We start from the raw sequence: 142572 nt of genomic DNA on the forward strand, positions 1-142572 counted from the left end.
TATTTCTTTTCGTTATGTGTTTGAATTGTTGTTGGAATTCGTGTCTGCTGGTCTTAAGTTATATGGCTCTTTACTTTTCTTTGAAACACTTCTTTTTCAAATTTTCTTTTAATTAATTCCTTTTTCTTTTTTGATTGCCAAAACTTTTTCATTCGTTAATATAATGAATATTTTTCCAGTATTTCACGTCTCCGGTTTAAAATTAGAACATTCGATTAAATTTTATTAGTTTTAATTAATGTCTTTTTCCCTCGACATTCCCTAAAAGTTCCAACTAAACGTCATTATCTGTTCCTGAGATGTTGCAGATACACTTTATTCATCATATGATATATTCAATGCAAGACCTGCATATCCATGGTCAAACAGTTCGTGGTAACGAACTGTAATTAAGGAGCGACCCGGCTCAATGGTAACCGAAACTCTTAAAAACGGAACTTTGGTACCAATAGATACATCAAAAGAATCAGATTTTAATTCTGATTTCAAATATATAAGTTTCATCAAATTTAATCTTACCCATCAAAAGTTACGCGTCTCAGTTTGACTCTGTCTCACAACTTTATTTTTTAAAACAATAAAAAACTTTAGCGCAAAGAGCGAGGCGTTGAGGAGGGGACAGCCCCTTTCATATACGGAATAATTTCTATTCGTTTTAAGTTTCAATGTCGCTCCTTACTTTCAGTTTAAAAAACTTGTTTTTTTTATTTAATTACAAAAAAGCACAACAAACCAACAACAACAAAAACGATGTATTCACGATAAAACAGCAAAACTTTAATTTCAATTATTTATATATATATATGTATATATATATATATATATATATATATATATATATATATATATATATATACTATTATAATATTTACATGTTGTTCTAGCACCTAAATAAAAAGAAGTATTTTTTCAACTGAAAGTAACGAGCAATATTAAAATATAAAAAAAACAGAAATTATTCCGAGTTTGAGGGGGTGCCCTTCCTCATCCCTCGCTTTTTATGCTCAAGTCATAAAGTCAAACAGTTCGTGGTAACGAACAGTAAGTAAGGAGCGACCAGGCTCAATGGTAACCGAAACTCTAAAAAATGGAATATTGGTACCAATAGATACATCAAAAGAATCAAATTTTAATTTTGATTTCAAATATATAAGTTTCATCAAGTTTAATTCTACCCATCAAAGGTTACGAGCCTGAGAAAATTTGACTGATTTTCGAAAAAAGGAGGAAAGACCCCCTAAAAATTATAGAACCCTAATGAAACTCACACCATCATATTCCGCGTATCAGAGAACCCTACTATAGTGGTTTAAGCTCCTATCTACAAAAATGTGGAATTTTCCAGTTTTTCCCAGAAGAAAGATCACGGATGCGTGTTTATTTTTTATTTTTTTATTTTATTAATTTTTTTTCCCAGGGGTGATCGTATCGATCCAGTGGTCCTAGAATATCGTGGGAGGACTCATTGGAACGAAAATTAGAAGTTCTAGTGCCCTTTTTAAGTGACCCCCAAAAAAATGGAGGGCAACTAGGCCCCCTCCCACGCTTATTTTTTCCCAAAGTCACCTGATCAAAATTTTGAGATATCCATTTAGTTCAGCTGGGTTGAAAATATGATTACTATGTCCTTTAGGATGACTTAATCCCCCGAAGTCCCCGGGGGAAGGGCTGAAAGTTATGAACTTCACCAAATGTTAACATATAGTATTGGTTATTAGGAAGTATATAGACGTTTTCAGGGGGATTTTTTGTGGTAGTAGGGGGGTGGGTGGGTCGGGGGTTATATGGGGAGATCGTTCCATGAAGGAAATTTTCATGGGGAAGGGATATTGCTATGAAGGGGGTGCCAGATTTCCTAGCATTATTTAAAAAAAAAGATCAGAAATTAAACATAAAAAAAACAAGTTTTCCGACTGAAAATAAGGAGTAACATCAAAACTTAAAACGAACCGAAAATATTACGTGGATGATTGGGTTCACCCCCTAGTCAATACTTCACTCTTTAAGCCAAAGATTTTTTATTACTTTAATAAGAGCTATTTATTCTAAATAACGGCCTTTGTGATTAAGGGTCATTTTTAAGATTTGTGTACAAAATTCGAACTTTAGCAGGTATTGACTAAAGTTCATTGAAAGACCGAGGCTCTTCGAATGAATTCGAAATAGCGAGGTATTGACTAGGGGCGAGCCCCCTAGTATACGTATTAAAAATATAAGAATATAGAAGTTCGTTACGTACATTAACTCGTAAGTTACGCATATTTATTACTAATAAAAACTCTCGTAAATACAATTTAACAACTTTTGAGAAAGCCATTTAACCAAATAAAAGCAAAATAAATATACAAATTTTGTTTTAATTATTCATGTACGGTGAGCCAAAATCAAAACCTGCATTAATTCAAAGACGTTCAAAAATTAAATAAAAAAAACAGATTTTTTCACTGAAAGTAAGGAACGACGTTAAAACTTAAAACAAACAGAAATTATTCCGAATATGAAAGGAGCTGTCCCTCCTCAACGCCTCGCTTTTTACGCTAAAGTTTGACTTTCTCACAACTCTCATTTTTTTAAACAATTAAAAACTTTAGCTTAAAGCGCGCGGCGTTGAGGAGGGTACAGCCCCTTTCATATACGGAATAATTTCTGTACTATTTAAGTTTTAACGCCGTTCCTTACTTTCAGTTAAAAAAAACTTGTTTTTTTTTATTTAATTCTCTAAAAATACTTCTCATTCAGATTCAACAGGCCTTGTGTTTGAGCATTCTTTCTTCAAGAACTGTGAAAAATTCAAAATTTAGCGTAAAGATCGAGGGTTGAAGAAGGGCAGAATCCTCCTCACGGCAGATTCTCCCAGGGGAAAATCTCCACCGTGGAAAATAACCCCCAATATTTTTCCTATATTTCCCAATAGCAAATAGGCCTACTATAGACAAACAATTGGCAAATTGCGTAACTTACAAGGTCAAGGTTTATGGTCAAGGACCCAAGGTCTAAAGGGGGTCATGTCATCCCCAAAGGCATAGTTATTCCACCTTTCAACTATCCTGAATGAAATGGCTATCTCAAAATTTTTATTGGATGTCTTTGGGAAAAAAGGGGGTCGATAGGGGGCCAATTGCCTATAGATCTTTTCGGTTACTTAAAATAGGGCACTTGAACTTTTGATTTCCTATTCAATGAACCGTCTAACTATCTTCTAGGATCACTGGTTCGAAACGATCACCCTTTGAAAAAAAAAAAAAAAAAAAAAAAACGAATATAAACGCATTCGCGATCTTTATTCGGGCAACAAATGTAAAATTCCACAGAGAAAATTTAAAACTCCACAGTAGGGCTATCTAATGTATTAAAAATCATAGTGCACCGGCGGATCTAGAGGAAAATCTTGGGGGGGGGGGGGGCCGCGCCGGCCACAGGGCGCCAAAAACTGATTATACAGGAATAATTTGATAGCTCTTTATTTATATGAAAACACTGCCAAATATGCTCATAAAGGTAAAACATAGCAAAACAAAATAAAAACAGTACCACACTACACAACTAAACTCAATCGGCGAGGTTTTCTGAGAGCGAACATATCGATAGCATCGTCTGTTTTCGGCAGTTCGTCTCTGTAAGTCTGCATGAGTAGTAGAGCCTCCAACCTCTCTTCAGTCATCGTGCTTCGTATTGATGAAAATGTCCTGTCAACCTTTGAAAACATTCGTTCTGCTTCACAGGTTGACACAGGAAGCGTCGCGAGAATTGTCAACAATGCGAAGATGTTGGGAAATACATTTTCCTGACAACTGTTCAGCGCTGAAATAGCTGTTTTCGGTTTTTGCACGGTTTCCTTAGACCAATACTTGTTCCAAATCTCGAACTCGGTTTTAACGTCTATCTCCGTACCCACGAGCAGCTCCTTGTACTTTTCGTACCCTGGCTGAACGTCCTCCCAGCGTTTGCCATTAACCACAGCCGGGATCAAAGCTGAAAGTTTTGCAGCATTCGTAAAATGGCAGCTGAACCGCTCCGTAAAATCAAGCAGCATGGCGTCCAGGGCTGGAATAAATGCCACCATCCTATAATGACTTTCTGGATCCATCTTGGGTACCCCTGCCCGGTATGTAGAACGTAAAGCTATGCGTGGCTGCGTTACCTTGATGGTAGCATCAATCTTTTCGGCCATTTTCAGAAGATCTTCGTAAAGCAGTCTGAATTTGGTTTCGGCATGTGATCGCATATCTTCCAGCATTGCCTTCACGCTGCTAATGAGGGACAAGGCTCTCACGAGGTCACCATCCTTCTGTTGTAGTGACTCGGCCAAAGGTTTCATGATCGACGAAAACGAATTCAGGCAAACCAGTCCTACGAGTGTATCTGATTTTTCAATGCAGGATCGTAATGCATAAGCTCTGCTACTTGCCTCTCGATCGTGCCATCCTTCCATCTCCTGCAGAGCAGAAACGATCGACGGAAGGGAGTCCCAAAACCTGCTGATTGCTTCGTGTCTCTCTACAAATCTCGTGGTACAAAGACTGACGAGTGTCTCTGTTTTAGCTTTGTCCGCGATAAGATGCTTTTTAGAAGTCTTGTTCTCTTGGCACTTGAGCTGAAGTGAGAAATTGTGTCTCGAACAACGTCTTGGGCATTGCGCAGAATGGGAACTGAAACTATCTTTGAACATGAGAGATTTGTGGCATGGCTCACACAGTGGAAGTAATCTGCCAGTTCACACTGGCGTTTAACTTCAGCAGCAGCACCATTTGTCAAGCTTGCCATGCTAGCAGCTTTGTCGTATCCTTGACCAACGCACTTTGACAAATCCAGATTTGACTTCTTGACCTCACTCAACAGCAGCTTCCCGAGGCTCTTGCCGTCTAGCTTCTCTTCGATGCTTCTACCGTCGTCACTTTCCTCATCTCCAGCGAGTCTTGACAGGGTTTGAAAGGCATCGACAACTGCAAAAGGATCTTCTCGAATCACGTATCCCTGCTCGGTTTTACACACATAACGACAAACAATGACCATCAGCTCCCTGGTCTGCCTGTCTGTTGACTCGTCTGCAAGAAGACACCAAACCGTTGCTTTGTTTGCTTTTCTCACTACTTTGGTTTTTATCATTTCCCCAATTGTTCCAATCAGTTCATTCTGGATCTGTTTACTTGTATATTTGGCATTGCTTGGTGCATTTTCAAGTAAATTTTTAAGTTGCGAGTCTCCACTCTGAATCCAATACCAAAGTAGGTGGCGGAAATTCCCGTCGTTTACTGCTGTAATGACATCAGAGTCTTGGATATCAAGTTTGCCATCATCACAGTGGCCACGAAGGGGGATATTCTGTGCCCCGCAAAGCTTGACAGTTTCAACAACGCTTCTCAAGAGTGCACGGTTCTGCTGTATTTGCTTGACCCTTTCACAGTCCAGAGCATTCCTGATATCTTGATCTTGACTACCGCGCGGAAACGTTGTTAGCAGCGCGGCAGCTTTTTCCTGGCAGTGTTTGTGAAACTGTGCTTCAGCATGGTTTGTCAGCGCACCATCTTTCCCGGTAAGTTTCGAATAGTCTTTTAGCGGCTTCAAGACCAACTTTCCCATTTTTAGCCCTCCGCCGCCTCCAGATAAAGCCGACCATCCTCCTCCGCTTTCGTTGGTCCTCATCAAAACACAAACACTGCACCAAAGGCCTTCGTGGTCTGGATGACGACTCACTGCGAGCCAAGGATACCGGGCAAGATGTTCGGTATTCAAGCGACGCTTGACTTTGCCACCTTTTCTCTTTTGTGTCGAGACTGGAAGATCAGATTGGTTCTTCGGCTTCCACCTTTCGTTCATAAAAAACATAATTTCGCCAGAAGACAACTGATTTCGCTCTTTCAGCGCTACTGCAATACCAAAGTCATTCGACGGCGTGAAGTCAGTTTCAGGCGAAAAAATAGCGCTTTGATTCTGCTGCGGGTGCGGGGACTGTGAAATCAATGTTGGGCTATGTACCACCAAGGTTTGAGTACTGCTTCTTGATCCTTCAGTCAGCTGATCAGTGTGTGTCGTTTCGCCAAAGTTTGTTATGAAGGCCGTCTGTGAAGTGGACGGAGTTGTTGGTGACAGTTCGTTCTCCTGGCTGAATGCGTTTTTGTGCAATCCGACCGTCGACTCAGAGTGGGCATCAGAAGTTGCCGTCGTCTCAACATCTAACAAAAAAAGTTTCTCTTTTAAAGTTTGCACAAGACATTTATTGTAAACGTATATACACTTTGTATAATGGCTTGCTTTAGTAGATTTAACTCTCAACATGGTGAAGGCAGAATTGGAACTAAATTTGAAAATAAACTGAATCAGCAACATTAACTTTAAACTCCCCCAACAATCTTGAACTTTCATACCCCAAAACTATTTCTAGGAAACCCGGACTTTAAAATAAAATACCACCCTAAACATCACTAATTTAATTTGCAACCCCAAGAACCGATCCCCGACATATGCTAACAAATATTTTTCAAGAGCTGAAACCCGAAACAATTATCACCGAAGTTTACAAGGCTAAAGAGAGAGCTTTAACTGCAAGAAATTGAAAGATAATTTCAGAGCTGACACAGTGTGTCGGTAAAAATACTGCTTTAAGCCAATATCATAACCGTCAGGCGAGACGAGTGGGCTGGTAAAAATCAGGTCAAACGCTTCGGACAAATTGCATACGAAGAACACTGTACAAGTGGGACATTATGAAATATATAACACAAAACGCTGATGGTACGATATTAAGCTTTACTATTTAGCATTATAAGTAAAGATTGCCTAAAAGGTGATAATTATTTAATTTTTAATTTTTTATACCAAATTTAAACGACACTCCTTCCTTATTGTTCTATCTTTAAAAGCTTACCTTTAATCTGAACTTTCTTGGCAAAATAATCAGAGATGTCCCTCGATCCTTTACGGCTTTCCGCCATCATTCTTTGTTTCTTCTCTGTTCTATATTCATGCCCTGATTTTTTTTTTTTTCCGATCCATTTTAAATGCGTTTCCGTCTAACTGGTCTAAGTCCGTCTAACACACGGAGCAAAAATACTCCGAAGGCAGTGGCAGGGTCGCTCGCGCCTAGCCTCCCGCCGGTTGGATCTAACCACCCACGCAACTCCCCAAAGACATGCGTTTCTCGTAAGCATTCACAAAATGTTTTGCTCGTTTAGCACGTCCCAAAAATAAACCCAATAATCATGATTCGTGCAGTGTCGGATTTGAACTTTAGATAATGTGATAAAAAGAAAGTAAAAAATGACGGCGTATCCGATTTTTTTTTTTTAGCGTCGGCCTTAGTTGAATCATTCACAAAAAAGGGTCGTTTGCACGATGGATGAGAGGGCGCCAGAAAATCTTGGGGGGGGGCCCAGGGCCCCCCCAGGATCCGCCGCTGTCATAGTGTCATTTTCATTAAGATCAACTCACGTTTTGGGGGTGTTTTGCTCCTTTTTAGAAAATAGGACAAATTTTATCTGGCTCATAACTTTTGAGGGGTAACATTAAACTTAATGAACTTAATGTATTTGGCATCAGTATAAAAATTCGATTTTTTTAGTGCATCTCTGTAATCAAGATTCTGCTTTTTAGAGTTTCGGTTACTATTGAGCAAAGTCGCTCCTTACTTACGTTACCATGAACTGTTTGATTTATAGGTTGTTTATGTTTGATGCTTTCTTTTATGTTTCCTTGTCCAAACTTGCTATAGAGCAGTGTAGAAAGCAACTGCCCTTTCCTGGATGAATAAAGAATTACTATTTTCTCAGTAGAAAGCAAAATGCTAGGAGTTTGTAGGTAGCTATGTCATTAAAGTTTGAGAAGCATTTATATAATTAATGGAATTGACCACTCTCAGAGAAGCATCTCTTTACGTGAAAGATTTAAAGTCAAGTTTTTGCTTGTCAAATTGCATTACTTAAGACAAATTTAAAAAAGAGATTTTTCCGTTACCAATTAAGAGGTTTTAGATTGTCAAATTCAGAGGTTAGGAATTTAAAAGGTTTAGAAGTTTAAAGGTTAAGAGATTTAGAGGTTTATATTTAGAGGTTAGATTAAGAGGTTAGAGGTTTAGGTTAAGAGGGTTAGACTGTCGAATTAAGAGGTTAGATTGTCAAATTGAGTTTTTGATTTTCACTTGAGACAAAGAGATGACACAAATTTAGAAAAGAGGTTTTCCCGTTACCAATTTGTCTCCTAATTTTAAAAAGCTTAGTCTTTGACAAATTCTCAATGCAGAGTGGAGGAGTTTGAACTGCCATTTCATAATGGTGCTAAGTAAGAACATTTTTGCATGATTTCAGCTTTCTAGCCCCAAAAAATTAATTAGAATAAAATTGCCAGATGAGGTATAAATGAGGTATAAATGAGGTATAAATTTTAGGAGGAACATCACAAATGGAACACTATCTTAGGGGAACGGTAAAACTTTTGAGGATTATAAACCAAAAAACCACAATATCAACACGCATCTCAATGAGTATATTTTTAACTAAAGGAAAAAAAATCTAAAAAATCTAGGAATTTTAGTTGCAGAGGCCCAGGGGATGAAGGCCATTGCCCCCTCATCATCTGACTTATGTTCCTAATGAACACATTGTATGATGAATTTAAAGTAACTTAAAGCTATGCCCCTGACGGGATCAGTGAAATCACAAATAAAATCTGGTACAGGTGTAATCAAAGTTGTGACTTGAAAAGGGCATGCGCATTTACAACGTTTCAAATTCCATTCTCCAGAAAACTCACCTTTCCAGCCGACGTTGGGCTTGAAAATAAATTTCAGACATATTATTCACATGAGGTATCTTCTGCTGGTCAATTTACTATTTGTTTGGAATCTTCTAAAGCAGTAGAATGAATATTAATGTATAATTTTATTGCCCGTCATGAAGTCTAACTGATGCAACAGGAGAAGAATGAGAACCGAGGGAAAACTGAAGACAAACACCAGTAAGTACAAATAAACCCTTAGACGACCTGACTAGCCTACCAAAAGACATAAGCCTAAGATAAAGCACTTTGGAAATGGATCCGCTTTTAGTGCACCTCATTTCTTCTTTAGACAGCAACGAGGGGTCTTGTAACTCTACATGTGTAGAGGCGTTAAAATATAGAGGCACATCTCCAAACTCTTGGACGGCAGTTCTAATCTCTTTGTCAAATGACTCTCCCTCGAGAATTGGGGATATTTGAGGGACTATTAATACCAGAGCCCGAGCGGACTTTAACACGAATAGCGGGCCCGAGCAGAGTCATCAAGGCAATCAGCTTCCTATTCCCTCACCCTTGTCTCAAGGAACGCAGCCAATTGCAGTCAAAACCCGAAACGACCCACCCCAATTGACGAAAATCTCTTTCCATACTTCGGGCGAACCGTGCAGCTACTGCCACTCACAGGTTAGAGAGGAAGCTACGGCTATTAGATGTTTTTTTTTTATGGAGAGCTGGAGCATGCCGCTTGTAGAGGAATCCAAGCTGATCTCTTCTTTGTAATCAAGATGCACGATCAGAATTCGGCCCTTTTCAAGAACGAGTGCCGAAGCTGCTGTAAAAAAAGTGTCTTTTACTTGCAGCTGAAGCTAAGAGAAAGCCTTCAAACAGGTGGAACTCTATTTTCGCAACGAGTAGCACTGGCCCCTCGTTAAACCGCGAACCAAGCCCCCATTGCAACATCAGCCAGCCAACAAACGCTTATCGACTCTAGCTCTACTGTCGATGCCCTGCTCAAAGCAGAAAACGAGAAAAGACTGAGGGAAGAGAAACAAACAAACTTCACTGTGTTTGAACTTCCAGAATTACAGTCCGTGCCTGACAAAGAGACGGTGATCATACTAATTGCAGAAAACGACCTGGGCGCAGAACTGCAAATCGACGACATATAGACGACTGTAAAATAGACGACCGTAACCCTGAGAATAGGAGCCCAAAGAGAAGACAGAAAGCCTCGTCTACTGGTAATCAAGCCAAAGAAAAATTCGTCCGATTGCCTTGAAAAGCGAAACAAGATAGTAAAGTGTGCCCGAAACCTTAGAAATTCTCCTGACAACTTCACGAAATCAAACATTTTCATAAACCCTGATCTTACACCAAGGCAAAGAGCTAATCAAGCTGCAAAGCGCCAAGATAGAAGGTTGGAAAAATCCCCAAAATCACTTGAGAAACCCACAAGGACAGTCCAGAGTCCCAGGAGACCCTACTGAAGAGATAAAACTAAACTGACGTCAGAAAAACTGAATAAAAACGAGAAAACAACTATCAAATGTATTTACTTCATTGCTGACTCGTTTTCAATAAACTCTCAGAAACAAAGGAATTAATCAGGAAGCAAAACCCGGATCTTGTTGCTATAGTCGAAGTGAAGCCGAAAAATTGCAGATACCGACACTTGACGAATTTAAACTGGATGGCTACACTACCACTGTCTTAAACCTGGAAGGTGAAAGCGGCAGAGGAGTAATAAGGTGTTGTTCCGAAGGACCATCAGCTCAGCGCGTTTCCTTCGGAAATTCTAACCCTCACGAAAGTCTTTGGATCAAGCTAACTATCCCTAGGGGCAACAGCATTCCTGTAGGGGTAACCTACCGAAGTCCCAACAGGTCTTTGGAAAATGACCAGGCGATATGCTCCACAATCTCCTCTGCAGCTCTGTAGCAAGTGAACAATATCTGAGCTTTTTTATTGTCGGTGACTTCAACTTACCTAAGGTTGACTGGCAACAACGCTACACTGGCACTTTGACGTATGGGCCTATACGGCTTTACACGGAAACGTTCAACGAAAACCATCTCGAACAGCTGATAGATGAGCCCACGTGGGTGCGTGGCACCGACACACCAAGCTTCTTAGATCTCCTCCTCATGAGTGATATTAGTATGGTAGAGAATATCGAAATTCTAGCACCAGTTGGAAAATCTGATCATACAGTGATAGCGTTTGACATCCAAGCCAAACCACAAGCGAAATCACCAGCTCAGCAGAAGCGCAACTATTACATGGAAAATTATCAAGCGATGAGACAAAACCTACAAAAATTGACTGGGAAGAAATGTTCAAGGGCCAAGACTCGCCTGACAAACTCTATGACATTTTCCTGTGGGTAATAAAGAATCTGAATGGTGACACATTTCGCTGATCAAACGTCAGTCGCGGGTAGCATTGTCGAGCGAAACAACTAACCTCATAAAAGAAAAACAAGAAGCTTGGGAAAAATTGAAACTAAAAAAATCAGGTTCCTGCTGACTCGGAAAGGGCTGGCTATCGAAGGGCTTCGTACAGAGTTCGAACAACAACCTGCTTTGAAGCAAATAAAAGGGAAAGGAAACCCAATAGATTTTTCTTCAGGCCAATAGCCTGAAGAAAAATCCAAAATACTTCAGGAGATACGTCAACTCAAAGCGTAAGAACGGAGGTGGAGTTCGACCTTCCTTTGAGAAGTAGCTGGACACCCTCATAGAAGACCCAAAGGGCAAAGCAGACCTTCTTGGTTAGCAATTTGCAAGAGTCTTTACTCAAGAACCTGACCTTATAGAAACAATTCCCTCGACCAGCAGCACAAACGAGCACGGGCCAATCTCCAGTATCAGCATAACTGAATCCTTAGTACTTAAGAAACTGAAGCTATAAACACAACAAAATACCTAAGGCCGGATAAACTGCATCCAAGGGTTCTAAGAGAGACAGCTGACTTAACCACTCGTCCGTTAACAATCATATTCCAGAAATCGTTGGATAAAGGCAAACTGCCAAGGGTCTGGAAGAGCGCAATCGTGTCACCTATCTTCAAATCTGGCAAAAGAGAAATCCCGTCAAATTAGTGTCCGATCAGTCTTACTAGTATTCCCTGCAAGATTCTTGAGTCTATAATATCAGACTATATTCTCGTCTATCTAAAAAGCAAACAAATTCTTACTGATAAACAGTGTGGTTTTCTATAAAAAAAACGATCTGCGGAAATTCAGATGCTCTTCGCAGTAAACGACTGGAAGACCTCTCTTGATAAGAGACTTGAAATAGACGTTATCTACCTGGATCTCCAGAAAGCTTTCGACAAATTGCCCCATAAGCGTCTACTTATCAAGCTTGCAAAATAGGGCATGGATGGGGTGGCAAACACTTGCCTGGATAACGAACTTTCTAGGGGGGCTCAAGCAATTTATTGCTGTAGAAGGCAGATAAGCCAAAAGGAATTTGACGTTATCAGTGGTGTCCCACAGGGATCTATCCTAGGTCTCCTTCTGTTCAACCTTTATATAAATGACCTAGTTTATGATATTGACTCAATAATTCTGCTCTACACGGATGACACGAAGCTATATCGTATCATCATGTCACCTGAAGACTCTGAAAAACTCCAAGAAGATTTCGACCGTATTAGCACCTGAATGAAGACTTGGCTGATGGAAATAATATCCCGAAAAGCCACCACTTGACCCTCGGAGCTGAATGTTCATCTGCATCATACAGCATTGGGCCCACACCAATTGCTCAAAGCACGGTCGAAAGAGATTTGGGTATTATGGTTGACCACAATTTTACCTTTTCGAACCGCTACGAATTGGCGATAAAACAGGCTACGCGAGTACCAGTTCTGATCAGGAAAACGTTCAAGTGTCTCGATGTAGAAATGCTCGTGACCCTCATCAAGTCGCTGGTACACCCAATTCTTGAATATGGTCATTGCACAGTTTGTCCATCCCTGATCAAGGATATAGATGCACTAGAAGCAGTTCAAAGGCGGATGACGAAGTTCTCCCCAAGTCTGAAAGACCTCCCATACGAACAACGTCTTAGTCTGCTTCACCTACCAGCCCTCTCATACAGATTTCTAAGGGGTGATATGATCGAGCTGTAAAAGCTATGCCATGGCTGCTATGACACCGTCCCCAGAGAAGCACTGCTGGTCTTTAAGGAAAAATTATCTATGTAGCCATCCCTTAAAGCTTAAAACTGAGAGGTTGTACAAAGATGTAGGCAAATGGGCCTTTCGAAACCGATTCGTCGACACCTGGAACTCCCTACCCGAAGAAACCGTTCTGGCACCCTCCATCAGCTCTTTCAAGAACTCGTTTGACAAGATATACGAGAGTCGTATGTACAACTTCAGTAACTAAATTATCTAAATTTATAAATTTATCTAAATAAGATAGATCTAGATAAATCTAAATTTAGAAATTTAGATTTATCTAAATTTCTGTATTTGTCTTTTTCCTGTTTTGTATGAGGCTCTGGCCTACGTTTTTGGATTATATTATTATTATTTTATTATTATTATAAATATTGCAGAGAAACAGATATGGCTTTGTCTCGCTCTGGCTTTAGGGTAGCATTGTGCTAAACAAATTGATGATAGGAGTATGGTCTTAAGTCTTTCACAGACTTTCTAAAATCTGATAAAGGGACACTTACAAGCCGGATTAAATCCTATAAATTTTGTGAGTGAACAAAAGTGTGACAAAACCAGTATTTGCAATAGAATCTCATTTTTAGATTAAAAAAACTATATTATAGTTGGCGGTGACAAATTAAATTGATGTGATTCTTTTTTTTATTGCTAATTTCTGAGTTTGTCTTGGCCGCAATGTTTTACATCCGCTAGTAAATGAGACGGTTAGACCGTAAAACGATAATAGAACGTCGTATCTATTTTATTAGAAAAAAAATAAATGGCCAGGAAGCAGGTAAAGATTATTTAAACTTCCCCAGAAGCAGTTCTAGTCCTCATAAGAGGGGGGGGGGCTATACTGCAGGAGTTTAAAAACGTAAATTAAAAAATTTAAAGTCAGATGTCGGAAAAACTGGGGGAGCTGCCCCCTCCCCAGGCCTAGAACAGCCACTGTCAGTCTCCCCAAAATATTTGCTGATGCATACGGATCCCTAAAAATATTAGAATACTGAAATACTGCAACAATATATTTAAATATATGTATGTATTTAAATATATATTTAGATATTAAAATATATGTATATAATTTGTGGTATATATTGAAATATTTGAATATTAAAACTACTGCAGTCTATGGAATAAATGTGTCACATATTCCACAGTATAGTCTAGCGTTAGATTTTCTATATATATACCACAAGATACTAAGTCATAGACCATAATCTTATAGTCAGTTAACATAGGCATTTAAGGTTTAGAGCACGTGTAACCTTGATTCAATATACAGTAAATCATTTGTAACTTAAAGTCTAGGATCCAATTTTCTGATTTGGGGTGACCACTCACCTAAATCTATGACTATGAAGCCTATCTAGGGGAGACTGGGGTACCTCCGCACACGGGGCACCTCCAGACATCGAACCTGTTGGCTTTGCTATCTAGCGGAAAAATTGGAAAAAAATCACAAAGATGTGCCATTTTACTGTTCATCTTGGAGGCAAGATGGCACTTCCATCAAATAGCATAGCAGTGAGTCAGTCGGTAATAAGACTTTAAAGATACAGCTGCCAATTGTTTCGCGTGATGATAAAAGTGAAATAGAGAGGTAAGTTTTATAGATACATTTAATGTAATGTTCTAGGAACAAGCAAAACGAACCCAAATATGCTTCCTCTACATAAGATTGACGTAACTCTAGGTGTTCTTTGGTTATGACTCTTTTCTTCTGAAAGGCTCCTTAGGGGCACCTCCGGACAATTTTTTTGGGGCAGGTTTGGACACTGTCCGGAGGTGCCCCGATGATTTGAGCAGCCATTGGTGTTTTTTTCTTTCATTTTTAAAAGGAAAGGAAGGATTGATGATATAATTAGATGTATGAAAGAAGCTGAAAAAATTGCGGTTCCCGAAGAGCGTATTCGTATTAAAACGCGAAAATCTATATGGGCTGCCGATCCTGAATTAAAGAATTATAAAAATATTATATAAAATTATATAATATTATAAAAATAAAATATTATAAATATTATATATTATATAATATTATATTATAATATTATAAAAATAAAAATTTATAATATATTATAAAAAATTATATAAGCTTTTGACAGTGTAGTCCATAGTCAAGCTTTTTTCTCCTTTTTTAATAATGGTGTAAATCTTTCAGTTATTTTTCTTCTTCGTTTTTGGTATGAGAATTCTTTCCTCCGAATTAATAAATCTGGACCTCCGTTTGTCCGTGTACGTCGGGGTGTCAAACAGGGAGGGGTTTTATCACCTAGTATATTCAAAATGTGTATTTCTGGTATATTAGATGAAATTAGATCAAAATATTTCATTGGACTTTCAGATGTTTCTTATCTTGCTTATGCGGATGATCTTCTACTTTTATGTAAAACTAAGCAAGGTCTCTCTTTTATGGTCTCAAAAGTTTCACGTTTATTTTCTAAAATTGGTCTTTCTCTTAATGTTGAGAAATGTGAGTTTCTAGTTTTTAATGGTCCGACTTCCTCTAATGTTCCCTTAGTTTGTCGCGGTTTTTCTATACCCTCTGTTTCCACCTTTCGGTGGTTGGGTATTACTGTTACTAATTCAATTTCTAGCTTACGGCAGTGCACTGTTCGTGATGTTCAAAAGAAAATTCAAATGGGATATTCTAAGATTGTTGCCAATCGAGGGAAGTATAATAGACGTGCATTGGGTAGGCTATATTCTACATTCTGTGATCATTCTGTCCTTTATCTTTCTGGTCTTTATCCCCTTCTTAAGAAAAAAGATGTTAAGCAGATCCGGTCTTTTTACTTCAGATATTGTAAATTTTTACTTTATCTCCCCCCCTGGCATAGTAATGGTAAGATAACTCGTAAGTTTGAAGTCCCTGATATAACAGCAAAGTTGGCCGTGCTGCATGGAAGGCTGTCGGATTCAGCTTTTTGTCGTTTTTCGCCTCATCATCCTTTGGTCCGTCTGTTCGGTTAATTTCATTGTAGTGTACTTTATTTCATTTTCTCTTTTGTCTTTTTTTTTTTTTCCTTGTGTTACTCCACAATTGTCATAACTTTTTATGACGCGGGTTAAAAATAAATTATTATTATTATATCACCTAGTAAGTGCTTAATAACTGAGTTTTACTGAAGGCAGCATTTTTCTTTCCAGAAATGGTGCGAAATTATATCCCTACTAAGTCCGAGCCAAACGAAGAAGCTATCAAACAAGGGCTAAAAGCCATACAAGATGGAGATTCGGTCAGAAAAGCGGCCAAGACCCATGGAATAGCTGCTTCAACATTATTTGATCGCTTGAAGAAGTCAAAATCAGCCAACGAGACTAGTGTGGATGAAGGAATAGCCAGATCAGCCAATTTGAAACGAGGAAAGTATTCCACCCGTCAGGTTTTCACTGACGATCAAGAGGAAAAACTTAAGACTTACCTTCTTCGTTCCTGCGAACTTCACTATGGTTTGACTTTAGCACAAACTCAGAAGCTGGCATATCAATATGCAGTGAAGCTGAGGGTCTCTTATCCCAAGAACTGGGATGAAAAGTGTGCCGCCACATATGACTGGTCATATGGATTTATGAAGCGTCATCCAGAGCTGAGTCTTCGGAAACCTGAGAACACCAGCCTGGCCAGGGCTTCAGGATTCAATCCCTTCAATGTAAACTCGTTCATGAATAATCTTGAAGCTTTATACAATCGGCACCGCTTCACACCTGAACGAGTGTACAACCTAGACGAAACCGGAGTAACAACTGTCATGGATAGCCCTAAAGTCATAGCGAAATCTGGTATAAAGCAAGTGGGCAAGGCCGTTGCTGCTGAGCGGGGGGAGTTAGTTACAGTGTGTTGCATCGTTAATGCCATCGGGAACACCGTCCCCCCAGCGTTTGTGTTCCCACGCGTGCACTTCAGAGAACACATGCTCCATGGAGCACCACCTGGTAGCCTTGGGTTAGCTTTCCAGTCTGGTTGGATGACTGGACCGAACTTCTTAGAAGTTATGAAGCACTTCGTCAAGCACACTCGATGCGACAAGGAGAATCCGGTGTTGCTCATCCTCGATAACCATGAAAGCCATATTTATTTGGAGGCAGTTCTATATGCAAAAGAGAATGGAGTAGTGCTTCTCACATTTCCGCCACACTGCAGCCACAAAATGCAGCCCTTAGATATATCTGTCTATGGCCCGTTCAAGGCGTATCTGAGGGCTAAGTTCGGCGAGTGGCAAACAAACCATCCACACGAAAGATTTCAAATAACTCACACCGCAAACCTAGTTGGTCAAGCTTATCCCCTAGCGTTTACTCCGAACAACATCACATCGGGCTTTTCAAAACCAGGAATATGGCCATTCTCAAGATCAGCGTTCACTGATGCAGACTTCATCGCCGCTAAGGTCTCAGACAGACCAAACACCGCTGGAGAAGTAACTGATAGGGTAGAGTCTAGGAATACTTTGGAAGCAGTTGCTGACCCTGTCCTGAATTCCTCGGCCTTAGAGCAACCACCAGGGCCCAAACATGATGTCAATCCAGAAGACATTTTTCCATTCCCGAAGGCTAAACCAAGAAAGCTAACTGTGAATAGGGCTCGAGTTGGCAAAACGAGAATTTTAACGGATACGCCAGAGAAAGAAGATCTGGAGAAAAGAGCACAAGCAAAGTCAGCAAAGAAGACTGGTAGGAAAAGAGTAAAACTGGCAAAGAGCAAGGAGCAAGAGTTGTCAACGATAAGAGAACCTTCCTCCCCTTCGGAAATCTCTTTCCATGACTCTTCAGATGAAAGCCTCCATGCAGGGTCAGACTGTGAAATACTTGAAACTGAAAGTGAAGTTTCATTCATTCCAGAAGAGATCAAGGTTGACGAATTTGTGCTAGTGAGGTTTCAGCTTAAGAAAGATTTTGTTCTTTATGCAGCAAAGATCTTGGAGACTGATATTATGAACAGGGAGTTTCAGGTTTCTTTTCTACGGAGAAAGAAAGACTCTGATCGATTTCACTTTCCTGATATTGAAGACAAGGCATCGGTGTCGTTTGAAGATGTCGTGAAGAAGCTGGAGGTGACTCGACACGGTGGAACTGCTCGGGTCCAAGCTACTTATGTTTTTGAAGGTCTTTGGTTGGATCATATCCGCTGAGTGATTTAAGTTTGATAACTATGAACCTTTTTTCTTTTCTATTTACTTTTGTATCCTATATCTGAAGAATACAGTATCTGAAAGCATGTCCGGAGCTACCCCCACACCTGTGCAAAGCTGCCCCTCTATAGGGGCAGTTTCGGACATTTTGTGGACCCAGGGAAAACGTCAACTACTTAGCAGCGCTTGCATATTTTCGCTTTAACTCTGTCCAGGCTCTGTCCAAGTGGCTAAGCTATGCTGGTGCCAAATAAGAAGTCCCGATAGCGCGCACAAGCCGAAGCAGGTAACTTTGATTAAAAAGTGCACGGAGGTGCCCCAGTCTCCCCTAATCAAGCATCATCTGAACAGGGGCGTCAATTTCAGGAGAAGGGCAGTTTGACATCCCCTTAGCTTTTGAAAATACATTTTTTGGGTTTTTTTTATTCGAAAGTGCCTTTTCTTGGTATTTTTATTGAAAACTCAAAACAAACAAAAAAAATTGCCCCCCCTCCCCGAATTTCAAAAATACACTCCCCCCTCCCTTATATTTTCGTGAATTGGTGATGCTGCATCTAAATATATTTTAAAATCGTTGTGGGTTACCTTGTTGATTAATGTTGCTGATGAATTGATCAGGACTCATTGTGACCTGTCGAGGTCAAATTTCTGGCCTCCCCCCGGCCACTCGACGTATCCCCAGGTGGCGATAGGGGAACGCCCTACAGATATGTAGGGTACCTCCATAGGAGGCACGGACCAAGGGGGGACCTTGTCCCTGGGGGTCCATAATAAAAACAGGGGCATCCTCACCTGGGGTCATAAATACAGGCGGAGGAGGAAGAAGACTCTTCAAATGTACACTCAAAAGGACCCACTGGTTTGTCCACAAGTCCCATGAGTTATAAACCTTCTCCCAGTGATGGGTTAAATTGCATGGTGATGCAGAACACCATCGTGGGAGGATCCTCTATAGGAGGACAACAGCGGCAGAGTGTAAGATCCAGATTTATGGACAACGGCCTCTGCAAAGGGCTGCATCGACTCTTTCAGGGTACCTGCAAGACTGGGGATCTTGCGGTCAACTCTATTGTCACTTGAGGAGTGGCGCCTCTATAGGAAATTATAGCCTAGTAAACGACACAGCATTCGCACGGGATTCTGACTAATGGACAATTCTCCTGGGCTTGGTATGTTTTGTACAGTGATGACAGTGATCAAATATGGCTCTGAAGCATGGGCGCTCACAAAAGCGGATGAAGATTTACTAGATATTTTCCAGAGAAATTGTTTAAGGATTGTTCTGGGTACCTGGCTGACTGACCGTATTTCAAACAATAGGCTATACAAAAAATGTGGTTCAATACCGCTCTCTAGGGCTATAATGAAAGAAAGGTTTATGTGGCTAGGGCACGTTGTGCGGATGAAGGATGACAGATTGCCAAAGATTGTTCTTTTTGGCCAACCGTTTAGGGCTAAATCGAAAGCATGCTGTCCTCGTCTGGGGTGGGAGGACGTCATAAAGAAAGATTTAAAGGAAACGGAACTTCATGGGTGGGTGTAAAAAGGGAGGATTTTAATAGATCGGGATGGAGGAGGAGCGTGCGTAGCAGTTTTGGCCTCAGGCGGCTTGGTTCTGCGGTAAGTTGTTAGCAGTAGTAGTGGTATTTCTGAATATAGCGAAGATTAAATTTTATAAAAAACTTTTAAAAAACTTCCCTCAAGGATAGATTAGAAAGATTTTATCCTAAACCCGAACCACACAATCTTTCAACTCCCCTCCCCCTCCCAAATTTTTAAAACTTGACTTTCCTGAAAAATAAACATTCAATAGCCCTCCTTCCCCAAAACCAGCGGATGTATGTGCCTCTACATCTATTATATGCTGCTTCATTCAGAAGTAGAACATACAGATCGCAAAATACTATATAACAAGTATCAATTAGGGCCAATTTTTGATGCTTTGAAGATTCAACATGTTCTGTTTTTTTTTTTTTTAAGCCTGTGTCTCATCTCTACATTAACTTATACGATTAGAAAAGGGTGCAATTTTATATCCATTTTATTTTATATTATTTTTTCGCTCAATAGTATTTCTTGCATAAAAGAAAAGCATATTTTACCTTGTGGAGAATACTGTTTTCCCTCCAAAAAGAAAACGCCTCGACGAAGTAGTATCTCGTGAACAATAATCGCAAATGAATAAACATCACCCTTCTGAGTCCCTTCCGGCGGGGGTTTGGTCAATCGTAACAATTCTGGTGCTGTCCAAAGCTTTTCTGTAACATAAGAGAATACATCAAGTAAGAAACTGTTTCAAGCATGAATACTTCCGAATGATTCAATGGAAATAATCTTTTCCCCTTGCCTAGTTGCAAGAAAATGCTCTGAAAAAACCTTTACTATAAAAATATTCCCTTGAAACCCAACAGTATCTTATCATAAACGTCACCAATCCATAATAGTGCTAATAATTAATACTCTTCTATATATTTATTTCGTTACGGTACAAAAAAAAATCTTGTGTTTTCCGGTGAAATCTAAACAAAAAATTTACAAAAAAATTCGTCAGGTATGTATTTGGTCCAGGAGTAGAAGCCTTGGCTAGTCACCAAGGAATATTGAGTTCAACTCTCATGTCAACAACAATTTTTTCAAGCAATTTTCCTTATTCAGTAATTTGAAAATAATAAGCTTTGTTTGTATTTGTATATATACTTTGGGCTCCATTGCTGGATATGCAGCGCTGATGGCAAGTTTGCACATTATTTATATGCATTTCTATGCAGTATAGAAAACATCTATGCAGTAAGTAGGGTAAGAGGTACCATTTCTACGAGACATATAGCAATCTCCATGTTATTTGCGTACGCCCCCGTACCAAACAGGTTTTTCTGGTAGGTATTCAATTCTACAGGTCATTACACCTTTGCCAAGAGATTTACGCAATTTAAGGACAAGTTTTTCTGACGTAGATTTCTAGTTCATGATATACAAGTTTTTTTTTTAGGTTAAATCCGTGGTCATTCATCTGTAAGTTGATTAGTAGGTTTTTTTTTTAACTTGGCTAATAGGTTTTTAAACCTATTACTACGAACGCTACATGCATTCCATTTTTGGAACTAGGAGCGAGATTGTGTGACGCTATCAGACCGGTTTCGTTTCATGGGTTCATTAATAGAAGGACTAATGTTTTTGAAAAGGGTAAGTACTTCTTTAGTTTACGAGATTTGCGAATTTTTTGCGAAAAGGTATTTGCGTAAAGGTATTGCGATGGTTAGGAATGCCTCACGGGTAATTAAAGAATGGGATGCATGCATCAACAATACAAAGAATATGCTCAGATACTTAATAGATTTGACAACTACAAGAGACATTGGTAGAAGGTATTCAATAGCTTAATTGAAAAGTAACGATAGAATGACATTGTGACTTGACCTAGCTTTACCTCGCCAATGTGGTCTGTATATACACAAGTGATGATTTGCACAGTGTTGTCAATTTTAAATAGTTTAGAAATAAAAAAAATTGACAAGAAATGGCTGAAGTGTTTTGAGGGAGTTGAGTTACACGAGGGTTCAGTTACATGCGGATTCAGTTACCCGGGGATTAGTTAACTGGGGTCGAGTAGCACGGAGGTTCAGTTGTACAGGGTTTCGGTTATACAGGGGTTCAGGTACCTGGGGGGTTCAGTTGTACGGGGTTTCGGTTATACAGGGGTTCAGTTACATGGGGTGTTCAGTTATTTTTTCTGATTTTGTGTGTTTTCGCAAGAAAATAACTGATCTTTTAGCAAACTTAGCCATAGCTACCTGAAACTCTGCATAAATATCTTCATTTTTAATCTAATTGCATAGCTACTAAGGGAACATTGAACATTTTTTCTGATTTTGTGTGACCACCCGGCACCCCAAAGACTCCTGAGCCTCCATAATAATACTTTTTAAGGCTTTATTATATCTTTTCAGAACAAATTATTATTTTGGGGAATTATTTCGGTGAAACAGTTAGAGACATTTGAACGGTGTTGTGAGGTCCCTTACCACAACCCCAAAGGGCTCCGATCCCCCCACCCTAACCCCGAAGGAAGCCCCCGGACAGCAAAGGTTCTCTGGACCCTCAAAGGACCCCCGGCGCCCCGATGCCTCCTGAGTCCCCCATTATAATACTTTTTAAGGCTTTATTATATCTTTTCAGAACAAATTATTATTTTAGGGAATTATTTCGGTGAAACAGTTAGAGACATTTTAAGAAATGATTTTAGAAAAGGACTTGAGGGTGGAACTCTGTGGTCGTTATAATACACAAGTTCCATTTGAACGGTGTTGTGAGGTCCCTTACCACAACCCTAAAGGGCTCCGATCCCCCCCCCCCCACCCCGAAGGAAGCCCCCGGATAGCAAAGGTTCTCTGGACCCCCAAAGGACCCCCGGCGCCCCCGATGCCTCCTGAGTCCCCCATTATAATACTTTTTAAGGCTTTATTATATATTTTCAGAACAAATTATTATTTTAGGGAATTATTTTGGTGAAACAGTTAGAGTCATTTTAAGAGGGTTGTGAGGTCCCTTACCACAACCCCAAAGGGCTCCGATCCCCCCCCCCCCACCCCGAAGGAAGCCCCCGGACAGCAAAGGTTCTCTGGACCCCCAAAGGACCCCCGGTGCCCCGATGCCTCCTGAGTCCCCCATTATAATACTTCTTAAGGCTTTATTATATCTTTTCATAACAAATTATTATTTTAGTCAATTATTTCGGTGAAACAGTTAGAGACATTTTAAGAGATGATTTTAGAAAAGGACTTGAGGGTGAAACTCTGTGGTCGTTATAATACACAAGTTCCATTTGAACGGTGTTGTGAGGTCCCTTACCACAACCCCAAAGGGCTCCGATCCCCCCACCCCAACCCCGAAGGAAGCTCCCGGTCAGCCAAGGTTCTCTGGACCCCCCAACGACCCCCGGCGCCCCGATACCTCCTGAGTCCCCCATTATAATACTTTTTAAGGCTTTATTATATCTATTCAGAACAAATTATTATTTTAGGCAATTATTTTGGTGAAACAGTTAGAGACATTTTAAGAGATGATTTTAGAAAAGGACTTGAGGGTGAAACTCTGTGGTCGTTATAATACACAAGTTCCATTTGAACGGTGTTGTGAGGTCCCTTACCAGAACCCCAAAGGGCTCCGATCCCCCCACCCCAACCCCGAAGGAAGCCCCCGGACAGCAAAGGTTCTCTGGACCCCCAAAGGACCCCCGGCGCCCCAAAGACTCCTGAGCCTCCATTATAATATTTTTTAAGGCTTTATTATATCTTTTCAGAACAAATTATTATTTTAGGGAATTATTTCGGTGAAACAGTTAGAGACATTTTAAGAGGGTCGTGAGGTCCCTTACCACAACCCCAAAGGGCTCCGATCCCCCCACCCCAACCCCGAAGGAAGCCCCCGGATAGCAAAGGTTCTCTGGACCCCCAAAGGACCCCCGGCGCCCCGATGCCTCCTGAGTCCCCAATTATAATACTTTTTAAGGCTTTATTATATCTTTTCAGAACAAATTATTATTTTAGGGAATTATTTCGGTGAAACTCTGTGGTCTTTATAATACACAAGTTGCATTTGAACGGTGTTGTGAGGTCCCTTAACACAACCCCAAAGGGATCTGATCCCCCCACCCCCCACCCCCAGCAACTCCCCGGACACCACAGGGTCGCTGGGGCCCCCAAGGCCCCCCGGCCCCCCGATGCCTCCTGAGTCCCCCATTATAATACTTTTTAAGGCTTTATTATATCTTTTCAGAACAAATTATTATTTTAGGGAATTATTTTGGTGAAACAGTTAGAGACATTTTAAGAGATGATTTTAGAAGAGGACTTGAGGGTGAAACTCTGTGCTCGTTATAATACACAAGTTCCATTTGAACAGTGTTGTGAGGTCCCCTTACCGCAACCCCAAAGGGCTCTGATCCCCCACCCCAACCCCGAAGAAACCCCCCCGTTCTCAAAGGTTCTCTAGGCTCCCAAAGGGGCCCCCGACGCCCCAAAGACTCCCGAGCCTCCATTATAATACTTTTTAAGGCTTTATTATATCTTTTCAGAACAAATTATTATTTTAGGGAATTATTTCGGTGAAACAGGCTCTCATAGGTGTTTGTTGTCTGAAACCTATAGTTTGGGATGAATAGTTTGCTATTTCAAGCTTTTCTGAGCTAAGGTTTCTTAGTATATCATAGGTGTGTGTTGTCTGAAACTTATGATTTGAGGTATGTAATTTCCTATTTCAGACTTTTCATAACCAGATTTCTTAGTCTTTCGTAGGTATGTGGTGTCTGAAACCAATGATTTGGGATGTGTGGGTCTCTATTTTTTTACTTTTCTGAGCTGGATTTCTTAGCCTTTCGTAGGTGTGTGTTGACTGAAACCTATGATTTGGGAATGAGTGGTTTGCTATTTTTGACTTTTCTGAGTTAGATATCTTAGCATTTCATAGGTGTTTGCTTTCAGAAAATTATGGTTTGGGAGGTGTAGTTTGCTTTTTGGACTTTTCAGAGCTAGGATTCTTAGTCCCTCATAGGTGTTTGTTGTCTGAAACTTCTAGTTTGAGGTGAGTAGTTGGATATTTCAGACTTTTCTGAGCTAAGGTTTCTTAGTATTTCGTAGGTGAAGCTTCCACGTCAGTTTTAAGTTCACCAAGACATAAAAAATTTAAAGTTCAGTTCTAATTTTTCAATAGAAGATAGGAAAAGTTATACTATTATTGTGATTATTTTCTATGCAGATAGAAAGTTTCACTTTAATTCTAAATTTTCTTAAATTCAGTTCCGACTTTTCTCAAAGAGATGAGAAAATTTAAAGTTCAATTCAAAATTTTCTCAACGAAGTCAAGGAAAGTTCAAGTTCCCTACTGAATTTTACCAAAGAACACAATTCAATTCTAATTTATCCAGAGAAAATAAAAATCTTCCACTTCAGTTCTTTATTTCACAAAGACATAAATAAATTTAAAGTTCAATTCTAAATTTTTCAGTGGAAGATAGAAAAAGTAATACCATACTTGTGAATATTTTCACGGAAGATAAAAATTTCTAGTTCAATTTTAAATTTTCTCAACGAAGTGAGGAAAAGTTCAAGTTCCCTACTGAATTTTACCAAAGAACACAATTCAATTCTAATTTATCCAGAGAAAATAAAAATCTTCCACTTAAGTTCTTTTTTCACAAAGACATAAAGAAATTTAAAGTTCATTTCTAAATTTTTCAGTGGAAGATAGAAAAAGTAATACCATACTTGTGAATATTTTCCCGGAAGATAAAAAGATCTGGTTCAATTTAAAATTTTCTCAACGAAGTAAAGAAGAATTCAAGTTCTATTCTGAATTCTACCAAAGAACACAATTCAATTCTAATTTCACCAGAGAAAATAAAAATCTTCCACTTCAGTTCTTTATTTCACAAAGACATAAAGAAATTCAAAGTTCAATTCTAAATTTTTCAGTGGAAGATAGAAAAAGTAATACCATACTTGTGAATATTTTCACGGAAGATAAAAAAGTTCTAGTTCAATTTAAAATTTTCTCAATGAAGTGAAGAAAAGTTCAAGTTCTCTACTGAATTTTACCAAAGAACACAATTCAATTCTAATTTCTCCAGAGAAAACAAAAATCTTCCACTTAAGTTCTTTATATTACAAAGACATAAAGAAATTTAGAGTTCAATTCTAAATTTTTCGATGGAAGATAGGAAAAGTAATACCATACTTGTGAATATTTTCCCAGAAGATGAAAAGTTCTAGTTCAATTCAAAATTTTCTCAACGAAGTGAAGAAGAATTCAAGTTCTCTCTTGAATTTTACTAAAGAACACAATTCAATTCCAATTTCACCAGAGAAAATAAAAATCTTCCACTTAAGTTCTTTATTTCACAAAGACATAAAGAAATTTAAAGTTCAATTCTCAATTTTTCGATGGAAGATAGAAAAAGTACTACCATACATGTGAATATTATCTCGAAGAGATGACAAATTTTAAATTATGTTCCAAATTTTTCACAAATGATAAATAACTTCATTTTCTCTTTAGAATTTTACCAAAGAACACAATTCAATTCTATTTTCACCAGAGAAAATAAAAATCTTCCACTTAAGTTCTTTATTTCACAAGGAAATAAAGAAATTTAAAGTTCAATTCTAAATTTTTTGGTGGAAGATAGAAAAAGTAATACCATACTTGTGAATATTTTCCCGGAAGATAAAAAGTTCTGGTTCAATTTACAATTTTCTTAACGAAGTGAAGAAAAGTTCAATTTCTCTTCTGAATTTTACTAAAGCAAATTCTTTCTTGAATTCGCCTCCTGGATAAATAAAAAAGACATTTCATTCAAGAAATTATGACAAATTCTAAGTAAGTAACAAACTGTTTCTTGAATCCTCCTCCTGAATGCACAATACAGTTATTTCATTTAAGAAATTACGAAAAAATTGTAAGCAAGTAACAAACTCTTTCTTGAATACACCTCGTTGATACACACTGCAGAAATTTCATTTAATAAATTATCAAAAATTGTAAGTAAGTAGCAAATTCTTTCTTGAATTCGCCTCCTGGATCAATAAAAAAGACATTTCATTCAAGAAATTATGAAAAAATTCTAAGTAAGTAACAAACTCTTTCTTGAATTTACCTCATGGATACATAATGCAGAAATTTCATTTAATAAATTATGAAAAAATTGGAAGCAAGTAACAAACTCTTTCCTGAAGTCACCTCTTGGATACACAATTCAGAAATTTCATTAAAGAAATTATGAAAAAATTGTAAGTAAGTAGCAAATTCTTTCTTGAATTCACCTGCTGGATAAACAAAAAGACATTTCATTCAAGAAATTATGATAAAATTCCAAGTAAGTAACAAACTCATTATTGTTTTCCCGACTTAGATACACGATGTAGAAATTTGATTCAAGAAATTATGAAAAAATTCTCAGTAAGTAACAATTTCTTTCTTGAAGTCAACTCTTGGATACACAATACGGAAATTTCATTCAATAAATTATGAAAAAATATCATAAATTGTAAGTAAGTAGCAAATTCTTTCTTGAATTCGCCTCTTGGATAAACAAAAAAGTCATTTCATTCAAGAAATTATGAAAAAATTCTAAATAAGTAACAAATCATTTCTTGAAGTTACCTCATGGATACACAACGCTTTATTGTTTTCACGACTTAGATACACTATGTATAAATTTAATTCAAGAAATTATAAAAAAAGGAAAGTAAATAACAAACTCTTTATTGATTTTCATCTCTTGGATACAAAAAAAAAGACATGTCATTCAAGAAATTATGATAAAATTCTAAGTAAGTAAAAAACTCATTCTTGAATTCGCCGTTTACATGCACAATACAGAAATTTCATTCTATGGGACCTCTAAACGAGATTAAACACGTTTTGAAACTACATGCTATTTGCTTGCCTTTCCTTGGTACCTTTCCAAACGAGCGGGGATTCCCCACTGGTTCCTACACATTGCAAAAAAAAGTGACGTCTTTGTGTCGTCTCTGTATCGTCTCTGTGATGACACACAAACATAGAGACGAGACACGCACAGACACGACACACAAACAGAGTCATAGTGAGAGAGATATCCAAAAGATGGGTTGATCTAGGTTCACTTAGAGTGGCGCGCCACTCTAAGTGAACCTAGACCAACCCAACTTTTTGGATATCTCTCTCACTATGACTCTGTTTGTGTGTCATGTCTGTGCGTGTCTCGTCTCTATGTGTGTGTGTCATCACAGAGACGATACAGAGACGACACAGAGACGTCACTTTTTTGTAATGTGTAGGAACCAGTGGGGAATCCCCGCTCGTTTGGAAAGGTGCCATGGAAAGGCAAGCAAATAGCATGTAGTTTAAAAACGTGTTTAATCACGTGTAGAGGTCCCATAGAATGAAATTTCTGTACTGTGCATGTAAACGGCGAATTCAAGAATGAGTTTTTTACTTACTTTGAATTTTGTCATAATTTCTTGAATGAAATGTCTTTTTTTTGTATCCAAGAGGTGTCAAGAAAGAGTTTGTTACTTACTTTCCTTTTTTTTAACTTCTTGAATTAAATTTCTACATCGTGTATCTAAGTCTTGAAAACAATAAAGCGTTGTGTATCCATGAGGTAACTTCAAGAAAGGATTTGTTACTTATTTAGAATTTTGTCATAATTTCTTGAATGAAATGACTTTTTGTTTATCCAAGAGGCGAATTCAAGAAAGAATTTGCTACTTACTACAATTTATGATAATTTTTTCATAATTTATTGAATGAAATTTCCGTATTGTGTATCCAAGAGTTGACTTCAAGAAAGAAATTGTTACTTACTGATAATTTTTTCATAATTTCTTGAATTAAATTTCTACATCGTGTATCTAAGTCGTGAAAACAATAATGAGTTTGTTACTTACTTGGAATTTTGTTATAATTTCTTGAATGAAATGTCTTTTTGTTTATCCAGCAGGTGAATTCAAGAAAGAATTTGCTACTTACTTACAATTTTTTCATAATTTCTTTAATGAAATTTCTGCATTGTGTATCCATGAGGTGACTTCAGGAAGGAGTTTGTTACTTGCTCAAAATTTTTTCATAATTTCTTAAATGAAATTTCTGCATTATGTATCCATGAGGTAACTTCAAGAAAGAGTTTGTTACTAACTTAGAATTTTGTCATAATTTCTTGAATGAAATGTCTTATTTATTGATAGAGGAGGCGAATTCGAGAAGAATTTGCTACTTACTTACAATTTTTGATAATTTCTTAAATGAAATTTCTGCATTGTGTATCCACGAGGTGTATTCAAGAATGAGTTTGTTACTTGCTTACAATTTTTTCGTAATTTCTTAAATGAAATAACTGTATTGTGCATTCAGGAGGAGGATTCAAGAAACAGTTTGTTACTTACTTAGAATTTGTCATAATTTCTTGAATGAAATGTCTTTTTATTTATCCAGGAGGCGAATTCAAGAAAGAATTTGCTTTAGTAAAATTCAGAAGAGAAATTGAACTTTTCTTCACTTCGTTGAGTAAATTGTAAATTGAACTATAACTTTTTATCTTCCGGGAAAATATTCACAAGTATGGTTTTTCTTTTTCTATATTCCACAGAAAAATTTAGAATTTAACTTTAAATTTATTTTTGTATTTGTGAAATAAAGAACTGAAGTGTAAAATTTTTATATTATATGGAGACATTAGAATTTAATTGTGTTATTTTGTAAAATTAAGAAGAGAACTTGAAATTTTTTATATTCAGTGAAATATTTTTAACAGTATTTTAAATTTTTCATCTCTTCGAGAAAATATTCACAAGTATGGTATTACTTTTTTTATCTTCCACCGAAAAATTTAGAATTGAACTCAAAATTTCTTTATGTCTTTGTAAAATAAAGAACTTAAGTGGAAGATTTTTGTTTTCTGTGGAGAAATTATAATTGAATTGTGTTCTTTGGTAAATTTCAAAAGAGAACTTGACGTATTATTCACTTCGTTGAGAAAATTTTGAATTGAACTAGAACTTTTTATCTTCCGGGAAAATATTCACAAGTATGGTATTACTTTTTCTATCTTCCATCGAAAAATTTAGAATTGAATTCTAAATTTCTTTATGTATTTGTAAAATAAAGAACTTAAGTGGAAGATTTTTGTTTTCTCCGGGTAAATTAGAATTGAATTGTGTTCTTTGGTAAAATTTAGTAAAGAACTTGAACTTTTCTTCACTTCGATGAGAAAATTTTAAATTGAAATAGAACTTTTTTATCTTCAGTAAAAATATTCACAAGTATGGTATTAATTTTTTTATCTTCCACCGAAAAATTTGGAATTGAACTTTTAATTTCTTTATGTCATTGTGAAATAAAGAACTGAAGTGGAAGCTTCTTATTTTCTTTGATGAAATTGGAATTGAATTGCGTTCTTTGGTAAAATTCAGAAGAGAACTTGAATTCTTCTTCATTTCGTTGATAAAATTTTGAATTTAACTAGAACTTTTTATCTTCCGGGAAAATATTCACAAGTATGGTATTACTTTTCCTATCTTCCATCGAAAAATTTAGAATTGAACTCTAAATTTCTTTATGTCTTTGTAAAATAAAGAGCTTAAGTGGAAGATTTTGTTTTCTCTGGAGAAATTAGAATTGAATCGTGTTCTTTGGTAAAATTCAGTAGAGAACTTGAACTTTTCTTCACTTCATTGAGAAAATTTTAAATTGCACTAGAACTTTTTTATCTTCCGTGAAAATATTCACAAGTATGGTATTGCTTTTTCTATCTTCCACCGAAAAATTTAGAATTGAACTTTGAATTTCTTTATGTCTTTGTGAAATAAAGAACTGAAGTGGAAGATTTTCATTTTCTCTGGTGAAATTAGAATTGAATTGTGTTCTTTGGTAAAATTCAGAAGAGAACTTGAATTCTTCTTCACTTCGTTGAGAAAATTTTAAATTGAACTAGAACTTTTTATCTTCCGGGAAAATATTCACAAGTATGGTATTACTTTTTCTATCTTCCTCTGAAAAATTTAGAATTGAACTATAAATTTCTTTATGTCTTTGTATTAAATAAAGAACTTAAGTGAAAGATTTTTATTTTCTCTGGATAAATTAGAATTGAATTGTGTTCTTTGGTAAAATTCAGTAGGGAACTTGAACTTTTCTTCACTTCATTGAGAAAATTTAAAATTGAACTAGAACTTTTTATCTTCCGTGAAAATATTCACAAGTATGGTATTACTTTTTCTATCTTCCACTGAATAATTTAGAATTGAACTTTAAATTTCTTTATGTCTTTGTGAAATAAAGAACTTAAGTGGAAGATTTTTATTTTCTCTGGATAAATTAGAATTGAATTGTGTTCTTTGGTAAAATTCAGTAGGGAACTTGAACTTTCCTTGACTTCGTTGAGAAAATTTTGAATTGAACTTAAAATTTTCTCATCTCTTTGAGAAAAGTCGGAACTGAATTTAAGAAAATTTAGAATTAAAGTGAAACTTTATATCTTCATAGAAAATAATCACAATAATAGTATAACTTTTCCTATCTTCTATGGAAAAATTAGAACTGAACTTTAAATTTTTTATGTCTTGGTGAACTTAAAACTGACGTGGAAACTTCACCTACGAAATACTAAGAAACCTTAGCTCAGAAAAGTCTGAAATATCCAACTACTCATCCCAAACTAGAAGTTTCAGACAACAAACACCTATGAGGGACTAAGAATCCTAGCTCTGAAAAGTCCAAAAAGCAAACTACACCTCCCAAACCATAATTTTCTGAAAGCACACACCTATGTAAGGCTAAGAAATCTAACTCAGAAAAGTCAAAAAGAGTTTCACCGAAATAATTCCCTAAAATAATAATTTGTTCTGAAAAGATATAATAAAGCCTTAAAAAGTATTATAATGGGGGACTCAGGAGGCATCGGGGCACCGGGGGTCCTTTGGGGGTCCAGAGAACCTTTGCTGTCCGGGGGCTTCCTGCGGGGTTGGGGTGGGGGGATCGGAGCCCTTTGGGGTTGTGGTAAGGGACCTCACAACCCTTTTAAAATGTCTCTATCTGTTTCACCGAAATAATTCCCTAAAATAATAATTTGTTCTGAAAAGATATAATAAAGCCTTAAAAAATATTATAATGGAGGCTCAGGAGTCTTTGGGGTGCCGGGGGTCCTTTAGGGGTCCAGAGAACCTTTGCTGTCCGGAGGCTTCCTTTGGGGTTGGGGTGGGGGGATCGGAGCCCTTTGGGGTTCTGGTAAGGGACCTCACAACACCGTTAGATGGAACTTGTGTATTATAACGACCACAGAGTTTCACCCTCAAGTCCTTTTCTAAAATCATCTCTTAAAATGTCTCTAACTGTTTCACCGAAATAATTGCCTAAAATAATAATTTGTTCTGAAAAGATATAATAAAGCCTTAAAAAGTATTATAATGGGGGACTCAGGAGGCATCGGGGCGCCGAGGGTCCTTTGGGGGTCCAGAGAACCTTTGCTTACCGGGGGCTTCCTTCGGGGTTGGGGTGGGGGGTTCGGAGCCATTTGGGGTTGCGGTAAGGGGACCTCACAACACTGTTCAAATGGAACTTGTGTATTATAACGACCACAGAGTTTCACCCTCAAGTCCTCTTCTAAAATCATCTCTTAAAATGTCTCTAACTGTTTCACCGAAATAATTTCCTAAAATAATAATTTGTTCTGAAAAGATATAATAAAGCCTTAAAAAGTATTATAATGGGGGACTCAGGAGGCATCGGGGCGCCGGGGGTCCTTTGGGGGTCCAGAGAACCTTGGGTGTCGGGGGGCTTCGTTCGGGGTGGGGGTGGGGGGATCGGAACCCCTTGGGGTTGTGGTAAGGGACCTCACAACACCGTTCAAATGGAACTTGTGTATTATAACGACCAGAGAGTTTCACCGAAATAATTCCCTAAAATAATAATTTGTTCTGAAAAGATATAATAAAGCCTTAAAAAGTATTATAATGGGGGACTCAGGAGGTATCGGGGCGCCGGGGGTCCTTTGGGGGTCCAGAGAACCTTTGCTGTCCGGGGGCTTCCTTCGGGTTGGGGTGGGGGGATCGGAGCCCTTTGGGGTTGTGGTAAGGGACCTCACAACCCTCTTAAAATGTCTCTAACTGTTTCACCGAAATAATTCCCTAAAATAATAATTTGTTCTGAAAAGATATAATAAAGCCTTAAAAAATATTATAATGGAGGCTCAGGAGTCTTTGGGGCGCCGGGGGTCCTTTGGGGGTCCAGAGAACCTTTGCTGACCGGGGGCTTCCTTCGGGGTTGGGGTGGGGGGATCGGAGCCCTTTGGGGTTCTGGTAAGGGACCTCAGAAACACCGTTCAAATGGAACTTGTGTATTATAACGACCACAGAGTTTCACCCTCAAGTCCTATTCTAAAATCATCTCTTAAAATTTCTCTAACTTTTTCACCGAAATAATTGCCTAAAATAATAATTTATTCTGAAAAGATATAATAAAGCCTTAAAAAGTATTATAATGGGGGACTCAGGAGGCATTGGGGCGCCGGGGGTCCTTTGGGGGTCAAGAGAACCTTTGCTGACCGGGGGCTTCCTTCGGGGTTGGGGTGGGGGGATCGGAGCCCTTTGGGGTTGTGGTAAGGGGCCTCACAACACCGTTCAAATGGAACTTGTGTATTATAACGACCACAGAGTTTCACCCTCAAGTCCTTTTCTAAAATCATCTCTTAAAATGTCTCTAACTGTTTCACCGAAATAATTGCCTAAAATAATAATTTGTTCTGAAAAGATATAATAAAGCCTTAAAAAGTATTATAATGGGGGACTCAGGAGGCATCGGGGCACCGGGGTCCTTTGGGGGTCCAGAGAACCTTTGCTGTCCGGGGGCTTCCTTCGGGGTTGGGGTGGGGGGATCGGAGCCTTTTGGGGTTGTGGTAAGGGACCTCACAACCCTCTTAAAATGACTCTAACTGTTTCACCGAAATAATTCCCTAAAATAATAATTTGTTCTGAAAAGATATAATAAAGCCTTAAAAAGTATTATAATGGGGGACTCAGGAGGCATCGGGGGCGCCGGGGTCCTTTGGGGGTCCAGAGAACCTTTGCTGTCCGGGGGCTTCCTTCGGGGTGGGGATGGGGGGATCGGAGCCCTTTAGGGTTGTGGTAAGGGACCTCACAACACCGTTCAAATGGAACTTGTGTATTATAACGACCAAAGAGTTCCACCCTCAAGTTCTTTTCTAAAATCATCTCTTAAAATGTCTCTAACTGTTTCACCGAAATAATTCCCTAAAATAATAATTTGTTCTGAAAAGATATAATAAAGCCTTAAAAAGTATTATAATGGGGGACTCAGGAGGCATCGGGGCGCCGGGGGTCCTTTGAGGGTCCAGAGAACCTTTGCTGTCCGGGGGCTTCCTTTGGGGTTGGGGTGGGGGGATCGGAGCCCTTTGGGGTTGTGGTATGGGACCTCACAACACCGTTCAAATGTCTCTAACTGTTTCACCGAAATAATTCCCTAAAATAATAATTTGTTCTGAAGATATAATAAAGCCTTAAAAAGTATTATAATGGAGGCTCAGGAGTCTTTGGGGTGCCGGGTGGTCACACAAAATCAGAAAAAAATGTTCAATGTTCCTTTAGTAGCTATGCAATTAGATTAAAAATGAAGATATTTATGCAGAGTTTCAGGTAGCTATGGCTAAGTTTGCTAAAAGACCAGTTATTTTCTTGCGAAAACACACAAAATCAGAAAAAATAACTGAACCCCCCATGTAACTGACCCCCGGGATAACCGAAACCCCGTCCAACTGAACCCCCCATGTAACGGAACCCCTGTATAACCGAAACCCTGTACAACTGAACCTCCGTGCTACTCGACCCCATTTAACTAATCCCCGTGTAACTGAATCCGCATGTAACTGAACCCTCGTGCAACTCAACTCCCTCAAAACACTTTTCAGCCATTTCTTGTTAATTTTTTGTATTTCTAAACTATTTAAAATTGACAACACTGTGCAAATCATCACTTGTGTATTATACATACCACATCGGTGAGGTAAAGCTAGGTCAAGTCACAATGTCATTCTATCGTTACTTTTCAATTAAGCTATTGAATACCTTCTACCAATGTCTCTTGTAGGCGTCAAATCTATTAAGTATCTGAGCATATTCTTTGTATTGTTGATGCAAACATCCCATTCTTTAATTACCCGTGAGGCATTCTTAACCATCGCAATACCTTTACGCAAATACCTTTTTGCAAAAAATTCGCAAATCTCGTAAACTAAAGAAGTAATTACCCTTTTCAAAACATTAGTCCTTCTATTAATGAACCCATGAAACGAAACCAGTCTGATAGCATCACACAATCTCGCTCCTAGTTCCAAAAATGGAATGCATGTAGCGTTCGTAGTAATAGGTTTAAAAACCTATTAGGCTTAAAAACCTATTAGCCAAGTTTAAAAAAAAAACCTACTAATCAACTTACAGATGAATAACCACGGATTTAACCTAAAAAAAAACTTGTTTATCTTGAACTAGAAATCTACGTCAGAAAAACTTGTCCTTAAATTGCGTAAATCTCTTGGCAAAGATGTAATGACCTGTAGAATAGAATACCTACCAGAAAAACCTGTTTGGTACGGGGGCGTACGCAAATAACATGGAGATTGCTATACGTCTCGTAGAAATGGTACCTCTTACCCTACTGCAGTAGGATATTTTCTATGCAGTATAGAAAAAAGCCTGTGTTAATATTTCAAGTTATTCGACTAATTTTGTTGATATAGCCTAATATTTCCTGAAGGTGAAGGAATCACCGTTGCCATCAGTGTAAGCCCCATCCCCCCTGACCTCTAAATTAAAAATGAAATGAGATGTAAAGAAACAAACATGAGATTTCACTTTCAATCGCACACTTAGCACCCTTAGACTTACTTAAATGAATGTGATAAAAATTGTATGATGTAACTACTTCTTGTTAACTTCCTTTTCTAAATTTAAACTTTAAAATTTAAACTGGGAAAGAGCCCACTATAAAAGAGGCTTTAAGAAATCGTAAAGTCAAGCGCAAGTGTAATAGATCAGTCTTGCTATTTTCCAGAGGAAAAACTATGAATGCCATCTAATAGCTCTCATTTCAGCTATCACAGTGTCTACGTTTTTATGAATTTAATTTTTAAAAAAAATTTCCGAAAAATAAGTTTTCAAAGAAAAGTAAAGGCCATTTTAAACTTAAGCTCAGCAGATACAAATACCTGTTCAAACGGTTCGTGGTAACGAACTGTAAGTAAGGAGTGACCCGGCTCAATAGTAACCGAAACTCTAAAAACCGGAATTTTTATACCCATAGATACATCAATAGAGTCAGATTTTTATGCTGATTTCAAATATACAAGTTTCATTAAGTATTGTTCTACCCATCAAAGGTTACGCGCCTGAGAAAATTTGCCTTTATTTTCGAAAAAAGGGGGAAACACCCCCAAAAATTCATAGAACTTTAATGAAAATCACACCATCAAATTCAGCATATCAGAAAATACTACTGCGGAAGTTTCAAGCTCCTATGTGCAAAAATATGGAATTTTGTATTTTTCGCCAGGAGAAAGATCACGGATGTGTGTTTATCTGTTTGTTTTTTTTTGTTTTTTTTATTTACCCAGGGGTGATCGTATTGATCCAGTAGTCCTAGAATATCGTGAGAGAGCTCATTTAAACAGAAGTTAAAAGTTTTAGTTCCCTTTTTAAGTGACCAAAAAAAGTTGGAGGGCAGCTTAGCCCCCTCCCACGCTCATTTTTTTTCCAAAAGTCACCCAATCAAAATTTTGAGGAAGCCATTTTGTTCAGCATAGTCGAAAATCTAATAAATATGTCTTTAAGGATGACTTAATCCCCCACAGTTCCCAGGGGAAGGGCTGGAAGTTATGAACTTTGCCCATTGTTTACATATAGTATTGGTTAATGCCAAGTATAAAGACGTTTCAGGAGGGATTTTTTTCTGATGGGAGGGGGGGTGTTGGAGGAGGGTGTTACGGGGGAAGATCCTTCCACAGAGGATGTTTCCTTGGAGGAAGGGACATTTGTATGAAGGGGGCGCCGGATTTCCCAGCATTATCTAAAAACGATCAGAAATTAAATACAAAAAACTAGTTTTTTCAACTGAAAGTAAGGAGCAACATTAAAATTTAAAACAAACAGAAATTCTTACGTATATGAGGGGGTTCGCCCTTTAATCAATACCTCGCCCCTTTCACTAAGTTTTTTTCACAAGTTTTTTAGTAGTTTCAAAAGAGCTATCTATTCTAATTAACCGGCCTTTGTGATTCAGGGGTTTGTGATTCGAACAAAATTCGAACTTTAGTGTAAAGAGCAAGGTATCAACTTAGGGGCAAACTCCCTAATATATATAATAAAACTTACTAATATAGAAGTTTGTTACGTAAGTTAATTCGTAAGTTACATCAGAACAAAATTTCGAGAAAGCCATTTAGTCAAAAAAGTAAAATTAGTTTGTAAATTTCTTTTTAATTATTCATATACGGTGAGCCAAAATCAAAGCTGTATTAATTCAAAAACGCTTAGAAATTAAATAAAAAAAACTAGTTTTTTTTAACTGAAAGTAAGGAGCGACATTAAAACTTAAAACGAACAGAAATCATTCCGTATATGAAAGGGGCTGTCCCCTCCTCAACACCTCGCTCTTTACGCTAAAGTTTGACTCTGTCTTACAACTTTATGATTTAAAGCAATAAAAAACTTTAGCGTAAAGAGCGGGGCGGTGAGAAGGAGGCAGCCCCTTTCATATACGGAATAATTTATGTTCGTTTAAAGTTTTAATGTCGCTCCTTACTTTCAGTTAAAAAAAAGTTGTGTTTTTTATTTAATAGAATTCAAACTCAAAACGACCAGAAATTACTATTAAAGAATAAATGAAACCCAAAACGAAGAGAAATTAAATAAACAATCATAGCAAAAAACATACAACAAGGAATAATATAAATGAATAAATAGATCCTAAAGTGAGAAATGCTTCGATTGAATATGAAACTCAAGCTAAAAATGTAAAAAAAATTTCCCTATTGAAGTATAAATGAAAATTGAAACGGACAGAAATTAAATAAACAATCAATGCAAACAAACATACAATACATATTAATGTAAATGAATAAATAAATCTTAAAACGAGTGAAACTTAAATTGAACATGCAAATCAAGCTTTAAACGAAGAAAAATCACTACAAACAAGAGCTTGGGTATCACCTCCTTCTCTCACTGTAAAAGTCTAAAACCTACTGCGTCATTGCCGTTTGTTTGGGGAAATGTGTTTCGGTGTTTGAACTGTGTTTGGGGAAATGAGTTGCCCTCCAATCACTTTCTACTATTGAAAAGGGCACTAGCCCTTTGAATTTCCAATCGAATGAGTCCCTTTGAAGTTTCTACAAAAAAGCTTTCTTTAAAAACCTTATATACCCCCAGGGCATAACTTACAATCCGTGTACTGAGAGCTGTGGGGGGGGGGTGTCCTCCTCAAAAAATAATTTCTATCTGGAAATAAACTACGTAGAACAAAATGGCTATCTCAAAATTTTGATTGGATGTGTTTGGAGAACTGCTGGGCGTGGAAGAGGTGTTATTTGCCTTCCAATCACTTTTGACCCTTAAAAAGGGCACTAGAACTCTCGATTTCCAATCGAATGGGCCCCCTTTGAAGTTCTGCGACAACCCCTTTCATATGAAGTGCCTCTGGGGGAAAAAATAATAATAATAAAACATTAGAGCCGTAAGACCTTTACTATAGGCAACGCTGTAGCGTTGCCTCTGATCGCACTGCGCTATGCTACTTTTTGCACTTGTGTAATAAAAGCTTTTTCCACTTCATTATGTTCAGCTACTATGAAAACTGCTGTGCTGCCGAATGATATCAATAGTGATTTTTTATTACTTCGATGAAAGACATGTTAAAGTGCAGGAGAATCAACTTCCCTCAGAATTAAAAGCGTTATTTACAAAACAAAATAAATAGATAAATAAAACGCCAGCAAAAAAAAAAATAAAAGCGAATGCAGTCATACAAGGTAAAAGTCCCTACCGGCGGTGCTGATCTCTGTTTCATGGCGCTTCAGCCAGGAAGTGCAAAAGGGGCTGGAGGCCAACCCTCCTTTGCTTTCGTATACCCTTCCTATTTACCTTCTCCAGATTTCTCCAGGTACCCATTTAGAGCTGGGTCAACTCTGTATGAGCTTACAGATTCAAGCCACTGAGCCCCGGTAGAAACCGAAGAGCCAGTGACACCGGGACTCCAACCTCCATCAACCTCGCTCATAAAAGATTTCAAGTCTACCACGCTAACCACTCGCCTAGGATGGTTAGCATAAACAAAATTTTGGTTTCGAACATTTTTGAGATTAAGTTTTTTTTTTTTATTATTATTTTACGGGAATGCGACGAACCTACAAGCCAACATTATATATACGCCCATACCTCTTATTGATAAAATTGTCCTTAATTTTCCTGCTTAGCAGATTTCTAACAAATGATTAACAATGATTTGTCAAGGCTTTTATATTTTATACAATATAAATTTTATACATATTTTATATCATCAATATATTTTATACAATATAAATATATATTTTATACAATATTTTATACAATATATTTTATATTTTCAAGGCTTTTATATTTTATGTCACTGGTTATTTGGTTTGGGACGGTGGTCAATGATGTGACTCGGTAGGGTCAGCCGGAGTCGACCCAGCTCTAAATGGATTAAATAAAAAAAAACAAGTTTTTTTTAATGAAAGCAAGGAGCGAAATTAAAACTTCAAAAACGAACAGAAATTATTCCGTATGTGAAAGGGGCTGCCCCCTGTTCAACCCCTCGCTCTTTACGCTAAAATATTTTATTGTTTTAAAAAACAAAGTTGTGAGACAGAGTCAAACTTTAGCGCAAAGAGCGAGGGGTTTAGGAGGGGGCATCCCCTTTCATATACGGCATAATTTTGTTCGTTTTAAGTTTTAATGTCGCTCCTTACTTTCAGTTAAAAAATATTTTTTTGTAAATATAATTTCTAAACACTTTTGAGTTAACACAGTTTTTACTTTGGCTCACCGTACGTGAATAACTAAAACAAAGTTTGTATATTAATTTTACTTTTTTTTGCTAAATGCCCTTCCTCGAATTTTTGTTCAGATGTTACTTACGAATTAACTTACATAGCGAGGTTATATAGTCATATATTTTTATTACGTATATTAGGGGGTTCGCCCCCTAGTCAATACCTCGCTCTTTACGCTAAGTTCATATTTTGTTCCAATTCTTTAAGAATGACCCCTTAATCATAAAAGGCCGTTAATTAGAATAAATAGCTCTGATGAAAGTACAAAAAAAGCTTTAGCGTATAGAGCGAGGTAATGAGTAGGGGGTGAACTCAATCATATACGTATTAATTTCTGTTCGCTTTAAATTTTGCAGTTTCTCCTTACTTTCAGTTGAAAGAATTGTTTTTTTTTTTATTTAATTTATGATCATTTTTTAAATAATGCTGGGAAATCCGTCACCCCCTTCATAGCAATGTCTTTCCCCCATGAAAAATTCCACGTAACACCCAACCCACCCCACCCATCAACTACAAAAAAAAAATCCCCCCCTGAAAACTTCTGAATACTTCCCAATAACCAATACTATATTTGGGCAAAGTTCATAACTTGCAGACCTTCCCCCGGGGATTGTGGAGGATTAAGTGATCCTCAAAGGCATATTTATTGTATTTTTCGACCATGCTGAACAAAATGGCTATCTCAAAATTTTGCTTGGATGACTTTGGGAAAAAGATGAGCGTGGGAGGGGGCCTAGCTGCCCTCCATTTTTTTGGTCACTTAGAAAGAGCGCTAGAACTTTTTATTTCCGTTCTAATGCGCCCTCCCGCAATATTCTAGGACCAATGGGTCGATACCAAGGCCGTATCCCGGGGGGGGGGTTACCCGGTTTGACCCCCCCCCCCCGAAATTTTTGACCGAGCCGAAAATAAGTCGAAAATTAGTAAAGCCTAGGTAAAAATCAGTAAAATTAGTCGAAAACTGAGTAAAAAATTAGTAACCCCCCCCCCCCCGAAAAAAAATCCCGGATCTGCCCTTGGTCGATACAATCACCCCTGGAAAAAAAAAAAAAAAAAAAAAAAAAAAAAAAAAAATAAACGCATCCGTGATCTTTCTTCTGGCAAAAAAAAATGCAAAATTCCACATTTTTGCAGAAAGGAGCTTGAAACTTCTATAGTAGGGTTCTCTGATACGCTGAATCTAACGGTGTGATTTTCATGACTTAAGTTCATCTTATTAAGTTCTACGACTTTTAGGGGGTGTTTCCCCCTTTTTCCAAAATAAGCCAAATTTTCTCAGGTGAACAACTTTTGATCAGTAAGACTAGACTTGATGAAATTTATATATTTGAAATCAGCATAAGAATATGATTCTTTTGACGTATCTATTGATATCAAAATTCCGTTTCTTAGAGTTTCGGTTACTATTGAGCCGGGTCGCTCCTTACTTACAGATCGTTACCAGGAACTGTTTGATACCTGGAGAAAACTTGGGGAAAACACGGGAAGCTTCAGATGATTTGCCCCTAATCACGCATTGCATTTCCGGCTGAAGACATTGAATCAGGAGATCGGTACCTGCACAACGCAGACCATTGGTCAGCATCCGAAAAAGTTTTTCTTTTTAACAGCAGAAATGTAAGCATCTTAAAACAATTTAAATAATTTTTAGTACATTTTGTAATATACTATATTCAATAATTTAATTTAGTAAGTATTTTAATGTAGTAAGTAAGAATTAAATTTAGCAGTTTAATGATATTTAGTAAGCATATTTAGTAATTTAAATCCCTTAGTGCTAGTCTAGCACTAACTGATAGCAAGGGCGGATCCAGGATTTTTTTCGGGGGGGGGGGGTTTACTAATTTTTTACTCAGTTTTCGACTAATTTTACTGATTTTTACCTAGGTTTTACTAATTTTCGACTAATTTTAGACTCGGTAAAAAATTTCGGGAGGGGGGGGGTTCAAACCGGGTAACCCCCCCCCCCTGGATACGGCCTTGACTGATAGTGCTAGTGGACTTTGTGACCGTATTTGATCTCTAATTATTAACAGTTAAAGTTACGCTGATGACCTTTGTGCGTTAGCTACATGTTAGCGACACTTAGTAGACCAGTCAATATTCTTGAGAGTTATCTAGCTGATCATGATATTCTGTATATGTTTTTATAGTCAGCAAGGGTATATGTTTTGACATGGGACCCTTGAGAAACTCTTTGCCCCGCCCGTTGCAATCGGTGGTAAGGCCGTACTCAGGATTGTTTTTCGGAGGGGGGTTTACTAAAAAAAAAAATTCGGTGGGGGCTTACGCAAAAAAAAACCTAAAAACGCGTACAAAATGTGTTTATATCCATTTTTGTTACATTTTTACGAGTCGGATAAACATTTCGGGAGGGGGGGCTCAGACACGGCCCCCCTCCTCTGGGTACGGCAGATTTATCATGATTTAAGATAAGCCACTTATCTAAGAGATAAGCCGCTGATTCATCGGTTTAGTCAGGACTACAAGAATATCAAATAGTTTAATCTTTGTTCTCATTCTACCAATATTTATGATTTGCTTTTGCTTGTAATCATGCATCTCATAGTCACCTTAAAGTGGTGCATAATGATTTCTTGTCGTTTTTACATAAAGTTATCTCACTATTCTAGTGCAACTGAGTTGTAATTAATTTGTAATTAACCTGACTCATGTCACCTACATTATGTTTTTTCGTACAGAACCAACTTCTTCTGGGAATGAATTGTCTACTGCCTTATGCACTTCAGTTTCAAGGCTTTTGAACCAATTTGGAAGAACCTGTACGAGCATTTTTAAAATGGCTAAGCCGTTTGTGTTTTATCTCTTTCTTTATTTCAGAATATATAGCTTTTTTAACTGTAATAACGCACCATATTATTTTGTTAGACTTTCATTTTTTTTAATTCTTTTTATACATTTATTTTTCTTATGTTTGGCGTCTGACTTTATCATTTTCAAACACCATTTCCATGATGTTGGTGTTTCTATGGTGTTCCATAGTCATAAATGTCTTTCACTAATACTCCCTCCACAATGCATTTTCTATGCTACCCTAGAATTTAAGATTCAAGACCTAATAAAATCTTATTTCAAATCGGTGGCTAATTTAAAGGGTTTAAAGGAAAGCCGTTTGCTAAACTGACTGGTAAGCAAACAGCGAAATGCTAATGTATTATAAGTGTAAGCACTTACATGTATAAATGTAACAGGCGTTTAGTCTCATTAGGGGAGAATATCACTGTTACATCCTTCATCACTTTGATATCAAACAAAACTTCGCCACCCCAATCAGAGACATATACGAAGCTTATAATTCCTATTATGTCTGTCCCTTACCAAAATCTTTTAAAAATTGATTTGTGTATAGCAGGGTTGCTTAGTATCATCAAAGCTCTTCGATCTCTCTATAATTGCAGTCCTTTGACATATTAGGCCCCTTCTTTTGCACTAAGATCTTACATCTAAGATCTCACATCTTTCTGCAAAGATTTCCGTTCTTTTAACTCATCTTTGTTCTAAGATCTTACAGCTCACTAATGTTAGCAAAAAGTGTAAAAGACGCCATCTTTGTGCTATATAGAACAATGATGAGAGAACTTTGATGATATACTCATCATTGTTCTCAGACCGCTGATCAGAGCAGAATGATAAAAGGCGTTTGCAAAAAAACCCTAGAAGATGTGAGATCTTAGTGCTAAGACTCAACTTTTGAGTGTTCTTTGTCAAAAGATGTAAGATCTTAGCACAAAGATGAGTAAAAGAAGGGCCCTATAGATAACCTGTCAGGTGCCCTTACAGGTTGAGCAGTGATAGACAAACTAGCTTACGCCGATAATATAGGCCTCTTTGCTGTGTCCCTCTGTCATCAGGCCAACTTTGTTCATTTGAGCATAAACCTTTTTGGGATGAACATCATGGGTATCGACAACAAAACCCTTGCACTTTTTAGGAAAACCCAATTCTCTGGGATATTCCAGCCTCCGGCTTGGTTGTGATAATATAGAGTTGGTCAAGGACTTTACCTATCTTGATACCTGACACATATTTAACAAGAACCAATTCAAAGGCATCAAGAGACACTTGATACACGTGAACTCCGGTTTAGAGCATTCATTCCCATAGAGGAACAGAGAGTTTCCAACAACGCTTAAAATGAAACTATTCAACTCATTCATTATCCCAATAGTCATTTATGGCTGTGAATATTAGACTCTTAATGCATGTAGCCGGTATCACCTCACTGCTTTAGAAGCAAAATCTCTGGGATATTTTGCTGGTACTGCTTACCATGACAAAATCTCTAACACCAAGATTCTCAAAAGTCTCGAGGTCAGACAAACCATTCTTGTCAAAATGAAATGACAACAAATTAGATGGAAAGGACATGGCAAGCTTATAGAAATCACTCGTTTACCGTTAGATAGCCTTTGAAGGCCACTTAGCTCTAACCCTAAAGAGCGTATCTTCCCAAAGGGATGGAAAGACAGTATCTGTCGCTCAACATACCGTACCTTCTCCACGTGACGGAAGATAAAAGTTCATATAGAAATTACATCAACACACTGGTAAAAGAAAAGACCCCAAGATGACCTTCGAGGACGGTTGGGGCTTGAGTGATAAAAAACGAAACCGAAAGCCTTGGTAAATTGAATACATATCTGGGACCTGGGCTTTAGATTGAGATAAAAATAAAGATGCTTTAACTTTTAAACCATTTGACTAATTATTGTTGCCGGAGCAAAAATCAGAAAACTAGGCAAAACCTGCTAGACTTGCAAACTCTCTAAGTATAAGAATCCAAAGGTGAGCCCAATTTAAAGGAACTGATCATTATTTGAAGCAAAAATATGCCTTCTTTAGAGATATGCTACTGCATGTTTTGCAAATAACTGTACACTTTAAAAGCCTGCATATCTCTTTGTGCAGTCTCTTTCTGAAGTCTTATGCTTTCTTACAAGTTTTTTTTTTAAGTTAACCTTTCCATTTACGTGGGTGATCTGCTTTTCCGTGTCAATTTTGATTATCATTGCTACTAGAAATAAATAAAAAAAGTAAAATAAATAAAAAAAAAGAAATAAAAAATAAATAAATAAATAAAAAATAATGAAAATAAATTAAAATAAATTTAAAAAAATATATATAATAAATAAAAGAAATATTATATTAATCAAAATAAAATAAATAAACAAAATAAAAAAATATATATAAAAATATTTGATAAATCAAATAAAAATAAATAAATAAATAAAGAAAAGAATTTTAAAAAAGAAATAAATAAAAAAAGAAAATCTAAATGGATAAATTACTTTTACAAGATATGTAGGATCGCAAGCTATCGACGTCATCTTGATGGCTTCTCAATTTGTGTAGTCCAAAATCAGTGACCTTCAGAACAAAACGGCTGTCCACAACACAATTTGAGGATTTTAAATTTCCATGGCTTTTAATTTCTGTTGAATGCAAGAATGACATCCCCTAGAAGAAAGGAAAATTAACAACAAATCAAAATAACTAGTAGCTATAGCAACGGTTATTTTTCACACTAAAAAGGGCTGTTTACCAGATATAATTGGTAATGAAGACAAAGGAATTGACAAGCATAAAAAAAGGAAACAAGCTAGATTTCATTGGCGGAAAGGAAAGGGATTGAATATGGGGTTTAGCCCTCCCCTCCCCCCCCCCAAAAAAAAAAGTTTAAGTAACTACTTTTAAAGCATGTAGTTGTTCTTTTCAAATCATGCTGAGACCCGACAGTTTGGTTGATACCTTTAAGATATGGAGTTAACTTTCAAAATATTTTCAGCTTTTGGAAATGGGCGTGGCCTCATTTTTTCTTCCTATATCGTACAGTGTCGATTTAGAACATTATTAAATATAAAAAAAAGTTTTTTAAACTGAAAGTAAGGAGCGACATTAAAACTTAAAACAAACAGAAATTATTCCGTATATGAAAGGGGCTGTCCCCTCCTCAACGCCTCGCTCTTTATGCTAAAGTTTTTTATTGTTTTAAAAAATAAAGTTGTGAGACAGAGTCAAACATTAGCGTAAAGAGCGAGGCGTTTAGGAGGGGACAGCCCCTTTCATATATAGAATAATTTCTGTTCATTTTAAGTTTTAATGTCGCTCCTTACTTTCAGTTTAAAAAACTTGTTTTTTTTTATTTAATTTCTGATCGTTTTTTAGTTAATGCTGCTTTTATATGCATAAAAATTTTACTTTTCTTTTGCTAAATGGATATCTTTACAAATTAACTTACGTAACTAACTTCTATATTCGTATATTTTTCTTCTGGCAAAAAATACAAAGTTGCAGATTTTTGCATATATGAGCTTGAAACCTATGTAATAAGGGTTTTCTGATACGCTGAATCTGACGGTGTGATTTTCATTAAAATTATTTCACTTGTAGGGGATATTTCCCCCCTCTTTAAAAAATCGAGTAAATTTTCTTAGGTTCGTAGTCTTTGATGAGTCATACTAAACTTAATAAAATTTATATATTTAGAATCAGCATTATAAACACATTTTTTTGATACATTTATTGACATCAAAATTCCGTTTTTAAAAGTTTCGATTACTATTGAGCCGTATCGCTTGTTTATTTATTGTTTTTTTTTTGTTACGTATATGTTATTACGTATCTGAGGGGGTTCTCCCCTTAGTCAAAACCACGGTCTTTACGTTAAAAGTTAAAAAAAAAAGTTTTGATTCACAAACCCCTGAATCACAAAGGCCGTTTAATTAGAATAGATAGCTCTTTTGAAAGCACTAAAAAAAAAAACTGTAGCGTAAAGAGCGAGGTATTGACGTGGGGGAGAACCCCCTCACTTACGTTATAATTTCTGTTCGTTTTAAGTTCTAATATTCCTTCTTACATTTCAGTTGAAAAAACTTGAATTTTTTTATTTAATTTCTGATCGTTTTTTAAATAATACTTGGAAATCCGGCGCCCCCTTCATAGAAATGGCCCTTACCCAAAATAAACATCCTCTACGGAAATATTCTTCAGAGTAACCCCCTCCTCTAGCCCCCCCCCCCTCCTCAAGAAAAAATCCTTCCTGAAAATGGTTGTATACTTCCCAATAACCAATAAATAATGCTGGCAAGTCTGGCGCCCCCTTCATGGCAATTTCCCTTCCCCCATGAAAACTTCCTTCATGAACAGATCCTCCAAAATAACCACCGAACCACCCATCCCACCCACTAACACAAAAAAAAACTCCTGAAAACTTCTGTATACTTCCCAATAACCAATACTATATGTTAACATTGGGTAAAGTTCATAACTTTTAGCCCTCCCTCTGGGAACTTCGGGTGATTAAGTCATCCTAAAAGACATATTTATCATATTTTCGACCATGCTGAACAAAATGGCTATCTCCAAATTTTGATCGGGTGACTTTGGGAAAAAAATAAGCGTGGGAGGGGGCCTAGTTGCCCTCCATTTTTTTTGGTCACTTAAAAATGGCACTAGAACTTTTGATTTTCGATCAAAAGAGCCCTCCCTTGATATTCTGGGATCACTAGTTCAATACGATCACCCCTGGGGAAAAAAAAACAATGAAAACAAACAAACAAATAAACACGCATCCGTGATCTTTCTTCTGGCAAAAAATGCAAAATTCCACATTTTTGTAGATAGGAGCTTGAAACCTCTACAGTAGTGTTCTCTGATACGCTGAATATGATGGTGTGATTTTCATTAAGGTTCTATAACTTTTAGGGGGTCTTTCCCCCTTTTTTTGAAAATCACCCAAATTTTCTCAGGCGCGTAACTTTTGATGGGTAGCACTAAACTTGACGAAAGTTATATATTTGAAATCAGCATTGAAATTTGATTCTTTTGATATATCTATTGGTATCAAAAACCCGTTTTCTAGAGTTTCGGTTACCATTGAGCCGGGTCGCTCCTTACTTACAGTTCGTTACCACGAACTGTTTGATCAGAAAGTGGCCACTTTGAAAAGATAATCCAGAAGGGATATTCTAGATGATTGCCTTTCTCATTCTTAGCTTTTGTGATAATAAAAACGCAGCAATAATAGATATCTGTACAGATAAAAAACATTTCATAAAAAGTTATTTCTATGGAAAAAATTTGGTTTTTCATCACATTTCTTATAGAAAAATAAAATCTGAAAATATTGACCCTTTGAACAATATAAGGGAAACCTCAAAAAGCCAGAAAAAACTCAAAGGGGTGCACTACTATGTGGACAGAGTCCTTATGATGGTCAAAGGTGTTATTATATCTTATAATAGTGTGAAATTATATTATAATCATGTTGTAACATGATGAGAATTAAATAGTCATCAACAATATACAGAAGGGCAAGCAAGATCAACAAAGGCAGTTATTCGTTTTGTAGTTTTCTTTGCATATGCTTATAAATTGGGAATAAAATGTTTTTTTAAATATAAAAATACAAATTTTTTTTTATACCTTTAACGAAGAGTATGTAAACTTTCGCTACTGTTTATATATTTGGACTTTGATCATTAGCAATATGCCAATTCCCAAAGATAACAACACCTTCAAAGGGAAGCTACACCTTCTTAATCTGTTCGATGCCATCTGTTTTTAGCTTTTTTTTTTTTTTTTTTTGCTGAATCCACGTTCCCTTTTTATTTCAAACCCACTGCTACCCTAAACTTCCTAACTATATATGAAGGTTTTTTCTTTAAAAATGGGATCCCAAATTTCCTTATCTGTTAAAATATAAATAGCTGTGCAAGCATCCATTTAACTTATTCAAGCAATCAGACGAAAAATATTGAGACGCCTCTAAGTTCTTTCACTATTTCTTGAACCACCAAGTATATCAAAGTAAAAACAAAATTTACCCCCTTGTCCAATATTGGGTCTATCCTATTTGAAAACCATGAATTTCTTTGATTTTTCTTTGACTATTTCAAGATTGTAAAGTTTTCAGGGAAGTGTTACGTTTTTGTCAGCGTTGCCACAATGAACCATGAAAATGAATAAACAAAACTAATCAGTCAAATTTCTTAACCCTTTGCGTCCGTAAAAATTCAATCATTCACCACATCATAAATATTAAACAATAGCAAAATTTTGGTTCCGAAATGGGACACAGTAAAGCACGCGGAAAGGGAAGTTTCCCTTTGTGTCAAGGCAATAGCTTCAGTTGTTACCGCAGTACGAATATTAAAGAAGGTGGAGTCATGAAGAAAGGAGTGCGCCTGATGTGTCCCAAAAATCTTTAACGAAGAATATGTAAATTTTCGCTACTGTTTATATATTTGTACTGTGATCATTAGCAACATGCCAGTTCCCAAAGATAGCAACACTTTCAAAGGGAAGCTACGCCTTCTTAATCTGTTCGGTGCCATGTGTTTTTACCTCATTTTTTTGCTGAATCTACGTTCCTATTTTTATTTCAAACCCACTGCTACCCTAAACTCCCTAACTACATATGAAGGCTTTTTTCATTAAAAATGGGATCCCAAATTTCCTTATCAGTTAAATTATAGATAGTTGTGCAAGCATCCATTTAACTAATTCAAGCAATCAGATTTAATTTTTACTCTCCTTTAAAGTTGAAGAGGTAATTTCTTGACCACTGGTGAGTACCTTTGACTTTTCCTTTTCTGGAAAGGTAATTACTTTCCTGTTTGAGGAAATGATGAAATCCCACTCACATTTGGCATCCATGTAATTGAACTACTTAGAAACTTACTTTGCAGCAAATCCAGGGGATTGATAAACAGTTTCCCAACCAAAGCTATTTGTAGCAATTTAATCAACCATCAGTAGGAATTGATCTAATTTGGCTGACGTGATCCTTGGAGAGCAGGAGAAATGTTTTCTATTATTGCTGATTAAGACGAAACGAATACTGAAGTAAGTTTTTAGTTCCTGCTTCCAAATATTTTCAGGCTTGCAAAATTTACATGTTTCAGCAGCATTTGGTTTGTGTTGCATTTCCATTTCCTCTTGTGTTTTTATAGGGAAAACTACCCGCTTTATATTTTGAGAAATATTTGTTTTCGTAATTTCATTTAGAAAATTGAGATAAGCCCTTACCTTTTTACATTTTTGTGAATTGGTGCCACCAGAGGCGCAATTTTTAAAGAAAATAATTATTTAGATATTTCGTCTTCAATGTGCTAATAGAGTTCAAATATACTTTTTTCTTATAAAATAAATTTCCACTGCAAGAACGAACCCCTTCATTCTGTTCAACAGTGTAATTTATTTTATACTTCTAGGTATTTTCGTCACTGTTGAGTTGCCACTCAAAAAGAGTGGCATCACGATACGGCAGAATTACTGTTAAACTCAATTAATTGTATGTCGAGCGTGTCTGTGGGAACAAAGGGTAAGAGATACTTTTTTTTCTCTCTTACTGCTAATAAATCAAAAGCAGTATTAAAATAAGCTTTTAAGTTCTCACTTAAAGGTTTTTGCGAGACCTGGAAAGTTCATATTCCTCAGGGGCATATGATTTGCGCCGTATTTCTCTTTCCACTGGTGTTTTTGAACCGTAAGTATCAAAGAAAAACTGATTTAAAAATTTGGCCTGAGTGTGTGAAGAATTAAAATTTAATAAAAAAAAAAAAAAATTTGGACAAGAAAAAGAAATTCTTTAATTCCATTTTTTCTGTCGCTCATTTATACTTATATGTACCTCCAATGCAACTGACAGATCTGCTCATCTCATCAAAAATCCGGGAAACTCCTGAAAATATTTAACTTGAAATAGTTGCATTGGAAAAGGGCTGCATCAAAATACAAAGAGAATTACTATGATATTTGACTACTCACATGTGAGATATTTTAAGGTGTTAGTTTTCTACTCACTCACTGCAGTAAGTAAGTAAGTACTGCAGCAGTACTTAACTAAGTAAGTTAGTACTGCAGCAGTGCAGTAAGTAATTCTACTCACTCCAGAATTTTAAGGTATTAGATATTTTTCTCTCACAGCAGGTAAAGACAAGCTTAGGTAAAAAAAAAAAAAAAAAAAAAGGAATAGTGTCTCAATGTTTAAAACATGCCCAAGAAACGATGGCTTGCAGCTGGCTCATAGGCCTGACGAACATGGGGAATATGAAATTTATTGGTATCACTAATATTGTTAATACAGCAATCGATTTAAATATTATAGTGGGCTAAACTTTAGAATGGACCGTTCTTCTGGGGTCAAACTTCCATATGGGTTCATCCCCAAATGGGACTGGATGAGGATGTAAGGAAGGATTTAAAAGAAACTGGGACTTCTTCGAAAAGAGTAACGAGTGAGGCTTTGAATAATTTGGGGTAAACACGTACACATGTGTGTTTTCCTCAAATCACTTTGAGTACTATTTTAGTACTTTTAAAAAAAGCTCTTTATTGTTCTAACTAAACGACCCGTGTTTCAGCAATCGTTCTTGGAGAATTGGGACAAATTTCAAACTTTAGTGTAAAGATTGAGGTGGTGAGGAGGGGGCAACCCCCTTCATATAGGTAAAAATTTCTGTTCGTTTTAAGTTTTAGTGTTGTTCCTTACTTTCAGTTGAAAAAACTTGTTTTTTTATTTAATTTTTAATCGTTTTAAATAAAGTCAGGAATCTGGCCCCACCTCCACGGAAAAAAAGAATTTTGTATAGGAATACTGGCAAAATCCTCCAATATAAAACTTCCTCTGACAAGTTCACCCCCCGGAAATTTCCCTCCCCGTGGAAAATTACCCCGTGGAAAAACTCCCAGATAACAAATTCATACTTCCCGATAACAAATACAATGCGTAAACAATGGTAAAATTTTTTAACTTAAAGACCTTTCCCCAGGGTCCGCGGGGGTTTCCCCAGGGAGCATGTATATACTAAAGCATAGTTATTGGGACTTTCAACTATGATGAACAAAATGACTATCTCAAAATTTTGATCGGATGATTTTGGGGGAAAATGGGCAGGGGAGAGGGCCTAGTTGTCCTCCATTCCTTTTGGTCACTTAAAAAGGTCACTAGAACTTTTATTTTCAGTTTGAATGAGCCCTCTTCCAATATTCTAGGACCACTGGGTTGATACGGACACCCCTGAAAAAAAAACAAATCAACAAGCATCCATGATCTTTCTTCCGGCAAAAAATAGAATATCTCACATTTTTGCAGATAGGAGGTTGAAACCATTGAAATAAGGTTATCTGATACGCTAAACCTGATAGTTTGATTTTCATTAAGATTTTCGACTTTTAGTGGGAGTTTCCCCCTTTTTGAAAATCAGGTAAACAGTCTCAGGCTCGTAGCCTTTGATGTGTAACACTAGACTTAATGAAACTTATATATTTGGAATTCACGTAGTAAGTCAATTGTTTTTATATATCTATCGGTATCAAAATTGCGCTTTTTAGTTTCGGTTACTATTGAGCTGCGTCGCTCCTTACTTACAGTTCGTTACCACGAACTGTTTGATAACAATTAATTGCAATAACTTATTGAATAAGCAGATAGTCGTGTTCTATCGAACACAGTAGTAGAAAGCTATCTTATAGTCCCATGCCTCACCCCTGCTGCCATCTACAATTTAGTTTAATGCTGACGGGACTCCTAATATGGGCATAGAGTCCCTAGGGAGAACACGTGGTTAATGGGGTCAATGACCTCTTTTTCCAAGGTCGATTTGCTGAGGTTGTTGTTTTGGCCAAGTGCAAGCTCGAGGCGAATGTCAAGGTGTCAAGAAATAGGAAACAGTATTTGTTGTTGTTGTTGTTTTGGCAAAGTGCATGCTCGAGGCAAATGTCAAGGTGTCCAGAAATAGGAAAAAGTATTTGATGTTGTTGTTGTTCTGTGCATGTGCACGCTCGAGGTGAATGTTAAGAGTTTCCAGAAATAGAAAACAGTTAGATCACGTGTTTCCTTCTCAGCCAATCAGCGAGTCGGTTAGATACCCCTTCTCAACCAATCAGAGGGCTGGTTAAATATTAGCGACGGAGGGAATATGAGCAAAGGATTTTGCTACAGTTTTATTAGTCTGTGAATAGAATTCAAAGGAGTGAGAAGAAGAACAGTTTGACTTTACTCATTTGGATGTATATTTGTGTGTTGATGACGAGTGGAATGTTTACCCTCTTAGAAGTTGATAGTGGAGTTGATGGCAATAATACAAGAGCACCAAACATTGCGGTGGAAATCACGAGAGGATAACGGCTTTGTCTGGAATGGGATGAAGTATATGCAAGATATGTGATATCCTTGAGAAAATTTAAAATGGAGGATCAATTATGTTTCGCTGCAAAAGTTGATATAGCACACGTGAATAGACTTCAATATGCTTTAAGTGCGTTAGTGAAACATATCGAAGACAAAAAACTGTATCGCTAAATGTACATGCATAGTATTATTGTTGTTGTTGTAATTATTCAACAAAATTGTTTTTAAATCGAAAATGTCCCATTTCTTTTATGGTTAGGGCTAGTGAATCATGGTCAATCTAGAGTCAGCAGTCAGAGTGAAAAGATTGAAAAACGAATAAATTTGAGAAACAGAGAATTAGATCAAATCTAGTGTTTATGGTAAAACATTTGATTTAGGATGACTATTTTCTCGAGTTATCTCTTCAACGCCGGATATTCTCTCGTCAGGGAACACTTGACAATATAATCAGGACTGTACTATTGTACTATTGAATGAAACTTTTAAAATGTGATTCAAATGCTTATAGTCAATTTATTGATATATTAATTGGAACAAAGCAGAATCATATCGTGGATATACTTTTGAAAACATTGCCAATGGATTCAGTGTAGATGGCTCCCCCGCCATTCGAAAGAGGTAACGTCACAGCTACTCCTCCCCCTATTCCCCACACTGAATTTATCCATCGGCAGGAACGATCAGTTTCGTTTTAGCTGTGAGAGAGTTGACATTGGAAACCAAAAAAAATGTTCTATACTTGTCCATTGTGCATGTACACTCTTGGCAGTTGGATTCAATGTGAGAATTGTAAAATTATTGATGACTATAGTGAAAAGTGCAAATTATGTAATCCTTATAAATTACATAGAGGCTATGCAGTACAAATTGAAGGATGTAATTCATGTCTTGAGGAGGTGTGTGACTCTCACCCTAGAGGACACCTGTGCTCCAATTGTCACTATGATAAATGTGATCAGTGGGAGAATACTTACCCTGCTATGATTTGAAAGAATCATAAACGTGATTTTAGTTTTTTTCTACGAGATTGGTATCGTCGTGGATTTAAATTATTCTGAAAGGAGGAGATTGGTCTACGACTCTACTATTTGAGCAACAATACAATCTGATGTCTTTTTCTCCGTCGTGACGACATAAGATATTATGACAAGAAGTTTATGGATTTTTATTCAACTGTTATTGAATGTGATTTACCCGTTGAAAACGTTGTTTGTGATATTGCTTTAAATAGACTGATTGAAACACGTGAATTTCATAATATGAACGCAAATAGTATCATTGACTATACAAAGAGATATGACAAGAGTGAAGTTACATTGTACTGTAGAACAAGTGACCCTGAATTTGCAGTCAATCAAGATCAATATAAAGTGAATCCAAATGATTTACAGACATTAGTGGTACAAGATCGTTGCCTCTACAACGAAGGAGAAGAAATCTAAAATGAAGACTTAAAGACATTGTTGTATATATATGCATTTATTAATAAAAAAATTCACAAACATTTGTAAAGTAATTTACTCTTAGGGCACTGATATCAATACTGTATAGGTCTGAGAGCATATTTTCCACTAGAAAGTCGTTCAGACGTGGATTGTCACCATAAATGTGGAGAAACTGCTTGTAAGTATAGCCCCGACATCGGAACACAAAATATAGTAGTGCTTGGAAGCCACAGCTTTTAGTTGTTAGATCCTGCACCCTCTTTCGATTTTGAATAATAGTTTTCCCACTGCTCTCAATATAGTTGCTGATGTGGGGTGTGTAGAATGTATAGGGTAGACCAAGAGGGTCAAAAAATTCAATCGTCTTCATTGTTTGAAAGATGCACAGCCAATGACCCGTCAGCACATTCGACGGACTGCTATTAACAATAATCAAGGTATCGTTGACACTTTGAATTTTTCCAAGAAAGTCCGAGGGTAGACAATAGGATTTGTACTGGGACATGTAGGGGTCCATATTAAATACAAAGATTATTTGACTGGTGTTCATGGTGCCAAGTCTAGTAGAACACTGCCTTCGGGAGTGATTCTCCAATAGGTTTCATATTGATTTAGTGAGATTAGTGCAATACTCTCAGCCAATGGGTCGGCAAATGTACACTCTAAACGCACACTCTCCGTACGTACTATACTCATATCCTGTGTGCCAGACAAATCCAGTACAATGATACCATGTGTTTTAGCAAACATATCTTCGGTTATATCATTTTCAAATAGTTGCGAGTCATGATCTAGGGTTTGCATGGTCAACTCGTACAATGTTCTCTAGGATTTATCAAAGGATAGATTTTAGAGTGGGATACTGTTTACTTTGCACACAAGAGATGAAAGTCCAAACATCTCAAATATATGTGGACATTCAGTCCACGATCCTATTGCACTGGCGCTTTTTACAAATGCCAAAGCGAGTTTTGACGGAATTTCACCATTGATAAAGGATGAATCGGTGTAGGTGCGTGAGCCCATGGCAATATAACGTTGATTGGTGATTGTATGAGGAACAAGTAGTTTAATATTATTTCCATTGGCTCTCAGTTTTTCCACTGCCAAAGCAAAAGAACTCATGACCTGTTGTTTGCGTACATGAAGTATTGCCGAGGTGAGGGAGAGACTTACATCAGGATTGGCAGCAAGTTCTTTTCTCAATATGAAATTAGATGGTGCAAGCGTTAATTTTATATCCACTTTAAAATTGGGCGGCAGCCATTGGGGTATATTAAATATTTCATTATATAGTTTTCCAACTACATGTAATTCACTAGTTGTAGCATTTTTAAGTGCATTTCTACTATCAGCATTAGTAATATATTCATATCCATTGGAGGTGCCTCTCAATTCCTTGTTTGACTTGGGTGTCATCAGCATGAATTGCATATAGCTTGTATAATTTGAGAGATTGTTGCTTGTGCTCACCAGCGTGCCATTGATGTAGACACTAATTTGACGAAATAGATTATGTAATATACAATTTTCATATGATATTCAATCGGTATGAATTGGCATTGTATTATCGGATTTCCGGACTTTCATTTGTAAATCTATAAATGTTGAAGACATGTCCATAAAGTAGACTTCATTGGAATAAATTTGAAAGTGGATATTATCGGAGAGGGGTTGTTGTGGATAAAATTGTTCATAGTATCCACGCTTGACACTCACATCAACATTTTCTGCATTGAATAGATCCAATGAGGCGGTGATTGAAGGTTGAGATTCCTTATGCGGCAGGTAGGACATCTTAGGAGAAGAAATCTAGTTTCGATCTAACAATTTTCTTCCTGGAGCTTCTTCTTCTGTTTACACTACGCGTCGGCTTTTTCCTTCTTTTCTTTGACAAGAGGGATGATGATGTCTTTCGTTTCCGACCTGAGTGGAGACTGATGAGTGATGCATTGTTTTTTGACCTTTTTAAGCCTTTACGATTTTGTTTTAATCTTTCGCCAAGGGTTCACGCACTGGACCTAAGATTTTCCATAGCACTTTTTTTTAAATCCTTGCCAGAGCCCCAATCGTATAGTGTAGAGGATGCAAAATCTGTTGCAGCCGGTACAAGATATTTTCTAGCCAGTGGTAGTGAAGAGCGAAACAGCTTAGCAAACCAACTGCCAAGACCGTAGCCAGACAGTGACGAGCGACCTTTGTAATAGTCCATTCCATTGCCCTGTTGTCTTGGTCCAAGAGTATTAACATAGCAGTCAATATCAGGACAAGTGAATACCACTTTTTTTATTACACATCTTGCTGTTGAACGATGGGACGAAAATGGCATGTAATCACAGCCAAACCTTTTGAAATTGCTATGGGATCACCCAATTCGGTTCTTAGTGTTAACTGACAGAGTTCCAAATAGGAAGTGTTTACGGGAATATACTGAAGATGCTTTATATTGTAGTGATGAATATGTTCTTGATTGGTTTTTCGTTCCAGAACTCATATGAAGGAGACAATAGAATGCCAGTCTAAATATGTTTCCGCAAACTAAGCGTAGATAAATATGCAGGTGTCCGAGGAAACGGCAATAGGATCGTCCGAAACTTTAAAAGGATAGTGTCCGGCAGATCTACCGTTGAGTATATTGAGCATAAAATGGAGAATATTCTTTAGATTATCGTTGATAATTACCTTGTAGCCGGAAATTGATGACCAAATATAGATATGACCCCTTTCCTTTGAATAGTTGACGTAGAAAGCTCCTTTTTTACGAACAAAGATTATCTTCTGGAGGGTTCGTCATATAACGTTTCTTCAGGTGAGTACCTTGTAGGGCCATTTAGCGCACGGATTATTCAATCCTTTGGTTTTTTGAATTTTTTATGGATCACTTGAGGGGTATTGAGATCGCTAATCATAGGGTCTAATTTTTATTTCATATTTATGATCCTTTCTCAGGATGTCGTAGGTATTTTTGAGAATACAGTCGACAAGAGCCACTTCATACTTTCCGTCGAATTTGATGGTGGGGGAGAGTTTCGTCTAAAATTAACTTGTTATATTCAACTCATTGTATAGAGGATCAGAAAAAATGTACATGAAAGTCACATAGAAATCATTGGGCATTGTTAATGTCTTCAGCACTGACCCAAGAATCAAAATCCGAGTTGTATCCTAGCCAGTGAACAAGCAAATGTTTCTTGCCCCTATGAGTGCGACTATTTTATATCTTTTCAATTTGATAAATTTCACTAGTGTTTCAAACTTTTTGCAGTTCATATTCATAAAATACACTAACAGTATTGTCATATTTGGTGCTTCGTTTTTGATATTGAGTGGGTTCGGTGTCCATGATTTTGGACACATTAAAAAATTCAGTGCTCCATAAATAATTCCCCTTTTCAAAGATATTGGTGGTTCTGTTAATTCGAACAGTATCACCAACATTGAATTTCTTCTTCACATTTTTTCTTTCTTTTTCACCATTGGAATATTGATTTAGAAAAGCATCAAATGTATTTTCACTGCAGTGAACATCCCAAGGGATTGAGTTGAACAGAGATCAATGAGATCGATGGTTGTATATCCGCATGATTTTATCTAAATCATGAATAAAAGCAGGTGTATTTTCAGGGTACAATATCTTGAAATTAATAGACGAATCGTTCTTATTAATGGTTCAGCCAATGCAGCCTTTATCGGGTTGTAACTATGATAAAGTGTTGTATTATATTTCAATGGAACCTTTTGCACATGGGGATTAACAAATTCACTGCCACGATCCGATTGAATTTTTCTATACAAATCCTGTTCAAGAATAGTTTCAATGGCCCGAGCAACTTCAACACCTCTCTTTGATCACAATGGAATGGCATAGGCATAGCGACTAAAGACACTGATTGCCACCAGAATATATTTAAAGGGTGCATTGTGATGCTGTTGAAGTGCGTCTAAAGTTAAAAGATCCGTTTCCATTATATGCAGAGGGAAAAAGGCTTTAGTTTGTCGATATTGTTTGCTGCGAAGCCTGTGATTCCGGTGCAGTGTATAAATTGGTTCATTCTCTAGATACTATTTTGCTTTTTTCAATGTGGGGCCGGAGACAACTTTAGAAAGCGTTTTGGGAGAACTTAAACTTCCCGCTTCACCAATATTTTCATAAATACCTTTCAGAACTTCATCCATTTTGAACGCAAACACGTGGTGTAATGTCCACTCCCCTTTTGTACACTGGAGGGTGAATCAATTCGTTTTCTCTTTTGACTAGCAGCTACAGGTGTTGTAAAATCATTGCTGCTGTTGCTAGTATTTTCAAATATTGAATCTTCTTCTTCTTTTTTAAATGGTGGTGTTGGTGCTGTTGGAGGACTATATTCTCTTAGTTTCTTTAGAATTTGCTTATTGCCAATAAGACTTTTGGGAAAGTTTGATACACTTAGAAAGGTGTATATTTTATTGTCAAAGGATAAAATTCCTTTACGATTCGTAACCACATCGCAAATTAAATCAAATATATTATAACTTTTTCCCTGAATTATAATTTGCTTCTCTGTGCTTTCGACTTGAACTTGATCACCACCAGTTTCCAACATGAGATATGATAATACTCTTTTACTCTGTTCACGATAGGTGAGTGGCAATAGGTTTCCAATTTTCGATACAATTGAATTCAAATCCTTCTCCTTTGATGCTGCTGCAGAATCTTGAATAGATGTTTCCTGTTTAGAGGGATCAGCGGCGGTGGCGGCGTCGGTGGGTCTCTCACGATAAGGTCTATGTTTGTCCACCCGTCGCAATGCATCTTGAAGTAAAATCAGTTTTTTGTCATCAGCAATATTCTCATCGTTAATGAATTCGCTTAGATTGTCTTCAAAATGTTCGAAGCGCGAGAGGACAAGTTCAAATGGTGTCAATTTATAGGGTTTAGCCATTCTCTAGAGAAAACTGTTTACCCGTCCTGCAATTATTGGCAGTAAAAGTGTGAAAAAGCTACCACCTGCTTGAAGGAGCCGTTTTCTTTTAAAAATTTTTCCCTTGTTTTTACAATCCAAGGCGCGTACAGTGGAACGATGTTTCTTTGTCTGTTGTCTAAAACCATATGGCAGTTGAACATTGCCCTCAGTTAAATTTAAACAAAGTTTAGATATTAGATTAATGAAATCATGGTCAAAACCATGTTTGAGTATGGCCTTCCTAAGGAAGGGTTTTGAAGTACTTAAAACGGAAAATAAATGCCGTTGTTAGTGTAGTTTCTTTAGCGTCATAACGCCAACTAATAGTCTTTTCTACTGTTCACCGGAAGATATACTGTAATTTAATTGTTGAAAATGTCGATGACTACACGTAGATCCTCGGGTGTGCTCTGATTAAGATCCAGAAATATGTAACTGCAGGGTTTATTAGTCGCCTTAGTGTACGCTGACAACAGAAATCTAGGGGTGCCGGGGTATATGTGTTTATTGAGAGTTATGAGCGAGCTAGAATCACGAACATCTCGATAGATAATATAGATAGTGCAATTCAAAGCAAGGGTTCCCATACATTTGCTCTGATGAAACAGATTGTGTAGAACTAGGGTTATGGAAATGTGGTCATGGTGGAAGTGTACGGTGAACTGTTGCAACATTTCCTGTGAGATCTGTTCAATGGATTCAGCCAAATCATCAATAATCAACCAAGAGTTCGATTCAATACTATTGAAAACATCAAGTCCCCGTATGAATTGTATTGGTATGGCTGTGGCAATTTCTTTTATTTGATCATAGGACTCCTGCCAAATACTATAGCTTTTACCGCAAAGGAGAGCCAGTTCATTTTGATAATTTTAAACACAACAAGGTGAAAAGACAATTTTGAGCAATAACTTCAATTGAAAAAATTAAACGGTGATGAATGGTGAGAGGAGGGAGGCTGAGGTTTACGTATTAGAAAAAAGTGTATATTTTCAAGCAATGTATAAAGAATTTTTTTTGGGGGGGGGAGCAGAGAAATTTAAAACAATGGTTGGGGGCGCGGGGTTAATATTTTAATATCTCTCAGATACACTTTTACATAGTGTTGAAAAATAGTGAAAAGAAAAGACTAAAAGACATTGGAAGAAATAGATATCTATTTCTATAAGATAGGTAGGAAAAATAATCACATTTGCAAATCCTGGCTGCACTTGGGTGCCGGATGGTCCAGGTAGCATGTGTTCGAGGGCAACCTCATGATTTTGTATAGTTCCTGAGACCCTCGATAATGTAGGATACGAGGATGACGGGTAAGCTACCACACAATTTTCCGCAACTGTGGCATTGAAAGCATCCATCCACTTTCTTTTGGGTTTTCGGCCTGGCTGTATTGTTGCCTGTGCAGATGAAGCTTGGGCAGGCAGTGTAGATCTAGAAGGCATCGGACAGCGGCCATATTGTATAACTGACTCCCTCACATGGGTTTTATCTTCAACCCTAGCCCTCCTACTGGGAGGCGACGTGCATTCTTCACAATTTGCCTTACCCCTTGCTCTCTTACTGGGTGGCGAGGGGGATTCTTCACAATTTGCCTTAAAGAAGAGAAAAAAGTTAGTATCGAAAATAATTTCCCCCTTTTTTACAGAAAGAAAATTAGTACCCTCATCCATATAATTTTGTCTAGAAAAGCATTAATCACTAAGAAAGCCCCCTACACCAGCATTTTCAGTAAAGCTAAATGTAAAAATATACTAAACTCAGAAATCAAATGTTTTTATTACACAACTTGTGAAAAAAAAATAATGACAATAAGTAGTCTATAGCCTTAGGATATAAATCAATGTTTCTATTTTTACCATTTAGAAAAAAATTAAATGCTCCAGTCTATATGCTTTAAATTAGATAAAAAAAAGATCGTTAACCCAGCATCCTATAGGTCTAAATTTTGCAAACATAGGTTAAATGCAATTCAATTTACGCATAATATAAGCATCATGCAACTCCTAAAGACTTTTCTTTCTAGCCTTGCATATCAAAGTTAAAAACCATAGTTTTCACGCCCCCCTCCTGGGAATATAAAAGAAACTTTATCGAAAGAAAGCTTGAAAAAAATCCGTTTCACTTCTCCAAATAGAAATTGTATAGGCATGAGCTAAATTATTTCAATTGTCTGAAAAAGTGTTTTAATTTTGACAGAGAAACAATTCCTTTGACTTGGCCACCCCCATTGTCAACACACAGGAAAAGGATGACGGCTAATTTTAACCTCGCGCAGAGCATTATTTCAGAACAGAACGGCCTAATGCTTTAAGAATTGACGGAAGTCAGTGGTCGCTTTTAGCTAGGATATAGAATAGCCAAAATTGTATAAATTTAACGAAAAAATAATTATCATTGTAAAACAATGGGGAGGGGTTAGGTTTTTGAGGGTAAAAATAACAAATTTTATGTTTTCTATCGAGTATAAAGATAGCATCGGGGGGGGGGACTTAGATATACTGGAGGGCGATCAGTGAAAATAATTTTATTTTGAAAATAAAAATTAAAATTTACTCACATTGCTAATTGTGGCTGCCAATGCTTCAAGCTCATCATTTATGTCAGTTGTTTTATCCATTGTGTCACAATACTTTCAGATAACTTAATCATAATACATGTTCTATATATACGAAATCTCAAGGGCGAATTTGTATGCAAGCAAGCCCTCTGATTGGCTGAGAAGGAAACACGTGAACTAACTGTTTCATATTTCTGGAAACTCATAAAAATCGCTTCGATCATGAACTTGCTCAAAACAACAACAACATCAAATACTGTTTCCTATTCCTGGACACCTTGACATTCGCCTCGAGCGTGCACTTGGCCAAAACAACAACAACATCAAATACTGTTTCCTATTTATGGACACCTTGACATTCACCTCGAGCGTGCACTTGGCCAAAACAACAACAAGCAAATCGACCTTGGAAAAAGAGGTCATTGACCCCATTAGCCACGTGTTCTCCCTAGGGACTCTATGCCCATATTAGGAGTCCCGTCAGCATTAAACTAAATTGTAGATGGCAGCAGGGGTGAGGGATGGGACTATAAGATAGCTTTCTACTCACAGTTGGAAAATCAAAACGAATTTTTCACCGAAAAAAAAAAATCAAAAACATTGTAAACCGATAGAACCTTTGAAAATAACCGAAAATGTTAGTTTCATATACTAACAGATAAATATTTCACAAATTGTCTATCGGTAAAAGGGTGAATTGCAGCCTCATGAGCTCAAAGGATAATAAGCAAATAATAAATTATAATGTGTTTAAAAAAAGTGCTTTTGAATGCAATTCGACAATTCCAATTGGCTATTAAACGCTGAAAATTAGAAAAACTAGCAGCACAGGTTTCATTTGCTCCTCTCATCTCTCTCTTTGCTTTCTCATAGGAACACTTGATCCAAAACTTGGGCAAAAGATTATATTACGAAACTTTTCTGTTTTTTGCAAATATCCTTTTTTGACCCAATTCGGTCGTCTACTGCAATGGTATCTGCATGTTGGATTATTTTATGTTTTTTTTTACCTGTTCGTTTTTTTTTTTTTAAGTGCATAAGAAGTGATGGGTTTTTTTTTTATCAACGAATTTCCAGAACTGAATTGAATTCTACTGGCCAACCGAAGTTCTTAGAATATGGATTTTATTAGAATATGTTGATTTTAGAATATTGTTAACTAAAAAAAACAAGTTCTTTTAACTGAAAGTAAGAAGTGACATTAAAACTTGAAACGAACAGTAATTATTCCGTATATGAAAGGGGCTGTTCCCTCCTCAACGCCTTGCTCTTTACACTAAAGTGTTTTATTGTTTTAAAAAATAAAGTTGTAAGACCGAATCAAAATTTAGCGTAAAGAGTGAGGCGTTGAGGAGGGGACAACCCCTTTCATATATGGCATAATTTCTGTTCGTTTTAAGTCTTAATGTCGCTCCTTACTTTCAGTTAAAAAAATTTGTTTTTTTAGTTAATTTCTGAACGTTTTTGAATTAATGCAGCTTTGATTTTGGCTCACCGTTATGAATAATTAAACCGAAATTCGCATATTAATTTTCCTTTTTTTGGGGGTAATTGGCTTTCTCAAAATTTTATTCTGACGTAACTTACGAATTAACTTACGTAACGAATTTCTATATTCGTATGTTTTTATTACGTATATTAGAGAGTTCGCTCCCTTGTCAATACCTCGCTCTTTACGCTAAAGTTCGAATTTTGTTCGAATCAGAAACCCCTGAATCACAAAAGCCGGTTAATTAGAATAGATAGCTCTTTTGAAAGTACTAAAAAGCTTTAGCGTAAAGAGCGAGGTATTGACTAGGGGGCAAACCCCCTCATATACGTCATAATTTCTGTTCGTTTTAAGTTTTAATGTTGCTCGTTATTTTCAGTTGAAAAATTTTTTATTTAATTTTTATTTAGTTTTTTTATTTAATTTCTGATCGTTTTTTGAATAATAATGGGAAATCTGGAAATTCATGGAAATGTTCCTATCCCCAAGGAAACATCCTCCATGGAAAGTTCCTCCCGTAGCCTCTACTCCAACCCCGACCCCCCACTAGAAAAAAATTCCTCCTGAAAACACCTGTATACTTCCCAATAACCAATAACTATATATAAACAATGGGCAAAGTTTATAACTTGCAGCCCTTTCCCCGGGAGCTGTGGGAGATTAAGTCATCCTCAAAGACATATTAATTATATTTTCGACTATGTTGAACAAAATGGCTATCTCAAAATTTTGATTGGGTGACTTCGGAAAAAAAATGAGCGTTGGAGAGTGCCTAGTTACCCTCCAATTTTTTTTGGTCACTTAAATCGGGCACTAGAACTTTTAATTTCCGTTCGAATGAGCCCTCTCATGATATTCTAGGACTACTGGATCGATATGATTACCCCTGGAAAAAAATAAAAAATAAAAAAATAAATAAACACGCGATAATAATCCGTGATATTTCTTCTGGCAAAAAATACAAGATTCCATATTTTTGCAGATAGGAGCTTGAAACCTCTATAGTAGGGTTCTCTGAAACGCTGAATCTGATGGTATGACTTTAATTGGAGTTTTATGACTTTTAAGGGGTTGTTTCCCCCTTTTTTCGGAAATAAGACACATTTTCTCAGGCACGTTACTTTTGATGGGTATGACTAAACTTGATGAAACTTATATATTTGAAATCAGCATACAATTTTGATTCTTCTGATATATCTCTTGGTATCAAAATTCCGTTTTTTAGAATTTCGGTTACTATTGAGCCGGGTCGCTCCTTACTTACAGTTCGTTACCACGAACTGTTTGATATATGTTACCTTGTATGTCAGAAATAGAAGATTGTCGACTTTCACCGATGAATTTCCGAGATACCGTTTTATCTTCTTGGATTTAGTCAGTGTTGCCAGTCAAGTTTTTCAGTTTTATTCAAGGTTTGATGGTGTCAGGTTCGGTTAGGTTAGGTAAGGTAAGGTTAAGCTAGATAAGGTTTTACCCCATTTTTGAGATTTATAACCTAATTTAACCTAACCTAACTTTTGACATATCAAAAGAATAAATACCTTAACAATGTCATGGAGTAGGCTGTATCGGAACATCCAATCAAGTTTAATTTCTTCATTTTCAAGAATATCTTGAAGTGAGCCCCTCGGACAGTATTCAGACAAGATACAAGGCTCGGGAGGGTCAATACAAGCACCCACAAATCGAACCAAATGATCGTGATTCAAATCCTTCATCTGCAATGAAACATAAATGCAAATCAGTAAGTCAGACTTATCTTCATGTTCTTCCATACTTTTTTTAACTGTGAAAAAACAACCTGAGCCTTGGTTATTCTACTTTTAACATCTTCACTGCTTTTTTACTAATAATACTACCAAGGTAAGTGAAGCTGTCCACCTGATCAATCGTTTAGTTACCCAACGTCACCTTTTCATCTTCACTTGTTCCTAGCTATGGTGACTTAGTCTTCTTAACATTAATTTTCAAACCTATTCTAGCACCCTGAACTAGCAAAACCTCTAAAAATTCATTCGTTTTGCTCACACTTTCCTCTAGGATGCTTAAATCATCAGCATAATCTAAGTCCAAGATACTTTTTCCTCCCCATTTGATTCTGTGGTCTCCCATTGCCTTTCCTATGCTCCTCAAGACAAAATCCATCAAAATAATCCATATACAGGGGGATAGAACACAACCCTGCTTAAGTCCTGATTTAATACAAAACCAGCTGCTAACCTTATTTCCAACCTTTACTGCAGCAGTATTATTCTCATACATAGCACTAATCACTTTAATGTATTTGTCTGGTATACCATACAAGGATAAAACCTTTGCTAAAGGTCTTCTATCAACAGAGTCGAACGCTAGCTCATAATCTATAAAACTGAGGACCAAGGGTGTTTGATAACCCAGGCACTTCTCAATTATTAACCTAAGAGTGAAAATTTGGTCGGCACCACACTCACTCTTATCACCTTTCTTACACAGTGGTTTCATTAAGGTTTTCCTAAAATCGCTAGGTACTTCTCTTTTTCAAAAATCATATCCAAAATTTTTATTGCAATTCAACGTCTTAATTCTTAAGAAGAAAAACTGAAAAAAGCGGGGTCTACCAATCAACTTACAATCATTTATATACAGTTAGACAGAGGGGTTGCAAAATACGGGGGTTTAAAGGTCAGTACACACATGGGTTGCAATACACGGGGGTTTAAAGGCCCTACATCATATCATGGTTAGGTCTGGGCATTAGAACAATCCGACCATTTTTATCAAGAATAAAATCAATAAAATAAAGAGGCCATCTGTACGAGCAAAATATTCATTCTGTAAAGTTCTACTTATTTTACTCAACTTATTTCTCTTTATTTATTACCACTCTCCAGCTTTTTAGACATCTAAAAGTTAACTGAACCATTGCCTGGCATCTATTTTGTATTATATAAACTAAACCTACGCAGCGCTCTAATTAATTTAGAAGAAACGGATAAATCTTATAAACAAGGGAAAATCTATTTTCAAGTATTACTAAGAAAGAATAAGAAAAATGGGATTTTCTCGTTATAAGAACAGTACAGAGTACATTGAAATGAAATATTTTCAAAGACAGTGAATTGTAGTATACATTCATTGAGTTTTTCGGCTATATATCTAACAAATAAAATCAACAATATAAATGTGGAGAGTAAAGATAAAATTCGACTTGCGATAGAAACAAGAAAACTCAAGCCATTTTAGCTATTTAATGAAGGCATTCATGACACCCAGGGGCGTCGTTCGGGGGGGGGGGAAGTTGCTTCCCCCCAATAATGTGGAGGAAAAATTATTATATATTCCATTCCCCTTGACTATCTGGATATGAACCCCTCTTGCCCCCCCCCCCCAAAAAAAAGGCTGAAGATTCACCCCCCCTCCAATAATGTGGAGGAAAAATTATAATATATCCCATGTCCCTTTATTATGCGGATATGGACCCTCTTGCTCCCCAATAAAAATGCTGGATATTCATCTCTAATGACACACTAGATTTCAAAATGAAATAGAGTTTTGATTCAGAAGAAAATATCTTCTGCTTAGAAGGGAATTAGCCTTTCTGGCCTGAGCCTCAATTATGTTAATAATCATTTCTATAACTTTCTTATCCAAGAGTTAATGGTATCAAACTCTTTCCTTCCTCAGCCCCTTGCTCTTTAGGCTAAAGTTTGAATTTTTGTCACAATTCTTTAAGAACAACTTTTAAAATACATTGAAATGGAATAAGAGGTTCTTTTAAAGAGCTAAGAAACTTTGTGTAACCAGTGAGGGGTTAGGAAGGGGGCATCCTCCCTCACATACAAAAAGAGAGAAGATAATGAGGAATTTGTGAAGACAGTGAATAACAAAGTTGTATAATCTAACTGAATATCTCGGCTATGTATTCAAAAGCCGTTATCAGCGAAATACAGTGAAAGCAAATAAAAGAAAACAAAGTTACTTAAAAAATCAGAGCGATAAGACAAATTTTTAACTAAAAAAATAAAGTGATTTCTTTTTCTTAAGTCGAGGCTTCCTCACCTTACATAAGTTTAACCAAGACTTGCAAAAAAAAAAAGAGTTATTAATTCAAGCAACCTGGATTCATTAAAAATTCGAACAATTCTTTATTGCAATATTTGCTCTTGCACTGCTAATCTTGCATTTCTTTTGGGAGTGGGTTTATTTTGATTGGCTTCTAATTTTGTTTTATTGTACATTAAACTATTTCCAATATTTAAATTTGTGTTCAAAGTGTTGAGTCTGTACTCACCCAGTTCTTTATTTAGGGATGTATTATTATTTAATTGGAAAATGTCTTTGATCCCTCCTAATTCCTCCTTCGTTTTCCCCTAATATACGGAATGATTTATGTTCGTTTCAAGTTTTGATACTGCTCCTTAGTTTCAGTTGAAGTTTTTTATTTTATTTATTTATTTACTAAAGCCTTGCTTATGTATCTTGTTGATTAATATCTATTAATACTTAACAATGAAAAATCGGCATCTTCAGACATTTTTCAGCAGAAAGGGGGAATTTAGGGAAAAAACAGATGATTAATGGGAAAATATTGGAAATTATAGGAACTACCAGAAAGTTTTAAGGCATGATGGGGTAAGGTAACGGCTTTACCTCATCATGAATTATGGAGTTCTATCTTTAAATTCATACATAATAGCATGAATTAAGTTGTTTAGAGTGATAACAAATGGTAATTCACACTACCATCTACGTTATGGAGCTTAGATGTTTAAGTTACTTAATGCTTTACCCGGAATTTCTATATTTTTCAGATTGCACTACATATAATTATTAAAAATACTTAGAAAACAGCATTTGATAATATATTAGTTTATAACATTTTTTAATTTCAGAACCAAAAGAATAAATATACAGAAAATAAAAGAAGGAAACAAAACCAAACTAAAAAATTGAGCCAAATTTTCCTATTTGATTATGGAAAGGTCGTTCAGTTTTCAGTTTTTACTCTAAGATCCTTCCGTATTTTGTTTTTCTGCAGTTTTCCTCTGATTATAAATAATTTTTATCATGGATACTCATTCTTTCAATTAATATTTTTTTCTTGAATTTGTTTTTTAATATAAAATATAATTTATTTTATCAATCAGTTCATGGTAACGAAAGAAATAGCTCAATACTGGTTCAATAGTAACCGAAACTCTAAAAAACAGAATTTTGATATCAATAGATAAATCAAAAGAATTCGCTTTTTATGCTTTTCCAAATCTATAAGATTCTTTAAGTTTAATGTTAAGCATCCAAAACTACGAGCCTGAGAAACTTTGCCTGATTTTTAAAAAAGGGAAACACCACCAAAAATCCAAATGGAAATCACCCTATCAGATTCAATATATCAGAGAAACCAACTGCAGAGGTTTTAAGCTCCCATCTGCAAAAATGTGGGATATTGAATTTTGTGCCAGAAGAAAGGTCGTGGGTGCGTGTTTTTTGATGTTTTTCCCCCTGGGTTATTCGTATCGAACCAATGGTCCTATAATACCGGGAGAGAACTCATACGAGCGAAAATAAAAAGCTCTAGTGTCCTTTTTAAGCGAACAAAAAGATTGGAGGGCAACTAGCCTCCCTTCCACACTCCTTTTTCTAAAAAGAGGATAACTTACCCCCGCCACAGCCCCTGGGGAAAGGGCGGTAAGTTATGAAATTTGCCCATTGTTTACTTATAGCATCTATTATTGGGAAGTATACAGACATTTTATGGGTTTGGGGATACTTTTATGCTGGGGGGAGGGAGGGGGATTTTCCGCAAAGAGATTCTTCTGTGGGAGTTAATTATTCATGGAGGGCAAGCTGGATTTCCTGATATTAATTTAAAAACGATTAGAAATATAATAAAAAAAACAAGGTTTTTCAATTGAAAGTAAGAAGCAACATTAAAAGTTAAAACGAACAGAAATTATCCCTTATATGAGAGGTGTTGTCCCCTTCACAATACCTTGATCTTTACGCTAAAGTTTGATTTTGTGTCCCAATCTTTAGAGAATGACTCATGAAACACTAAGGCCGTTTAATTAAAATAAGAGGTTTTTTTCAAAAGTGCTAAAGAGAAATTAGTGCGAAAGGTAAAATAATGGGAAGGAGGCAAACCCTCATATGTGGAATAATTTCTGTTCGTTTTAAGTTTTAGCATTGCTCCTGAATTTCAGTTGAAAATTTTTTTTTTTTTAATTTCATACATAAATATAACATTTTCGGTATTGAAAATAGCAACCGATTGTTCAGGCCTCTGTTTAATAATAGTAACATTGTGCCACAAAAGAAAGTTCTAATCACACTTATTTTTAAAGATAATAAAGTTTAGCTAGTTATCTATTCGGACGACATCCTCGATATCAATACAATAGCATTCGGAATTGATGAAGATTTTTAAATTCTCGATATCGATTATAAAACATATTGGTCTTCAGTTTAACGGAAGCAAAACTGAATTCTTGGTATTTATTCACCAGTCACATTGCCCAACAAATGACCAGCTGGGTGAACATGCTATTGAGGCATATGTGAAGCATATAATGAACATATTATTAAAGATACGCTGACATACCTTGGTATACCGATTGGGTCAAATATTCGAGCCACGCGTCAACTTATGGAAGAATATTTTTGCCAGGAATTTTAGAAAAGCATAAGGTTTACTAGTTGCAATAAAGTTGAAGTTTAACCATCGTATCCCAGCTAGTTTATATAATACATTTGTTGTACTGCATTCACTCGCCCTTGTGGGAATTCGGTCTCTTCTTAGTACTACGGATATTAATGATATACGAATGTGCTTTTATAAGTATGCATATTTGCTACGGCTGTCTCTCCGGACTTATAATAGCTTCCTATCCTTGCGGCACGGAGTCCAGCGTCCGCGGTGCAGAAAAGAAACGAGAGATGCCAGAAGCAGATTATTGGTGAAAATACCCTTGAAATTGTCTTCCGATGGTCATGTGTAAGATTCCCAGAGTAACATTGCCCTTATTTATAATTTTCTTGTCAGTTCTTCATTGTTTTTTTGTTTTTTTTGTATTTGATAGGAGTTGTTCGCTTCTTTTTCTTTTTACTTCTTCCTATTCCGTCAGTGTTGTATTTTTAAATTTATGATGGGGAATAAAGTTATACATACATACAGCTTGTCATGAAATGATCATGAAATACAGTATTCAAACCCATTTGAAAATGTTACTCATTTGGTACATATAAAATTTTAAAAGAAATTCGGTTTCTATATTTATTTTTTCTAGGATCTTTTGGAGCGTGTTTAGTTGCTTAATCAATGGTTTTTATCCTGGACCAGGTTTACCCCAATTCTTTGAAGTTTAGTGTTAAATTTGAAGCAATACGACACCCCTACCCACCCTTTCTTACAAGCTACCGATACGGATCCTTAATGGGACTATTTTTTGTGTATTTAATTATATGTCTACTATTATATCCAGATGGAGTTACACACATTTATCAAAGGCTTATGTAAATTTACAGTAATGATTCTAAGAGTGGTTAATAATTTGAATGGTCGTCTTTAACGTGTATGCAAGGATATAAATCCGTTTTTTAATGGGGTCATTAATTTAAGAGGATTCACATGATAATACAACATTAAGACTTTTACCAGCTAAACAAGGCAAAAAACTGCTTGAAGAAGACATAGCGCTACCTATGAAAAGCCGTTTAAAGCTCAAAATAGATAACAGCTAAATAATTTTTTAATACTGCGTTGAATATTCTTCTAATTAAAAATGAAATGATGCTGAATTTACAGGTGCTAAATTTATCATTTTATTCTTTTAATCTACGCAGTATTAAAAAATTCAAGAACAGTTGGTGAACTTTTTAAGTCAATGAACCTGTAACTTGCTTTGACCCAGAAGTGATTATTTTGCTTAGTATAAAAGCAGTTTGTTTTAATTTTGATAAGTCAGTAACTCTACTGATGATGATGACCGACTGTGTCATCAAAATATTTAGAGTCTGTGTTTTATATTTTCGTTTCACTGTCTAATAAACGGACCTATCCCTATTTGGAATTCTTATTGTTTTCGGAATAGAAAAGGCAGTGTCGTCACGGAGAATAAAGTAAAGTAGAGTATTCTTGGTTAAGCTAGTTCAATAGAGGTAAAGGGGCAGACCCTTTTAAAAGATGTCGAGGTAATGGGACAAACCTGAATGTTGTTTGCTGAATACACGCGAAATGAAAGTTTGTTCATGAAAATGGGATTTTGCTAGTTTAAGGTATTTAATTTAGACGAATTTCTACTGTTAACTGGTTAGGATCTAACTAATTTTAAAATTAGCACTAGCTGTTTTTCAGTATCCAGTTCTATTGTGAATACAATACAATTGTGACACAATACATACCTGTTTCAGTTGAAGAAGTAGCTCCCTATTCAGTGTACAATTCTATTGTGAATACAGTACAGTTCTGACTACATACATATTTCAGTTGAAGAAGTAGCCTCCTATTCGGTGTACAGTTCTATTGTGAATACAGTACAGTTCTGACTACATACCTGTTTCAGTTGAAGAAGTAGCTCCCTATTCAGTGCACAGTTCTATTGTGAATACAGTGTAGTTCTAACATACAATATACCTGTTTCAGTTGAAGGAGTAGCTCCCTATTCAGTGTACAGTTCTATTATGAATACAGTGCAGTTATGACATACTACATACATGTTTCAGTTGAAGAAGTAGCTTCCCATTCAGTGTACAGTTCTATTGTGAATACAGTACAGTTGTGACTACATACCTGTTTCAGTTGAAGAAGTAGCTCCCTATTCAGTGTACAGTTCTATTGTGAATACAGTGTAGTTCTAACATACAACATACCTGTTTCAGTTGAAGGAGTAGCTCCCTATTGGTGAGATCCACCTTCGTACATCTAATTAACTTTACAGCGACTGCATTTCCCTGGAATAAAGAGAAAATAAAGCTTCCTTTAACAAATGATTTTCATTCTATTAAAGTGATAGAATCCTACTACCAATAGCAAAGTTACGATTGGTCAAATTAGCGGATTTACCAGGGGAATGTGTGATGATATTTGTAAGAATCCGGCACGGCTACGCGGCAGGCTTGTATGAATTGATTCAGATTGTCGCTTGTCTTTTAACTGCAGACAACGGAAACTTCTTCTTTATGTCATGGCGTCACCATAGGTTTGATACAACCACATTGGGAAAAAAGCGAATTCTTCCTCAAGCCTGTGACCTATTTGGATCGTTTTTTTGGCCAAATTTGTCAATATGCCAGTAATAATAGAAAAAAACTATGTAGCCGATTTCGAGGTCGGGCCCAGCCACTCGGCACGCGACAGCTTTGTATATGTTGATTTTAGTTGTCGCTTGTCTTCTAACTGCAAATAATGTGAATTTCTTCCTGATGTCTTGGCGTCAGGTTAGGCTTGATGCAACCACCCTGGGAAAAACAATACTAAAAAGGCATATAAATTGAACAAAAAGATGTTTTGAATAAATACACAGTTGCTCGTTTGATGGAAGTATATATATATTCGTTATTCTTTTGTTTTAAGTCATGAGGTGTCAAATAAGCAATAACAACTTAGTTAAGAAGGTCTGGCGTGAATTCAATTCCTCCTTCCTGTTAATATATCAAAGAATCATCCATTTTATAGGATTTGTTTTCTTCTGGAACTCGTAGTGATTTTCACCGTTGCTTCTCTTCTAACCGCAGATTTTATTAACGATTCGATGTATTTATTGTGATACTGGTTGTCAAATCTCTTCTAGCCTCAGATTTTGCTTAAGCTTCATTTTTGTGCATCATTACCTCTGACTTTTTTTCCGTGCCTTTTACTGATTCGGTTCGGATTCATTAAAAATCTTGTATTGCAAAGCCTATGCCCCCTGAAATATCTAAAATACGCATTGGCATTAATCATCGTTTTATTCTTAGTGTCAAGCAATAGGGTGGCAAATCAGAAATTTCAATTGAGTTAAGAAATTCTGTCGTGAATTCGATTCCTCCTTCCTGCTTATCCTTTACGGACACTAATATAATACATCCCTTATTTAACTATAACTTTCTGCAAAGCAGTTTGTCTTCTGTAATTTTGCGAGCGTCATAGATACTAAAACCGATACGACCAATACTAGGGGGAAAATGATGTAATTTATGCTCTTGAAATGTGCTCCTAAATATGACGTCTCTCATATGATTTTGCTTCAAAAATCAAGACTCTAATCGAATTTTCTCAAAATTGTGACCTGTTCAAGTGTTTTTTTTCAGGCCAGAAAAGCAGGGGTACCAATTTCCCCCCAAACCATATGGAGCCTTTTTCGAGACTAAATACATAAATGTATACATAAATAAACAAGGATTGCTCGTTTTGAGAGGGTAGAGTAGATACAAGAGTCTGAAAAAGTATTGTATCTTAGTCCTTTGATAAATAGTTAACAAGTGTAGCTGAGTAAATAATGAATTTTTTTATATTTTAAGTAGAGGAAACGATAATTTTGTGACAAGGAAAATGTTGTGAAAGTTCCTTTTTCTAAACTGTTTAAAAAAACAAACATTTTTGACTTTGTTCTTGTCAGAGAAACTCCACTAAATAACCTCTTATCCCCCCCCCGAAAATCTAAGTGTAGCTCCAAGTTAAACACCGAGTTCCTTTATCTTATTTTTTTTTTTTAATTGGGATTATGAATGACCAGCTGATGAAAAATAGGTAGAAAAAAAGAATTTGAAGTTTTTATAATTAGCTTTCTCGTTTGTTTTATTATCTATCCAGTTGTGATCACAAGTACAAAGGGAGTGACTGCCCCTTCAACTGCCACAAAAGTATAACTTAGGGCTTTCCTCGTCCAAATAAATTAGTATTCTTATAAATAAACTGTAGTTTTCACAATAAGAGGGGATATTTCATTTCTTTGGCACCCGTAATGCGCGCTATATTCTATATTCATTTATTTACAAGTAAAAATATATATATTTGTCCTGCATTTTTTCTAATGAAGGTAAGAATAGATTAAATCCGTTTTCATCTGAATGTTCATTTAATACATCTGAAGCATCTTTTTCGGAAGATTTGAAAACAATGGCCTAGAAAACATTTTTTTGGGCCTTAGGTACTCCCTTTCCCCATCAAAGAATATGCTGTCCTCCATCTAAAAGCTGATACGCAACCATACGATACTCTATAATCATCAGTAGAAACCATCTCGTTAAACGGTCCATAACAGCCTATTCTCTTATGGATGCATTTATGTTTAGGGACGAGAATGGCATGCCACTATGGCATCTGAGACCGCAAGGTTATATAAATAACAAAATTTATTCTTAAGAGCAGACAAAATGCAAGAAACCGTGATTTTGTTGTGATGTACTATTGAAATATTAAAAAAAAACTTTCCAATATTTCTCTTTTTTTTTTAATTTGTTTATAAGAAATGTCAGCAAATCCCTTCCGTTTAGGAAGAGAAATGGAGCCCAAGTTATGCGTAATCCAGTCTAAACTAGCCTAAATTAAAAAAAAAATCCACTTTTATGCTGATTTCAAATATTTAGAATTGATTAATATCATACAAAAATAACTTCTTAGGTCACACTGCCTTTCCCTTTTCAAATTTCAACGAATGAAACTATAAAAAAGAGTATACATTTTAAACAGAGATAGTTGACAAAACTGTCATGTTTTAAACAAAGTTATATGTCTTTGTTTAAAATAGATAGATCGATAGATTTCAAAAGCCCAAGGGCCATAAACACAAAAAAAAAGATAAAACAAGATCATTAATAAAACAAACTAGAAAACGATATAAACCTAATCTGCAAACCACCTAACTCAATCATTGAATTTTTTGTCTTCTTTCTAAACATTTATCTATAAACACACCAACTGGAGTCATTGTGGTTGGATTACTACTTTGTGGAATACCAGGAAGTAGCAAGTCAATCCCATGTAAATATTTTCCCCTTAAATCAAAGAGCACATTATTTTTCCCTTAAATCAAAAGGCACTTTCGGAGAAAATGGTCCAAATCTTCGTCCTCATCTTACCAAAGGGGGAAAGCATGCCGCCCTTCAGGAACCATTCTCTTTTTATCAAGCACCTTTTACCTGCTCTGGATTTGGCCGTTATACCCGTTTTCAGGTACAATATTATACCCGTTTTTTCTCATTTTCATTTGTTGACATTAATTTTGCACTTATCCATAAACAGATGTTTATATATTTAGAGTTATTCCGTTTATTCATTTTGTTTTCTTCCGGGAGCTGATCAAATGATGGATCTTATCGTAATACTGTAACATATACAATATTGAAAATATGAAACTCTTTTCCTATCTCTCCCTTTTTTAAAATTTATCTAGAAAACCTATCGGCATTCTTCTACGATAGCAGATGATGTATGTGGAGCTAATTTATTTCCAATAGACGTGCCTGATCAATCTGACAGAAGATTCAAAATAATGGGGCTGACACATTTGGGAAAAAGGGGGATATAAGAACTCTAGTTTGATGTCTGATAAGGCACGGGACTATCCATGACTGAACAAAACTTTTCTTAAAATTACAAGTTTCTGCAGCGGTCAAAGCGAAAATAGAAAAATTTAGGATGTTAAATACATCCTTCAATTTATCTGAAGAATGTATTGAAGGGCAGACAAAACAATTATAAAGGTTAGAGTACCAAGGACAGTGAAAATAAAATCTGATTGCTTGAATTGTTTAAGTGTAAATTTACGCATAAATATGTCTTAAAAACTTGGGAATAAATTTTTTTTATGAAACCATCTTATATATGCAGCTAAGTAGCTTTTGGTAATAGTGGATACCAAATTTAGAAAAGAAATGCGAGTAAAACATAATTATGAGAGAGAGAGAGATATACATTTATTAAAAAAAGAAAACAAACACTATTCGCCTTTCGCCTGCCAAGAAAGGCAATAAGCTTGAAAGGGCAAGCGAGGTTATCACTCTCAGCTAATTAAAATAACATTCATACCTTGCTACTCAACACACAAGAAACTTATCTGATGAAGGACTAAAGGAAAAAATAGAGACAGAGGAAAAGACAAGAAGTAGATAGAAAGAAAGAAAAAAAAAAGCAAAGTAAATCGGGGAAATACCTTAAATAGAATGAAAACCTGGAGCGGAAGTAACACCAAATTCACTCACGAGATAAAAGAAACTTCTTTGCCCGTGACTTGAAAGCCGGAAGACTAGTCGCATTTTTCACACACTCGGGCACTATATTCCAAATATGGGGACCATAATGGCGAATCACAAAAGATGCCCGAGTGGTGCTCCTAAACTCATGAGTTAAGTCATCAGCTTTTCTTGCATTATGATCATGAAGGTCTCTATTAAAAGTAAAAATATTTTCAAAAGCAGGGGTGAGCAGCTGATTCAAATATTTATACGAGAAAATCGCGACATGGTAATCTCGAATTTGGGATACATCCATTAACTTATTCTTTTTAAAATGCTCATAAGCAGGAACCTCATCAGAATCATCAAATTCAGATAATAATTTTACAGCTCTATTCTGAAGTTACGGAAGGTTTAGTTGTGCTTTTACTTATGAAAAGCACCGTCATATTAGCCATTTAATTTGCTTACTTATTTACACGGTTCAGCGTGGCAACACGCTGAACCGTGGTAAATGTGGAACTGTCCAAAAAAATTTCAAAGAAGCATCTTAGAAGGTCGCAGATTTCTGGGAACTTCCTGGGAGGGTGTAAAGAGAGAGGCTTTGAATTGATTGGGATGGAGGAGGAGCGTACACAGTTGTGTCAGCTTCAGGCAGCTTGATATTGCGGTGAGCTGTTAGTAGTAGTAGTAGAAAACTGGTCTAGGGGCAAAAAATGCTTGTATCTTGATGTCCTTGGTACTATAGCGCTTAGTTTCGGGATTTGTCTGTCATTTGTTTGGATTACACCAATTGTTCTGATGAATCCTAGTGTTTGACCTCAAGTTGTCCTATTGGAAAATGTATTAGGGAACTCCAGACTGTTCCCCAATTCTACTCGTAGAAAACGTGGACAGACTGTTTGATATCTTCCTTTTGTGACAAAATCAAACCTGAATATTTATGAAATCAAAGTTTAAAACTATCATCTCTCAGCTGTGTATTTTCTTTTAACAAAAAATTCAAACAATCAAAGGTAACAGACTGTAAGTAAGGAGCACTGTATATAATTATTATAACAGTAAGATCACCGTTCAGTGAATTTTAATTACTACATTCTCGGTGCGCACTAACAGCTCCTCCCATTTAATCTGCCATCAGCGGTCTAGTGTATATTACCCTGGAACACGTATTTTCAAAGAAACTTTCTCAAAATGCCTTTGAAACCAACTCGAGACTTCGAAACCTACTTGTAATTCCTGAAAACATCTAATAATAATTCCACTATTAATTATCAATTGTTATGTATGTATCGAAATTAATTAATTTAAAATCTAAATTCTTTAAAATTTAGTGTTACGAAGGTAAAGCTAAGTTTCGCGTTCAAGAGATATCGGACTTGTTGTTGTTGTTGTTTGGGGTTTGACGCGTTCGACCAATCGGTCATATGCGTTTATCGGACTTGTCTACCTGTGAAAAAATCGAATGTCCCTTATGTTTATGCTTGTTCAAATGTTCTCCGGAGCACGTGCGTCTCGGTCAGACTCTGTATAATGGTTGAGATGCGCAATGATCATACTGTATTATATTTATATACAGTGGTAAGGAGCGACTCGGCCCAACAGTAACCAAAATTTGTAAAAATGGATTTTTATAATAATTAGTACATAAAAAGAATTGACTTTTAGACTTCCGGAAATCGTTTGCGGAATTATTTTTATATAATAATAATATATTGAAAACCCGTCGTATACAGTAAATGTACAATGACAGAGTATACAAAAATGCGAAAAGAGGAAAAGAAAACATAATAAAAAAACCCAAAAAAACAAAAAAACAAAAAAAAACAACAACAAAAGCAACAAGTTCTTAATAGTATACAAAACAGTATGAAAAGAGGAAACAGAAAGATAACGTACTCAAAAATTATAACAGAAACAGCAACTTCTTCAAAAATAGCAACAAGGACAACAACTTCTGAAATGAGGACAGGAAAAAAAAGGGGAAACAAGAGGGAAAATTAAACAAACAAACTTGCCCACTCGTTCTTTAGAATTGCTGGTTTTATTTTTTATCGGCTAATAAGTGTCTCAACAGCTAGATTTGGGTCCGCTAGGTTGTAGCGCCGAAAAAGAAAACAATTTTTTGTCCAAGCTGGCAATTTTAGTAAGTACTTGGCAAAACGGAAAAACAAAGAGAGGATTTTAGACTTTTCACGGTTTGCCAATAATTACCAGAAAGGGGTCACACGTAATATATGTGGCAGAGCGGTAGCGTTGTAAATACTTGTCAATAGTGGACGGTTAAATCTCAGAATTGAATTAACGATCAAAGCATAGGAGCTGGAAATTCGCCGTTCAAGATGTGAGATCAGGAGGAAGCGGGTATGCTGTAATGTGGTACCTATTGGCAGCCCCAGATATACTATTTTATCAACAGGTTTTACTGAGCAATCACCTAGTGTGACATTAGTAGGAGGGTCATTCTTCCAATTGTAAAGCAAGACTTCCGACTTTTGAGAGTTAAATCTCAGACCGATTTTCTCGTTATTGGACTGTAGACATGAGAATATTTCTGAAAGGCGGTTAAGCGTCCGGCTGAGATTCAGCGTGTCATCAGCATAGCATACTAGGGAGATGTCAATGGAACTGAGAATGCATGATAAAGGACAGCTGTTATGAGGCTCAATAATGTAGTTGTTGAAGAAAATGGGGGACAAAACTGCCCTCTGATGGGTACCTTTACGGACTGGTATCAAAGTTGACTGAGGGGCTGGCGAAAGGCCTTTATCGGGAGGGAGCTTGAGTCGCACGCGAAGGCGAGAGTAAAGATCACGGATAGCCTGGATGATATTTGAGTTCGCTCCTCTTTTAGCTGATTTCAGCAACATAAGCGCATGAATCCATGAATCAACCACTCTCTGCAGGTCTATGCCTCCGATCGCTAGGCTTTCTCCTGGTTTGTGTGAATCCAGCATGTCGTGCATATGCAACGACATGGAGCGCTTCAGCACAACCAATACCGCGGTGAAAACCGAATTGTCTTGGGGGACTGCAACACAGTTTCTCAAACTCATCTGCGAATAAAAGTTCAAATAACTTGCAAAGAGAGGTAGCAATCGTGATTGAACGGAAAGAGGAGCATTGCATGGTAATTTTTCCTTTTTTAGGAACTGGCGTAAGACCTCCAATTGAGAAAGTGGTTGGGACAATACCCTGAATGAGGATAATCTGCATCAGGAGAGTTACGTGACTAATGAGAACGGGCCCACCACTTTTTAGATGGAGTGCGCTGATCTCATCAATCCCGAAAGATTGTTTAGGTTTTAGTCGAGAGATGGCCTTGCATATAGCTCCCTCTGTTACGATATAATCACCTTGAGGACAACTATCTAAGAAGTCGTCCAACTCAGTTCGTATCTTTCGTTGAGGGCTGGGTCAGGAGGCAAAAATTCTGACCCACAGTACGCGTAGCATTCAGAATCAGAGATAGCAGATCCGGACAAAGACTCGTCACTTTTAGAGGACAGTAAACGCAAAAGGAGAGAAGGATTAATTTTGGCCCTTGCAGATCCGATATCAATCATCTTTTTTCTGTGAGCTTTTAGCTCCTTCGCGAATTTTCTTTTTGTGAGCGGGCGGATTGAATTGACTACCCCCAAACGGGGTCGTCCACAAGAAATCCAAAGCTGAAGCCAAAATTTAGACTTAGAATGGGTATCTACTAAATCTGGATTTTCAGACCAGCCAGGAAGGGTAGGATGACGGGGTCTACTTAGAGGGACGGCAGCTTTTTCAGCATAGCGAAGGGCCTGGCCAATTTCTGCACAATAAATATCGACTGATAGTTGTGTTTCCTCCTTTGAGAGAGCAGTTAATCTAGAGAGAAGATGGAAAGGGACACGGATCTTACTAAGGACTCTGGTGGCTTCTTCTTGAAATAAAACGGGGTTAATTTTACGCCAATCACGGTGAGACCTAGGAGGAGTTTTCGAAGTTGTTTACGTTTGTGTATCTGAGCTGTGGCAAGGAATCTCGGCTGAGAACTGTATTGGTAAGTGATCCTATAGCTGAAAATCATGCACAACCTTGACAGGCGAAATCCTGAGATTTGCGGACGCGACGACGTGATCGAGATCTGATGTAAACATTGAGGTGTGTACGTCTTTAAAATTTAAATCTTTACACTTAAGATCAAACTGGTCTCCAAAAATACTAAGCAACAACGTAGAACGTAAAGACCTAGATAAGAGCGGTTCATTCAAATCGCAATTAAAGTCACCAACTAATATGTATTGAAGGCTTAAGGATCTAATACGGTTAACACACTGGCCAAGTTTATCACTAGAATAAGTAAAAGCACGCTCCGAACGCTCATCATGGTAATTTATAGGCAAATATACATTTATAAAAACACAGCCCTGAACACGAATCGCTAGAAAATTATGATTGACTTTAAATACACTAGATCTTAGAGTCGAACGAACGAGAGTTCGTATGTCTTACTATCTCTTTGGCAGCACATTTTTTAAGGGGGTTTTGTTTCAACTGAAAGTAAAGAGTAACATTAAAACTTATAACAAAGGGATGCTAATGCGTATATGGAAAGCTGAGCCCTCCTCAATTTTCCGCTCGTTATAGTAAAGTTTTTTTTAGTGCTTTAATAAAAGCTACTTATTCCAATTCAACGGCCGTTGTTTATCAGCAGTTGTTCTCAAAGAATGGGGACAAAACGTCAAATTGTTCATTTGAAGTTTTAATTTTGGTTGTTTTGGTTTAATTTTGGTTGGAAGTTTAAATTTGGCTCCTTTCTTTTGGTTGAAAAACTTGTTGGTTTTTTTTAAATGAGCTGTAAAAGTAGCAAGTTACGATGTATATAAATAAAAGAGTCGGTAGTATTAGGGATTGACGAGGAGGTTAGTCAATGTGTGCAGGAGAAAAGTATATTGCTCAACTTTGTTTGATGAAGGACAGGGGTATATTTCAAATGAGGGGTTAATAAGGCCTAGAAACCTGAAAATTTACAAATTAATGACGGAATAAATATTAAAAAAAAACTAAGAAGACGTTTCTGAATTCGTTTAGATAGAAACTTTATTGCCTGTTTGGAGTTTCTTACAAATCTCTTACAAGCAGTGGCGGATCCAAGGGGGTATGGGAGAGACCCCGGGCCCCACAATTTTTTCTGGCGCCCTTTCCTTCTTTTCTTTTTTATCTGTTTCGCTCTTTTTTAAAATAAACTAGTCAATTTTGTCTATTACGCACCCTTGTCACATTAGGTCCCAATGTGAAGGCCCAGAAATATATTCCTGCCTAAGTACCCGGATAAAATAATCAAAGTTGAAGTATGAGACCTAAGACAATTTACGAGTGGTTTTTACCAGAGGTTGTGAAGAAAAATAAAATTTTTACTATATTTTTTTTGCCCCTTTCTTCCTTTCATTATTTTTTGTGGATTCGATGGTTTTTCGTTTTACCAATTTAACCTTTCATTGTTTTGACTTGAATTGAAGTTTCCCTTGACTCTCCCGATTAATTTTTCTTGTAAGATATTAGACACGCAATTCATTAAATAGTTGGCAACAATGTTCTCCTTAAACATAGTACTTCTGGGTAATGCTTGGATACCATGTTTTCTGTTCATCAGATTTATAGACACAGGGGGTGTGTCTGGGATCAGTTTTTAACATTCCCTGCTATTCTTAGCTCCTTTTTACTCAGTCCCAAATTCACTTCTGTTGTTTGTGTTTTTGACCAGGGTTGTGATCAGGTCAAAATAAATACCTATCAGCTTGAAAGAAAAATTGCTAAGATATTCAAGGGGCAGCTTCATTAAATAGTTAAACCTAATATTTTTGGGCAATGCTTGGAAACTAGGCTTTTTGGTCATTGGATGTATGGGCACAGGGCTATGGGCTATATCCATGAGTCCAGTTTGTAAAACTCACTGCCATTCTTAGTTCCTTACTATTCAGCCCTACTTTTACTTCTGCTGTTTGTGTTTTAACTAGGGTTTTGATCATGTCAAAAATAATATTACTATCATCTTGAGAGAAAAATCACTATATCAGCGAGAAATTTGCTAAAAATATAGTTTGTTCTCTTTATTCTTGAAAGCAGCAGCACATTTTGGACTCCTTAAGCTTTAAGAAAAATTCTAAAGCGCTTTTCAAAATTGTGATAAAAGGGGCTCAACATAGACACCAAAAGAAACCGAACAAAGACCAAATTAACATAAAGACCAAATTAGAATTTTCATCTGGCCGGGGACTAACCACAGATACGGATATTATCAAGTCTTGTATGCTATATGCAGGTGGAATGCTAGTTCTATAGTGCAGATCAAATTGCTTTGATGCGATCGTACAAGTGAATGTAATTCGATCAGAAATGTGATATTATAGGGTACCCTACATCACGTCTTTCAACCTGGCGGAAAGATCTCGTCGCGTGAAAAAACTAAAAAGAACTAATTACGTGCTTGTATGCAGTGTCCACTCAAGACTAGAATACCACTATTAACTTTATTCTGAATTAAAAGTTTCTGTGATTTTTCCATTTTTGCGTTATTCGCTGTCCTTGCAAACTTTGAAAAAGTCACTAAAAATAGTAATAAATCCCTAGAGGCGGCAGGTCCGTTCTAATGGCAAAAAACTATGTTTAATTTTTAACGAAGAATGTTTCAAAGAGTACTTGTACGAAATTCATTCTCAAATAACTCCAAAATGACCCCTCAGGGCAATAGATAGAACATAGCGAGTCCACAAAGTCTCTTCACTTTTCAAAGACTCGTCCCAAAGCTGTACCGCAGCGACAACATTCCAGTACTAACGAAGTCTTAACCGTCCTTCGATCTACGTAACTGAAATTTTGGAATCGATATTGTGCTTATTCTGCCGTCCGGGGTAGTAAGGAAATAATGATAGAATTTAGAAACGTACCTTAAAAACTGCAGTTTGTATGTAAACATGCCGGTCAAACTTCCCGGTTGATAGCTGATAATCAGCTATGTCATAACTCTGAAAAGTAAGAAAATAAGCTGAATGATAATATACAAAACTTTTACAAATAAAATTAAAAGCAGTCAAATAATTTTAGAAAGTAAAAAAATTAACAAATAATTTTCCAGACTATTTTTTCTGACAACCATGTCTCACATTTTGTTCATTTCTATTTTTGAAAATCTATTTTTGCATCCATAATAATTTCTGTTCAGTTGTAGCTTGACTTCTTACATGAATTAATTTTTGCTGGGCTCAAGTTGTAGCATCACTCTTTTTGTAGCATCACTATTTTTCGTGTAGAGGCTCGGTCGTATAAAATTTAGTTCAAAATAGAGTAAATTAAAAGATTTCTGGTAACTCCTTTGAAGCCATTTAACCAGCCTGAAGTAATAGCCCATCGCCCATCGCCCTTGCCATCGCCCTATGTTCAGTGTTGCCAAACTTTGAAGAAAACATCCCTCAACGATCGCCCAATCTTTCAAATTGATTACAGTGTTGCCAAATTTAGTCTCCTTTAAACTAAAGGACTATTAAAAGTACTTTAACACAATTGACTCACAGCAGAAAAGATTCTAAGGGGTCAGACACTACTTTTTGGGACTAAACCTTATCTGCTTGACTAGTAGCTCATTTTAAAGCCCATTTTTTGCTGATTCATAATATATACGTCTTACCACGTTTAAAAGTATTGGATTCAATTTAGTTCCCAAATAAAGTTTTTTTTAAGAAATTCAAAATCCTTGTCTTACAAAAAAGCGGGCGATGGCCTTGCTTTGGCTTATTATGTCCTATACAGTGTTTTTATGAATTGAAAAACAATTTACCATAACATTAAGTATTTCCTTCATTGCTACAGCTCTTTGTGACTTTTTTATTTAACCAGAGCGATTTTCTTATCGCCTTAGTCTTAAAATTCCAGCCATAAGGTCAAAGAATGAGAAAAAGATTCCTATTCTTCTCAAAACGTGTAGTGCTATCATCAGACGGATGAGACGTTTGAAATGAGCTGTCAATCACCACAAATCGGAGCACAATCACAATTGACTCACAGCAGAGGAGATTCTATGGGGTCAGACACTACTTTTTGGGACTAAACCTTATCTGCTTGACTAGTCGTTCATTTTAAAGCCCATTTTTCTCTGGTTCATTATATATACATCTTACCGTGTTTAAAAGTCTTCAATTCAATTTAGTTCTCAAATAAAGTTTTTCTAAGAAATTCAAAATCCTTATCTTACAAAAAAGCGGGCGATGGGCTTGTTTCGGCTTATTATGTCCTATACAGTGTTTTCATGAAGTGAAAAACAATTTACCATAACATTATCATAGGATTTCTTTCATTGCTAAAACTCTTTGTGACTTTTTTATTTAACCAGGGCGACTTTCTTATCGCCCTAGTCTTAAAATCCTAGCCACAAGGTCAAAAAATGAGAAAAAGGTTCCTATTCTTCTCAAAACGTGGATTGCTATCATCAGACGGAAGAGAAGTTTCAAATGAGCTGTCACACGCCACAAATCGGAGCACAATCACAATTGACTCACAGCAGAGGAGATTCTAAGGGGTCAGACACTACTTTTTGGGACTAACCCTTATCTGCTTGACTAGTAGCTCATTTCAAAGGCCATTTTTCTCTGATTCATAATATATACGTCTTACCGCGTTTAAAAGTCTTGAATTCAATTTAGTTCAGAAATAAAGTTTTTTTAAGAAATTCAAAATCCTTGTCTTACAAAAAAATACAAAAAAGCAGGCGATGGCCTTGATTTGACTTATTATGTCCTATACAGTGTTTTTATGAAGTGAAAAACAATTTACCATAACATTTAGTATTTCCTTCATTGCTACAACTCTTTCTGACTTTCTTATTTAACCATGGCGATTTTCTTTTCGCCCTAGTCTTAAAATTTCAGCCATAAGGTCAAAGAATGAGAAAAAGGTTCCTATTCTTCTTAAGACGTGCAGTGCTATCATCAGGCAGATGAGACGTTTAAAATGAGCTGTCACTCACCACAAATCGGAGCATAGTCACAATTGACTCACAGCAGAGGAGATTCTATGGTGTCAGACACTACTTTTTGGGACTAAACCTTATCTGCTTGACTATTCGCTCATGTTAAATACAATTTTTCTCTGATTCATAATATATACGTCTTACCGCGTTTATAAGTCTTGAATTGAATTTAGTTCCCAAATAAAGTTTTTTTTAAGAAATTCAAAATCCTTGTCTTACAAAAAATTACAAAAAAGCGGGTGATGGCCTGGCTTTGGCTTATTATGTCCTATACAGTATTTTTATGAAGTGAAAAACAATGTACCATAACATTACCATAACCTTTAGTATTTCGTTCATTGCTACAACTCTTTGTGACGTTTTCATTTAACCAGGGCGATTTTCTTATCGCCCGAGTCTTACAATTCCAGCCATAAGGTCAAAGAATGAGAAAAGGCTCCTATTCTTCTCAAAACTTGTAGTGCTTTCATCAGACGGATGAGACGTTTCAAATGAGCTGTCACTCGCCACAAATCGGAGCATATTCACAATTGACTCACAGCAGAGGAGATTCTAAGGGGTCAGACACTACTTTTTTGGACTAAACCTTATCTGCTTTACTAGTAGCTCATTTAAAAGCCCATTTTTCTCTTATTCATAATATATACGTCTTACGATGCTTAAAATTCTTTAATTCAATTTAGTTTCCAAATAAAGTTTTTTTTAAGGAATTCAAAATCCTTGCATTACAAAAAAGTGGGCGATGGTTTTGCCTTGGCTTGTTATGTCCTATACAGTGTTTTTATGAAGTAAAAACAATAGGTCTTAGATAATGTGAGATTAATCGTATAGGAGGAAAACTACCCCTTCCTTATCCCCGTCTCCACCTCAAGGTCATCAGAAATTTTGGAGGGTACTCATTCGATCCTGAATCAGTGTTACATAGCAATTTTTTTCACTAAGTTGTTTTTTTTCAAAATGTGTTTATTAGCTTTTGGTAACTTTGGGCTTTGTTTCGCTCTTTACTTTGTTTAAGCTAGCGCTGCAATCACGATTCCTGTTTTTGTCATTGCGATTTTTCAGCCTTAATACGGCGAGCCATAATGTGAGATTAATCATATAGGAGGAAAACTGCCCCTTCTTTATCTCCATCTCCACCTCAAGGTCACAGAAACTTTGGAGGGTACTCATTCGATCAGAAAAGGAGTCCTTTTATTATAAGTGGAACGCGACTGGAGACCAACCAGACGCAGGTAGTATTTTTGCTGAGGGGAAGAGGGTAAACGCCGGTCCTATCCATTTTGTACTTTCCTTTTGATTGCTCGATTTTACGTCTGCTCAATTTTGCGTCTTTTAAGAAATTATCAGTTGACACAATGCCCAAAACCCAAAATCTGCTTGTGTTTCCTACAAATGTCAAATTTCATAATTGTAAATAGATATGATAGCTGAATTGCCACGCCATAGAGCTGTCACAATAATTATCAATTCCACAGGGACGAGGACAAGGAAACCGCCAAGGTTGAACAAGGAAACGGCATTTTGATAATAAATTTTGAATAATTTAAATTTTGAATAGTTTAAGAACAACCTTGTGAAGATTTGCTTGATCCTAAGGCAAGACCTTTTTCAGTTGAAAAAAAACCAGCTTTATTTGAATTTGTCGTTTAGTCTAGATTTGACAATAATTGAAAGCGAATAAAGTTATTAACCTATTTCTCATTTATTGGTATTTTTCCTACAAAAATTGACCTGGCATTATTTTGGATATTACCAATATTAATCTAAGACATTGCTGAATGACTCGATAATTTACTGACAACATTATTCAAGCTATTTATTTTCGACTTCTTGAAAATATAGACTATTGACTAAAACGAACATATTGACTAAAACGAATCTCTACCATAACGACTTTGTGACAAACAGAAAGAACAACAACATGGAATGTGTTCTACCATAAGCTAGACTGAAGAATTTGGGAAATTCATGCTACATCAACGCTGCTTTACAGGTAAAATATTCATTTCATTAAAATATTAGCCCTTTTGGAATTTTACCTCCATTTCATTATTCCCAGTCTTTCTAGTCCAGAAATGGCACCCAAAGTATGAAAACAGTTCTCTAGGAGAATTGAGGTAATTATTCCCAAAATTTTGGAAATGAAAATAAACTCAGTTTATAATACCATCTATCGTACCTACACGAGAAATGATCTTTTTTGGAAATTTCGATTCATTTCTAAGTAATGAGTGTCTTTTCGATTTTTTAAGTAACTCTATAAGTCTGAAGGCACAATTCTGTCGAACTAGCAAAATTTTTCACTAGTATATCGATATGCAAACCTGTCCACTTAGTTAACCTTTTGTTTCGAAGCTACTCGCCTGGAGCTACTTTCTGAAGTGCTACTAAATTAAATTTTCTTAAACAAAGAATTAAATATATATTTTCTTTTTTAGTTTTTATGACTCTGTGTTTTAATTTTTTTCCACTCTAAGCTTATTTTTTCCTTCAATTCTTGTACCGCTTCATCGTTCAGCTCCTTAAGAAGGCTTGAGTTGTTTGATCTTTCATAAAATGGAAGAGATTAGAAATTATATAAAAAAAATAAGTTTTGAACTGAAACTATGGAGTAACATTAAAACTGAAAACGAACAAATATTATTCCATTTATATAAAAAAGATCATGTGATTGTTTTTTCTATATTAAATTATAATAAAAAACGGTAAAATTATGCTTTAGCTACTTTTGGCTATCTTGGAAAGGGGTTAGACTAGGAAAAAGAAACTGTCAGGGTTGAGTCTACAGGCTAAAGTATGTCCCTGGAACGGATTTTGAAGTACCTGCCTCCACTCCTCCTTCTAGAGGGTCCTGACCTTTGATGACCTTTAAAAATCTGCGTGTTATAAAAGTGAAACCTTGCAAAATAGGTCTTCTGCTTAAATGAGGTACAACAAAAGTGTCTTCACCTTTAAATCTTTAATCAATCCCAATTTATGAGTTTTTAAAGATATCAAAAAAAATATCCTAAATTTGAAAAAAAAAACATTTATAAGACTTAAAATTCTACTATAATAAAAAAAATTTAATTTTCGGAACTAACGCCAGATAAAAAGAAACTGATAACTGAAAATTAAGGCTAAATGCTGTTTTGTCAAAATTTCTATTTTAAGAGGTCAAAATAGACCCGTCATGTAGGCAAATTTCAGGATCCTCGAGACGGAGAAGGAGTGGAGGTATGTACTTCAAAATTGTGGTCGGCATTCACCCCCCCCCCGGCAAACACCCCCTCGCCCCCCCCCCCCGGAAAATACCCCCAGGCAATACCTCCCCCCCCCCCTGCGGAAAACCCTCCGTGGAAAATGGGGTTTTTCCAAATTTGAGAATTTTATTTAAGTTTTTTTTCCCTAGGGGGAAGGAATTTTGGTATTTGTGTATTATACGCCATTCCCTAAGGTTTACGCCATGTAAAACTCGAAAACAGACCGGTGTCTTCGTAAGTTTTTTTCAGCTTAGCATGAGACAACACAAAGAGAAGTGACAGAATATACGGGAAATATATAATTTGGGCTATATATTTGCGTATAAGGGGGGGGGGGGTGGTGGTGGTAAATTATTTGGACAGTTTGAAGTCAGAAAACAATTCTTTCTAGGTATGGCCACATAAAAATTACAGAAGAATAGCGAGGTATCTATAAATTTGGTTAGCTAAAAAATAAAAATTAAAAAAAAATCCCATTATAAAGTAAATGTGATGTTTCATTTAAGTGTTTTTTCGTAGTGTTAAGTTTTTTTTTTTTCAATGAGCTTTTTTCCAAGCATTATTTACTATTATTAGGTTAGTGTACTGTTTCATTTAATTATTTTATGATTATAGCTGATCAAAGTTTATGTTATTTGCGCCTTTCCTTTATTTTATTTTACTATTTTCATAGCCGTATATTTAGCTTTAAAATACAATTTTCTATCTATCTATCTAATGTACAGAATACTTGTACCAAACACATTTTGCATGCAAACCTACTATACTTTAACCCCCCCCCTAATATGCAAATATATAGCCCAAATTTATTTCTAAAGCAATGAAGAAACTAACATAAAAACTGTTGCGTTCTCGAATTTTGCACAGCGTAAACTTGAGTGTACGGCGCATAATACACAAGTACCAAAATTCCTCCCCCATACGGAAAGATAAAAAAATTAAAGTCAAAAAAAATTCTCAAATTTGGGAAGCCTTATTTTCCACGAGGGGGGGGGGTTATTTACCGGGGGTAAACGCCTAGAACCCTTCAAAATTCCTTCCCAGGACATACTTTAGCCTGTAGACCCTTCCCTGAAAGTTTCATATTCCTAAACCTGACCCCTTACAAAAAAAGCCAAGGATAAAAACAAGAATATTTATTTAGAAATCAAAAGTATGTACGTAGCCTCCGAAAAATAAACCAATCTATACTGCTTTTTATAGTCTCACAGGAGATGTGATATCAATAACTTTCAGTATACAATTAAAATTATCTTATAACTTAGACATAAAAATGATAAATTTAAAGTCATTGAACGACATTTATAATAACGGACTGATTCATCAGTAGCATCTCGGTCCCATCTAGTATTGCTAGAAAATGAAGACCATCAACCCTAATATGAACTTCGTAAATTCAGTATTTAATGAGAACTATTTGACAAGAACCTTAAGACTTTTGTTTGAAGACCGATGGTTGAGGAAGGGATAGCCCTCCTCGTATACAGAATAATTGCTTCTCATTGTAAGTTTTAACTTTGATTCTTACTTTCAGCTTAAAAGCTTTTTTTACTTGATCACTCTAAAAATGAAGATTATGACGCGTTAAGATAAACTATTGTTCTATAAGCTTGGTTCTTGTTAAGTAAATATTTGTATATATTGTATATAGCATGAATATATCTCATTTTGATATATGTGTTAATATTAAAATCACGTTTTTAGTTTCGGTTACTGTTGAGCCGCGTCACTCCTTACCTACACTTTTTTACGACGAACTGCATGAAAAGTTATTGTTTTAGTTAATTTTTTTTTACAGTCGGCACGGATCACGCCGTTATTATAGTTTGAAAGTTTGTCATAGGCTAGAACAAATAATTATTAAATTCTGTCCCTTAACAACTGCAATAATGCTAAATGGTAGATTTACTAGGCATACAAATGCATCAGTAGAAAATTATTTCAAAATAATGAAAAGACAGGTTTACAAAGTTGGGCTAAGTCCCATGGACCCTGGTAAATTTGTGGATACGAGTTATATAAATGTTATACACATTGTTTCAAACAGGATTGCTTTCATGAATAACTATCCCCCTACCTCTAAAATTACTAGCTCAAGAAAACGAATGCATACTGACACGGAGCAACAAAAGGAGGAAGAAAAGGAAAAGCAATTCCCAAAAATGGATACTGTAAAAGAGGTCTGGAAGAAAAAAAGCAATAAAAAAAAAATATAACTGGCCCCAAATATTATGACCCACCCCTAATCTATGTCATCCACCGGAATACATCATACCTGCTGAAAAATTGAATAGAAGAAACATAAAATTAGCAAAAAAAGTACTTTCGAAAAATGAACAGTTGGACAACTTCCAAGACTTTAGCAGCGCGTATTCAAAGTATTCTTCGGGTCACAGCGATTCAAGTGTTTTAGGAAGAGTGTCCGTGGGGGGGGGGAAGGAAAATAAGTTGGCAAACATTTCAATAGGTGAACTGGCGTCAATAATAGGACAGGCTTCGCTAAGCGATCAGATTATGGAGGCCTATATAATGAATAGAATAAAGGAAAGAAATCTAGGCCATGGTGTCGTTCTTCAAGGTGCACCACTTGTAAACAAGATCTTATTGCAACTCAAGGATCCAGGTTATTTGATTCCTGCCAAAATTTCGTTTGGTGAACGAGTTTGGTGTGCACTGGACGCTTATTTTCATTGATAGTCTGAGCAGGAGTTACATTTTTTTACCCTTTAAAGGGTAAAAACAAGTATTTGGGCAAATTTTAAACTTTTTTCTTGATAAGCGCTTCGATTCAAAAATTTTGCCCTTTAAATTCAAAAAACAAGAAGATGGTTTCAATTGCGGGCCGATGTGCCTTCAATTTATAGATTTTCTTTGAAACTCGATAGATTTGGAGTGTGAAGATCCACTCAACGATCGCTACTTAAATTTCAGAGACGAAGAAAATATACCTGACAATTTGGCAGATGACGAAAGTAGCAATACAATGCGAGCCCAAATCTTTGCAGAAATTGTAAAAGCCATGGACGTATCATTGACTAATATTTGCAGAATTTGCAGAATGTCACCTGTAACATATCAGTCAAATTCTGATTCGTCAGATTCAGATAATTCAACAAATTGGATTGGATGTAATACAAATGAAGACCATTGGTTCCACACTGATTGTTTCTTTGAAACGTTTAAAATCGTACAACAGGGAAAATCAAGCTGTCGAATTTGTAAAATATTATAGCTTTAGAAAGAAATAAATTTAACAGTCCTGTAAATAATATTCAATTATATCTTTCCAAATGAAAAATAATGGGTGACTTGAATCCAATACAAGAACTAAGTCAGATATAACAGTTGAATGAAACGAAATTCATAGTTTTGCATAGCTTATAAATGTGCGTATAATAGTGCCATTTTGGCCCTAGACTCAATTTTGCTGAAGTAGATAGGGGTAAATGTTGAATTGATAAATTATTTTGGGTTTAAAAATAACTACATACTGAAATTAGAATAATTGATTACTTTGCCTCAAGAAAATCAGCCTTTTAATTTGTTTACAGTGCGTTATTGATTCTACGATTAAAAACTTAACTATAAAATTTAATTACCAGCAAAATCTATAATAAAGGCCCACTAAAGGGAAGTATTGGGTACTCAACTGTTGCACAAGTTTCGTATATCTAAAATTCAGGGGTAAATCAGATATTCCTTTTTAATGTAAATTGAATGGTTGTGGGACAAACCAAATTGTGACCAAGATGAAGAACGAAAAAATCTTGATATTAGCTAAAATTAATTACCTATTGTATATTAAAAGATTCGGGTCAACTAAAAAAAAAAAAAAATAATGCTAGAGACCAATCTGTTTTTCTTACTGAAGTTTACTTATTTTTTTCTATATTTAACGTAGGCTACTTCGTATTTCATCCAAAAAGGGTTTAAATAGAACATGATCGGTATATCCTGTCATAAAATAAAAACAAGATAGGAGAATAAATTGAATTATATAGAGCTCGAAAGTCTTGAAAAAAGTAATATTTCATTGGTCGTTACACTTAAAAATTAGCAAGTCAAATCAAAATTTGTATCTACAAGTCTGTGTTAGAAACTGGTATATTTTCATTTTGTGTCATTTTGTGTTTTATATTCCTCGTTTATGTTTTTTTTTTCACAAATAAGTGAATAATGGAAGATAGTTTAAGCGACCTTAAGTTTAGAAATTTCTTAATTATAACGTCGTTGAGTGGAGGAGGTACCGTAGCCACTCTCTGCAGTTAAATCTGTAAGAGTATATAATAAAAAAAAGATGCTACGCGGGAAAAGTGAAAAGCTAAAATGACAGTAGTACCATCATTCGGCTTTTTTTTAATTATAATTGAGTTGGGAGGGGACACTGAAATTATCTTTCCCCGGGCACTACCAATGCTAGAAATGATTATGCTTGAACCAACCTGGAAGGCTTACACACTTCTCCAGAAACTAGTCAAATAATTCCATAAAATCACAGTTTTTCATAATCAGACTTAAAATTAAATTCTGAAAAAGCATAAGACACAAGTAAGTATTGATTTTCAATACAACCTAATGTCTGCTGAAGTAGAGGTATATGCAAAAGCCTTGCATTCTAGTGAAAGCGTGACAGTAATCATACTTCAGGTTAATTTGACTTATTTTATGCATAATCAATTTCCTGACTTTCGTGTCAACAAATCTTTTGTTTTGACGAATTTTTACTTCCTTTATTTTCCTACTTTCAGGCATCTTTTGCTGCATAAGGCCATTGAAAATCCTCTGTTAAGGAATTCATAAATATCCACTGAAACAAGCAAATAATGAGGAGCAAAGAGAATTCATCTAAGCCCAACATATTCAAAGCCAAAGTTGAAGAAACAAATGAAGACGAATGCTTTGCTATTGTGAAGGCTGATAATTCAGCCTTCATGAAGGCTGATAATTGAACTTAAGCCATTTATGTTTTGTGAATAAATCATGACGAAATTTTTCCATTTTTCTACATTTTATTCATAATAAACAATTCCTTTAAGAACCAATTGCAGTCGCTCAACAGTAAACTAGGGAATATAAGGAAAAATAAATTGTTAAATTAGAAAATCAGGTAGACATTTAACAATGGAGAACAAATTTGATTATATGATAAATTTACGGGGCAATTATTTTTTTGTGTTGTAGGTATTATTTGCTGGATATCAAGGCCGTACCCAGAGGGGGGGGGCAGGGTGGTTTGACCCCCCCCCCCCCAAATGTTTGTCTGACTCGTAAAAAACGAAACAAAAATGGATATAAACAAATTTTGTATGTGTTTTTTGATGCGATCTTACTTCTTTTTTATTGTATGCGTCTAAGAGAAAAGGGCTAGAGTCATAATTTAACAACGTCTATCTTGAAATAATGTAGTTTTTTCAATCTACAGACAGGGTTGTTGATTTTGAATTCGTAGTAAATTCGTAAGTATTTAAGACTTTATAGTAAATAGCAAGATTTGGGAAGGGGGTGGATCCCGAATCCACAAATTTAATGTTCAATTTTGTTCCAAACTTTCCATTCAAAAAATGATTTTTCTTTAAGACTTTTTTATAATTCTTTGCTAAATTAAAACGGTATATAGAGCATAACCAGTCAAACTTTTAATTGAACATTTTTGAGAAGTCCAATAATCATAAGCTAATTGTGGTTCTGCTCCGACTTGTGGCGAGTGACAGCTCATTTGAAATGTCTCATCGGTCTGATGATAGCACTCCACGTTTTGTGAAGAATAGGAACCTTTTTCTCATTCTTTGACCTTATGGCTGGAATTTTAAGACTAGGGCGATAAGAAAATCACCCTGGTTAAATGAAAAAGTCACAAAGAGTTGTAGCAATGAAGGAAATATTGAATGTTATGGTAATGTTATGGTAAATTGTTTTTCACTTCATAAAAACACTGTATATGACAGAATAAGCCAAAGCAAGGCAAAGCATCGCCATCGCCCGCTTTTTTGTAAGACAAGGATTTTGAATTTAAAAAAAAAATTATTTGGGAACTAAATTAAATTTAAGACTTTTAAACGCGGTAAGACGTATATATTATGAATTAGCGAAAAATGGGCTTTAAAATGAGCTAACAGTCAAGTAGATTAGGTTTAGTCCAAAAAAGAGTGTCTGACCCCTTAGAATCTCCTCCGCTTTGAGTCAACTGTGATTTTGCTCCGATTTGTGGCGAATGACAGCTCATTTGAAATGTCTCATCCGTCTGATGATAGCACTCCACATTTTGAGAAGAATAGCAACCTTTTTTTCATTCTTTGACCTTATCGCTGGAATATCCAGACAAGTGCGATAAGAAAATCACCTTGGTTAAATGAAAAAGTCATACAGTGTTGTATCAATTAAGGAAATATAGAATTTTTGGTAATCCTATTGTAGATTGTTTTTCATTTCATAAAAACACTGTAAAGGACATAATAAGCCAAAGCAAGGCAAAGCAACGCCATCGCCCGCTTTTTTGTAAGACAAAATTTTTGAATTTCATAAAAAAAATGTATTTGGGAACTAAATTGAATTCAATACTTTTAAACGTGGTAAGACGTATATATTATGAATTAGCAAAAAATGGGCTTTAAAATGAGCTACTAATCAAGTAGATAAGGTTTAGTCCCAAAGAGTAGTGTCTGACCCCTTAAAATCTCCTCTGCTGTGAGTCAATTGTGATTGTGCTCCGATTTATGGCGAGTGACAGCTCATTTGAAACGTCTCATCTGTCTGATGATAGCACTCCACGTTTTGAGAAGAATAGGGACCTTTTTCTCATTCTTTGAGTTTAGGGCTGGAATTTCAAGACTAGGGCGATAAGAAAATCGCCCTGGTTAAATAATAAAGTCACAAAGAGTTGTATCAATGAAGGAAATATTGAATGTTATGGTAATGTTATTGTAAATTGTTTCTTCATTTCATAAAAACACTGTATATGACATAATAAGCCAAATTAAGGCAAAGTAGCGCCATCGCCCGCTTTTTTGTAAGACAAGGATTTTGAATTTAATAAAAAAAACTTTATTTGGGAACTAAATTGAATTCAAGACTTTTAAACGCGGTAAGACGTATATATTATGAATCAGAGAAAAATGGGCTTTAAAATGAGCTACTAGTCAAGCAGATAAGGTTTAGTCCCAAAAAGTAGTGTCTGACCCCTTAGAATCTCCTCTGCTATGAGTCAATTGTGATTGTGCTCCGATTGACGGTGAGTGACAGCTCATTTGAAACGTCTCATCTGTCTGATGATAGCACTCCACGTTTTGAGAAGAATAGGAACCTTTTTCTCATTCTTTGACCTTATGGCTGGAATTTTAAGACTAGGGCGATAAGAAAATCACCCGGATTAAATGAAAAAGTCACAAAGAATTGTAGCAATGAAGGAAATATTGAATTTTATGGTAATGCTATGGTAAATTGTTTTTCATTTCATAAAAACACTGTATAGGACATAATAAGCCAAAGCAAAGCAACGCCATAGCCCGCTTTTTTGTAAGACAAGGATTTTGAATATCAAAAAAAAAACTTTATTCTGGAACAAAATTTAGTTCCAGACTTCCAGACGCAGAAAGAAGTAAACATTAAGAAAAAGAAAAAAAATGGATTTAAAATGAGCTACCGATCGAGTAGATAAGATTTGAATTAAAAAAAAAGTGTCCAATCCACTAGCGTCTTCTGCTGTGAGTCAATAGGGATTTTCATCTGATCTTTGGCGAGTAACACCTCATTTGAAATGTCTCACCTGTCTGATGATAGCACTCCACGTTTTGAGAAGAATAGGAACCTTTTTCTCATTCTTTGACCTTATGGCTGGAATTTTAAGACAAGGGTGATAAGAAAATCGCCCTGGTTAAATGAAAAGGTCACAAAGAATTGTAGCAATGAAGGAAATATAGAATTTTATTGTAATTCTAAGTTAAATTGTTTTTTATTTCATACGAAAAACTGTATAGGACACAATAAGCCAAAGCAAGGCAAAGCAACGCCATCGCCCGCTTTTTTGTAAGACAAGGATTTTGAATTTCATAAAAAAAAAAACTTTATTTGCGAACTAAATTGGACTAAACACTTTTAAACTCGATAAGACGCATATAATATGAATCAGCAAAAAATGGGCTTTAAAATGAGCTACTGGTCAAGCAGATTAGGTTTAGTCCCAAAAAGTAGTGTCTGACCCCTTAGAATCTCCTCTGCTTTGAGTCAATTGTGATTGTGATCCGATTTGTGGCGAGTGACAGCTCATTTGAAACGTTACATCCGTCTGATGATACCGGTATACATTTTGAGAAGGATAGCAACCTTTTTCTCATTCTTTTGATCTTATGACTGAAATATTAATACAAGTGCGATAAGAAAATCACCCTGGTTAAATGAAAAAGTCATACAGTGTTGTAGAATTTAAGGAAATATAGAATATTTGGTAATGTTATGGTAAATTGTTTTTCATTTCATAAAAACACTGTAAAGGACATAATAAGCCAAAGCAAGGCAAAGCAACGCCATCGCCCGCTTTTTTGTAAGACAAAATTTTTGAATTTCATAAAAAAAATTTATTTGGGAACTAAATTGAATTCAAGACTTTTAAACGCAATAAGACGTATATATTATGAATCAGCAAAAAATGGGCTTTAAAATGAGCTACTAATCAAGCAGATAAGGCTTAGTCCCAAAAAGTAGTGTCTGACCCCTTAGAATCTCCTCTGCTGTGAGTCAATTGTGATTGTGCTCCGATTTATGGCGAGTGACAGCTCATTTGAAACGTCTCATCTGTCTGACGATAGCACTCCACGTTTTGAGAAGAATAGGGACCTTTTTCTCATTCTTTGAGTTTAGGGCTGGAATTTTAAGACTAGTGCGATAAGAAAATTGCCCTGGTTAAATGATAAAGTCACAAAGAGTTGTAGCAATGAAGGAAATATTGAATGTTTGGTAATGTTATTGTAAATTGTTTATCATTTCATAAGAACACTGTATAGGACATAATAAGCCAAATTAAGGCAAAGTAGCGCCATCACCCGCTTTTTTGTAAGACAAGGATTTTGAATTTCATAAAAAAAACTTTATTTGGGAACTAAATTGAATTCAAGACTTTTAAAAGCGGGAAGACGTATATATTATGAATCAGAGAAAAAAGGGCTTTAAAATGAGCTACTAGTCAAGCAGATACGGTTTAGTCCCAAAAAGTTGTGTCTGACCCCTTAGAATCCCCACTGCTGTGAGCCAATTGTGATTATGCTCCGATTTACGGCGAGTGACAGCTCATTTTAAACTTCTCGTCTGTCTGATGATAGCACTCCACGTTTTGAGAAGAATAGGAACCTTTTTCTCATTCTTTGACCTTATGGCTGGAATTTTAAGACTAGGGCGATAAGAAAATCACCCTGGTTAAATGAAACAGTCACAAAGAGTTGTAGCAATGAAGGAAATATTGAATTTTATGGTAATGCTATGGTAAATTGTGTTTCATTTCATAAAAACACTGTATAGGACATAATAAGCCAAAGCAAAGCAACGCCATAGCCCGCTTTTTTGTAAGACAAGGATTTTGAATTTCATAAAAAAAACTTTATTTGGGAACTAAATTTAATTCCAGACTTTTAAACTCGGTAAGACGTATATATGATGAATCAGCGAAAAATTGGCTTTAAAATTAGCTACTAGTCAAGCAGATAAGGTTTAGTTCCAAAAAGTAGTTTCCGACCCCTTAGAATCTTCTCTGCTTTGAGTCAATTGTGATTTTGCTCCGATTTGTGGCAAGTGACAGCTCATTTGAAACTTCTCATCCGTCTGATGATGGCACTCCACGTTTTGAGAAGAATAGGAACCTTTTTCTCATTCTTTGACCTTATAGCTGGAATTTTAAGACTAGGGCGATAAGAAAATCGCCCTGGTTAAATGAAAAAGTCACAAAGAGTTGTAGCAATGAAGGAAATATTGAATTTTATGGTAATGCTATGGTAAATTGTTTTTCATTTCATAAGAACAATGTATAGGACATAATAAGCCAAAGCAAGGCAAAGCAACGCCTTCGCCCGCTTTTTTGTAAAACAAGGATTTTGAATTTCATAAAAAAAACTTTATTTGGGAACTAAATTGGACTAAACAATTTTAAACGCGATAAAATGTATATATTATGAATCAGCAAAAAATGGGCTTTAAAATGAGCTACTGGTCAAGCAGATAAGGTTTAGTCCCAAAAAGTAGTGTCTGACCCCTTAGAATCTCCTCTGCTTTGAGTCAATTGTGATTGTGCTCCGATTTGTGGCGAGTGACAGCTCATTTGAAATGTCTCATCCGTCTGATGATAGCACTCCATGTTTTGAGAAGAATAGGAACCTTTTTCTCATTCTTTGACCTTATGGCTGGAATTTTAAGACTAGGGCGATATGACAATCGCCGTGGTTAAATGAAAAAGTCAAAAACAGTTGTAGCAATTAAGGAAATATTGAATTTTATGGTAATATTATGGTAAATTGTTTTTCATTTCATAAAAACACTGTATAGGACATAATAAGCCAAAGCAAGACAAAGCAACGCCATCGCCCGCTTTTTTGTAAGACAAGGATTTTGAATTTCATAAAAAAAATTATTTGGAAACTAAATTGAATTCAAGACTTTTAAACGCGGTAAGACGTATATATTATGAATCAGCGAAAAATAGGCTTTAAAATGAGCTACTAGTCAAGCAGATAAGATTTAGTCCCAAAAAGTAGTTGCTGACCCCTTAGAATCTCGTCTGCTGTGAGTCAATTGTAATTGTGCTCCGATTTGTGGCGAGTTACAGCTCATTTGAAACGTCTCATCTGTCTGATGATAGCACTCCACGTTTTGAGAAGAGTAGGAACCTTTTTCTCATTCTTTGACCTTATGGCTGGAATTTTAAGACTAGGGTGATAAGAAAATCACCCTTGTCAAATCAAAAAGTCACAAAGAGTTGTAGCAATGAAGGAAATATTGAATTTTATGGTAAATTGTTTTTCATTTCATAAAAACACTGTATAGGACATAATAAGCCAAAGCAAGGCAAAGAAACGCAATCGCCCGCTTTTTTGTAAGACAAGGATTTTGAATTTCATAAAAAAAACTTTATTTGGAAACTAAATTGAATTCAAGACTTTTAAACGCGGTAAGACGTATATATTATGAATTAGCAAAAAATGGGCTTTAAGATGAGCTACTAGTCAAGCAGATAAGGTGTAGTCCCAAAAGATAGTGTCTGACCCCTTAGAATCTCCTCTGCTGTGGGTCAATTCTGATTGCGCTCCGATTTGTGGCAAGTGACAGCTTATTTGAAACTTCTCATCCGTCTTATGATAGCACTCCACGATTTGGGAAGAATAGGAACCTTTTTTCATTCTTTGACCTTATGGCTGGAATTTTAAGACCAGGGCGATAAGAAAATCGCTTTGGTTAAATGAAAAAGTCACAAAGAGTTGTAGCAATGAAGGAAATATTGAATATTACGGTAATGTTATGGTAAATTGTTTTTAATTTCATAAAAACACTGTATAGGAGATAATAAGCCAAAGCAAGGCAAAGCAAGGCCATCGCTCGCTTTTTTGTAAGACAAGGATTTTGAATTTCATAAAAGAAAACTTTATTTGGGAACTAAATTGAATTCAAGAATTTTAAACGCTGTAAGACTTATATATGGTGAATAAGTGACAAATTGGCTTTAAAGTGAGCTACTAGTCAAGCAGATAAGGTTTGGTCCCAAAAAGTAGTGTCTGACCCCTTAGAATCTCCTCTGCTGTGAGTCAATTGTGACTGTGCTCCGATTTGTGGCGAGTGACAGCTCATTTGAAACGTCTCATCTGTCTGATGATAGCACTCAACTTTTTGAGAAGAATAGGAACCTTTTTCTCATTCTTGGACCTTATGGCTGGAATTTTAAGACTAGAGTGATAAGAAAATCGCCCTGGTTAAATCAAAAAATCATAAAGTGTTGTAGCAATGAAGGAAATATTGAATTTTATGATAATTTTATGGTAAATTGTTTTTCACTTCATAAAAACAGTGTATAGGACATAGTTAGCCAAAGCAACGTCATCGCCCGCTTTTTTGTAAGACAAGGATTTTGAATTTCTTAAAAAAAACTTTATTTGGGAACTAAATTGAATTAAAGACTTTTAAACGCGGTAAGACGTATATATTAAGAATCAGCGAAAAATGGGCTTTAAAATGAGCTATTAGTCAAGCAGATAAGGTTTAGTCCCAAATAGTGGTGTCTGACCCCTTAGAATCTCCTCTGCTGTGAGTCAATTGTGATTGTGTTCTGATTTGTGGCGACTGACAGCTCATTTGAAACGTCTCATCAGTCTGATGATAGCACTCCACCTTTTTGAGAAGAATAGGAACCTTTTTCTCATTCTTTGACCTTATGGCTGGAAGTTTAAGACTAGGGCGATAAGAAAATCGCCCTGGTTAAATGAAAAAGTCAAAAAGAGTTGTAGCAATGAAGGAGATATTTAATTTTATGGTAATGTTATGGTAAATTGTTTTTCACTTCATAAGAATACTGTATAGGACATAATAAGCCAAAGCAAGGCCTTCGCCCACTTTTTTGTAAAATAAGGGTTTTGAATTTCATAAGAAAAACTTTATTTGGGAAATAAATTTAACTAAAGAATTTTAAACGCGGTAAGACGTATATATTATGAATCAAAAAAAAATACTCTTTAAAATGAGCTACTAGTCAAGCAGATAAGGTTTAGTCCCAAAAAGTAGTGCCTGATCTCTTAGAATTTTCTCTGCTATGAGTCAATTGTGTTAAAGTATTTTTAATAGCACTTTAGGTTAAAGGAGACAAAATTTGGCAACACTGTAAGCAATTTGAAAGAATGGGTGATCGGCGAGGGATGTTTTCTTCAAAATTTGGCAACACTGAACATAGGGCGATGGCCAGGGCGATGGGCGATGGGCTATTACTTCAGGCTGGTCCCATTTAAAGAGAAAATGTCTGGAATTTCAAAAAAAGGATTTCACAGACAAATAGACAGTTAATTGAAGTTATTTTTTATGCTTTCATTACTTGTGTTTTTAGCTATTATTTTTCCATTTTTGGGCTATTTCAATTATTTTTGTTGTTAATAATTCCCCACCCTGTTATTGCCACGGGAGCCGTCCTAGCCGAGTGAATTGGTGCGCTGGATTCGGAATCATTTGTCCGAGAGGACGAGGGTTCGAATCCTAGTGTACCCAATTATTTGGTTTGGGGCGAGGGTTAGCGGCGTGACTCTGTAAGTTTAGCCAGAGTCAACCCGGCTTTAAATGGGTATCTGGAGAAATCTGGGGAAGGTAAACAGGAAGTGTGTTAGAATGCACAGGATGTTTGACCTCCAACCCCCTTCCCCCCATTGCACTTCCTAGCTGAAGGGTAAAGAAATGGAGATCAGCACCGCCAGTAGAGACTGTAAAGTCCAATGCCGTATTCTTTACCTTTACCTTTTTTTACCGTGCTATATTTTTTTTTATTTTTCAATTTTATTTTGTATTTGTCTATTATATCTGGTAACTAAAAATAGCTATAATTAAGCCCTTGTATAATTTCCTGGTTAAACAAAAAGTGTCGCGGTAATAACTTACGCACCATAAATAATGTTTGTCAAAATTTATAATAACGAAACAGCGTAAATTATTATGTCAAGCATGGTCGCTTCATGCATAACGTGTACAACTGCTAAGAATATTTTTTAGGCATAAAAAAAAACATTCAAAACAATTTTCATAGCTTTTCAGATAAGACTTTTTTTATCCCATTAATGCACAAGGGCTTAAAAGCAGTGAGCCAACTATTCTATTTTTATCTGTGTCATCTTTACTTGTGTTAGTATTTGATGTATCTCTTTTTCTTTCAAATAACCCTAAAAGACTTTTTCCACAAAACAAGTTTTTCAAAGAAAAGTAAAGAGCTCAATTTGGCCAAAAATAAGCAGAAAAATTCAAATAATATTCCAAGCGTAAAACTACCACGAATCACCCATCAATAAATAAATGAAACCCAAAACGAACAGAAATTACAATAAATAAAGGAGTCAAAATCAAAACGAGTAAAAATTATCATGAGTTGGGCTGACAACCATACGTCTTCTGAAATCAGAACAAAATTTGCACTTTACTGAAAAAACAAAAACAAAAAACAAATGACCGTGGATTGTCAGTTTAATATACATATACTGATACTTATTCCTAACATTTTTAATAATTTCTTATTTATTAAAGTAAAACAAAGTGAAAACATTTAATATGTGTTTTGTTTTTCAGTAAAATGAAAATTATGTTCTGGTCTTGAAAAGGCATGAGGTTGTCAGCTCCGTACTTTCAGTTGAAAAAATTGTTTTTTTAAAATTTAATTTCTGATCTTTTTTCAAATAATGCCAGTAAATCTGGCTCATTTTCCATGAAAAATTCTCCTTCCCGAGAAACTTCTAGTGGAAATTTTCTACCACGTAAAATACCACCCTCCCCCATAAAATTACCTCCAAACAGTTCCATACTAACTGAACCCGCCCCCCGCCCCTGTAAAATTTACTGCGTATGATTCAGCCTGAATTTCTCCTTAGCACACTGTGATTCGAAAAAGACTTTAATTTCTAATCGTTTTCTCGATCACTCCGAAAATCTCAGCCCCCAGATAATTCCCCCCAAACATCACCACGTGCAAAATCGAGTTGGCAAAGAGAAAGTAAGACAAATTAAAAGAATTTTGTATAGGAATATTGTTAAACCCTCCAGTGTAGAATTTCCCCTGGAAAGTTCACTTCTCAAAAATTTCCCTCTCCAAGAAATATTCTTCCTATGAGAACCCACCCCAAGCAGAAAATCTCCCCCTCCCCCCTGGAAAAATATCTGCATAATTCCCGAAAGCAAATACTATATGTAAACAATGGGCAAATTTCATAACCTACAGGCCTCTTCCCAAAGGACTGTGGAGGGTCAAGTTACCGCTATAGACACGGCTATTGGATTATTCAGCTATACTGAACAAAATAACTGTCTCAAAATTTTTCATTCGAATGACCCCGCTTCCCAATCTTCAAGGGCTATCAATTCTATACAATCACCCCTGGAAAAAAACAAAAACAAAAAAAAACAAATAAACCCGCATCCGTGATCTTCTGGCAAAAAAAAAAAAAAAATGCAAAATATAACATTTCTGTTTAAAAGAGCTTGAAACTTCTATAGTAGGGCTCTCTTATACGCAAAATCTAATGCTGTAATTTTTACCAAAGTCCCTGGCTTTTAAGGGGTGTTTTCACCTTTTCTCAAAAATTAGGCAAATTTTCTGAGGCTCGTAACTTTTGATGAGTAACAATAAACTTGAATAATGTTACATGTTTGGAATCAGAAAACAAGCTGATTCTTTTGATGAATCTATTGACATCAAAGTTCCGTTTTTTACTTTCGGTTACTATTGAGCCGAGGACGAACTGTTTGATTAAATGAAAAATACAAGCTTTTTCTAATAAATGTAAAAATTGATATTAAAATCTAAAAAAAAATTATTTATATGTGGGGGGCTGCCCCCTCCTTCATCCCTTGCTCTTTACTCTAAAGTTATATCGGACTTTACTGAAAAGATTTATGAGTGCTACAAATGTAGTTAGTGGGTTATTGCAAGTACGTCATTAATTGATCACATTTAAAAATGTGTGAACTAAAAACTTTATTTTTAAAGCAAATGCAATTACTTTTGTGTTTGAGCAGTCATTCTTAAAGTGCCAGGGGGAGGGGGTTAAACTTTATCATAAGGAACGAGGGGTAAGGATGGGATGGTCTCAAGCATATACTGACTATTTTTGCTCGTTTCAAGTTATAATGTCGCTTTTTACTTTTAGTTGAAAAAACTTTTATTTTACTTGTATTCTTTCCTTTTTAATATCAACCAAAGTTGAAATTTTCCAAATAAATACTTCTAGGAAAGTAGTTCATTCAGCGTATTGTCTATTCAAAATAAAGTTCATTTCTCAAAAATAAACTATCTTCTCCTTAACAAGACGGAGTTTTTGCCCCCTCTTCACCCATACAGCATAGGGTCAGGATCAGGTTATAATATCTGGGAGGATCGGGGCTTATAATTTTTAACTTGATCAGAAAAAAACATTGAAATGTAAGAAAAAGTATGGACTATGCATAACAATTTCATTTCTTTTTAGGTGACAGGGGTGCGCTCAATCCTCAAAAAACCGGTCAGGGGTGGCTAAATCCCTTACTCTGCCCTCTTCCCCAATAAGGTTACTATAAACAGAAGCTCTGCAAACAATTTGGCAATGGAAGAACTATCTTACCGATATACTGTTCCTTCTGACTATTGAAGAGTAGCTACCAAATTTGGGTCGCCCAGCAACAGAATTTAAAAAAGTAAATTGGTTCTTGTAAACCCTCCAATTCATTGATGCAATAGCGGCCTCTATTTTGTAATGCCTAAAATAATAACCGTATTAGCATTTCTTAAATAGGATTAGGAACAACTACGTTTTAATCCACAGCAGTTTAAGGCCGTTCGATACCATAAAAGATCACTTTATCTCCTCCATTCTAAAGTTTTTTACTTTGTTTGGCCAAACTATCCAGAATTTTTTGGGCTGCCTTGTCATAACTTGTATAGCTTTGGTAATACATTAAATAGATAAAAAACTTTTTTTTCCACTAAAAGTAAAGAAAAACATTAAAACTTAACATATTCTAGGGGGGGGGGTTCTCTCCGCAACTCTCGCTCTTTACGCTTGAGTCTTAAAGCTCTTTAAAAATGCTTCTCATTCAAATTGTACGGTCATTGTACTTGAGCAGTATTTCTTAAAAAATCTTGACAAAAAGTCAAATTTCAGCGTAAAGACCGAGGGTTGAGGAAGAAGCATCCCCCCTCATATATGGAATAAACTGTTGAATGTAGAAAGCATACAACTACCACAAATCAGTATCAATAAATAAATGAAACCTAAATCAAAGAGTAGTTAAAATTAATAGCAGACTCAAACTCAAAACGAGCAAAAAAGAATAAGAATAGGGTTCAAAGCTCCATGTTTTCTAAACGCCAGAATATAATTTGTCCTTTACTGGAAACAATTAAGCAGAATTTACTGAAAAAATGTGCATTGTCAATTTAATATACATATGCTGATATCTATTCCTTAAATTCTTAATTAGTTTTTGATTTCTTAAAATTATAAAAATGAAAACATTTAAAAGACTTTTTTTCAGTAAAGTACAAATTATTTTCTGGCTTTTTCATTAATTTTTAACAACATTTTTTTGAAAATCTTTTGAAAATCATGACACAAATAGTAGTGCTTAATTTAGTCATATACATCCTCTAGTTGACCTGATAAATAAAAGTTAATACCCTTCCCAAAAACTTATATCTATGCTCTTTCACAAACTGGATAAAACTACACTCTTCTGATTTAGTAAAATTTTAATAATTTTACTAAAATTTCAGTAACATTTTTTCAATTTTCAATTTTAAAATTTTAGTAGCCCCGAAAATTTGAACTTAATACCCTCAAGCATTCTTGGTATATTGCTGAGATGTCTTATTGGCAACCCGCGTACAAACAGTGTGCTTTGATTTAATTTTAAAGCACCATTTGGTTTTAAAGCAACAGCAACTGTATGGACAAATTACATAACTATGGGGATAGGCCTATCCAATAACCCTACAGATATAGTTACTAGATCATACAGCTATGCTGAACAAAATGGTTGTCTAAAAGTTTTAATTGACACTGTTTGGAAAATTATGAGCTAAAGGGGAGGGATGATTGTCCTCCGATCATTTTTGACTCATAAGAGGGCAGCAGAACCTTCAATTTTCAATCAAATTAGCTCCTTTAAGATATCAAAGATATTACTAGCTATATTAGAGCATCGCTGCTTATGTCCTTATATGTCCTATAGTGCTTATTTGCTCTTTTAATACCTGCATGTATATAGGTTTGTCGTTTAATTGAAACTCCTCCTAAACGTTTTGTAAAAGTTTCAACTTAATGCCATTAGTGTCGTTAGTTACAGTAACAGTAGAAGCAGCATTAAATGACTACACGCAGTGTCTTCTGGCTAACTCGAAATCCACAACCTATGAAGATATGAAGGTGAAATTTTCGGAGAATATTTCTGTTGTACGGCGGACAACCTACCATACGTATACAAATTGTCAAAAGGGTATATCAGCAATATCTTTGGAACAGTTTCGTGTGTGAAATTAAAACTTACAGCGCTTGCTGCGGGGGATTTTGAACTAACCAAACGACAATATTTGCATCATAATATTAACACTTCTACTCCTACAGCTACTGCTACTATTACTATTACTGCTACTTCTACTACGGCTACTAAAGCTGATACCACTACTATCAACTCTACACTTATTGCTACTACAATATTTACTGGTTCTATTTCTCCAGCTAGTAAGCCAAAGGGTAATAAGGTAATTTTGGGAAATATTGTAACTGTACTGAAATAAATCGAAACACACTATGCCCATAACGGTTGTCAAGAGGACGAATCAGCAATTATTCAGGGCCGGTTGAGAGTATTCAGTTAAAAATTTCATCGTGTATTGAAGGGGATGTTGACAAAAGGTGCTATTTACATACTGCTACTAATGCTACTGCTGCTACCATAACTATTGCTACGCATAATTACTGAAGTTTTCAACAATTCTGAAAAAATTTATGTCTCAAAACTTTATTTACATATTTGTTATGAAAAATGATGGGCATGGGGGGGGGGTCTCTCAAATCAATTTGACTCTTAAAAAGGGCACTATAACTTCCAATTTAAAATCAAATGAAACCCTTCTGAATTTAATACGACCACACATTTCATAAAAACATTGGATGGGGGGGGGTACCACTTGACCTCCATCACTATGGACTCTTAAAAGCGAACTATAACTTCCAATTTCAACCAAATGAGCCACCTCTAAAGCTTATACAGCTATCCCTTCCATAAGAACCTTAAATGCCCCAGGGGCATAACTCATAACCCTCGTCCTCAGGCTCTGGTAGTTTCTATCAACCTCAAAAGCCTTGTTATATGATATTTGGACTATTTTGAATAAAATGACTTTCTAAAAATATCTATTTGATACATATCAGGAAAATACGACGTGTTTGTGTGTGTGTGTATGGGGGGGGGGAGGGATAGCTACACTCTGGTCAATTTGACTCTTAGAAAGGGCACTATTCAATTCAGATTGGTTTTATTGATACTTTACACTTAAATTACAAATACTCACAAATTCATTTAAAAAACAAATTCTGGGCCATAATTTATAATAGGCCCTCTAGGTCACTCCTGTTGAGGAAACATTATATCACACTTTTAAATATATCACATAGTCGCGGTCCTTTCTATGCCTACCAGCATGAACTCAAATTACCTCCATAATCTACAAATACCAATAATAAAATTTCAAATTCAACGGGATAATACAAGATCTGATATAGCTTATAATTTTATTACAAAAATAAAATTATCAATTAAACGTTATAATTTTTTTTTCGATTTTCATTTATTTTTAAGCATAAAAAATCCTATTGAATTATTTACTATTATTAAGATTTCTTACTCAAATGTTTTTTAAATTTAATTTGAATGAAGCATGACTCGGTTTTTGTCTTAATTCCTGTGGTAGAACATTCCATGTTGGTGAACATAAAATATCCAAAGAAAAACCAGACCGAACGCATGGCGTAAACGGAACAACAAACAGGCTTCTATCTCGTGATCTTCCCTGGCATGTTTCAACTTTTGAAGATAATCCTGAAAATTATTTTGGTAATAGAGAATGAAAATATTTGTAAACAAAAACTGAACAATTAAACATTTCAAAACTTTCTAGAGAATACTAAGAATTCCTTTCTTTAATTAGGTTTAATGCTTTTTTATTTATTTTATTAATAACATTCGTATGAACTTTAAGTTTTGCCAGCCATACAAGAGAGAAATATTAGATATGTGATTGAATCAGTGCGAAGTACAGAAGACGGAGCATCTTAACAGGAAAAAATGCTTTAGTTTTTTTTTTTTTAATTCCCAGATCTCTTGAAATTTGTAGGCCCACCGCTGCAGAATATTATTTAAAAGATAGATTTCCATCGACACACATCCCCAGAAACTTGACTGATCCACCATCCGGTCTCTGAATAACCCCTCCAGACGTTTCGAGACCTTTAAAAGAAGGCTGGAGCTTTCCTACTTATGAAAATAGCAAAACATGGGTGTTTTCGATGAAAAACGATTATTCCCCACAATAACTACTCGATCTTCAAGATAACTTTTAAACCACGAAAAAATATAGCCTCTCACTCCGATATGGTGTAACCTACCGAGTGGTATATCATGGGACATGCAATCAAAAGCCTTCTACATGTCCAGGAGTATTGCCATAGAGGTTTTATCCTAATTCATCATTTTATTTATAAAAATAGAAAGAGAAGCAAGAGCTTCCTCTGTGGAGTGCGAGGGGCTAATAACTGACCGTCGCAGGTGTCCCTTCCTTCGTGCCTCCGGCTATGCCTCCGTGCCTCCGGCATGGAGGCACGTGCCTCCGTGCCTCCGGCACACCTGAAACAGCGTGTTCCTGGAAGCGAAGGAGCACAGTTTAATCTTTGGCTTATGGAAAACGTACGCCGCGTTTTTTACAACGGCAGACTTTCTCCTCTTGAGAGGTTATCTTTACTTTGTCGTGTTATATACTGCGCTCGACATTGCAGATCCTGGGTTCTAAAAAGTGGAAATTATGTTGTGAACGAGAATTTTATTACCACAAACCTTTACCATTGCCTAGATAAAAATATACATTCCCTATTGCTTTTAATTCGTCAATTCAAACGGCTTAGGCTCGAACGTCTTTTCAAACTCTCCGACATGAATAGCCAACCGTTTGAAGACTCTTTTAGGAAGATACGGTCTCAACCCAGCATTTTCATTGCTGTAATAAACTCTTCCGTTCCCAGAGTTTTGCCACGAAGTTCTTAAAATGAAAGTTTAATTTCTTTTTCAGTTCATTCTTCAATAGGAGAGCTGTCATAGCCAGAGTCTGAATAAGCCGAATTCAAAGTTTCCGTGTCTGTCAGTTCCGATTTTTCTTTGCCCGGGAACGATGAAATCAAGCTCGAGCTAGGGCGAGCTCGTATTGAAAGCCAGCGAATAATGAAAGCCTTGATACCCGACGACGTACTTTCTGCTTTCGGTCACCAAGTACCGAATGTCCGTCTTTCTGTACTTCACGACAGTGACTCAGACGATGACTCAGAGGAAAATACTCTGTCCGATAAGCAGGAAAAGGCTTTCGCGACTGACACTGAATCGGGCTCGGAAAGTGACGGCATCTTTGAAGATTTGACAGTGATTGCTCACTGTGTGAAACTCCAAGTTGAGAAAAATTGGGTTAGTGAGCCTCTGACGAACATGAAGAATTCTAGGTTTTGTCTTATCAAGACTTCTCACGGCTCCATAACACCAAAAAAAAAATCCACGCTGTTGTGGCTTCTGAGGGAAAGCTTTGAGAAGCTGAGTAGTGACCGATTAAAACGGGTGATGGTCCACGGCCAACGAGTAGGACTACGTGAGTCGCCACAAACCAATGCAGAGGTCGGTGTGAAATCGGAATTGCGTATCGGTGAATGGTGCGTTTACAGACTGGTTGGCAGGGGACAGAAAGTATTAGTTGGGCGGGTCATACAGTTTGGCTACTTGTCTGGACGAAGATGCCACTCTGTTGACACGCAGAATATGGCGATTCCGTTCCCTGACGACACAAAAATTCTGTGCCAGTGGTTCTGGCTGAAAGCTGATCTCATATTAACTGCCGCATTGGTAGACCAGGGTTACTGTGACTCCAGCCTGTATATCATGCATTCAGCAGAACTCGTTTCTATGGAAATTGGCAACAACATTGTCTATGTCTTTGACTCAGACGTCTTCACAAAGCTGAATTCATTTATCCAGAAGAAAGGGTTCCACTTTTTTGATGTCTCGTCAGCATCGCAATCATCATGTTAAAAATGGCACCTAAACCCAAAACTGACCTCAAGACCATAACCACCACCATCGCCATGTTCTGTGTGTCAACAGAAGGAATTTTGTTTAACATTTTTCAGAGGTAGTTGTTATTTTTTTCCCTCCCCTCCTCCTCCTCTCCACTCGGTGATATTTTAATACAAAAAATATAAATCTTACAACTTTATACATTATCATATCACCTAAACTTAAAATTTTTTTTTATTATATACCAGTCAATGTATTAGTGGACATGAAGGCATACTACCATTTAACTTATTCTTGCCAAATATCTATCGTTCCCCCCGTTCCAGGGTGTCCTTCCCCCTCTAGGAGACGCTTTTCCGGTGGCATTTTTACTTCAATTTCTTAAAATTCATATCCTTCAATTTTCACTAATACGAATTCGAATTTTAAAGGTGGTCTTCCAAAAGGCTTACTCTTACAACTTTAAAATTTTTTAACACAAAAAAAAACTATTTGCTCTCCCGTAGACTGGGCGTCCTTCTTCCAAAAGAAACCCATTCTTGCGGTGGCACTTTTTTAATTCTTTTTTTTATCCTTTTTTCATCCCTTTTTACGACCAACCTTAATCAACAAAAAAAAAAAAAAAATACAACAAACCCATCAACAAAAAACAAAAATAACCTTAATACCGACGTGCATGAGGGCACAGAACTGAACAGAATCTTGAACCATGTCTCCTACGGACGAGGAGGCCACCCACGGCGGGGCTGGTCCATCCAGCTCAACTGCGTGTGCCCCTCGTCCTCCATTCGCTTAAGTTCTTGATATAATTTTATGAGTCTCGAATACATTCCGAGATCTAGGGCAGCGGAAGCGATGAATAACATCGGAAAACTTGTTATGCTCAGTAGAAGACTTAGTAGTGGAAGACTTAGTGTTTATATTTGTGCTAACCGAGCTTAGTTTGATTTACTGAAGCTCATTTGTCCAGTTTCTTACTGAAGCTCATTTGTCCAGTCCAGTTTAGTCCAGTAGGGTTGTCATTTGAGCTGTGATTATCGAGATGATTACTGAAACGTACCAATAAATATCTGAGAAACTAGTTATTTTTTTAGTTGGTTGATTTACTTAGCGCTTTTTACTAATAACTCGGTAGTAACAGTTTTTCTGACTGTTGCTTTACAGTTTTCTCTTCAAATACCTAAAGGCCTGGGTTTAATACCAAGAAAGTTGGATTCTAAGTACATTTGGGAAAAAGGGATCTGTGTTTCTTCCGGAATCTTTCGTGTCAAAGCAGCAGATTCCTTTTTTTAGTACAATTAAGAATCCGAGATCCAACGGTGCGTCTTGGCACAGCCACTAAACAGAAAAGCAGGTATGATAAAAGGGAAAGAGACATGTGAAGACTTGATAAAAGGCAACTTTTACCGCTGGCCAAGCCATATTGAATAGGGCTGAGAAGCGTGACGTCAATTCTTGGGCGGGAAATTCAAATAACGATGAAACGTGGATGTGTAGACACGTTTTTTCGGAACTTTGGCGAATTGTTTTGGCCTAAAATATTTGTCGTAGATCCTACTAATCCACCAGAACGTTTTCACGTCGAAATAATACTAGGAATATTGACAATCAGTTGTTAGTTGCAACTAGAGACCACGTTTCACGGTACTTTGAATTTCGCACCTTGCTTTTTACGTCATCACCGCGCAGCCCTATGTCGTATGGCTTAAAAACCATGTTCTAGGATTTTTTTTGTAATTTCAGGATTTTTCTTTGAAAACAATCGCAATTTTATTTTTTAGCTGGTGGCAACACTAGAAGTGTAATAGGAAAACGTGACACCATCAGTTCCATCGTAGGGTTACCTAGTTTTTGTATGGATATCAACAATTTGCAGTCCTCCGTTCTTCTTCTTCAAGCACATATCAGTTGTTTTCAGTCTTGGGGGTTCTTTTCCTTGACAAATAAACCCGTAAATGGTTTTTTCCAAGTTCTAAAAGATCGCTTTTGAAGGTGCTGAAATATTCGACATATACCGAATAACAGGCAAGCTGTATATATTTACATATTGCGCCCTTTGGAATATGCCTCCGTCGTGCCTCCGGAAGCATTCCTCCGGCGTGCCTCCGTGCCTCCGTGCCTCATGCCTCCAGGTGTCCCTCAAAATGCCCAGTTGTTACCCCTCGGTGGAGTGTCCAGGACAGAATCCAAATTGTCGCAAATTCAGAAAACCCTTAACTTCCAAAAAATTCGCAAGCTGTTTATGCATTGGTTTTTCAAAAAATTTTGAAAACGAGAAAGTGAGAATGGCCTGTAATTAGACACATCCAGTGGATCTCCCCCTTTAAAAACTGGTACCACTCTCCCTTTCTTTAGATCAGCTGGAAAAATGCATGTTTCATACGATAGGTTCATTACAAAAGTTAGCCAAAAGTTTAACCAAAACTTTATCACTTTCCTTTACAATTTTAGCGTTAATTCTATCATATCCCGATGCAGAACTACCTTTCAAATTCTTCATTATATTTAAAACATCATATTCAGAACCTGGAACAAACCCCTTCGACTCGTTATAGGAAAGAGAACGAAAATATTCATAATTTTGAAAATATATCGGAACTGACTCAATCGTTTCCCTCCCAACTTCACTGAAAAAAAAGAAGCTAAAACCCCCGGAGTCTCACTTTCATTCAAAATACTTACTCCATTATAAATTAGTCTTTTCGGCATATCAGAGGCTTTAGAAGAAGGTTTTAAAACTGATTTTATAATACTCCAAAGTTTCTTACCATTATTTCCACAATTCTTAAATATATTGAAAAAATACTTTTCTTTTTCATTTCGTATAATTTTACGAAGCTGGTTCTTGTAAATTTTATGCGCTTCTAACGAACATTTAGTTGGCTCACTTAAATAATCCTTCCAAATTCTCATCTTCTTATTTATACAATCTAGAAGACTTTTCGAATCCCACGGATGCCTAGGAAGAAACTTTTCAGAATTACGGACAATACTCTCTTCACAGCATTTTTCCATTTTTTCCACAACAATACAATGAAACATTTGGAAAGAACTGTCTGCATTATTTTCATCATACAATGACGACCAGTTGATTCTGTTCATTTCCTCTTTCAAAAGTTTAATATTATCCTCCGAAAAAACTTAGAAATTTTAAATTTTGATTCATCTGGCGACTAGAAGCTACATGGTGTTTAATTATATATGAAGCAAAAATAGGGTAATTATCGGGCATATCTGAAATTAAAACTGACGCAGAAGTAGGAGAACTTGAGCAAAAAATATTGTCAATCATCGTATGAGACGTGTGTGTGACTTGCGTAGGAATAGTAATAGACGGATATAATCCGAAAGCTACCATCGTCAAAAAAAAATAAACAGCCTCTTTTTTTTATGGAAGACCGATATCAATATTAAAATCACCCATCAGTAATATCTCAGTATATTGCGAATGGGGCATCTTTTCAAAAATACTTTCCAAATGGGCCAAAAATTGAGGGATCGATCCAGAAGGAGGGCGATAAGTCTCACCAACTAATACCTTTTCATTATGAGCTACACTTATTTCAACAAAAAGAGATTCAAAAACACCTTCAATATTAATCATCAGATCATCTTTTCTAAATGAATGTTAAGAATCCCACATGTAAAATACTAGTCCCCCTCTTTTCTATTATTTACGATGAAGGAACTCTGAATGATAAATCGGAAGATAAACGAGAGTAGACGACTTTTGGCTTAAAAACGTTTCACATAAACCAAAAACCTTAGGTTGGGCAACCTGACTAAAAAGCTGAATATCGCCCATAGAAGAGCATAACCCTTGACAGTTTAGTTGAACCAAAGAAAACTGAGACAAAATAAACGATACTGGTAAATCAGAAGCAGCAAAAAACTAGTGGGAATTAGGATGTTCATCACCTTGAAACATCTGAAAATCATTATTTCTATTTATTTCTCCATCAAACAGGTGTGAGAGATCCAATTTTTAATTTTCCAGCTGGGTAAACTCTATACCAGGCCCTGCACGACTCCCATTATCATCAATATTAGTCAAAACTCTTTTAGCTTAAATAAATCTGGAGGTCTACCTGAATTCATGCCGGCAAGGAAGAGGATTGCGTCAGGAAGAAAAACAGCAAAAACAAACTGAACTAATTTTGCTAAGCAAAAAAGTGAAAGAAAAACTGAGAGAAACATAAATTAATACTTCCAATAACACACAAACAAAACAGGGTACCACCTCATAGGCACACTCTTACAGATAATCTAGTTAATAAATCACGCCAGCAAAAACTAAAAAAATCAGATAATCAAAAAATCAGACTGTGACATCTGAATTTTTTGGGTCTAAGATGGTTTGAAGTAAATCATAAAAAGTGTCATCGTGTTTTTTCCATGGCGCGCTGCGAGTTTTTTTTTTACTTCAAGCCACACCTTGATTCCTTTTTGCACGACTCTGCTTTCACTAACTTTGTCACTTTTAGTTAAGTTACGCAATTTGAAATCCAAAGATAAAAGCTCCTTTCTGCGGTTAGCAAGGTCCGGCGGTAGATCCAAGACCAGGCTAATTCCTGACTTTTTTAGTTTACCGTAATGTTGCATAATCATGTCACGATCATTAGGTCGAGCCAAAGTCAAAAAGATAGGCTCTACACTCGTTTTCGAACCCGAAGCTCTAGTAGTACGATCGGACGCAGCGATCACCTTTTTCGCGAGTCTGTACTGTTTCTCAATGTCAATCCTTGAGCTGTCCTGAATATTGAGCTGATCAGTAAGTAATGATCTCACTATACTTAGTCGATCCTCGCTAGCCGATGATTTCGGGAGGCCATGAATTACTAGATTTGAACGTCTAGAATACAAGTCCATACGAACACTAGCCGATTTTAAGCATGACAACTCTGCCCGTAGACACGTATTTTCATCTTTCAACAACTTATTCTCTTGTTGAAGTTCAGAGATGATTTTCAGCATATCATCCATTCGTCGGTCGAAAAGATCTTTCGTAACGCCATCCTAAGTTATGACTGATTAATTATGCCCCATCTACAATCTTTTTAGGAAAACATGAAGCAAAACTTCCAAAAATCACCAAATTACTCCGGTTACCAAATTACACACTTGGCTTTCTCAAATTTAAAACGCCAAAAACCTGATTTTGTAAGAAATTAAATAAAAAAAACAAGTTTTTTTAACTGAAAGTAAGGAACGACGTTAAAACTTAAAACGAACAGAAATTATTCTGTATATGAAGGGGGCTGTCCCCTCCTCAACGCCTCGCTCTTTACGCTAAAGCTTTTTTATTGCTTAAAAAAATACAGTTGTGAAAAAGTAAAACTTTAGCTTAAAGAGCGAGGCGTTGAGGAGGGGACAGGCCCTTTCATATACGGAATAATTTCTGTTCGTTTTAAGTTTTAACGTCGTTACTTACTTTCAGCTGAAAAAACTTGTTTTTTTTATTTAATTTTTTAACGTTTTTTAATTAATTCAGGTTTTGATCTTGTCTAACAGTAAATTAATAATTAAAAACTAATTTGCATATTATATTTTGTTAAATGGCTTTCTCGAAACTTGTTTAATTTTATTTACGAACGTTTTTATTAGTAATAAATATACGTAACTTAGAATTAACTTACGTAACGAACTTCTATATTCATAAATTTTTAACACGTATATTAGGGGGTTCGCCCCCTAGTCAGTACCCTGCTCTTTAAACTATAGTTCGAATTTTTTTCCAGTTCTTTAAAAATGACCTCTTAATCACAATCAGTTAATCAGTTGAAAAACTTGTTTTTTTTTATTTAATTCCTGATCTTTTTCTTTAATAATGCTGGGAAATCCGGCACCCCCTTCATAGCAATGTCCCTTCCCCCATGAAAACGTCCTTCCTGGAAAGATCCTTCCATATAGCCCCCCCCCCTCGCCTTCCCCCACCAACCAGAAAAAAACAAAACAGAAAAAGTGTGGATAAATACCAAAAACAAAAAAAATAAGTTAAAAATGAGTAAAGTTCATAAATTTCAGCTTTCCCCCTGGGGACTTTGGGGGATCAAGTCATCCTAAAAGACATTTTTATCATATTTTCGACCATGCTGAACAAAATGGCTATCTCAAAATTTTGATCGGGTGACTTTGGGAAAAAAATGAGCGTGGGAGGGGGCGTAGTTGCCCTCCATTTTTTTGGTCACTTAAAAAGGGCACTAGAACTTTTAATTTGCATTCCAATGAGCCCTCCCACGATATTCTAGGACCACTGGGTCGATACGATCACCCCTGGGAAACAGAACAAAAAAAAACAAACAAACAAACAAATAAACACGCATCCGTGATCTTTCTTCTGGCAAAAAATGGAAAATTCCACATTTTTGTAGATAGGAGCTTGAAACCTCTACAGTAGGGTTCTCTGATACGCTGAATATGATGGTGTGATTTTCATTAAGGTTCTATAACTTTTAGGGGTCTTTCCCCCTTTTTCGAAAATCAGCCAAATTTTCTCAGGCACGTAACTTTTGATGGGTAAAATTAAACTTAATGAAACTTATATATTTGAAATCAGAATTAAAATCTGATTCTTTTGATGTATCTATTGGTATCAAAATCCCGTTTTTTAGAGTTTCGGTTACCATTGAGCCGGGTCGCTCCTTACTTACAGTTCGTTACCACGAACTGTTTGATTTAAGTATCAGATTGCACAACTTCTGTAATCATTCAAAAAGTTCAAACTTGTTCAACTATTTTCAAGTTCAAGTCCGATTATGAAAAATCCATATGGAATCACAATTTACTCTTAGTGTATAATGAGATTATATTTAGTAGAGGTGTTTACTGTATGAACTGTGAAACATGACTAGAACTTATGATTACCAACCCAAAGAGTTCCCTCCAAAACATACACGTCAAACCTTTTTATAAGAACTTTAAATGCGCAACCCAATCTCTGAGAGCTGTAGGGGAGGGGTGTCTTCATCACAGACATAATTTCTGAAACCTTCAAAATCTTCAAAAGTTGTTATCTCCGAATTTTGATTGGGGATGTTAAGGCAAATGCTGAGTGTGGAGGGGGGGGGGACTGTTTTCTCTCAAATAACTTTGATTCTTAAAAAGGGCACCATAACTTCAAATTTCAAATCAAATAAGCCCCATCTGATGTTTATACGTCCGCCCATTCAATATATATACCTTATATGCACTCATAAAATAACTTACAACCCTCTATCCCCAGTGCGCTGGGGGGTTGTGTCATCCCTAAAGATATTATTATATTTTCTTCTGAATACTTAAAAAAATCGCTATCTCATAATTTCAGTCATAACCGTTTGGTAAAAGGAGGGGTTTTAGAAGAGGGGGGGGGACTAAATGCCATCCATCACTTTTGACGCTTAAAAAGGAACTAGAACTTTCAACCAAATGAGCCTCTTCTAAAGTTAAACAACCATCCCTTCCATAAGAACCTTATATACCTCCTGGGTATAACTTACAACCCTTGCCCCTAATCGCTGGGGTTTGTTTCAACCCCAAAGACCTTGTTATGTAATATTTTGAGTATTTTGAATAGAATTCCTATCTCAAAATTTCTATCATATGAACTTCGAGACAATATGACGTGTGTGTGGAGGGGATAGCTACCCTCCGATCACTTTGACTCTTTGACTGTTAAAAAAAAACACTAGAGCTTCTGATTATCAATCCAATGAGCCCCCTCCGAAGTTTATATGACAACGCTTTCTATAAGAATCTTAGTTGCCCCTAGGGCACAACTTACAACCCTTACCCTGAGGGCTGGTGGGATTTTTTACCCTCAAAGACATAATTTTCAGACTTTTCAAATACGATGAACAAATGGCTATCTCAAAATTTTGAGTAGAAGTGTTTGGGGAAATGATTGGCATGGGGGAGGCATTTGCCCTCTGATCACTTTCGACTAATAAAAAAGGCACTAGCCCTTGAAAAAAATGGCAGTAAAAAATGTTGATCGGAAATGTTTGGGATATGATGGGTGTGCGGGGGGGGGGAGTCTCCCCCCGATTACTTTTGACGGATAAAAAGGGCATTAACCCTCTCAATGTCCAATAGAATGAGCCCTTTTTGAAGTTTTTACGGCAACACTTTCTATAAGAACCTAATATGCTCCCAGGGCACAACTTACAACCTTAGCACCGAGGGCTGTGGGGGGGGGGGAAGGGTGGGGGTGTCATACCCAAAAAATTATTTCTGGACCCTTCAACTACGTTCAACAAAATGGCTATTTAAATTGTTGATCAGAAGTGTGCATTTGCCCTCCAATCACTTTTGACTATTATTAAGGGCACTAGCCCTCTAAATTTTTAATTGAATGAACTCTTTTTGAAGTTTCTATGACAATACTTCCTATAAAAACCTTATATGCCCCAAGGGCATGACTCACAACCTTAGCTCTGAGGGCTGTGGGAGAGGTTGTCGTACTCAAATAAACGATTTCCGGACCCTTCAACTACGGTCAACAGAATGGCTACATTAAAATGTTGATCAGAAGTGTTTGGGGAAATGATGGGCATGGGGAGGGGGCGTTCGCCCTCCGATTGCTTTTGACTATTAAAAAGGGCACTAGCCCTCTTTATTCCCATTTGAATGAGCCCTGAAATTATGGTCCGGAAATTATGTCTTTGAGGATGACACTCCCCCGCAGCCCTCGGTTAAGGGTTGTAAGTTATATGCACCTGGGTGCATATACGGTTTTTATAGAAAGTGTTGTCGTAGAAACTTTGAAAAAGGCTCATTCGATTGGAAATTGGAAGGGCTAGTGCCCTTTTTAATAGCCAAAAGTGATTGGAAGGCAACTAACACCCCTTCCACGCCCACCATTTCCCCAAACACATCCAATCAAAATTTTGAGATAGCCTTTTTTTTTCAGCACAGTTCAAAGTTCTGAAGTTAGGTCTCTGAGGATGACAGCCCCCCACAGCCCTCTTGGTAAGGGTTGTTAGTTATGCTCTGGGGGCGCATAAGCTTCTTATAGAAAGGGTTGTCGTAGAAATTTCAAAAAAGGCTCATTCGATTAGAAATTGAAAGGGTTAGTGCCCTTTTTAATAGTAGAAAATAATTGGAGGGCAACTAACCCCGCTCTCACGCCAACCATTTCCCCAAGCACATCCAATCAAAATTTTAAGATTGACTTTTTTTTCAATGTAGTTGAAAGTTCTGGGAATTATGTATTTTAGGGTGTCAACCCCAACCAAACCCTCACGGCAAGGGTTGTAAGTAATGCTCTGGAGGCATATAACGTTTTTTTTTATAGAAAGAGTTGGTGTAGAAACTTCAAAAAGGGCTTATTCGATTTGAAATGGAAAGGGCTAGTGTCCTTTTTAATAGTCAAAAGTGATTTGAGTGCAACTAACCCCACTCTCACGCCCATTATTTCCCCAAACACATCCAATCAAAATTTTGAGATGGCCATTTTGTCCAACGTAACTGAATTTTCTGGAAATTTTTTCTTTGAGGAATGATAAACCCCCACACTCCTCAGGGCTAGGATTGTAAGTTATGCACTGGGGGTAGTTATGCCCCTGTCAAATCCATCATTTCCCCAAACATGTTAAATCAAAATTTTTCGATAGCTATTTTGTTCAACGTAGATGAAATTTCTAGAAATTAGGTGTTTGAGGATGACCCCCCTCCTCCAGAGCCCTCAGGGTATGGCTTGTAAGTTGTGCCGGGGGAGCATGAAAGGTTTTTATAGAAAGGGTTGTTGTAGAAACTTCAAAAAGGGCTCATTCTATTGGAAATTGAAAGGGCTAATATCCTTTTTAATAGTAGAAAGTGGTTGAAGGGCAACTAAACCCCTCTCACACCCACGATTTCCCCAAACGCATCCGCGATAGCTATTTTGTTCAACATAGATGAAAGTTCTGGGAATTAGGTCTTTGAGGATGTAAATTCCCCTCCATAGCTCACAGGGCTCTTTGAAGATAATGCCCCCCAGAGCCCTCAGGGTAAGGGTTGCTCAGGGCAAGTTGTGCCCTGGGGGTATAAAAGATTTTTTTTTTAGAAAGGGTCGTCGTAGAAACTTAAAAAAGGGCTCATTCGATTGGAAATTGAAAGGACTAGTGCCCTTTTTAATAGTAGAAAGTGTTTGGAGGGCAACCCCCCCCACCCTTCTCACGCCCACCATTTTCCCAAATACATTCAATCAAAAACTTAAGATAGCCGTTTTTTCAACGTAGTTGAAAGTTCTGGAAATTTGGTCTTTGAGGATGACAACCCCCCATCCACAGCCCACAGGGTAAGGGTTGTAAGTTATGCCCTTTGGGCCAATAAGGTTTTTATAGAAAGTGTTATTGTAGAAATTTCAAAAAAGGCCTATTCGAATGGAAAATTAAATGGCTAGTGCCCTTTTCAATAGTTGAAAGTGATTGAAGGGCACCTATCCCCCCTCTCTCGCCAACCATTTCCCCAAACATATTCAATTAAAGTTTTGAGATAGCCTTTTGTTCAACGAAGTTGAAAGGTCCTAAAATTATGTCTTTGAGGAGGACAACCCCCCCCCCCACCCCCAGGGAAAAGGTTGTAAGTTATGCCATAGGGGCATATGAGGTTTTTTATAGGAATCGTTGTCGTAGAAACTTTAAAAAGGGCTCATTCAATTGGGAACTGAGAGGGATAGTGCCCTATTAATAGTCAAAAACGATCAGAGGGTAAATGCCCCCCCCCACGGCCAAAAGATTTCCCAAAACACTTTCGATCAACATTTTGATATAGCCATTTTTTTAACATAGTTGAAGGTTCTGGAAATTATGTCTTTGAGTATGACACCCCCCCCTCACATCCCTCAAGCCTAAGGTAGTAAGTTATGCCCTGGGGCTATATAAGGTTCTTATAGAAAGTGTTGTCGTAAAAACTTGCAAAAGGGCCCGTTCGACTGGAAATTGAGAGGGCTATTGCTCTCTTTAATATTTGAAAGTAATTGGAGGGAGAATCATCCCCCCCGCACGCCCATCGTTTCCCTAAACGTTTCCGATAAACATTTTGATATGGCCATTTTGTTCAACGTAGCTGTAAGGTCTGAAAATTATGTCTTTGAGGATAATAACCCTCCCTTAAAGCCCTCAGGACAAATTAAAGCCCTCAAGGGCTTATCAAATGAGCCCTTTTTGAAGTTTCTACTACAACACTTTCTACAAAACCTTTATATGCCCCCAGGGCATAACTTAAAACCAATGGCAGATCCAGAGGGGGGGGGGGGGGCAAGGGGGGCGTGCCTCCCCCTAACGTATTCTAAAGTCGTGTAATTTCCCTAATTAACGCAAGTTTGCGTTAATTAAACTTGCTCCTAACGCAAGTTTATCGGATCAGCCTATTTTGCGCGCCCCCCTCCCCTAAGAAAATCCAGGATCCACTCCTGCTTAAAACCCTTGCCCTGAGGATCCTTAGGGGATTATTATCTACTAAACCTAATTTCCAGAACTTTAAAATACTTTGAACAAAATGAATGTCTCAAAATTTTTATTGCATGTGTTTGGGGAAATAGTGGGCTTGAGACGGGGGTTAGTTGCCCTCCAATAAATTTCAAATATTAAAAAAGGCACTAGCCATTTCAATTTCCAATCGATTGAGTCCTTTTTGATGTTTTTACGACAATTCTTCAATAAAAACCTTATATCCCCTCAGGGCACAACTTACAACCCTTGCCTTGAGGGCCGGGGGAGGGGGGGGGGGGTCACCCTCAAAAAACTAATTTTCAGAACTTTCAACTATGTTGAAAAAAATGTCTATCTCAAAATTTTGATTGGATGTGTGTGGGGAAATGGTGGGCGTGAGAGGGGGTTAGTTGCCCTCCAATCACTTTCGACTATTAAAAAGGGCACTAGCCCTTTGAATTTCCAATCGAATAAGCTCTATTTGAAGTTTTTATGGCAACGCTTTCTATCAAAACCTTATTTGCCCCAAAGGCATAACTTAAAACCCTTGCCCTGAGGGCTATGGGGGAAGTGTCCTCCTTAAAGACATAATTTCCAGATCTTTCAACTACGTTGAGCAAAATGGCTATCTCAGAATTTTTATTGGATGTGTTTTTTTATTAAGGCGTGGAAGGGGTGTTAGTCGCATTCCAATCACTTTTGTTATTAAAAAGGGCACAAGCCCTTCCGATTTCGAATCGAATGAGCCCTTTTCAACGTTTCTACGACACCTGCTTCGATATGAAGTGCCCTGGTCTAAAGGAAACAAACAAACCAAAAAATGATTAAATAATACGTTGTGCCAACATCGTTCTTTACTTGGGCAGCGCTAGTGCGCTGCCTATGATTTAGGGTGGAATAAGCGCTGATACAGCTTTTTTCCTCGTCCCGAAACAATGGGGCAGCATTGACAACCGCTTTTCAGGAAGAAAGGGATCGTTCTTAGGTCACGACAGTAAAATCATCGCCAGGTTTGTCTTTTTCTTTTGACTACCGTGACCATGTTTCTTGCCTGATTTTCAGCGAAGCGCTGTTTGAAGAATGAAGCTCTTTCACAAGCGGAATAAATGCACCAAATTTTATGTTGAAGCTTCTCTCCCAGCAGAGAAGTGATAAGTAGCTCGCCTATTTTTCTATGTATTTTAAGCTTAGTGTACTATTTTTGGCCAACTTTTTCTAACCTTTTAAGGTTAACCTTTTAAAATTTTATCAGCCAATTATTTTAGAAGGAGAAAACCCATTATTTTGGCACTAGGTTATTTTTTCGCTCTTAATTGAGTAGAGTCGAGTATAAATTAGACTGTTGTTTTTTAAGGGTCGTAGCTTTTGACAAAGAGGCTTCAAATCAAATTTCATTCAATTAAGAGCTGCAGTTGATTTTTGAGTCCTTGCGAAAATATAAAGTGTTCATGAAAGTTATATGTTTCTCCAATTACATTTCTTAACGGCATTCGACGTCTAGTTTCTCCAAGATAAAGCAATTAAATTTATTTATTCTCATAAATCAACTTCAAATCTTATGAGTTAGGCGAAATACTTTCCGAGACCTCAAGTTCATAGAATTTTGATTTATGTCCATAAGCTCCACTTTTCTCGATAATTTACCGTCTGAGTTATTTCCTAATATCTTGTTTGTATTTTACATTGACAAAACTATATCTGCACTGACCATGTACATGTTGTCCTTATGAGTCGCTAATGAATATTTAGTTGCGTGTACAAACTTTTATTTAAAACAAGCTTTTATTACGTTTACATTTCATTCTAACATGAAGTTGATAATTTGTTTAAAGCCCTTTATCCAGGTGATATTTTAAGAGCATAATATTTTGCGACACTGCATAGCTATGTGTCTTACTGCATGTCTAAATGGAATACAGTTTTCATAAGAAGAAAGGGGAAGGCGTCAGGACATTGACACGTCAGGACCACTATCGTCAGGACATCAACAAAATCCGTCATAACATCGACAAAAAATCCGTCAGAACCACTAACCGTCAGGACGTCCACATTCATATCATTGACACGTCAGGATATCGACAGTCACAATCGCTACCCATCAGAACGTCGACAATCATAACATCGACACATCAGGACATCGACAGTCATAACATCTACACGTCAGATCATCGACAGTCACAATTGCTGCCCGCCAGAACGTCGACAGTCATAACATCGACACGTCAGGACATCGAAAAAAACCGTCATAAAATCTAAAATTTTAAAAATTTATTTTTTGGAGGGTTTAGGGGGGAAAAGGTACCTTGGTCAGGTTAGGTTACGTATTTAATATATGCTATGCTTTCCCCACCCCCCTGATGTGCTAGTATATAGCCAAAATTTGTTTCTAAACTATTATATACTTATTACTATTATAGGGATGCTACCATTTCGAAAAACCGTCACAAGCACTAAACGTCATTTCGTCGACAAGGAAAATCCGTCATAACATTGACACGTCAGGATATCGACAGTCACAATCGCTACCCATCAGAACGTCGACAGTCATAACATCGACACATCAGGACATCGACAGTCATAACATCTACACGTCAGTTCATCGACAGTCACAATTGCATCCCGCCAGAACGTCGACAGTCATAACATCGACACGTCAGGACATCGAAAAAAACCGTCATAACATCTAAAATTTTAAAACTTATTTTTTTTAGGGTTTAGGGTGGAAAAGGTACCTAGGTCAGGTTAGGTTACGTATTTAATATATGCTATGCTTTCCCCACCCCCCTGATGTGCTAGTATATAGCCAAAATTTGCTTTTAAACTATTATATACTTATTACTATTATAGGGATGCTACCATTTCGAAAAACCGTCACAAGCACTAAACGTCATTTCGTCGACAAGGAAAATCCGTCATATTATCGACACGTCAGTTCATCGACAGTCACAATCGCTGCCCGCCAGAACGTCGACAGTCATAACATCGACACGTCAGGACATCGAAAAAAACCGTCATAACATCTGAAATTTTAAAACTTTATTTTTTGGAGGGTTTAGGGGAGAAAAGGTACCTAGGTCAGGTTAGGTTACGTATATAATATATGCTATGCTTTCCCCCACCCCCCTGATGTGCTAGTATATAGCCAAAATTTGTTTCAAAACTATTATATACTTATTAATTTTATATGGATGCTACCATTTTGTAAAACCGTCACAAGCACTAAACGTCATTTCGTCGACAAGGAAAATCCGTCAGAACATCGACACGTCAGGACATAGACAGTCATAACATCGACACGTCAGGACACCGACAGTCACAATCGCTACCCGTCAGAACGTCGACAGTCATAACATCGACAGTCACAATCGCTACCCGACAGAACGTCAACAGTCATAACATCGACACGTCATAACATCTAAAAAATTGTTAGATGTTATGACGTGTCTATGTTATGACTGTCGACATTCTGATGGTTAATGGTTCTGATGGATTTTCGTTATGAAAATTATTTTAGATGTTATGACGTGTCGATGTTATGACTGTCGACGTTCCAACGAATAGTGATTCTGACGGATTTTCGTTGTGAAAAAATGTATAAGTTTATATAATATTAATAAGTATATATTAGTTTAGAAACAAATTAGGGCTATATATTTGCACATCAGGGGAGTTGGGGTAAAGCATAGCATATATTAAATACGTAACCTAACCTAGGTACTTTTTCCAACCTAAGCCCCAAAACACTAAAGTTTAAAAATTTTTAAATGTTATGACGTGTCGATGTTATGACTGTCGACGTTCTGACGGTTAGTGGTACTGACAGATTTTTGTTATGAATTTTTATTTAGATGTTATGACGTGTCGATATTATGACTTTCGACGTTCTGACGGTTAGTGGTTGTGACGGATTTTCGTTATAAAAATTTTTTGATGTTATGACGTGTCGATGTTATGACTGTCGACATTCTGTTGGGTAGCGATTGTGACTGTCAGTGAACTAAAATGTCAATGTTCTGACGGGTAGCGATTGTGACTATCGATATCCTGATGTTTCTATGTTCTGACATATTTTTTGTCGATGTTATGACGGATTTTGTCGATGTCCTGACGGTAGTGGTCCTAACTTTTCGATGTTCTTGCGCTCTCTGCTATTATATAAACTTATAAATTTCTTTGTTGATGTCCTGACCTGTCGATTTTATGCCTGTCGACGTTCTAACAGGTAGCGATGGTGACTGTCAATGTCCTGACGTGTCGATGTTATGACTGTCGAAGTTCTGACGGGTAGCAATTGCGACTGTCGATGTCGTGACGTGTCGATGTTATGACTGTCAATGTTATGACTGCCAACGTTCTAACGGAATTTCCTTGTTGACGAAATTAAGTTTTTGAGTAGGAGACTCCCCCAAAGACCTCAGGGCACGGGCTGTAAGTTATGCCCTGGGGGGCATATAAGGTTTTTATAGAAAGCTATGTCGTAGAGACTTAAAAAATAATTCGTTTAAATGGAAATTGAAAGGGTTGCTGTTTTTTCTAACTGTCAAAAGTGATTACAGGGCAACTAACCCCCCTCTTACGCCCACCTTTTCCTCAAACACATCAAATCAAAATTTTGAGATAGCGATTTTGTTCAACGTAGTTGAAAATTCAGGAAATTAGGTCTTTGAGGATAACAACCCCCCAGGGGGCATATATAGTTCTTGTGGAAGGAATGCTCGTATACACTTTAGAGAGGGCTCATTTGATTAAAAATTGAAAGTTCTAGTTCCCTTTTTATGCGTCAAAAGATATCAGAGGGTAACCAGCTTCCCCCCAAACCCTTTTTCCCAAATTTTTCGGATAACAATTTTAAGATAGAGCTTTTGTTAAAATAATTCAAAGACCATATAACAAAATTCTGGTGTCGACAAAACCCCCTAGGGCCCGGGGGCAGGAGTTGCAAGTTATGCCCCGGGGGCATATATGGGTCTTATGGAAGGGATGCTCGTATTAACTTCAAGGAGGGCTCATTTGATTGGAGATTGAACGTTATTGTTCACTTTTTAATAGTCAAAAGTTTTTTTATGCCACCTAGCCCCCCCCCCCCCTCCACGCCCTTTTTTCCTCAAACCCATCCGATAAGAACATTAAGTTAGCAATTGTTTTAAAATAGTACAAAGGCCATTTAACAAAAACTCCGGGGAAGACACAGCCCCCCAGGGCCTGAGGGCAGGCGTTGTAAGTTATACCCTGGGGGAATATATTGTTCTTATTGAGGGGATGCTCGTATAAACTTCAGAGAGGGTAAATTTGAATGGAAATTGAAAGTTCTCGCTCAGTTTTTAAGATTCAAAAGAGATGGGATAGCAACTAGCCCCGCCCCTCCACGCCCTAAATGAATCAGATGAAAATTTTTAGATAGAAATTTTGTTAAAAATAGTTCAAAATTCAGATATCAAAAACTCCGGTGTCGAAAAAGCCCCCCAGGGGTAGGCGTTGTAAGTTAGGCTTTGGGGGTATATATGGCTGTTATGGAAGGGATGATCTTATAAACTTCATAGAGGGCTCATTTGGTTGGAAATTAAATTTTGTACTTCACTTTTCATCCGTAAAAAATGATCGGAGGGCAGCTAGCCTCCCCCCACACTCCATTTATTTTATTCCCAGAAGCCCTTCATATAGAATAGGTCGTCGTATAAACTTCAAAGGGGGCTCATTCGTTTGGAAATCGAGAGGTCTAAGGCCCTTTTTAAGAGTCAAAGGTGATCGGAGGGCAACTAGCCCCCCTCCCAATTCTTTTTTCGACAAATGTATCTGATAGAAAATATGAGGTAGCCATTGTATCAGACAAAATTCTTATGGAAGGGATGCTCGTATAAACTTCAAAGAGGGTTCGTTTGATTCAAAATTGAGAGTTCTAGTTCACTTTTTATAAATCAAAAGTGATCAAAGGGCAGCTAACCCCTCCCTCGCCTTTTCCCCCGAAATGTATCAGATAAAAATTTTGAGATAGACATTTTGTTAGAAATAATTCAAATTTTAGATTAAAGAAAAATCCGGTGTCGACACAGCCCCACAGAGCCCAAGGGCAGGCGTTCTAAGCTGTGCCCCGGGGGCATATTAGGTTCTAATGGAAGAGATAATCGTATAAACTTCAAAGAGGGCTCATTTGATTGGTAATTGAAAGTTCTAGTTCACTTTTTACCTTTCAAAAGTAATCGAAGGGGAGCTAGCCTCCCCCCCCCTACCCCTTTCCCCCAAATGAACCAGATATAAATTTTGAGATAGACATTTTGTTAGAAATAGTTCAAAGTTCAGATTAAAAAAACACCGGTGTCGACACAGCCCCACAGACACCAGGGCAGGCGTTTTAAGTTATGCCCTGGGGGTATATGGTTGTTGTGGAAGGGATGCTCGTACAAAGTTCATAGAGGGATCATTTGATTTAAAATGAAAGTTGTAGCTCACTTTTCAAGATCATTTTCAAGTTCATTTGATTTAAAATTGAAAATTCTAGTTCACTTTTATAGAGTCAAAGGAGATCGAAGGGCAATTATCCCCCCCTCCCCTTTCTTATTTCCAAAAACCCATCCAATAAAAAATTTTAGACAGCCATTTTGTTAAAAATAGTTCAAACATCAAATAATAGAAACTTCGAGGTTGGAAACTGAAAGTACTAGCTCACTTTTTAAGAGTCAAGAGATTTAAGGGCAACTACCCCCCGCCCCATGCCCTTTTTTCCCCAAACCCATCCACTACAAACTTTGAGATATCCAGGACACACACACACACACACACCTGTGTCGTTTCTTTGTCGTCTCATAACAATGATAAAAGAAGTTGGACCTAAATATTTCCCAGAAAATTGAAGATTAAGTCAAACTTTAGTATATAAAAGTTGATGTTGTCTTAATTTTTAAGCATTCAAAATGTTCAGCTTACTAAAGCAACTCGAAGTACTACTTATAAATCTCGCGTAAGTAACTAACAGACGAACAGCCCTATCTTATAAAATCTGAATCATTTTGAAATTTGACATACAGATCTAGTCCGCATAATTTGGATGGTATTTGAATGATTTTTATCATCCAAATGAGCCTGATATTAATCAAACTTTAACTCGTTTTCTGGCTTATCTGGTTATCTTTAATGTCTTAAAGAAAGGCTTGGCTTACATAATAAACAATATATTTTTCAAATTTGTAACAAACAATGGCATAATCGATTCGTCCAAATTCCTTGAATTTTTTCCAAACGAGAAACAAGCCCAAAATGTTTGTTAAGCCACGTAGTAAACGTGCGTGTAATATTTATCAACGTAAAAAACAAACAAAGGACTCTGGCGATTTACTATTTTCAAAAAGACCTCAAAGACGCGATGGAATTTCATTAGTTTAAGGGACAGGACGTATTTGGAAGACTGGAAGAAGAGGACTTAGAATAATAAATGATAAAGTTTTATATACGAGGTATTTGACTATTTTGGAAAATAGCGGTGTTGGATGAATAAAGCTTTCAGTGACGGATCCTCAGAAGAATGAAGAAGAAGAACAAGAAGATGCCTTAAAAGAATAAATAGTAAAATTTTATACAAGAGGCATTTGGGTGTTTTGAAAAATAGTGGAGTTTGATGAATAAAGCTTCATTCAAACTCAAAACGACCATAAATTACTAATGAAGAATAAATTAAACTCGAAACGACCGGTAAGGCCTATTGTAAAAAGTTGAAAAATTTTGCGCTAAGACTGCACTGTTCTCCATAATACCTGTTATTGAAGTAATGGTGTATCCCAACAATTTCTAGACCAATTAAAATTGGGAAATTTTCAAAATATACAATACAGTGTAGACTTACCGCCTAGGGACTTTCATCTTTTAACTGGACTTGCGCATCCGAACTGACAAGCTCAAAGAAACCTTTATAACTCATTTCAATTAATTGGCGGTGAGATCTTACCAAGAAGTTATTACAAAGTTTGTTCATAGATATAAAAATCTTTAAAGGTTAAGATGATAACAGGAATCAACTTGATTGTAAATTAATCATAGGCAGCGCACTAGTGCTGCCTAAGTAAAGAACGATGTGGGCACAATGTGTTTTTTTTTTTTGGTTTTTCTCCATACCCGGGCACTTCGTATAGAAGGAGTTGTCGTAGAAACTTCGAAAAGGGCTCACTCGATTGGAAATTGGAGTGGCTGGTGCTCTTTTTAATAGTCAAAAGTGATTAGAGGGAAACTAGCCCCCCCCACGCCCATCATTCCCCCAAACACATCCAATCAAAATTTTGAGATAGCCATTTTGTTCAGCATTGTTGATTACCAGATAGAAAATATGTTTTTGAGGAGCCTACTCCCCCACAACCCTCAGGGCAAGGGTTTTAAGTTGTGCCCTGGGGGCATATAAAGTTTTTATAGAAGGCATTGTCGTAAAAACTTCAAAACCAGCCCATTCGATTGGAAATTCAAAGGACTAGTACCCTTTTTAATAGTAGAAAGTGATTGTAGGGCAATTAGGCCCCCCCCTGCCCATCATTTCCCCAAACTTATCCAATCAAAATTTTGAGATAGCCATTTTGTTCAGCGTAGTTGATTTACAGATAGAAAATATGCTTTTGAGGAGGAAACTCCCCCACAACCCTCAAGGCAAGAGTTTTACGTTATACCCTGGGGGCATATAAGGTTTTTTAGAAGGCGTTGTCATAGAAACTTCAAAAAATGCTCTTTCGATTGGAAATTCAAAGAGCTAGTGCCCTTTCTAATAGTCGAAAGTGATTGGAGGGCAACTAGCCCCCCACGCCCATCATTTCACCAAACACATCCAATCAAAATTTTGAGATAGCCATTTTGTTCAGCGTAGTTGAAATTAGGTCTTTGATGATGACAAACCCCCCCACAGCCCTCAGGGCAAGGGTTCTAAATTATGCCCAGGGTGCATATAAGGTTTTTATATAACGTGATGTCGTAAAAACTTAAAAAGGACTCATTCGATTGGAAATTGAAATAGCTAGTGCCCTTTTTAATAGTCGAAAATGATTAGAAAGCAACTAACACCCCTTCCACGCCCCCCATTTTCCCAAACACATCCAATAAAGATTTTGATATAGCCATTATGTTCCACGCAGTTCCAAGTTCAGGAAATGATAGCTTTGAGCAGGGCACTCCCCCCAGAGTCTTCAGGGCAAGGGTTATAAGTTATGCCCTGGGGTTATATAAGGTTTTTATAGGAATCTTTGTCGTAGAAACTTGAAAAAGGGCTCATTTGATTGGAAATTCAAAGGGCTAGTGCCCTTATTAATAGTCGAAATTGATTTTAATGTAACTACCCCCTCTCGCGCCCATTTTTTGTTCTCCATACCCGGGCACTCCGTATCGAAGGAGTCGTCGTAGAAACTTGGAAAAGGGATCATTCGATTGGAAATTGGAGTGGCTAGTGCCTTTTTTAATAGTCGAAAGTTATTGGTCGGCAATTAGCCCCCCCCCCCCCAGCCCATCATTTTCCCACACCGATACACTCAAAATTTTTACATAGCCAGTTTGTTCAACGTAATTAAGTTCCTCATAGAAAATATGTTTTTGAGATGGACACTTCCCCACAACCCTCGGGGCAAGGGTTTAAGTTATGCCCTGAAGGCATATAAGATCAATGATGACACAATGTAAAGTTTATTATTTATTTTTTTCTTTAAAGCAGGGCACTTCATATAGAAGCAATCGTCGTAGAGACTTCAAAAGGGGCTCATTCGATTGGAAATCGCAATTTCTAATGCCCTTTTTAATAGTCGAAAGTGATTGGAGAGTAACTATCCCCCACCCCCGTCAAGCCAATCATTCCCCCAAACACATCCAATCGAAATTTTGAGGAGGACACTCCCCCACAACCCTCACGGCAAGGGTTTTAAGCTATGCCCTGGGGTTATATAAGTTTTTTATAGAAGGCGTTGCCGTAGAAACTTCAAAAAAGCTCATTCGATTGGAAATTCAAAGGCCTAGTGCATCTATTTAATAGTTGAAAGGGATTGGAGGGCAACTAGCCCCCTCCCCACGCCAATCTTTCCCCCAAACACATGCAATCAAAATTGTGAGATAGCCATTTTGTTCAACATAGTTGATTTCCAGATAGAAAATGGGTTTTTGAGGAGGACATTCCCACACAACCCTCAGGGCAAGGGTTTTAAATTGTGCCCTGGGGGCATATAAGTCTTTTATAGAAGGCGTTGTCGTACAAACTAAATAAAGGCTCATTCGATCGGAAATTCAAAGGGCTAGCGCCCTTTTTAATAGTCAAACGTGATTGGAGGGCTACTAGCCCCCCCCCCCTTCACGTCCATCATTCCCCCAAACATATCCAATCAAAATTTTGAGATAGGCATTTTGTCAGTGTAGCTGATTTACAAATAAAAAATATCTTTTTGAGGAGGACACTCCCCCACAACCCTCACGGCAGGGGTTTTAAGTTATGCCCTGGGGCCATATAAGGTTTTTATAGAAGGCGTTGTTGTAGATACTTCAAAACAGGCTCATTCGATTCAAAATTTAAAGGGCTAGTGCGCTTTTTGATAGTCGAAAGTGATTGGAGGGCAACTAGCCCCGCCCCCTTACGCCTATCATTCCCCCAAACACATCCAATCAAAATTGTGAGATAGTCTTTTTGTTCAGCGTAGTTGATTTCCAGATAGAAAATATGTTTTTGAGAAGGACACTCCCCCACAACCCTCAGGGCAAGGGTTTTATGTTATGTACTGGGGTATATAAGGTTTTTATTGAAGGCGTTGTCGTAGAAACTTCACAACAGGCTCATTTGATTGGAAATTCAAAGGGCTAGTGCCCTTTTTAATAGTCGGAAGTGATTGGAGGGCACCTAGCCCCCCCTTCCCCTACGCCCATCATTCCCCAAACACATCCAAAACAACATTTTGAGATAGCCATTTTGTTCAGCGTAGGCTAGTTGATTTCCATATAGAAAATATATTTTTGAGGAGGACACTCCCCCGCAACCCTCAGCGCAAAGGTTTTAAGTTATGCCCTTGGGGCATATAAGGTTTTTATAAAAGGTGTTGTCGTAGAAAGTTCCAAACAGGCTCATTCGATTGGAAATCGATTGGAATGGAGAGCTAACGCCTTTTTTAAAAGTTGAAAGTGATTGGTGGGCAACTAGCCCCCCCAAGCCCATCATTCCCCCAAACACATCCAATTAAAACTTTGAGATAGCCATTTTGTTCATTGTAGATGATTTCCAGATAGAAAATATTTTTTTGAGGAGGTCACTCCCTCAAAACCCTCAGGGCAAGGGTTTTAAGTTATACCCTGGGGGCATATAAGGTTTTTATAGAAGGCGCTGTCGTAGAAACTTCAAAACAGGCTCATTCGATTAGGCATTCATAGGGTTAGCGCCCTTTTTAATAATCGAAAGTGATTGGAGGGCAACTCGGCCCCCCCCCCCTACGCCCATCATTCCCCAAAACACATCCAATTAAGATGTTGATACAGCCATTTTTCAGCGTAGACTAGTTGATTTCCAGATGGAAAATAGGTTTTTGAGGAGGACACTCCCCCGCAATCCTCAGGGCAAAGGTTTTAAGTTATGCCCTGGGGGCATATAAGGTTTTTATAGAAGGCGTTGTCGTAGAAACTTCCAAACAGGCTCATTCGATTGGAAATTCAAAGGGCTAACGCCCTTTTTAAAAGTTGAAAGTGATTGGAGGGCAACTAGCACCCCCCAACGCCCATCATTCCCAAAAACTTATCCAATAAAAATTTTGAGATAGCCATTTTGTTCAGCGTAGTTGATTTCCAGATAGAAAATATGTTTGTGAGGAGCACACTCCCCCAAAACCCTCAGGGCAAAAGGTTTTAAGTTATGCCCTGGGGGCATATAAGGTTTTTATAGAAGGCGTTGTCGTAGAAACTTCAAAACAGGCTCATTCGATTGGAAATTCAAAGGGCTATTGCCCTTCTTAATAGTCAAAAGTGATCGGAGGGGAACTAGCCCCCCACGCCCATCATTCCCCGAAACACATCCAATCAGAATTTTGAGATAGCCATTTTGTTCAGCGTAGACTAGTTGATTTCCTGATAGAAAATATTTTTTTAGGAGTACACTCCCCCACAACCCTCAGGGCAAGGGTTTAAGTTATGCCCTGGATTCATATAAGGTTTTTATAAGAAGGCGTTGTCGTAGAAATTTCAAAACAGGCTCATTCGATTTGAAATTCAAAGGGCTAGTGCCCTTCTTAATAGTTGAAAGGGATCGGAGGGGAACTAGCCCCTCCCCCACGCCCATCATTCTCCCAAACACATCCAATTAAAATTTCGAGATGGTCATTTTGCTCAGCGTAGTTGATTTACACATAGAAAATATGTTTTGAGGAGGACGCTCCCCAACAATCCTCAGGGCAAGGGTTTTATGTTATGTCCTGGGGTATATAAGGTTTTTTTAGAAGGCGTTGTCATAGAAACTTCAAAAGGGGCTCATTTGATTGGAAATTCAAAGGGCTAGTGAGTAGTATGTTACCTTATACTTCTATGGGATGTATAGCAAATACTTCTATGGGACGTATACACCTTTTCAAAGAGAGTGAGAATCCCCTCGCAATGTCGTCTGGATTCTATGAAAGCTATACGAAGTTCAATGTTATTCTGGTTATGATGCATGTTCGATTTATTTGATGTTTTTCATGTCTGTTTTATGGATGATCCAGAAATAGTATTCGATGTTGTTGTTCGAGCCAAATGTTATGAATTTCCCGGAAACGGTTGAGATCGCGTGTTTCCTTCTCAGCCAACGAGTCATTAGGGAGAACAGGTGGTTAATGGGGACAATGACCTCTTTTTCCAAGTGTGTCAACAACAACAACATCGACCTTGACATTCGCTGAGAGCGTGCACTTACAACAACAACAACATTGACCTTGGAACACCTGTGCTGTCGACCTCAATTCACCTATCGTGAATCAATAATTCCCCTTAGAAACAACAAATTAATTTCCCCTTTCTTGACAGATCAATCAACTAATGACATCATCTGTCAGACTTTAAAAATTTTCGCCTAGAAACATTTCTCCAGGAATAGATCCAAATCATTAATGTCTTTGCCTCGGGAACAACTCTACTGGTCGAACTCCAAAGGATATTAATAACCAAAGGCCATGGAAACAATTCTCCAAGAAACATCTTAGCGATGAATTGTTTTAGCGCGCGAATCAGGTTTCTTATTAATTTGAAATGCGTTAGCGCAGAGATGCCAATAACAAAGGAACACGCTGAATTTACGTTTAGGGATTATTTGGGCGAAACTGTTTTAGACAGGTTATGGAACTATTTCGGCGAAACAGTTAGAGACATTTTAAAAGATGATTTTTGAAGAGATTTTAGAAGAGAATTTAATGGTGAAACTCTGTGGTCGTTATAATACACAAGTTTCATTTGAACAGTGTTGTGAGGTCCTCTAACCCAACCCCAAAGGGTTCCAATCCTCCTACCCCAACCCCGAAGGAAGCCCCGATCCTCAAAGACCCCAAGCTCCCAAGGGCCACCGGCACCCCCAAAGGCCCACCCAGACCCCCAAAGGCCATCCCCGGGCCCCCCAAAGGGCCCATCGAGCTCCCAAAGGACCAACGGGGTCCCAAGGCCCTCCACCGGTCCCCAAATGTCCCCCAGGCCCCCAACGGCCTCCCCGGCCCCAAAGGCCCCCAAGCTCCCAAAGGGCCACCGGCGCCCCCAAAGACCCACCCATGCCCCCACCGACCCTCCCTGTGCCCCTCACCGGCCCAACGCTCTCGCCAATGCCCAACGGGGTTCCACCTACCCGCCACCAGTGCCCCAAGGCCCCCCCAGCCCCCCCCAGGCCTAACCGGTGCCCCAAACACCCTTCAGGTGCCCCCAAGCTCCTTCCCCGGCCCCCCAAGGGCTCTCGGGCCAGAGAAGCACTGCCGGGATGCGCCGTAGGCCCGGAAAGCGCCGCAGGATGTGCCGCGTGGATGCGCCACGGGTCAGGAAAGTATCGCAGTGGATGCGCCACAGGAATGCGCCGTAGGGAAGTGCCGCAGGATGTGCATCCGGAATGCGCCGCAAAAAAAAAAGTAAACTAAATCCTAAAAATTTCGAAATGTGATCCCCCAAACGCCCTCCTCAGACCCCCGAAGGCCCTCCCATGGTCCTCAAAGGCCCCCCGGTCACCCAAAGGACCCACCGGCCCTCAAGGGCCCCCGGATCCCCAAAGGTCCTCCCCGGGCCCCAAAGAGTCCCCTCTCCATTTTTTTAATGCTTTTTTATGGCTTTATTATATCTTTTCAGAACAAGTTCCAGAACCTATTTTCCAGATCCACTTTTCAGAACAACTTCAGAACAAGTTAATTTCTTAATGTCCCTCCTAAACCCATTTTCTAACTTGAAGTACTTATCTTTTTCACCCACAACTATACTTTACAGCTTTTGGATACCTCAAAACCAAGAAATACTTTTCAAAGAGTCATTTCAGAGCAAGTTACTTTCTTAATGTCCCTCCTAAACCTATTTTCCAACTTGAAGTACTTATCTTTTTCACCCTCAACTATACTCTACAGCTTTTTGGTTACCTCAACACCAAGAAATACTTTTCAAAGACCATTTCAGAGCAAGTTACTTTCTTAATGTCACTCCTAAATCCATTTTCCAACTTGAAGCACTTATCTTTTTCACCCAAAACTATACTTTACAGCTTTTGGGATACCTCAAAACCAAGAAATACATTTCAAGGATCATTTCAGAGCAAGTTGCTTTGTTAATATCCCTCCTAAACCCAATTTGCAACTTGAAGTACTTATCTTTTTCACTCAACAACTATACTTTACAGCTTTTTGGATACCTCAACACCAAGAACTACTTTTCAAAGACCATTTCAGAGCAAGTTACTTTCTTAATGTCACTCCTAATTCCATTTTCCAACTTGAAGTACTTATCTTTTTCACCCACAACTATACTTTACAGCTTTTTGGATACCTCAACACGAAAAAATACTTTTCAATGACCATTTCAGAGCAAGTTCCTTCTCTAATGTCCCTCCTAAGCCCATTTTTCAACTTAAAGGACTTATCTTTTTCACACACAACTATACAACACAGCTTTTTTGATACCTCATCACCATGAAAAACGTGTATATGTCCTTTTCAGATCTAGTTACATTCTTAATGTATCTACTATGCCCATGTTCCATCTTCAAATAGTTATCTTTTTCACCCAAAACCATAATGTGGAGATTTTTGGACAATACATCGTCATGAAATACTTTTAAAAGTCCATTTCAGAGCAAGTTACTATCTTAATATCCCTCCTAAACCCATTTTGCAACTTCAAGTACTTATCTTTTTCACCCACTATACTCATATTTGATACAAAGAAATACTTTTTAGATCACTTCAACAGTTACTTTCAAATACCTTTCAAAACCATTTTCCAACTTGAAGTACTTATCTTTTCTCAAATGTACCTAAGCTTTGAACCTAAACCCAAATTTTCTCAAAACATTGAAAGTACTTTAATGTCTCTTCTCAATTTCCAACTGAACTACTACTTCTACAACTTACTTTGGATACCTCAACATCAAGAAATACTTTTCAAAGACCATTTCAGAGCAAGTTTCTTTCTTAATGTCCATCCTACACCCATTTTATGACTTTAAGAACGTACCTTTTTCACTCAATTCTAGACTTCACTGGTTTTGGGATATCTCCACACCAAGAAATACTTTTCAAAGGTCATTTCGAAAAACGTTCCTTCCTAAATAACAATACCAAACATATATCACAATTAGAAATACTTATCTTTTTCACCCCGACAACTATACTTTACAGCTTTTTGGATACCTCAAAACCAAGAAATACATTTCAAAGACCATTTCAGAGCAAGTTACTTTCCTAATGTCCCTTCTAAACCCATTTTCCAACTTGAAGTAATTATCTTTTTCACCACAACAATACTTTACAGGTTTTGGGATACCTCAACACAAAGAAATACATTTCAAGGATAATTTCAGAGCAAGTTGCTTTCTTAATGTCCCTCCTAAACCCAGTTTGCAACTTGAAGTACTTATCTTTTTCACTCACAACTATACTTTACAGCTTTTTGAATACCTCAACACAAAGAAATACTTTTCAAAGACCATTTCAGAGCAAGTTACTTTCTTAATGTCCCTCCTAAACCCATTTTGCAACTTGAAGTACTTATATTTTTCATCCACAACAATACTTTACAGATTTTTGGATACCTCAACACCAAGAAATACTTTTCAAAGACCATTTCAGAGCAAGTTACTTTCTTAATGTCACTCCTAAACCCATTTTCTGAATTTTACCAACTTAGAACACATACTTCAATTCTAATTTTTCACTCCAAACAAACTAAATATCTTTCCACTTAAGCTTTTTGGATGCCTCAACACCAAGAAATACTTTTCAAAGACCATTTCAGAGCAAGTTACTTTCTTAATTTCACTCCTAAACCCATTTTCCAACTTGAAGTACTTATCTTTTTCGACCCGAAACTATACTTTACACCTTTTTGGTTACCTCAACACCAAGAAATACTTTTCAAAGACCATCTCAGAGAAAGTTACTTTCTTAATGTCACTACTAAACCCATTTTCCAACTTGAAGTACTTATCTTTTTCACCCTAAACTATACTTTACAGCTTTTTGGATACCTCAACACCAAGAAATACTTTTCAAAGACCATTTCAGAGCAAGTTACTTTCTTAATGTCCCTCCAAAACCCATATTCCAACTTGAAGTACTTATCTTTTTCACCACAACTATAACTTAAATCATTTTTGATACCTCAAAAACAATAAATACTTTTCAAAGACCATTTCTGAGCAAGTTACTTTCTTAATGTCCCTCCTAAACCAAGTTTCCAACTTGAATTACTTATCTTTTTCACTCACAACTATACTTTACAGCTTTTTGGTTACCTCAACACCAAGAAATACTTTTCAAAGACCATTTCAGAGCAAGTTACTTTCTTAGTGTCCCTTCTAATCCTATGTTTAATCCTTAAGTAATTATCTTTTTCACCTTAACCGTGACTTTGCAGCTTTTCGGTTTCCTCAACACCAAGAAATACTTTTCAAAGACCATTTCAGAGCAAATTACATTATTAATGATCGTCCTAAACCCTTCTTGAAACTTCAGATACCTATCTTTTTCACCACAACTTTACACTTTTTGGTACCCAACACCAAGAAATACTTTTCAAAGCATTTCAGAGCAAGTTACTTTCTATGTCCCTCTAAACCCATTTTCAACTTGAAGTACTTATCTTTTCACCCAAAACTATTTACAGCTTTTGACCTCAACACAAGATATTTCAAAGACCATTTCAGAGCAAATTACTTTCCTAATGTCCATTCTAAAACAATTTTGCAACTTGAAGTACATATATATTTCACCCTAATATACACTTTACAGATTTTGTGTTACCTCAAAAACAAAAAATTCTTTCCAAGTACTATTACAGATCAAGATACGTTAATTATGTCCATCATAAACCCATATTCAAACTCGGAGTACTTATATATTTCACCACAATCAGAACATTCTGCTTTCTGGATACATAAACACCAAGAAATACTTTTCAAAAACCATTCAGAGCAAGTTAATTTCTTAATGTCCCTCCTAAACCCATTTTCCGACTTGAAGTACTTATTTTTTTCACCCGCAACTGTAGTTTACAACATTTTGGTTACCTCAACACCAAGAAATACTTTTCAAAGACCATTTCAGAGCAAGTTACTTTCTTAATGTCCCTCCTAAACCCATTTTGCAACTTAAAGTACTTATCTTTTTCACCCACTTTCTCAATGAAAAAGAAATTAGTTTTTAATCAATTTTATTTTTCCAAATAATATAAAAATTTTCCACTTCGGTTCAGATTTTTCTCAAGGGGATGAAAAAATTTAAAATAATGTTCCAAATTTTCTCAACAAAGTGAAGAAAAGTTTATGATCTCTTCTGAATTTTACCAAAGAACACGCTCCAATTCTAATTTCTCCAGAGAAAACAAAATCTTCCAATTCAGTTCTTTATTTCACAAAGACATAAAGAAATTTAAAGTTCAATTCTAATTTTTCGGTGGAATATAGAAAAAGTAATACCAAACTTGTGAATATTTTCATGGAAGATGAAAAGTTTTTGTCCAATTTAAAATTTTCTCAACGAAGTGATGCAAAGTTCAAGTTCTCTTCTAAACTTTACCAAAGAACACACTTCAATGCTAATTTCTCCAGAGAAAACAAAAATCTTCCACTTAAATTCTTAATTTCACAAACACATAAAGAAATTTAAAGTTCAATTCTAAATTTTTCGGTGGAAGATGGAAATAGTAATACCATACTTGTGAATATTTTCCCGGAAGATAAAAAGTTCTAGTTCAATTTACAATTTCCTCAACGAAGTGAAGAAAAGGTCAAGTTCTCTTCTGAATTTTACTAAAGAACACAATACAATTCTAATTTCACCAGAGAAAATAAAAATCTTCCACTTAAGTTCTTTATTTCACAATGACATAAAGAAATTTAGAGTTCAATTCTAAATTTTTCGGTGGAAGATAGAAAAAGTAATACTAGACTTGTGAATATTTTCATGGAAGATAAAAAGTTTTAGTTCAATTTACAATTTCCTCAACGAAGTGAAGAAATTTTCAAGTTCTCATCTGAATTTTACTAAAGAACACAATACAATTCTAATGTCACCACCGAAAATAAAAATCTTCCACTTAAGTTCTTTATTTCACAATGACATAAAGAAATTTAAAGTTCATTTCTAAATTTTTCGGTGGAAGATAGAAAAAGTAATACCATACTTGTGAATATTTTCATGGAAGACGAAAAGTTCCACTTCAATTTTAAATTTTCTCTTCTAAGTGAAGAAAGGTTCAAGTTTTCTTCTGAACTTTACCAAAGAACACAATTCAATTCTAATTTCTCCAGAGAAAATAAAAATCTTCCACTTCAGTTCTTTATTTCACAAAGACATAAAGAAATTTAAAGTTTAATTCTAATTTTTGGTGGAAGATATAAAAAGTAATACCATACTTGTTAATATTTTCCCGGAAGATAAAAAGTTCTAGTTCAATTTAAAATTTCCTCAACAAAGTGAAGAAAAGGTTAAGTTCTCTTCTTAACTTTACAAAAGAACACAATTCAATTCTAATTTCTCCATAGAAAACAAAAATCTTCCACTTAAGTTCTTTATTTTACAATTACATAAAGAAATTTAAAGTTCAATTCTAGGTTTTTCGGTGGAAGATAGAAAAAGTAATACTATACTTGTGAATATTTTACCGGAAGATAAAAAGTTCTAGTTCAATTTCAAATTTACACAACGAAGTGAAGAAAAGTTCAAGTTCACATCTGAATTTTACTAAAGAACACAATTCAATTCTAATTTCACCAGAGAAAATAAAAATCTTCCACTTCACCTCTTTATTTCACATGGACATAAAAAAATTTAAAGTTCAATTCTAAATTTATCCGTGGAAGATAGAAAAAGTAATACCATACTTGTGAATATTTTCACGGAAGATAAAAAGTTCTAGTTCAATTAAAATTTTCTCGACATAGTGAAGAAAAGTTCAAGTTCTCTTCTGAACTTTACCAAAGATCACACTTCAATTCTAATTTATCCAGAGAAAATAAAAATATTCCACTTCAGTTTTAAGTTCCCCAAAGAAATAAAGAAATTTAAAGTTCTATTCTAAATTTTTAGATGAAAGAAAAAAAAAGTAATACTATGATTGTGATTATTTTCCATGAAGATCAAAAGTTTCACTTTATTTATAATTTTTCTTAAAGTTGGTTCTGATTTTTCTCAAAGAAATAAAAAATTCAAAGTTCTGTTCTAAATTTTTCATAGAAGATAGAAAAAGTTATACATTGATTGTGAATATTCAACATGAAGATATGGAACTCCACTTTAATTCAGAGTTTTCTCGAAGAAGTGCAAAATGTTCAAGTTCTCTTCTGAATTTTCTTAAAGAAGAGAAAAAGTTAGCTCAATTCTGAATTTTACCCATGAAAATGAAAAAACCTTCCACTTCAGTTCAAAATTTCTCAAAGACATAAAAATTTAAATTTCAGTTCTAAACTTTTCTGTAGAAGATAGGAAAAGTTATACAATGATTGTGATTATTTTCCAGTGAAGATAAAAAGTTTCACTTTAATTCTAATTTTCTTAAATTCAGTTCCGATTTTTTGCATAGAGATGAAAAATTTAAATTGTTTAAGTTATGTTAGTTTAACTTATCATGAGCGCTCATGATAAGTTAACCTAACCTTTTCCGGCGAGTATGGTTAGGTTAGGCTAGATTAAGTTAGGTTAGGTTAAGTAGGTTAGGTTAGCCCACGTACGCTTCACTTAGGTTAGCTTAGCTTAGGTGAGAGACAGGCAAAAGTTAGGTGTATGATTAGGTTAGGCTAGGCTAGATTAGCTAGGTTAGCTAGTTAGGTTAGGCTAGCCTACGTACGCGCGCGTACGTAGGCTAACCTAGCCTAACCTAACTTAACCTAACCTAACTTAATCTAACCTAACCTAACCTAATCATACACCTAACTTTTTGCCTGTCTCTCA

At 36.6% G+C, this 142572-nt stretch overlaps 2 protein-coding genes across 2 annotated transcripts; one reads left to right on the plus strand and one right to left on the minus strand.

Annotated features, from left to right (window-relative positions):
• Positions 1–12514: 12514 nt before the first annotated feature.
• Positions 12515–12850, plus strand: LOC148948200 (uncharacterized). Its single transcript, XM_089094572.1, has one exon. The coding sequence runs from the start codon at positions 12515–12517 to the stop codon at positions 12848–12850; it is 336 nt and encodes a 111-aa protein (XP_088950698.1).
• A 7211-nt stretch (positions 12851–20061) lies between these two features.
• On the minus strand, positions 20062–115586 carry LOC148948201 (atrial natriuretic peptide receptor 2-like). The gene is made up of 7 exons (XM_089094579.1): positions 115036–115586; positions 104897–105032; positions 83273–83350; positions 72069–72149; positions 64763–64939; positions 44938–45106; positions 20062–20273 (listed from the first exon to the last, which is right to left on the minus strand). The coding sequence occupies exons 1-7, from the start codon at positions 115584–115586 to the stop codon at positions 20062–20064; spliced, it is 1404 nt and encodes a 467-aa protein (XP_088950705.1).
• Positions 115587–142572: the final 26986 nt, after the last annotated feature.

The sequence above is a fragment of the Artemia sp. Qi Xiang Cuo genome, chromosome 9 (assembly GCF_049724085.1).
Source record: "Artemia sp. Qi Xiang Cuo chromosome 9, ASM4972408v1, whole genome shotgun sequence".
Classification (NCBI taxonomy): domain Eukaryota; kingdom Metazoa; phylum Arthropoda; class Branchiopoda; order Anostraca; family Artemiidae; genus Artemia; species Artemia sp. Qi Xiang Cuo.

Bases quoted from the DNA above. Each gene is read 5' to 3' on its own strand.
- LOC148948200 (XM_089094572.1), top strand. From the start codon at position 12,515: ATGGTTGACCACAATTTTACCTTTTCGAACCGCTACGAATTGGCGATA.
- LOC148948201 (XM_089094579.1), bottom strand. From the start codon at position 115,586: ATGGATGATATGCTGAAAATCATCTCTGAACTTCAACAAGAGAATAAG. The intron at 45,107-64,762 runs GTATTTATTCTT...CCTTTCTTCTAG, and splicing joins TACTCCATGACATTGTTAAG to GGGATGTCATTCTTGCATTC. The intron at 20,274-44,937 runs GTAATTTATCCA...CTTATGTTACAG, and splicing joins ATCCTACATATCTTGTAAAA to AAAAGCTTTGGACAGCACCA.